Genomic DNA, 144,179 nt, shown 5'->3' on the forward strand with positions numbered 1-144,179 from the left:
AGCTGCAGATAACCATTCTGTAGGAAATTTTTTTTGCCATGGAATATGGAAATTACTCACCACCTCCTTTGTATAATTCCACTGGTAACCAACCCTTCACTCTCCAAAAAGCAAATGAAAAAGAAACTCAGTGAAATACGGCTGAGCTAGAGACAAAGACGTATACCTATTTTCTTTCTAGATAAATGGTTTGCATGCCCTCTTAATCACACTTCCCTTGCTTTTCTTTCCCTCCTTCTACTTCTTCCTTTGTGTGTGGGGGGTGGAGGGTACTTTTCTTTGATTCAGTTGTTTATAGTTGTAACCTTGGTACCCTCCCCCAGTTTTTTTAATTAATAAGGAAGCCAAGAAGTGAAAATCTCACATAAAGCAGATTCCATTGTCCCTTCTGTCTTTCCCTATAGGGAAGTCCAACTGGGAATGATTCACCTGAAAAACAGAAAATTGATATGGGAGGCATATTATTAATAAACAGCACCAACTATGCTAAGTACTCTCATAACCTGGGGTTATCAAAATTCACTTTTGCTGATTATCCTTAAATGTATATACATATTGCTGTTTAGTTTTTTATAATTAAACTAGGCAATGTTGATGTTGGAAAAGGATCTTAGGACACATTTTATAGATAAGAACCTTGAGGTCCAAAGAGAAACAGTGACTCATCCAAACTACGTAGTATCTTGGTCATCTTTACTTTCCTAGCCTCAGGGAAGATGCCCAAACCTTGGGATGAAATGCAGATTGAGAAGGTGTTGGATCCCTGAACCCCTTAGAGCTGGGCTGCACCCCATTAACCCGAAAGAGAAAAGCTTTGGCTTCTCTAAACAGCCTTGAAAATAAGAAGAATAAACTTCCTAAGACAGCTACCCCTTTCCTCTGGGTCAAGGGAGATTTTCCTCATTTGTTTAGGGAGGAGGGCTTTGCACTGCTGGAAAAGTCAGGGTTGGGTTAGATCCTGCAATGAGCCAGTTAACTCCTCCAGATCCCAAGGCATAGGGTGCAGGAACCCATACACAGATGGCCCTGTAAGCTTCTCTTCTGCACCATTTTCTTCAAAGAACACTATGCCAGAATGCCATCCCACTAGCAGTGGGAAAGGAGCATCATCTTTGACTTGGACGCAGAGTCATTTAGTTACCCAGAGTCTTTAAGTTACCTGGGAAGTAAATTTGATGCCTTTTCTTCTTTGAGGGCAAAATAAACCAAAAGATACAGTTAACATGAGCTTTTATTGCAAATATGGTTAGAAATAGGAGAGAAGAGTTAATTTGGAATTTTAAATATAAAAACACCTTCTAGTGAAAACAGAAGTATCCTTTTTTTCTGAGAAGCAAAATTTATTGTATTTATGCCGTAATGAAAACATTGCCTGTGTTTTGGTGATGGAGGACAAAAAGAAAAAAATTTCTTGGCTAACTTTCTATCTGTAGAAGTAAACAATGTCCATATTCAAGAAACTGAAGATGAAAATACAACAAAAACACAACAATCTTTTTATTTATGTAAATCAGATAAACACTGGACAATAAACCAATTTCTACCCATTACCATAACAGCTTGTCTATAAAGAACATAAAAATTCAGATAGGATTCTACCTAGGGCCAAGCGTTTTTTTTTTTTAACCACCCATTCACAGAGGTATAGATTCACAGATAAATAATCCCAAACTACTTGCTCGCCATATTTACACATTCCCATTAAATTAAGCATAAATAAATATATACAAACTTAACATGGATACCTTCCAGAGCTCTTCCGGTGAAGAGTCAATAGATTGATATTTCTTGATTGTGTGGCAAAAACAATGTTAGTGAATTAGAGACCATCTCAACAGAGGAGTCAATTTTGGCATTCAAAGATTTGCATTCATTCGACTTTTTAAAGAAAAACAAAAACGAATTTTGATATTCCTTTTTACCCTTTTTTTTTTAAACCCAGATAATTTTACATCAGCACAGGAGGGGAAAACACTGTTTAGGCTCTTGAGGCAACATCAGATGGTTTAGGGTTATTATTTCCTTCCCACATAGGAATTACAAATACAGGATATCAGATGTGATGGCAAAATCTCTATAAACACTCCAAATAAGAAAAGAGTTGTCCTTTTAAGTAAGGGTTTGTACCAGAAGAACAGTGTGAAGGTAAGTCTGGGGTTTGGGGTTTTCCATTCGACCTAGGTTTTCATAGGATATGAAATAATTGCTTTAGAGAAAGTGTTTTCCCTGGCCACAGGAAATAAAACAGCCAGGTCTTTGAAAGCCTCCTCAGTTCTTTAGGTGAAGGTGGAGAAAGCTAAGGATGTGGAGCCAGAGAGAAGAAAGGAAAATGCAAGATAATGGGGGTGGAGGAGAAAGTTACTTTCCTAGTTTGGGGGAGAAATTAAAAATCACTTCATGATAGAATCCTTGCCCAAAACAGCCCCCCCCAACTCCTTTTTTTTTTTTTTTTTTAGTCCTCTGAGACCCACAATACCTGTAGGAGGAGGCAGAGTCAGACAGAGAATGGTAAGGAGACCTTTAGAACCTCCAAAGGAGCTTGCAAAGTGTCAAGTGTGAGGGCCACGCTGCCGCATCCTGACTCCTCCGTTCTGTCTTTAGCTCTTTTGGTTCAGGACTGAGCATTTAGGAGGGAGCACGTGTTAAAATGGCTAAAGTGTGCAGGTGTTAGGAGGGAAAACTGCAACTCACCTGTTTGGTTTGAAAACAAAGCTCAAAAAGGCTTGCTTTAAACGTTTCCCTTGACTTAAAAGGCAAACTCTTGCGTTAATCCTACTGTTTATTGATTTATGGGCCAAAGGAAACCAAATCTTTTAATAACTCAATTATCAGATAAACGTAACGGGCCTGGCTAAGGAAAGCAAGGGGGCCGGGGTCGCACTTGAAAGGAGAAGGGAGGCGGAGAGCGGGAGTAGTGGGCGGGGAGGGAGGCGGGGGCGCGCGGGGGTCTCTTCTTCGCTGGGGCGCGGGAGGTAAGCACGAATGAGGACGAAGCGCGATGAAGGGAGCCTTACAGCCCAGTAAGACAATTCCTATCCCATCACCTGCCCTTAGGAGCGTGAGAGCGAAGAGTTTTCATTTTGGCAAAGACGGGGGAGGCTTCTGAGTCCCTGGACATTTCTAGGCCACTTGCCTTCTGGGGTGGCCGCTGGTAGCAAAAGGCCTAGGCAGCGCTGAGACCCCTCCCCGCCTGCAGCCCGCGGGGCGCCGCCCCAGTACCTACTGGAGAATGGGGCTTTCTCGGTCACCTTAGCCCTTAGGGTGAGACCGAGAGCGGGAAGGGCCTGCGTGGCCCGCGGCCCCTCCATCGGCTGATTCTATGTCCTCAACACGATTGGGCGCGAGTGGCCCACACGCTCTCGGGACCTGCACAGTAAGAGCAAGGCGCGTCCATCGCGTCTCTCGCACGTCACACGCGTGGGGCGCGTTGCCCTGCAACGAAAGGAGACGATGGTATTCAGTGTGGTTTCTCCTGGCCTTTTGCAATCAGAACACATCTAATGCAAGCCGCCAGGCCCTCGGACAAAGGCGCAGGCTTCTGAGCTGGGGAGAGAGAAAGTATCTACAATCTCCATACGGTCTAGTTCCTGCCCCCCTAGAATTCCCTAAAGGAGCTGGCGGTGCAAGGGCTGGATTTTGACATTAACCGTTGCTTGGACCCTCCGGGTGACCTGAAATCAGCTCTTTAACTCCCTCCCCCACAAAAATGTCAGGTTCCTAACCCCCAATAGGTTCCTAACCCCCAACCCTCCAACCTTCCCACCAAGCCAAAGCCCACCCAACCAGCAGAACTCAGTGTCCCACTGGGTCCTAAGTATAAAGCCTGCAGAACAAAAACCTGGCACTTTTATCTTCAAGGGATGTTGCAAAGGTACTAATATCTACTTTGTATAAAGAGGTGCAGGTAGGACTCTAAATTTAGAGAGGTGTTTCACTCACCCCAGCCCTACACAAGGGATTTCCCACTGCTTTTGGCAGGATGGGAACAATGGGTTCCAGATCCTATTTCATGATAAAGCTCAGATGAGGCCTGAGAAAGAAGCTGGGCTGCCAGAAGTGAGAGATATTAAATGCATGAAACTGTATCCACTGGGAATAGTCCCAGTCTGTTCAGACGGTAAAATTCAAAGCTGAAATACATCTTTCACTTTGCATTATTTTACCACTGTATGCCAAAACAAGTGCACGGCCGGGAGGGGGGAAATGCTTCATTCATAAAGCATCTTGTAAGAAAGCAATTGTTGCTCAGACAGGGGAGCTTGCCACCCCCTCCTCCCCACAGCATTCATGAAGATGATCCCCCCCCCCATTAAAACAGCCATCACCAAAGCACCCATAAATGAAATCCATTTTAAAGGCAGGCAATATTGTTAAAATATTGGGCTCCGAGAACCCTTATTCTTCTCCCCTAAAATTCATTCTGCAGCACCCACCCTTCACCCAAATGCCATGTTGAGGTATCTGTTAGCAACTAGACTCAAAGCTGCTTCAATCTCTTATTGGCCACTTTCTAAATTATTCCCTTTGAGCTTCTTTAAAGAAGTGCACCTGCAGAATTCTGACACACAGGCTTTGATTAAAAAGGGATCAGATTTTTTTTTCTCTGTACCTTATAGATTGTGTAGGAAGCCCAAGTCCTCTTTGAAGAAGCTCATAAACCATGCGGGCAAAGCTTTGGAAAACAGAAGAGAATGAAATGGTACATACCCCTCCGAAGGAATTACATACTAATCAACGTATTCATATTGTGCTTTTTTTTTTTACTACTGTTCTTAAAATTGGCAGATGACACAAGTATTATATAACAAATGCAAGATTCTCTGTATGCAGATGCTGCTGGCAAGGCTGAGAACTAGTAACATTTATGAAAGGAACTGATGATGAGTCTGAAATCAACTTATTGATCCGGATTTTCCTCAGCCGCAGGAGCCTCTACTGAGCCAGCCGGCCCCCAAACCTGCAGCCGTCGCCGCACCTTCGCGGGCCTACAGCCCCGCCCGCCCTTGCCTCCCGAATTAGGCAACCGGCCAGGGAGCGGGCGGGTGAGTTAAGAACGCTGGGCGGGCCGGGGGCGGGGTACCAAGGGGACTGAAACACAACGCAAAAGGGCTAACCACGCTCATTTTCATCCCGGAAGATTCCCGTGACAGCTCGAGGAAGGGAGGGCAACGTAGAAAAGGGTGGCTGGGAGAGGGGTGAGGTGAGATGGAAGGGCGGGATCTGCGAGTTTCCTAAAAAAATATTAAAAATTAAAAAGTTCGTGCGTCTCAGTCAACCAGCTTTCAAAGCACTGACACCAACAATGTTTCTCCCATTTTCTTCCAATAAGTTAGCGTTTTCTCATGTTTAGTCATGTTTATTTTCCAAAGGGGAAAAAAAATCATGGTTTTCTTTTATTATCAGTAATTACTAAGCTCGAAAGAACCGAAGTGGAAAATCCGGACGGTTGTCTCCAAGTGTATCTTGAAATAGACACTGAGAACCGATATTGTTGCTCCGTTGTACGCCTCAGTTTTTTTAAAAGTTATTTAGCTCTTTTTTTTAAAATTTCGATTGTATGTGTATTCTACCTAATATAATTCTTCCAAAGCCAATCCAATATTTTAAAGCTAAAATTAATTTTTCCTGTTTTCCTTTTGTATTTAAAACATTTTTCTTTTTTTTTTTTTAATTTTCATTTCCTGTGTTTCTCCTCCTTGTCGCCAGTTTTACTACCTGGGCCTTCCCCAGACGTGTGCCTGTTAGTGGTGGTGTTGTTCAAGAACATCTTGTCCATGCCTTTGAGCGCCTCGGTGAGATAGTTCTGCAGGGCCGTGAGCGCGGCGCAAATGGCCGGGGCGCCAAAGCCGTGCGTGATGAGGCTGAAGTGCGTGAGGCAGCTCTGGATCCCCGGCTCCAGGATGGGGCTGGGCCGGCTGTTTCCGATCGGCGTCCGGTCCTGCGCCAGCAGATCCGTAAATTCTTTACAAAGTTGCCTGCAAAGGGGAGGGAGAGGAACAAAAAACACCCTCAGTGTCCTTGGCATTGGCATTAAAAAGGAGATGCTCACACAAGCCCAGAGGCAGCCGGTCACCGCAGAGCCGAGGCTAATGTGGGTGATTCCGCTCTGTTTCCTTTCCCAGCGCTCTCCCTTCTACAGCAGCTGAGACTGGAGGGATGGAGGGGGTGGGGAGGTTATGCACCCCTTCCATTTCAAAGCCTTGGTTTTTTGCCCCCTTACAATCATTCCCCCTTAATTCCATCACTGCATAAACTGTTTTGGAAAATACGCTAGACTGTAGCATTTGATTTTTATATTCAATAATTTTTAGCTCTTACCTGGCAGTTCTTCTAAAAGCCTGCTTCTCTCCCCTACCTCTCCAACCTCTTGGCGATAAGGCACAAAAAGCCCTGAAAGATTAAGGCCCCTGGGCCACAAGCCTGTCTTCCAGAAAAAAAGCAGATTGCTGGAGTCTTGCATGGCCTAGAGCAAGCAACTGTTTATTCCAGGAGAGAAAGCTGATTCCATTCCAGGCAAAAATCTGTTTACCTGCAGTATGTGGGAAGAGAAGTATTTTCCCCCTTTCTTTAAGTACAGGCTACTGAAAATCTTTGTACAACACGATTGTTGTCAGTATAAAAGGATTCCTACATTGTCAAAATAAAACCTAAAGGTAAATCACAGACACTGGGGAGGGTAGGTTTTTATTTGTTGAAGGTTTCTATTTCTTCAAGGCACCTGCAATTTAGAGGACTCTCCCAGCCTTAGAAATCCTTTGTCCCTAAGTATGAATTGAACTTGAGAAAATTTTAATATAGGAAGTGTACAGAGGGTTTTAGCGCCAGATGTCCAATGGCTTAGTTCTACAGGACGTCGCATGGCATCCCAAAGGCCAAACCCTTTCACAGACTACAGGCTGGTAAATTCTCCTGACAGCCTGCCTCCACCTGGTCTGTGGGGTGGTGAGAAAAGAAAAATTTTGAACTCCAGTCCCAGGACTCCCTGCGATGGTCTGACACTTGTGACCATGGCCTGGCCATGGCCAACAGGTAAACAGGGCAGGTACCTGGAGGCCAATGGGAGTGACCCCGGGACATCCTTTTCCAGGGGATTACTCCCAGGGGGAGTAATGGCTAAACTAGGTGGAGAATACCTCCTCCCCACACCTGCAACAGCTAAAAGATTTTTGGTTTTAAAGCTGGTGTGTAGAGAACACTAGCAGGCATCCTCTCTGTACTGGTTTTTCCATTCCAAATACACACATACACCCTCACAATAAGAAAGAGATAGGAAACAGGTCTGACCTAAATAGGGCAGTTTTTAAGCCAGAGGTTAGTTGTGGGGTTCAAATGAATATATCCAGGTCTCCACCCCACTGATTCCAATGCAGGAGGCTTTGGGCTAGATTCAGGAATAAATATCTTGAAAAAACTCCCCAATTCTGATACCCCAGGTTAAGAGATGCTGGCCTAAGAGGGAAGCCATAAGGCTTTAAGGGGGAAGTTACGATCATTCCTTAGGGAAATGACAGAATACTCTGTGGAATCCTGTTGGCTAATTTATACACTTTGGTTTTATTTTCTTCCCAAAGTACCTTTACTCTTTTATAAAGCATCAACAGGTCCCCCGCCACACACACACACACCAGACAGCAGAGCAAGGGGGTACGAGTGTAATTTACTAACAAAGATCTGTTATATTATTAGTTGGTGCATCAGAAGAAAATATTCTAAAAAGAGGGTGGGTGCCAGGTTTTGATCGTTAGAAGAGATGGTTGAAATCTTTCCTTAAGTTTGTTCTCATTACCAAAGTGCCAAAAAGGAAATTCTGAACTGGGGAGAACAAATGCTTAGAGTAAAACATTTTAAATCTTCAAAGACCAAAGCAGGGTCTGTAAGCAATTAAAGTTCTGGGACATTAATATTTTTTGACCCTGCGGAAAGGGGCAATCAAATTCCAATCACGTCTCAAAAACATCTGGACAAATTTGAGCAAATGATTTTTCAGCCTTCCATATATTTCTTTAAATTACGCTGTCAATGGAACAAACTGCGTCCTCCAGCACTAAATAAATGAGTGCCGCTGTTTGGGCCGCGCCTGCGAGAGAAAAGTGCGGGCGCACGCAGAGTCGCCCACTGCAGGCCTGAGCCGGCCATAAAACACCAACAATATGACACCGAAGCCAAAGACAGGAGTAAATCAAATAAATAGAAAACCCACTGTAAAAGTTCAAATGAGCTCTAGACCTAAATTTAGCCAGAGATTTACTATTTTCCCCTCTGGAGTTGCAGTAAATTTTATGTCTGTGGAAGATGCCAAACAGCAACGTTGGAAAGAGAATAATTAGAGCTGCGGGTCGAGATGGGTACACGTGGGTGACATACAGACACCCTGAGCGTGGGTATGGCAGAGAGATGTGAAACTCGGGCAGAAATATCTGGAAAGAACTAGATTCCAGCAAGGGCTCGCCCGGAGGTCCGCCTGACATCCCCAGGGTTGGGGAAGAGAATTGTAAAAAGCCTGGATTCAGAATAATAAACCCATCCTGGCCCAGAAACTTGGACATAGAGGAGACAGAGACAAAACCCATATAGACCACAATCAACTCTAGCCTGGGCGGGGCGGGGCCAGCAGTGGCAGGGAGGAGCCTGGGGGGCTTCCTCGCCAGCAAACGACAGGCCTCAAAAGCTACTTCCACCACGGAGCTCCTTCCCTGCCCTGCAAAGGAGGTCGCACGGCTTAGCAGGATAGGAGTCAGGCTGAGGGCTGGGACGCTTACTTGGTGGCCAGCAGCATATTCTTTCGAGAGTGCAGGTCACTGGGGTCCGTGTGCTGTCGGTTCAAATACTCAGAAACAGCTTTGGCGGGAAACTCCGTTTCACAAATGTACCCAAAATCCCGAGCTAGGTGAACAGCTTCTCCTGGAAAGACAGCAGCAGAGGTACTAATCAGCACCCAGTCCCTAGTCATCCTAGGGCAGGAGACACTCTGGTCAACTCTGCTACTATTTACAGAAGAGGCCAGCTGTTGGGGGTAAAAAGGTGAAAGAGAGCCAAAGTAAAAAGGATTCGCAGGCCATAAGTTGAAGGGATAAACTTGGATCCTTCAGCTCTTTCTCGCCTCTCCCTGATTATCCTTTCAGTCAAGTCCTAGCTAGATATCCCCAAATCGCTTCCAGTCTCCCAAACCCCATGTTCTGTCTTAAAGGAAGGGTGGGCCAATATGATATATTGAGAAACCACCTTAAAATCGCACCTAGACATTTGGCTGGATATTCAAGCCAGATTCCACCCCTGCCTTTTTTTAAAGCATCTGTTATACCTGATGTAATTAAAATGTAAAAGTCTTCCTACCTTTATCTTCCTATAATTGTGTTAGGAAAAAATCTCTTATTAATAACTCATATACACAAACATAAATCCATGTATGTATATGTCCACATGTATCAAAGAATAAGTGCAAAACATATATGGAACAATTATTTCTATCCAGCAATGAAATATTTATTCTTCTTGTAATTTTCTTGCTAGTTAGGTTTCAGGTGTCTCCTCCTGAGGGGTTCTTGTCATCATTCTCCTACTTAAGGACTTTTGAGAGCACAAAGATGACACACCAGCTATAGAAAACCCGGACATCTGAGAGATCCCTCAGCTTATGGGGAAGCCCCCTTTCAAACAAAGCATTAAAACCCTTTAAAGCACAGCCTTAGGGGTTCAAGGGAATATCCGGAACATTAAAAAGAGATATGTTGAATTATCCCACAGTTACATTATTTTTAAAGAACATGACTTATTTTTAATCATTGTTATCATAGTAATAACAAAAGACTTCAGGCATGGTGCTTACGATTCATAAAACTGAAAACTGCCAAGTGAATATTGGAATTTCACTTTTCCCCCCTTCTCCACCCAAATCCATGTCTTAGGCTGAGATTACCTTGACTTCTTTTCAAAATGAAGATTGTGGTACAGCAATTCCCTGAAGGGCAAAAAGTAAAACCCCTGGCTGAGCGTCAACTGCCAGTAAGTGTGGTCTGGAAATTTGGTGACTGCTGCCCCTGGAGGGTGAATTTGGGCCAGGCAACTATGCCTTAAAGAGGGCAAAGTGCAATACCTCTAAATGTGATGACTTTATGGTTGCTGCATAAATATTATAAGATCCCCCTATCCAAAAACCAATTCTCCACAGAAATGTCATAGTATCACATCCATAAAAATAAAGAAAAAAACCCAACACCTACATATTACACTTCAGAGAAAATTCTACAACTTCTTCCATTAGAACTGTCTGGCTATATTTCCTCTCTCTTGCCCACCCCACAAATTCAACTGTAGATCCTGTTCTTCTAGACTGTGTATAAGATCCTGTTAATTATGTACTATAAATATCACCCCAACCCCATAATCATGAGCAAATTAGAATGTACTTATTATAATTGTGGCCCTTTAATTCACAATTGATGAATTTACAGTACAGATCATAAGTGACCCCCTCCACGTTTCCTCACCACTAGTTTTCCTTGGCATCATTGGCCTTAAACTATATTTGAGTAACAGTAAGTCCCAGGTAATCAGCAGGAGATAGGACCCTGGGAGTGACATGAGTTTTAAAATACCAATTATGGGTCATGAATGCAACAATAGTTTCATAAATTGACAATGTGTTTTCTACTACTGACTATTCAGAGTAAAATCTGGGAAGGAGAAGGGGTATACAATATATTGCTGCCTACAGATTTGCTTGCAAGAATTCATACAGAAGGTGTTTCAGACACTGTGTTCTGCACCTGGCAGAAGATGTGACTCCTGCACTGGCTTGGAGCCTGGACCTGAGCACTCCTTGGAGTATAGGGACCATCGTACACATCCCTTTGCTGCTCTAGAATTGCCGGCTCCCTCTAAGTAAAAGGACCTTTGAACTTCTCTCAAGCAGCCGCTTGACATCCAACTCATAAGGGCACAACAATTGCAATGATTTCCAGTTAATCATGAAACGTGTAAAATGTCAGCCTTCCAGCCAACAGTTAAACTCAGCCACTTCGTGGAATGGCCACACGTCTTGCTTACCTTCCACCAGGGAGGTGAGTAACGTGACATTTGCTGCTTTGCGCCTGCCCGCGGGTAAATTCAAACCGATTTTTTCTAGCCTTTCTCGCAAAGATCTCCCCCCATTTTTCGATTTGGCTCTGAAATTGCAAGAATTAACATTCTGATTAACCTCAGAGTGTTCCTGAAACAAAGTTTAGACTTAGCAATCTAAAGCCCAGTGGAGCTTGAAGAGGTTTTAACTTGAGGTTAGCACATTTCTTCCCCCTCCCCATCCTTTTGGTTTTTCGCTGATAGTTTGCTGAGGTTTGCTCAATTTCTGCAATACAGAGCATAAAAAAATTGAGCCATTTTCTTAGTTGAATCCCATGAGAAAAAAAAAGATACCAGATGGGAATAATTAGGGTAGAGTTGTGGGTCCAGAGAAGGCAGAAGTTGGACATGCACACACATAAGCTCTTTCCTTGTCATGGAGCCAGTTGGGTGAGCAGAAAATGGGAAAGGACAACCTTGCTGACAAGAGGAAAAGAACTGGGTGGTTGAGAGAGGAGAAGGGATTAGCTGAAACAGGTGGGCGTTCTGAGGAAGAGGTCAAGGGGCTTTTCAAGGAAGCTTTTCTTTTCTACGAAACAGAGTTGGGTTAACTAAAAGGGGGAGGAAGAAGGAAACATGAAACTAATGATGATGGTAATCACAATAACAGTAAAACTAACACTTTAGGGAGTTCAGTTATGTGATAAGCGCTGTGTACTGATTATCTCACTTAATCTCATAGCAAATTTATATACACATGCTCAATGCCTAGGGGGTGATTCAAAGAAACTTCCATACTCTGGGGCTCAAAGGACTTGAAAACTGCACAAAAGTAGAGCAGAGCAAGGTTCAAAGTGAGAAAAGTCCAGGGGATTGGCAGGTCGGCACCCTTACCCCTCCCAATGCTCTCCCTATACGTGCTAAAGTCTAGGCGAAAATACAAGAAAAAAAAACCCAGTTACTCTGACCTTTCTTGCTGTGCTGTTCACACAGCCACTTTTAGAAAAGAAAGGGACTTTCAACCCCTAAAATAGGCTAACTAGAAAAGTTCATCTCATACAATGTCACTCATACCAGGGATGTACCAGATGGTTCGAGGCATTGGCAGGCAAGGCTTTAAATCTTAAAAGCTACCTCCTCCCCCATTTTCCACAAGGAGGGTATGGATTGTCTTCCTCCAATATTGAGAAGCCTATCAATGGCCTCACAGGACAACTATTAGTACCTCTAACGTAGTATCACTGTTGTTATGGGTGGGGGTGAAGAAAGGGGTCACAAGTCTGCAACAGAGATTTTCAAACTATGGGCAGAATGCATTTGTGGGTCATGACCAACTTGTCTGTTCAATAACTATAGACCAAATTATATAGACCAGCTTATCTGGTCTGTACAACAAAGGCAAGCTTTGGTTTTTACATTTTAAAACAAAACGGGTATCAGAGTGCACTGCAGGTACAAAAGACATTACTCTCTGAAACGTCTGTTTTAGGTCAATGCGCCTAAGTTCTGGGTCTCGCTCACTCTACGGAATATCCTCCAAGGGTCCTGAGGGCAGGAGGGAGTCGGACGCCAGGTGCTCGGCAGGGAAACTAAAGCTTTCAGGGTCCCTACACCGAGAGCCGGCGGCGCGCGCACCTCCCGAGGGCAAGGGCGAGGGCGCGCGGGGGGGCGGGGCGGGGCGCGACGGCGTTTGCGCGCGCGGCCCCGAGCACGTGGCAGCCGCGGCTCTCCGCTCGCGCAAAGCTGGTGCCGCGCTCGGCCTCCCGGTTGCTAGGCGACCGCGTCTGGCTGCGCTGGGGTTTCCGCGCGAGCGCTCTCCGCCCACCCCGTGAAAACTGGTTTGGGGGTTTTACCTTCTGAGGACGCCGCCAAGGAGAGACGCATTGAGGCATTCGGGGGGTGAAAGCCGTCTCTGAACTTCCCCCACAGTTACTTTGTACTTTGAAGTCGAACTGAGCAGAGACAAACGGCCCGGGACCGAGCAAAACACCTCGCCGGTGTTGACGGACATGCCTCCAAGGAAGCCATCTTTATTCATCATCAGAGAGGTCACAGATTTGGGAGGAACCGGAACTAGAGAGAAAAAAAAAATGCCATAAAGGTGACCGGGTTTCGATCCTGGTGACCGGCTGATAGAATGTGTCGGTGCGTGCGCAGGGCGAAGCCACAGGACAGGCGCCAGGTGGGAAGCTGGAAGAGGAAGTGTTTGTTCCAGTGAGGCTGCGGTGCGTTCAGAGCACTGTGTACAAACAAATGGAAAAGCCGTCACTCTTCTGGAAACTTACTCCAAGTGTAGTAACGTAGACACGAGTCGCTTTTCACAGACCCGCTCACTACACATATCAAGAAATCACGCAACCCAGAGTTTGGACTGGGCTGTGAAACTGGGCAAATCCTGTTCCATCATGTGCTAGCTGTGTGACCTTAGACATCTCACTGATCCTCTCTGAATCTAAGATTCCTCATCTGTCTCGTGAGGATAATTACTACATTTGGTTCTAAGGCCTGAAGGTGATTATCGCTACCAATGATATAAAATGGTAGTACCAATGCTCTTAATGGGAGCTCCTGCCTCCATTCCTATTGAGTCCAAGTCTATGATCATCACTGGAGAGTATAATGAGTGTGTGTCCCATAAGACACTATGCCCAAGAACAGCCAATAATACCATTAAGCTGGGGAGTTGGGTCCAAAAGAGCTATTCTTTTCTCTGAAGTGGATCCCATGCTCTCCTACATCATAACAACAAATTCATTTAGAAATGAACCCAAATGCTCTTCTCCAGTGAAAACAATTCCGCAGTGACATGAATTTTGTTTACAGATTAACCTAAAGCACCGGCTGGTGATTTGGAGCAGTTATGATTTACAACAGGTGCCCTGATCAATCAACCAATCACTCTAATTCATTTGAGCGGAGGTCTTGCCTTGCCCCAGTTGTTTCATTTCGGCAAGTAATTGATAACAAACCGCACTCAAGGTATGTTTTATGCAGAAGTTAATAAGAGCTGACAGCTGGTTGCCACTGCTACTCAGGCGCATTCAGCCTGTCCAGCCTGTATTTCTGTTTAATTGTGTTTCAGTGTCATCTGCACCTCAGGAAGAGATGGGGCTCAGGAGAACCAGAAGCCAGGGAATGCGGAACAGTGAATGGTCAACCTTGCACTTCCTAGGTTGTTTCACTCCCTTGGACTGCCGCATTGCTGAAGCCCATTTTCTTCCTGCACGTTCGAGAAGCCACTGGACATGTGACTTCTCCTCCTGACTTGCACCACACCTTAGCTTCTTCTGTTGGGATATAAAGCTTCCAAATCTTCAAACAGTATTTGTTGATCACCAGTCCAGGGAATTTATCGAAACATGCCTCTGGCATGAAAAAGGAGATTTCCATTCTTCCTCTTTAATAAAGACTGTCTCATCCTGGTAGGGGGAAGACGTTCTTTTTATAACCTGGAGCCTAGAACCCTATCTGTCAAGTTGCAAAACCTCCCTTGTACAGAATAGACTAACCAACACTGCAGATTTCTGTAACAATTTATTCTCTCTACCACAGATTCCACCATTCAGAATCCTAAAAGGTAGGTGGGTCTCAAATCTTATATTTACCATTATTGCATTTAGCCCTTTACAAACACCTTGTGGAAAAGGGCTTTCCTAGGCAACTGGATGAGGGGACTGAAGAATTCCCTTTTGCTAATTCTTAGTAGACATTTTAGGATTCCTCGATCTGTCTACAGAGTCCAAGACCTAGGACAGATGAATGATGTTAGATAACAGAGTGGATCTTCTGCACTGACATGGTGGGGAGGTATGGAAGGGACTTTCTCCTTACTGATTTCCTTCATCATATTCTTACCAGTAAAGCTGCATCCCATTTGAGAGTGAAGCAATGAAAAACCAATATATCAACTAAATTTTATACAATATGGATTTAAAGTCATTTAATAGACAGTGATTGGGATGGGAACACTCTGTCACTTGTTTCATACAACATCTACATTGATTTTTATCCTATTCTTCACAGCAGTCCTGATTTCTGTATTTCAGATTCATATTCAAGCACTACAAACAAATAATTTATTAACATGGGAATTGGCATTAGATAACCTTGGAAAAACTGTTCCCCAAATATAGATGGCCCTTTGAAGTGTTAATGTGGTATGAACTGTAGAAATGTATTGTCTAAAAATTTCATCTTCGATATTCAGCAGTATTTTTATATTCAAATACTATGTGAAAGAATATTTTAACAGGAAAAAAACCCACTCAGCTGAGAATTGTAAGTTGATTTCCTATTTCCCATACTGGACAACTGAATATCTCCTGATGATTGGAATTTCATCTGTTTCTCACAGTCCCAAGTGCCAAATCTCTTGAAAAGCCTGGTCTTTAGAGACACTTTATAACCTGACCTCTAATTTCACTATTGTTAATTGCCCGATTTACCTGACAAAAGGTATTTCCTTTGGGGAATGTATATTGTTCCCTCCCATGAGCTGTATTACCTTTCTGCATATACATTATCACCTAAGTATCACCAATCCAGTCAGTGTCTCTCAGCACATTGCTTGGGGGGTGGCGGTTGTCGTTTCCCCCAAAGACTCAGACTTTTTGAGCAGACATGCTTCAGAGTATATTTCCATTTTCTAATTTAAGTGCCAATCGTGTTCTCACCCTCTATTCTCTCATCCTCAGGTTCTAAATCTCCCTCCTAGTCTGTCCTTCGTCTTGGTACCCAGACTAGACTGTACACATTTCTTGTTCCAACTTCCTTTAATTCCACAGCACTGTTACCTACCTTCCATCCCACTCTCACACCTGCTTAGCTCAGCTGATTAACCCCATATTTTATTCTCTTCATCTTTTCCCTTCTGCTTTTCTCCAGCTTATCAATAAACTCAGAGAGCAACAGGGCCCGGTTGATTTGTTAGTAATTATGAGCACACTGTTCCTGCTCATGGAACCCAGAGATGACTAAGATAGGTTTAAAGCGACAGCAGGAAATGGTAAGGAAATGGAGCATAACAAAACTCAGCGTGAAGCTTTCAGTTCTTTACATGTTTACAATTTTCTGTGCATACATTAAAACCGTTTTTTTTTTTTCCTCTTCAGTTCTCAGTTGGGTAGCATGGCCAACTTCTGGATGTAACACCCACAAAACTTTCTCTCCTCCCTTTTCCCTTGCATTATATTGAAGAGAAGAAAAAAGGCTTAAAAAACGATCAATACTTCATTACAGTGGCAGGAGGTTTTTTTAATGAGAGGAAGGAAAACTGATTAGAGAAAATATTATTCATTAATGAACTATACAGATCCAAAGTGCTATTACTTTAGCTCTTAATCTGCATTCTCTAAACTCAAGTGTGAAACCTAGCTTTGAGATCTTTGTTTGACTGGACACAAACCCTCTCTGGGTCTGATATGCTGGTGGGGGAGAAGGGAAGGAATGAACCCATCTAATAGATTCCAGGGTGAGACCCTTTGAAAAGTACTTGGACTTAAATATATAAACTACACTAGGAAGCCATGAAGAGGTTGGGCAATAATTACTTCTCACCAGCAGAGCACCCCTGTCCTCATATTTGCCCTGCTTCTCATCTACCCAAGGGCTAAGTGTTATTCCACATGTATATATATGTTCCCAAAATAGAACCAGCAACTTGGTGGGAAGAAAAATAGGATTCCTACAAAGAAAGCTGGAACATAAAAACTACAACATCCAGTGTTGGCATCTTTTAGGGGCAAAGTCTAAGAAACTGGAAACTAAGTCGGTCTCATCACCTACCTGATTCATGGGACATTGAGAAAGTCATTTATCTTTTCTCTGTTTCAGTTTCCACACAAGGGAATGAAGGTGGGGGGCTGGAGAAGAGCGTCTAACCTTTCTAGCTTGGAAATTCTGTGAACTCTGATTACTCCCCGGGTGGCTAGAATGTATCTCAGAGTTTCCAGTTGAATAAATACCTATTGGGATCCAAGTCACTCTGGAAATGTGAACCTCTTCCTTTGGGAGGAAACTCACACCCTTTCAGAAGATCTGACAGACTCTCGGTGATTTTTACCTTCTTGGTCAGAAGGAAGAAATCCCAACGGAACCCACTGCAATTTGAAACTGGTAATTTCTTTATCCACACCCCTCCCCCCACCCCAAGGAAAATCCACACCAATCTTAAGTGTTTATGTGGGGAAGGGGCCAGAACTAACGGGGGAAAAAGTGGGAGAGAATGGAGGTTGAACTGAAACTAACCAAACAGGATATCCCTAAGACCACTGAAAATGCCCCACAGTCACAACATTTGAACCTTGGACTCCAGCCACGCTAGCCTTTCTAAGAAATCCCAGCGTATTTTCTGCTGTCTAAAGTGTCAACCAGATTGCATATTGGCTGCTGACTGCACGAAAAACATTTTCTGAAAGCCTAGATGAGCCTTTTCCAGGTTGTAGGATGGTGGCAGTGATCATTTATATAAACTGGGCATCACCCCGCCTCCTCCCCAGCCCAGATTCCTAATCTTAATGGAACTGAGAGTTAAGAATGATTTTTTAATGTCTCGTTGGATTTTTAGACTGTTAATGTACCGAATCCTTCTCATTATTACTTTATTGATTGCTCATTGACCAGCCCCCTTCAAATCGTATTAACCACCCTCTGCCGGTTTAGATTAGGAGAGTTTAAAAAGCACCTTTCATTATTCCCCCCCCCTCCACTCCTGCCATGGAGTTGAGACTCGGCGGCTTAATGGGAGCTCTAATGGGGCAGCTAAGAGGAGAGGGGCCACGGTCCCTGCCGATTGCATTAATAGCTCAAAGGGGGCCAATACAGAAAATTAGCCGTAAACGAGCTCTGGAGATCTTCAAATGAAAGAGCCATTTATCACGCTGGCTACCTTCACTCCACTCGTTTGCTCTCTCTACTGGGAACAACTCATTTCCTCTTAACTAAATTACTTCAGAAATGTCAGCTAAGCCCAGATAGCAAACATAACAAGAGAACTAGCCTATAATCTATGGGGGTGATATCAACACAGGTAAAAAATTGTACAGGTTACATTTTAGAAGGGGGCCCTCCATAATTAGACGGACATAGAGGCATATATCCTTTATGCCCAAGTCTTCTGGCTCCCACATACACAGTGGCAGAGACACCCAATCCCAGACCAGTGGCTGCACTTTTATTAAGGAGGTAGGATTTTAAAAACCTCTCTTAAAGCCCATTAGAAAATAAATTAAGCAACTGAGTCCCCTGCCAGTTGTTGAAATGTGTAATTTTTAGTTCAGAATACTTTCTCACGTCTTCTTTTATAAAAGTAATCTCTTGGAGACATCCCTTAGAAAGGTTGGGGTGGGGACAAAGATGGGAGACCAGAGGACAAGAAGGGGGTTCCTGAGCTCATAACCTTATTTTAAGTGGTTCATAGCAATCTGGAAAAGTAAAGCAACCACTTATTCCTATTTTGCCCTTGGCTGTCTATAGATAAAAATATGGTATTAGGATCTTTATGTAATAAAAAATACCTGAAAAACTAAATAATGGAGTTGACCTGACACTTCATATTCACACCATGCCCCCTAAATCACTAAGTGACTGGGGTACCACTTGGATGTTTTAAGCTGCACTTTTTTGAAAAAGGGCTTTTGGGGCCATAAAAATATCCCATGTTCCCAAAATAGAACCAGCAACTTAGGCAATATTCTCATTTTCTTATTCCTGGAGATACCCTTATAACATAAATGTTCACATTTCACTGACAGACATCCACAAGCCCTGAAACCAAAGTGTCTCACACCTAAGAATATTTTCAGCTCCATCTTGTTAGGCAAGCTAAGTTCCAAATATTTTTATTGGCCTGGCTATGAATAACATTTCTGATTGGTCATCTGTTGGGCATACCTCACGTCAGCCCAAGTGCTGTATTAGAATGCACACCCCTGAGCTAAGGGGGGCTCTAGCCTTTTTCATGAAAAGGGAGAAGGAACTAAAACAGAAAAGAAACCAAAAAAGCGTGCGGAGAAGCTCCTCCCCTTCTTCCCCTACCCCATCAACTAGCAAGGAGCTAAAAGTGAAGTCCCAAGAGGAAATGGTGAAAGTGAGCTGTCAGCACAGTTGCAAATCTGAGCACTGAGCCTGGGTGCCCAAGCAACCCGAGAGCTGGCATTAAAATCTAAAGCAATACTATCTGAAGAAGAGAGAGACATTTGGAGCAACACTTAACATTTTTGCCCCAAACCTTACTATTCTTTTTCAGGATATTACATTCCAAAGCCAAATGTCATCATTTCAAGCTTTCCCCTCCCCCCTCCCATCCTTCAACGCTACTTTTCCTGCCTTTGTTACAAAGAAGAAAATTAAGACGACCTCACCCTGTTTGAAATCCTTACTTCACAACCTTCCTACTATGCTGGCTTGACTCTGAATTACTTTCCAAAGCATCTTTTCTTTTGTTTTTGTGAATGTCATATGGCTCAAATGAATCATAAATGACTGAAGCTGGGGATTGCTGACACCAAACATAAGGACAGGCCTTCTCCAGCATCCATAAGAATGGGTGACAGGAATTAAAATTGTATCTCCAAATATCAGTTATTTCGATAATTAAAGATTGCCCTGTTTACACATTCAAGCTCCTAAATTTGTGGCGTGTGAGTGACGTTCAGCAGCCACACTAATCGCCAGGCATTCTCTCAGTGACTGTCAGAGAAGAGGGGGAAAAATTAAGCAGCTGCAAAACGCCCGAAATGAGTTATTGTAATTACATTTAATTAGTTTAATTAGTTAATTATTTTGCTTACAGCTGTACAAGAGACTGCAAACATTTGTTAATATCACATGCCCTTTAACAGTATGGGGTGATTCCACAGTCACACTAAATCATGAATGCATATGTAGGAAGATTTAGAAATGTGTATAGGCTGTCTCAGCTTCTCAAGATGTGCATATTTAGCAACACATTTGGCACAATTAAAAAAAATAAGACTAAGAAAACTCATAAAACACAGAGAACTGGGAAGAAAATTACCACCAAAAAAATCAAACACAAAAACAAGGAGAGAAGGAGCTGTCTCAATGATCTAGGGTTTAGCTCAGCAAACACTCCACTTATCACCAAAATAATTGTAGCACATTTTTGAAAGTGGTGTTCCCCAGACAGTTCCATACACGATGGTAGTTCAGTTATTTAAGATGTATCTAGAATTGCTACCAAATGCACCATGAGAAAAATGGCTACAGTCTCTGTCTCTGTGTCTCTCCTCATTGAGGTGTCTGCCTGCAGTTTTCCCTCCCCACCCCCACCTGCAGTTTCCTTCCTCCCGACATGCCTTTTCACCCAGACAGATGCTGTCCTATGATTGTGTACAAACATTTGCGTCTTATAAATAATGAATGCCCCCAAAGTGAAGACTCATCATAAAGACATGAATGCACAGGAAAACTTTGCTTACTCTTGAGAGGAATAATCCATACCTTTTTTTATGACAGACTGGTCCAATAGATTCATGCCGCTGTTATTGGCATCTTCAACTGACTGTGAATATAAAAACATCACTATTCAAATTGACTGGATATTAAAGAATCACACACATAAATCATGTCATTCCAAACTGAAGTTTCTGTTATTTCCATTTACATTAATTCACAAAGGGAGGTTTTATTATTATCATTATTACCTCCAAATCAACATAGAAATGAAATTCACACAAATTATAAATTCTTCCAGTGGAAGAAGAGGAAAAAGGAAACTGTGAGAGACAGCTGGGATGCAGTAATGGTTTAGTTATTATACTAAACATAGATATTACATAGACACATACAATTTTACGTTATTTGCTCTTATGAATTGCGAAAATTTGGCAGCTGATTTTCACCAATATTAGTAAGAGCAATTTCTGTTTTCTATTCTATCCCAGTGCATCTCACCCCAGAGTGTTTTTACAGATACATAATAGTTTACATTATGGGGTTTTAATTAAAGTCTGAGCAATTTGGAATGGAATGCAAACAGCAACACATAGGAACACGGTTGCAAGCCGCCAGGACCGCACACCCACTGCAGTCCGTACACGTCGCTATGCTCTATGGACTTCCAGCTACATGACAATCCTTGGGAGAAACCTGCACAATTTGCTCTCCTCCCACCCCCGCTGTTGCAGCTTCCCAGAAAGGGGCACACCTGTGACGAGCAGTAACCACAGACCCACAGACACACACGAAGCCGGGATCCCCCCAGTCATTACCCAGGTAATAGCAAAGAGCGTTCATCTTCTGTGCCACCGTCTCATCCCAGAGAAGGAAAGTTTCTTCTGGGTGCTGGCAGCACTTCTGAGGGGAATAGCGGTTGGTATGCGTTTCTTACTGTTTGGGTTGCGGGAGAACAGAGCTCTGGTTGTGCATCCCAGGGCGTCCAAAAGTAGTAGATTCCCTCTCTCTACCTCAATGAAAATAAACGCTGGATCCCTCTGAAATGTACCGCTGCTTTCCTTGAACCTTAGACACCTAAATTTGAACCAATTTGTCACCCACTCTATACAGAAGTAGAAAACAAAGGGCTTGAGAGTGAGGTGTTTTCCCAGCATATCATACCCCCTCTTCCTGAGTCCCCAGGCAGCGCGTGTGTCCATCACAAGGAAGAGACTGTCTACCCCAAACCAGCAACGCGTCAGAAATGAGATGATCTCATCATGGAGGGGGTGCACGTTAATATATTTTCGTTTTTAGCAGTCACTATTCTGTTCTCAGAAAGGTGAGGAAAACTGTTACTCTCCATAAGAACCGTTTTCCGTGTTGTAACATGCCATGTACATATTGAGAAACAGTAAAAAGCTTCCTAAAAACATAGTTCAGGTAACTTGTTGGAAACTCCTCAGGAGACCTCACCACGCACACGCGCAAGCAGGATTCACTCCTCGCTTTGCTCACGTGTCTGCAGGGGTGATGTGTCCACCCAGGACAGAAATATTCGCCTGTGTCTGTGGGCGGGCAGACCGGCGATCTCACGGGCCGGGACGGTGCGCCCCACCCCTCACCCTCACGTCGGTACGTAAATATGTATATACGCCTCATCAGCGACGTGGGGTAGTTGTGGTAGTTAATGAGAAGGCTCTTGTCTGATTTTCTATCTAATTACGGCCGCCTGCTGGGTTTTTGTACAGGATATTCACGCAGCATGCTGGCGCTTAATCGTCACAGGGAGGATCGTAAAGATTTAATTAGGACTGCATGCGGAAGCGCAGAAAAACAACTCAGACTCGTAATTACTAGACTTCTTTAGTTAAAAGTGATACCAGGGGTCGCTTTAAGACACTAGTGTGTGTGTGTGTGTGTGTGTGTGTGTGTGTGTGTGTGTGTGTCTGTCTGTCTGTCTGTCTGTGGGTGTCTGTGTGTTGGTGTGTTGGGGGATTGACTTAACATCCTTCTGTGTTCACACGCATGGGCAGTAGAGGTGACCCGAGGTTATAAAGCAAAGACGGGCAGAAGAAAGTAAGCGTTCAGGGCAGCCACACCAACTCCAAACAAGGTGTCATCTCACCTCCGCTTTCTTTCTGATGCTGTTTTTCTGAGTTTTTAACACTGTCCCCCCTCCCCACACTCACATACGCACAATGGGTGAAATGTAGCATACCCAGAAACCAAACAGCGATTTGCTAGTTTAATAGCCCCTGTGAGTAAATTGAAATAGAAATTGACAGGGTTTTATAGTTTCATTTAAAAAAATATTAGAAGCATTTGGTTAATTAGCTCTCCTACTCTCCTCTCACGGTCGGGGCGGTGGCTCCGCGCCTCGTGTGTCTGGGTCACACAACCACCCCCAGCCTCGCCTAGGTGAGTCCCCCTCGCTGGGAGGCCCGCGGCCAGCAGCTCCCTCCGGACCCCGTCTTCGGCTGCGGTGGAGATAGGGGACCCGGAACACACCAGGCCCTCGGGGTCCAGGCCCAGGCACTCTCTGGTCTCTTAAAGGCCGGTCGGGCGCAGCCACCCCAGTCCGAAGCTGCAGGTAACTGCAGCCCCTGCACCGAGACTCCTAACTCGGAAGTGGATTCCCCCAGATGAAGCAGAGGAGGCGCGGCCTCTGGGGTTCGGGGGTCTGGTCGCAGGGGCACGGACCCCGTTTTTCCTTATTACCTGCCCTGTGCACGTCAAGCACTCTCCGGCCTCTGGAGGCCTGTCATCGCCGCGCAGACAGACCGTCTCTAACCCTGCTGTTTCCCTCCTGGGACAGGCGCGGGTGTATTTCCCGCGACCTCTGGCCCTGAGGGTCATCGGGAGAAAGTCCCGCGGGCCTCCGCACCTAGCCGGACGACCAGCTGGGCTGCTTCTGGGGGAGGAACGGGACACAGGTGGGGTGGGGCGGGAGCATTAGGGGGCCCCGGCCTTCACCTTCTCTCCTCCGGGCTCTCTCCACCTCCACCTCCGCGGGCTGTGTTCCCGACCCGCCAACAACTCCGCCAGCCGCGCGACGTTTTGAAGAACATGTTCTTCCGAATGCACCCTGACCTGGCCCTCTTTTTTTCTCTCCCTTCGCACTTGCTAAACACTCAAAACGCTTTTCAATTCTATCTTACAAAAATCAATCAAAAAAGATCTAAAACCAAAGAAATATATTTCCTCTTTGGGGGAATTCCTGGGTTCTGTCGCCTGAGCCATTCGGGCCTGCAGGATGGTGACTCGGCCAGTGTCAGCATTGCCAACAGCAATGGTGATGAGTTGATTCACTTTCATTATCTAGCACTTTGAACCGTGCCCAAAAAGGTTAATTTAAAAAGTTTTCCCCCAAGACACATTACCCCAATACATTAAAAAAAAAAACAACTATTAAATATTTCCTTTCTCCTATGATATTCTGAAATGAGCAATATCTCCAGACAGGAATAGTCAAGATGGGTTAAATCAACAAAACTATCATTCTTATTAACTACAGGTAAATCTAGCCACAAATCAGGTGATTCCATGATTTTTGGAAACAATAACCGAATTTCCTTTAAAACAATAAACCACCATTGACTACACACAAATGCTGTCACCACATTTTAAATGTTCAAAACACATCCCCTCCACCACAAAAAGTTAGAGAAGGACTTATGTACCCTTTTCCCTTTCCCATTTCATTTTCTTTTGCTTTAGAGGTATGTCTAAAATGATGCATAATATACACAACTATGCCAATGAGACTGAAGTGTCAATTAAATACCTTTCAACCATATTTATCTTTTCTGGAGACTGAAGTACAGAGCAAAAGGAGACCTGTTCAAAATCACCCAGACAGTTTTTAGAAGTCATTTCTTTGATGTTTCTTTGTTTAGTTTAGCCAAGTATTCTCAACCAAATCAGGCTCTATTGTGTAGGTTGCAGATGGGATAGTGGATGGGTGGGGGGAGTGTTTTGAGCCTTTTGTTTTAAGAAACAAACACGTGATGTCTCTTCAACTAGGATGATGGCTTTGGGAAGAGGAGAGTATTAATAGAGGGGGAAGACTGAAGAGGGACATGGAGAATATTGATCCACAGTCTTTTCATGGACCAAAAGGTGAAAAGAATCTCCAAAATGCTAGGCATCCTCATGGACTCCCTAACAGCATTAGGGCTTTTTGGGTCTGTTCTCACAAATACTCTATTTCTTGGTTGATGACTCTGGAACTCAGTTATCTTGGAAAAGGGCTTCTGCTGCTTATGGGACATTCAAAGTAAGCTCTAGCTGAAATAAACATAGCACACGTTTTTCTTCCACTCTGCATTGTCATGCTTAACAAAGTCTTTACAGATCTAGCAGGAACCTCAGGAGTCTAGAGAGGAAGGCGCCTCCATGCTGCAGTCGCAGCCTCTAGGCAGCCAGGTCTTCATCTGCCATGTCAGCTGGCCAGGCCCACTATGGGACATAGGGTGGATGGGTGAGGGCTCTTGGGGAGGGTACCCAGCTTGTTGGTACAAAGCACAAGGGACAGGAAGGAGTTGGGCAGTTGGGGCAAGACAAAAGTGTCCAGTCTTGATTCTGGTGATTCTCAGCCATCAGAACACACATACGTATTTTTCTCCTTCATGATTTCATTTCTAGCGATTCTAGCTTTCATAATTGGACCTCCAGAAACTGCCACTATACAGCCATAAACAGTTATCTATGTTCCGTCCAGTTGGTCCTGTTCTAAGAGGGAAACTACCTCCGCCAAAAGAGACGGAGTTGCTTCTCCCCACTCCCGGGGCATTCGTTATTTATTTATTGTCTGTTTCGTTTGTTTGTTGTTTGTGGTTACCTGGACGTCTTCCATTCCGGGATGGCCGAGGCCATGCAGCGAGAGGCTGTCACCCATGCCCGCGTCCAGGCCGTGGTGCGCGGAATGCAGAAGTACGTCTGGCCGGCGCACCGAGTGGTAGTCCCTCCGGGGGTCGAGGCCCGAGAGCTGGGGCAAGGCGGCCCGAGGCTGGGGCAGGAGAGAGCCGGCTTCCGAGCCCACTTCTTGCCGCTGCCGTTGTCCCCAGGGGTGCTGCTGGGGCTGGTGCAGTGGGTTCAGGGAGTAGGGGTCGTTGACGTGGGAGTAGGGGTCCTGGCTCTGGTGGTAGGGGAGCGGCTGGTAGGGGGGCGGGAAGTAGGGCGGCTGGAAGTCTGACGACGGGGTGTGGGACAGCGGCGGGGCGCTGGAGTAAGGTCCCTGGGACACCGAGCCCAGCTGGGAGAGCCGCGAGCTGTGGCTCGGTACGCCATCGTGCCGGTCCTGGGAGCGGAAAGAAGGAAAGAGAGAAAGAGGGGGGCGGGGGGAGGCGGGAGAGAGAGAGAGAGAGAGAGAGAGAGAGAGAGGAAAAAAAAAATACAAGCGACAAATGGAGAAGCCTATTTTCTGTGTGATCTTCCCGGGACGGGGAAAGCAAAAGTCTGAATCTTATACTCCCGATTGGACTCAGAGGGCTCATGATTCCAGCAATTCCAAGGCGAGGCTTTTGGGGGGCATAATGGGGAGATTCACCCACTTAACTATCTGAGCCTTCTATTGGGAGTGCAAAGCCAGCAAAAGGGGTGAGGGTAAAGTAACTACGTGTGGAGGGAGGTTCTAAATTCTTTAATTCAAAATACAGGAGTCTTACATTTGGTATTTGCTCTTCTCAGTGTTATAAACTGTTTCTCTAACTCTTCCGGAGGCCCAAAGCATAGCAAATGCAACTTCGTACTATTTCCTATGTTGCTCCGCCAGTTCAAAACCAACTTCTGCTTTCACTGGCAGCCCAGCCGGCTCCCCAGGAGCTCCCCACACAGCCTGATAGTTCCAGGAGCTCCGAGGAGTCTGCTTGCTTTGAGGACCCCCTCACTCCTCCCTCCTGGAGAGGAATTCATTTAAATAGTGTTTGATTGAAATGGATCTCATTCGAAATCATATCCTTAGCCCATGTTAAGTGCAGTTGTGGTTCTCAGGAGTTATTCTCTGAGGTTGTTTTTCTATATCTAATGCGATTATACCCCAGGGTGAGAAATGAAGGACCCAGGGTTGCGATGGGAGGGGGTGGGGGGAAGCCCAGACAACTTATTGTTGGTCCTCTCTGGAGTGGTCACCTAAGGGGACGGAGATGGGCACTACGAGATGGGGTGTTTAGGTCTCTCCCTCTCCTCTGTGGCAATGCCATGGTAAAGTCCTCATGATTCTTTTTGGAGAAATAATCACCTAAATTTCCAAGCTGCAATGACAAATAAAAAGTTTTTCTGTTTGGCCTCCCTCCTCCCCAGCTGACTCATGGAGCTCAGACGGAGAACACAATGCAGAGAGAAGCAGCTGCAGCCTCGTCCAATTATGGTGCTAAATTACCAAGCCAAAGGCGCCCAAAGGAAGACAGAAACAGAGAGTGAGACACACACACAGAGACGGAGAGACAGAGAGACAGTGAGAGGAGGGAGCATGCAATTCTGGTACAACGTGAATCCAAACTCACCATGGATGAATAGGTGTGGACTAACATCTGGAAAAAAAAGCCTGGTTACTGCTCAAAATCAAACAAAGATTAAAAAAAAAAATCAGGAGTCCAGCAGAGAAACGAGCTGGACACAGGAGCCGAGCTTGAGGTGTTTCCAGGACAAGCCATCAAAAAAAAAAAAAAAAATTACCCCCACCCCCACCCCCAAACAAGATTGGCAATGCCTGTCACACACAGACAGAGCTGTTTATCGGTCTCTTGCTGTCTTTTTTTGGCCTCTTTTCTTCTGCCCTTCTTCGGGGCTCCAGAAGCAGTCCTCTTCCACCCGAAGCTGGGCTCAGACTGCTCCGGCGCCCCTTCCTCCCTCCGCTTGCCTACACCGCCTCATAATAATTGATATTCATGACTATTAATATTACACGAGTACTTTAAAGGGAGAATGGAGGACAAATGGAGCGTGAAGCAGCAGCGAGCACAGAGCTCCCCTACTATTGTAAATGACGTTCATTCAGTGGAGAATTACTAGATGTAATCAGACGAGGGGGCTGGCAAAGGCAGACTGGGGAAAAAGTTTAGCAGGAAAGAGGCAGAACTTCAATTAACTGAGCCGGGGACAGCGTAAAGCAGCCCCCTGCTCCTTGGGACAAGGCACGGAGGGAAGGCATCGCTGGGGCTTGTGTAGAAAGTAGGTGTCCCTGTTCCTGGAGAGGACTTTCCTAATGGGAAGAACTGATCGCCCTCGGTGCTTTGAGTGCAGATTTTTAGAAATAATAATAAAAGAATATAAAGAAAAAGGCTAAGGCGTTGCCTCATCATTTGGAGGGGAGAGAAAAGTAAACCGGCTTGTTTACAGTGATGTTTGCAGACTTCGACTGAATATTGGAGATAATGCTTATTTATTAAAGAATAGAGGTGAGATGGGGGTTTTTCACCCCTTATGCAACCTTTCCCTCTTTAGGGAACATACAGTCTGTGATTTTCACCTCAACTTAAAAATATATGCAATCAGTCTTGAAGTACACTCAACTTAGCCTTTCCAGGCAAAGCCAGGGGCAACAGAAAACCTTTTTGGATGATTCAGGAACCCGTTCAACTGGCCTGACTGCCATTTCTGTTAAAGTTCAACCTTCCTCCGGCCTTAAATAGGCTGCTTCCACCGGACTGCGGGTTCTTCTATATTCTTGAGTTGAAAATTTAGGCAAAAAGGAATCCCTGCAACATCCCCTCCCCGTCCCCTTTATTCTCTTGTTTCCCCCCTTCCTCTCCACCCCTCCCTCTTCTCGCCGTCTCCCTCCCTTCTGTCTTCTCTCCCTCCCTCGTTCCCCATTTAGCCAGTTTACTCTTCTTAAAGAACGAGTGTTCCCCCGCTTACCTTGCAGAACCCACTGAAACCCCACTGCGTACACCCCGAACTATTTACGCCGCCGCCCCGTCCCCGCCAGTGGCATGCCCACTTCGGGCGCTCACACTCTTTCGGATAGTTCTAGCGCCTTCGACTTTCCCATTATTTCTCCCGTTAGAGAAAGAAAGGAGGCCGAACCGAAACAAACCCCACCAGGCGGAGGCGCGGCTCTTCGTTACAGTCGATACACAACCACAAAGAGGAAAGGAAAACCCCAGTCATCATTGCGCAGGCAGGCTAAGGAACTCACACGCGCGCGCGCACACACACACACACGCACACCCCGAAATCAGAAGTCAGGGACGGCAGAGCTGGGGGCCCTGGGCGCGAGCGCCGGAGCCGGCCGGCCGCTGCTGCACGTCCCGCTCCCCTGGTCCCCGGCACCGCGGCGGCCTGCCCGGCTCTCCCGAGCGGTCCCGGCGCGGCGGGCCGTGTTTCCCCGCGCAGGTCTCGGAAGCTTCTGTGCGTCCAGCCGCCACCGCTCCGTCCCGCCAACCCTGCGCCGCTCGCGCCGGTCGCCCGGGACTTTGTTCCCCTTCTCCCTCCTTCTCCAACTTCTCCTCTTTGCGATCTCCGCCGCCCAGCTCGGGGGCTTCCACCGCCCGCTTCTCTAACCCCTCTGCGCCTTTCCCTTCGCCTTCCTCCAACCTTGTCTTTATTTCCTCCCTCCCTCGACGTCTGCTAGGAGTCGCTGCTGCCCCTGGCCCCTGGCCCCTGATTCGGGCTCGCCGAGGCCCTTCCGCGCCGGGAGAAGTGGCGCGGGCCTCGCCGGTAGCCCGTGCACGGCCCGCCGTGCGCCCCACCGGGACGCCCGCCTCGCCCGCGCGCCCCGGAGCCGGCCAGCCGCCGCCCGAACCCCGCCCGGCGTCTCCTGCAGCCCGAGGGCGAGGGGCGCTAGCCTCAGCGCTGAAGAACCGTGCGCACTGAACAGGGGCAGAGCATTTCTTAAAAATGCCGAAACATGGGGGTGGTTTGGACGCAAGGACCCTCAAAGAAGCAAAACACAAGAAAAGAGAAAAAAAAATTGTCTGCTACGGCTGCTCGGCTTGGGCTCGCTCTGTCGGCACGCATCTATACATCTGTCTACCTCCCTCCTCCTAATTTTCCGTCCCCTACTTGATCCGTTTGTTACCGGTTTCAGAAATTTTATTGAGAATAAAAATTACAAGCCCGAGTCCGTTACGAGTGAGGCTTGAAAACCTGATTCTCTCCCACGCTCAAAAGGAGGAGAGCCTTCGCCTTTATCAGTCCTCGTTTTCTCTGCCCACATTCAGTAGCACCACATTTCCCATCAGAGCCGAAGGGGGGGGCGGTGTAGGAAGAGAGAAAGAAAAATAAAATAAAATAAATCTCCTAAGTTAAAGTAGTCAGATTTCAACCTTAAAGTCCTTAACATTTTCAGAAGAGCGAAGTTCTCCCCAACCCAGCTTTTCTAAAAGTTAGAGAAAGCTGAGAAAACCGACCGGAAATCTACGAGTAAATAGCTTAAAAATATCTATCAGTTGGGGTGTCAAGAAGCTCCAATTCTCTATCTGCAAAGCTCTAAGACGCATCTGGGGGTGTCAGCTCACCTCATAGATATCTTCGTACTTGACATTCTCCACGAGCTTCCAGAGCATGATGGCAGCCTGGTCTCTAGGAGGTGAGTGCATTCATGTGAGGAGCAGATGTCTGGCTTCTCAGCACTCCGCTGTCTGTAATGATCCATCTATAATTGGAAATGGGGGATACACACCAAATCCGACGCTCCTCTCCCATCGCAACTTATATCTGTTGTCTCAAACAATAGGCTGGAGAAGTAAGCCTCAGCAGAGAGAAAAACATTACACACACACGAGTTAGATGTAACCCACAGACATATATATTATAAAAATCATAAACACGTATTTACACCCAGACACCCACATTTAGTTATATAAGCACCCCTGGGTCACACAGACTCTACAGACTCAAGCATTTAAAGGAGAGAGAGTTGTTCAGTGCAATTAATATAAATATACACATTAAAACCTCTGTATTGAAAATGATGAATCATTGTAGGCACTGACTAAAGTCTTTACAATTCATAATGAGAAACCAGGGGGTCAACAGCCCCTCATTTTCTGTGTAGATTTTAAAAGGGGAACCATTACCGAGATTTTTAAAAATACAAATGCTCCAATTTATGTGTGTTCTGCAAGAGGGAATTTTGAAAGCTGGATTTGGGAATTTTCAGGGCGATCTATCTGGTTTGATGTCTACACAACTTTTTTTTTAAAGCCCTACCTCTGTCATTGTAGAACAAAAAAGCCAGCTCGCCACAGTGACCATTTCTAATATTTTCTGGTCATTTTGTCCAACGTATTTGGAAACCTAAATACTGTATGAACACCTCAGTCTGTACCGTTTATCATTTTAGGGGTTGTTTGTGAGTATTTTCAACGGATTCCATGTGCCATTCTTTTCTTGACTGGAGTCTCCATTTTATGAAGTGTTTTTTCGGATGTTGGGAGCAACATACACACACATTCACACGATGTTAATTTTGAGCCTTCTTTGCAGAGAGGCATAGGACATTTTATATTTGCATCTGTCCTCTACAACTTTTAAGTGGTTTTATTTATGGAGAATTAAGAAACGATCACCTAAACTTTGGAAGATTTAAGCAGAATGTTCTTCAAAGAGACAGTGAAAAATATTTTAGGATGTCTGTTTTCTGTTTGTTTTGAGTTGTATTTTTTTCCTAGCAAGGTGATTTGTATAGTTTATTTTAAAGGAAACCGTAAACAACAAGAACAAAGTTAACCAAACCTTGAAAATGGGTGTCCTTTAAGATCCAGTGTTTCCAGATTTCATCACAAAGTGAATACTCCCCTCATTCCCCTCTTTCCCACCCCCTCTTTTTCTACTCCCTTTCAGGGTGCAGAAGGATCCCTACAGCCAGGAAAGAAGTCCAGTGGAGGAGCTCTGTCCCTGCGGCAGAAAATAAGTGGCAGGAGGGAATGAGGAGGGACGGGGCAATTTGGGGTGGAAGTTATTAAACCTGATCAGAGTGAATCTGCAAAAGGCGGTTGTGTGTAAATCTCACGACTGCTGAGCGCGCCGGGTGTGAGCAGGGACGAGCACTCTTGGAGGAGAGGGCTCCGTACAACCGTGGTGGACATCCATTCGACGAAAACCAGGGAGACGCTTCATATAACGCAGAATGAACAATTCTGCACATGTTTTATTTAGTTTTTTAAAAACGACATGTCACGTGAAAGGAACACAAAGAAGGTACTTCAGAAGGGTCTTCAGAAATAAAACCCTTTTTTCATTTTCAGTTCTAATTTTTATGTTTTGCCTTTCCCTCCCTCCTTTTATTCCCTGCTTTCTGTTTCCCTCCCTCCCTCCCTCCCTCCCTCCCTCCCTCCCTCCCTCCCTCCCTCCCTCCCTCCCTCCCTTCCTTCCTTCCTTCCTTCCTTCCTTCCTTCCTTCCTTCCTTCCTTCCTTCCTTCCTTCCTTCCTTCCTTCCTTCCTTCCTTCCTTCCTTCCCTTCCCTCCTTCCTTCCTTCCCTTCCTTCCTTATTTCCTCTACTTTAAATATTAACACCCGAAATCATACAAAATCTATACAGCTTTCCTCTGGGAGCAATAACAGAGATTTTCTTCTTTGCTCCCAGAGCTGGTCTGGACACGGGAAGGCATTCTTCCTAATTTTATTCTGATGGTGGGACTTGAAATGAGCTTTACCCTCCCTTTCCACCCTTCTCAGAACTAAAATCAGTCCCAGGTCAATATTCTGCAAGATAGATATTACAGACTCTTAAGTTCAGATTTTCTAGACACAAATTTATTAATGGGAATAATTATCATCTCGTTTTCAAATAAATAACTCCATTACCTTTTTTTAAAATCTGAAGATGATTTCAACCCAAATAAAAAGCAATGGAAAAAATCTTTTTTTCTCTACCTGCTTTTAACACTTTTTCATCTCTTTTTGACATATTATTGATCAGTCTAAACTAAATCAAGTATACATCTTAAAACAAAAACTCAGAGGGATACTTTTATGTATAAAACTATTTTATATACTGTTAGTATAACTCTTTGATGGCCTTATATATGTATAAGTTTAAATTTCGCATAAGTTATTTTATTTTATGTTAATATTAGGTATTTTTAAAATTAGAAACGACTTGAAATATTTGGTTCAAATATAAATTTTTTAGGAAAACTAAAAATAACAAATCTGTTTTTATTAAGAACGAAGCACAAATTTAAAAAATATATATACACACATATATAAAGAAAGACCCAAAGAAACACATACATAGCGATAATTAAATCTCGAGTCAATTTTTCAACGTGGGCATTATTAAAAAAAATCCTAGAAATTGCAAGGGGAATCTTTCCTAGGGAGCCTTCCTTCAGTCATTGAACGGGCAACAGCGCCCTCTGTCGGTATTTTGTATAAGCAGATCCTGCACGGCAACTCGATTTCTTTTTCGGCGATTTATTTAGATTCTTGACCTGTGGCTAAGGGCATTTTAAAAGTCCAGTTCTTATTACACCTACTTATTTTAGGAGCTATTGTTTCACACCTAAAAAGTTCAAACGCCTGGAAAAATATACAAATTAAAGCTCAATCTCTACTGAGAAAATTTTCCTATCTTGAGCCGTCTTTTCTTGTTCCCTTTGGTGCATTTTGCTTTAAACTCCACGTGATGTAGGAAAAGATTCCCGCGAAGACTCAATACATGCAAACCACAACGAGCCCAAAGGTAATAGAGACTGCGGTTTTGAAGCGAAAAATAAACGAGTGAAACATGCATTTCCTTCGTGTTTCGTTTTTCATTTCGTCCTGCCTTATGCCCATATTTATTTTTCGGGGCATGCATAGGCTAGCCCAGATAGAAGCGTACTGGACACATCCCAGAGAGTTATACTCGTATTTTCCCCTTTCGTTTATGTTGCCGTTTGTACAGCAGAGAGGAGAGTTAATAACACACTCCTTTTCCCAGCCTCAGATAAAGGGGATATTTTCCGATTAACGAAGGTGCCACACCAATCAAAAGCTAATACACCTAGCATGGAGCCCTCTGCTGGCGGTTCTCGGCGCAGGTATATAACTAAAAAATACTACCTAAAAACATCTTTTAACATTAAATCAACGTCAACCGTGAGCGCTCTCATGTCTCATGTTTCCTGTTTTCTAAAAATCTAATTATGAATCACCTAATATTCTCGGACTTCCTTCCTTCCCTTATTCCTCGCCTTGGTGCTTATCACTCAAGACCTCATAAGCAATTTCCCCGTGGGGCTGCCTGACGGACCAACTACCTTTTTTTCTTTTACACATTCATGGCCCGCCTGGGTTTCCCTTTTCCATCTCCCGCAAGCACAGAGATAATACAAAGGGAAAAGCCAAGACTTAGAATCAGGATTATTGTGTCAAATCAGCACCCTGACCCTCATTCGGGGCAGTCGGACGAGCTACTTCATAGCTTCAACTTCCGTGTACTGAGCGACATATCCTACACCCACCTCTTTCTCATCTGAAGAATTATCGTCTACCCAGTTGATTAATGTGACAGATGAACTTTTTTGTGTGTGTGATGGTCTCTTTTTCTGCCATGTTTCTATCTTGACACTTTCCCATATTTTGTTGGAACCACAATTATGTATTTTTAACGTAAATTTGGGAAAACTATTGTAGGATGTGTGAAATTACCATTCAAGCACCTGCCCTTGCGTTTATAGGGCTGTAACCCCATATCAGTTTTAGTGATCTGGGTATGAGCAAAATAGGAGGGGCTGGTGGTGCATAAGAATGTTTAAAAAATTAAATGAGGGTGGAACTCTCTATAGATGGATGCTTCATGATTATACAAATTGAGGCAAACACTGAAAAGGAAGTAGCATTTTTTACTTTAACCATAATATTAAATCAATGGTACACTTGTGAATTTGTAATGTGATACTTAGTTGAAATCACTTGTAAGAATGAAAATAACTATGATTGTGGAAACTCTTACTTTTTCCTTTGAGTTTTGAGGAGCAGTAGTAATTTTATTTCATTAGATGTTCTGAGACCTTATGCTTTTGTTTAATTGAGGGGTATGAAGTTGCCGAGGGGAAAGTTTTCATACTTCTATCTCCTGGAGATAAAGAGGTTAAGGAACGGAAGATGGGATGGGGGGTGTGGAGTAAATGATGCAAACAGCAATAGAACAATTGTTTCCAATACCAGTGTATATTTCATATACAAAATGTGAGAGGTGCGCGTCTTCTCTGGCGTGACTAATGTGGGAAGACAGGTATTTCTCTCATTGTGGGCATTTTCCATATTATTGCTTTAAGAAGGAGCTATCTCAATGGGTGAGAACACTAAACAATTTGGTTTCAAAATGCAACCAATAGACCAATACATATCTGTGAGGAAAAATTTGCAAATAAAGACATGGAAAGATGTAGAGCAGAAATATAACCTTTAAAGCATGAATAAACACATACAATGTGTAACATCAGGGCTGAAGTGTCTCTTAAGTACAAGGGACATTTGGGAGAAATTAACATTACAATGGAACTACTTCCTAAAATTCATTTATGCATTTTGATAAAAATAGAGAATATTCACTTTCTGACTTTTTATTTCTTTAACATAAGATGATTCTTTTACTTTCCACCTGTGTTGCCTTGGGCATGTCCTTTGACCTTTCCAGGTCTGCTTTCTTTTTCTTTTAAAACTTGGAAACATAGTTGATATACAATATTACTTCGGTTTCAGATGTAGGACATAGTGATTTGACAATTATATACATTACTAAATCCTCACCACATTAAGTAGAGTTACCATCTATGTACAAAGATATTACAGTATTAATGACTGTATTCCCTATGCTGTAGTTTCATTCCTGTGACTTATTTTATAACTGGAAGTTTTTATCTCTTTATCCCCTTCACCTGTTCTTCCATCCTCCTAACCCCTCCCCTATGGCAACGACCAATTTGTTCTCTGTGTTTATGAGTCTGTTTTGTTTGTTCTTTAATTTTGTTTCTTAAATACTACATAAGTGAAATATGGTCTTTGTCTTTCTCTATGTGACTTATTTCACTTAGTGTAATACCCTGTAAGTCCATCCATGTTGTCACAAGTGGCAAGAGTTCATTCTTTTTTATGTCTTAGTAATATTCCATTGTGTATATGTAGCACATCTTTATCCGTTCATCTTTTGATGGATGCTTAGGTTGCTTCCATAACTTGGTTACTGTAAATAATGTGACAATAAATACAGGAGTGCATAGATCTTTTTGAATTAGTTATTTTGTTTTATCCAGGTGAATTCTCAGAAGTGGAATCACTGGGTTAGATGATATTCAATTTGTAGTTTTTTGAGACGCCCTCTCGACTGTTTTCCTAGTGGCTGCAACAATTTACATTCCCACCGACATTGCATGAAGGTTCCCTTTGCTCCACATTCTTGCCAACACATATTATTTCTTGTCTTTTGGACAGTGGTCTTTCTGACTGGTGTAAGGTAATACCTCATGATGGTTTTAATTTCCATTTCCCTGATGATTAGTGATGTGGAGCATCTTTTCATGTGTCTGCTGGCCATCTGTATGTCTTCTTTGGAGAAATGTCTATTCAGGTCCTCTTCTCATTTTTCAATTGGATTATTATTTTTTGAGGTGCTGTGTTGTATGAGTTATTTATATATTTTGGATATTAGCCCCTTATCAGATATATCATTTGCAAATATCTTCTTCCATTCAGTAGGTTGTCTTTTCATTTTGCTGATGGTTTCCTTTGCTGTGCAGAAGCTTTTTAGTTTGATGTAGTCCCACTTTTTTATTTTTGCTTCTGTTTCCCTTGCCTAGGGAGACATATCCAGAAATAAAATTTCTAATGCTTATGTTCAAGAGTGTACTACTTATGTTTTCTTCTAGGACTTCAATGGTTTCAAGTCTTATATTTAGGTCTTTAATCCATTTTGAGTTTATTTTTGTGTATTATGTAAGCCAGTGATCCAATTTCATTCTTTTGCATGTAGCTGTCCGGTTTTTTACCAACACCATTTACTGAAAAGACTGCCACCTCCCCATTGTATATTCCTGCCTCCTTTGTCATATATGGGTCTGTTTTCTTATCTATAAAATGAGGCACATCTACTGGGTGATAGCCAAGTTCTTCCTTAGAAATGGACTTTATGAAATTCATGAAAGCATCAAACAACAATTAATGGAAAGTTTAAAATTAAAGTGGCTCCTTTTCGAACATGTTGCAGCAAAAGTTTCAGCTCTCTGGGACCCTCTAAGAGGGAGTTTTAAAGAGTTGACCCCAATCTTCTGATAAATGCTAATCACACACCAAAATTTTTAGGACTATCATTTTATAAGAAAACAAAGAAAGGATAAAAACACAGCTTGAAGGAAGAGGATACCATTTTAGTACTTTACCTAATAAGCGCTCGAAGAGGTGAAGCCTCTAAGTCTAGAAGAATTACATCTTAATGTACTAAGAGTTTGCAGTTTTGATCTTGAATGTATGGTCCATAACCTTTGATAAAATATGCAGAAGGGAAGCAATGTCTAATAACAGAGGCTGGAAAACACTTCATTTTTCAGAAAGCAGGGGAAAAGATGGGTACTAGACACTACAGGTGAGGAACCATGCTATTGTTTCACCAGAAAAGTGATAGTTTAGGTTGTCAGAGTGGTTAGTCATACACTCTGGAAGAGAAAGGAGGCAGCATGGATTCAGGAAGGATGTTCTGTGTCCTCTCATTTCCCTTGGCTATAGATCTACAAGTGAGTATCAGGACATAATGTGTCTGGAGCTCATGGGGACTTTTAAAATGTTTTCCATTGGCTCCCCAATCTGAGTCGAGTGATGCTGTGGTGTTTGGAGGCTATCTACCTTTTGACCGAGAACATGAGCTTTGGAGTGGGACGTCAAGATCTGCCACTTACTCCCTTGGAGAACAGGAATATTACTTAACCTCCCTGAGCCTCAATTTCATTATATGAAACATAGTTCCATATATAAGGGCATCGCATGGGGGTGGTCCTGATGATTAAATGAGATAATACACATAAAAATACTTATGACCTCCAGCATCAGGAAAATGCTCGTTACGCTGTATCTCCCGTTACCATCACAGACCGAAGGCTATTTGAGTAGCTCTCCCCCAAAGAGGCTGACTGATTAATGAAAACCAATTTGAGGCAATTGCTCCAATAGTTTGCCAAGGGACTTTGTCCTTAGTCTTATTCTTTCTAATATATATATATATATATTTAAAATGGTGACTCAGAAGAAGAACTAGAGGATGTGTTTATTATTTTTCAGGTGTTAAACATTGGAGACTAGTCAGTACACTGGATTACAGAAGAGGGATTAAATAAATATTTTGGCAGGCTAATATTCTGGAACAAATCCCCAAGGCCATAGTTTAACAAACACAAAAGTAATGCAAACATAAATGAGAAGGGGAGGAGCAGAGACTATCAGAGGAAAAATATGGACATACCAGCAGTTTTCCATGGCTCATGGCCGTGACATTTTTTGAAACACGATACTTACTTTTCAGCATTATACCTAGCAATGATTGAAACTGATAAACACAGATAGTGAGTGAAATCCCAGTTTGCTTAGTAAAAATCATGTGTTCAAGTCCAGAGAAGATGTGATCCCACAGTCCTCGTAGGCTGGTCACACTGCATTTCAGACATTGTGTTCACCAGGGCTGGCCTGCTTGAAGGCTGCCATTGGTAAATCCAAAAGTCTCTCAAAGAAAGCAACCCGACTGGAGAAAGTGTAGGAAGCCGAGTCAAGGGAGAAAGAGTTGAGAAAACTGGGATAGATACCCGAGAACATGAAAACTTAGGGATATGAACTCTGTCTTCCAGTATTTGGGGTTGGTCTTGGGGAATGAGTAAACTGAGGAAAAAGTCAGTGTTTGTCTCATATATATATACAGAAAGTGGCTGGCCCAAATGTGATGAAAGCATTTTAGGTGCAAGAAGTCTCATTTCTTTTAAAGATACAGTATAAAGATCAACAGAGAGATGTTACCCCTGAAGGCTGATTTAAGTCAGTGTGAGAAAGGTTTTTTCTAAATTTCTGAAGAACTGAACAGGGCAGTTTTGATTGTGGTGAACTGCCAGTCCCTGCAGGATGGGAGCAGAGCCTGGGCGACCGCCGTCCAGGACGGATAATGCCAGGCAGGAAGCCCGCCTGTGCGACGCTGGGTGGGAGGTCCTGTACAGTGCCAAGGTGTTGTAATTCTGCTTCAAGTGCTCAGTTTGATATTGCATTGGGAGTTTAGCAGATTAATAACTGTAACGTACTGGCATTGAGAGGTATATGTGGACGATCCCATTTTTTCTGCATCTGTGTCAGCATTATCTGATTGGGGAATTGTACACGTTTACTGAGCCTGTGTTTCCAGGTACTGCATATGTTATCTGACTCCTATTAGTACAAATAACATCATAGTAATTACACTCAGTAGGCTTATTGGTCTGTCAGTCTCTGATTGTTTTGCTTCTGTCCTTAGTGCTTTCTCCCACTCCCATATTTAATAGAATTTCTGTGGGTGGCTTTATAGAATGAAAAAAAAGAAAATTTATTTATTTAGGGTATGGATGAAGGCCCTTTTAGGCTTTCATTTGCAATTATTTTTAAAAGACATTTGTTTGATCCCTAAAAGAAACTGTTTACAGAAGATTTATCCAATGATCACACCCCAAGCCAGACTCCCTTTGAGCAATTTTCAAAACTCTTTAAGCTATTAGAGTTTTTTTGCTCTAAACAGTGAACAGTAACTTATGTCTGGGTTCTTTTGTATAAATAAACCTTGCTTTCCATATCATGCTGAATCTGTGTCATTTTAACTGAGAGCAAGGTATATTAAGTAAATTTTTAGACAACAAAAAATAGGCAGTTTAATAAGCACACCACAAATAGAAAAGCAATCCTTTGCAAATCTTCCCTTAATTGCAGAGGAATGTGGAGATTCTTTATAAAACTTGCACTACTATTTATAAAGAAATTATGAAGCACATTCTTTTCCTGCTGTCTTATAAAATATTTTTATCAACTCCACCATCATGACCTTAAAAAAAAGAGTTGAAAAAATATATTTTAGGACCCAACCAAGCATGGGCAGTTTCTAAAGCTCTCTCTCATTGTTTCCTTCAGAATTTTGGTCAATACATGAAATAAAGGGTCTTCAGTGTGAAAACTATCTGGAAATTTCCAGAGAATTGAAATGGGAATTTGAATTAGGTCATATTTGCAGCTACTGAAGCCACCTGATGCTCTTGGGGCCCATTTTTTTTTCAATAAGTATTTATCAAGTACCTATTCTTTGCAATGCATTATGCAGCTATAAAGATACATCAGAGAAGGAAATTGCTTAGAAAGATTTCACAGCCTTAGTCAAAGAAGTGAAATACTATAGGATGTGAAGAGATTGTGATCTTGACTATGAAACCACACTAGGTAATATTTAGTTTCTAAGTTAAGCCTTAAGTAACTTACAACATTCTATCTAGTGTTTAGATGCCCTTGTTCTGACCATTTTTACTGTTTTGTTTAGGAGTTTGATTTTATTTAAGTAAAAATCATCATTGGTGATAAGTAAATCAAATACGTATCTGTGTGTATGCATGTGAAGGAGAGTCTATTGGTTCCCTATCGGGCTCTAAAAATCCCAGACTCCTTATTTCTTAATAGGAGAAACTCATCCATATTTTCCCAGTGGTGGCTCTGTCCCGAAAGTGTCACCCTGAGTGTTCCCAGGTCTTGATTTATGTACTCACCAGTGGAAGCCTATCTTCAGGGCCACATGTCTTATCCCCGTCTAGTTTTTGGTCCTTGGCTTAAGAAAGCAAAGAGCATTGAATTGTGTACTGATAAGGAGGCTAAGTCTTGGCCTGGACATCAATGCCTTGTCTTGCTTTAGGTGGTCTTTTTTTTTTTTTTTTAAATCTCTCTGGGTCTCAGAATCCAGGAGTGAGTTTCTGTGACTGTGTGTGCCTATGTGTTGAATGGCAGCTCATGGAGAGAGTTGGCTCAGTCAGCAACTGGTCAGCTACTTGGACATGCTAATAAGGATCTGTTCCCAAGCTCCCTTTACCTGGCTAATTTCACTGATTTTTCACAAATCTGTAATACATGTCTGACCATGGTTTATTTTTAACCTGGTGTCTGGGGGCAATGACTCTTTTTTTTATCAGTGAGCTTAACGTCATTTTTGCAAATACTTTTAATTTCAGTTCAGTTTTGGGGAGAGTACTAGAAAATGAGGAACATAATCTAGAGAATGTGATGATGTTGGCTGCAAAGTAACCCTGTACCCAAGTGACTCCAAAGTAAAAAATGACTTTGGCTGCAAAGAGAGACCAGAGGTCCAAGGCCTTCCAACTCATTTTAGTTCTGAAGGGAAGCAGCAAACCAGCTCTAGCCTTTTGAAATTAGAGTGTTTCAAAAATTTTCTCTGAACATTATTTAGTGAGTCAAACTACTCTTTCCAGTCAACATTTTTTTCTTCAATAGAAGAAGGGAGCCATTACTTTTGAGATGATTATGATATTAATAAATTCTAGTTTACCACCAGCTTGCACTTGAGAATAAATGAAGTTGTTCCTATGTGAAATGGTCACATTATAGACGATTCAATTAAATTAGCAATTTGTGGATTTAACTGGGCAGAAAGACTCAAAGGAGAATCATCATTAACTTTGCTCTTTACATTTATTTTCTTTAGGCTGATTAGATTCTACCTGTTTTGATAACTAATAATAATAATTCTTTAATTTCTATTATGAGCTCTTCTACTCTTGAAATCTCTTCATTGTGACTGAAATACAACTTCCTTCTTCCTAGTAAATAGGAATTATTTTATTAAATATTATTGTTATTAAATAGTAGCTGCCACTACTGAAGCTCACCATGTCCATGCTCTAAACTAAACACATCAAGTACTTGAACTCACTTCATTTACTCTTCATAAGGCCTGTGAAAAAGGCATTATTACTATAGTTTTTCAGGTGAGGAAACTCTTCCAATTTGTCATAGAACTGGTAAATGACAGAAATAGGATTTGATCCCAACTTTGGCTTCAAAACTGTCCCTTTAGCCTTATAGCCATCCTATGGGTGTTCATCAAGGCCCAGAGCCAACTTTTTTTTAACTTCCATGGGCCAGTGGTTTGGACAATGGCAAAACTAAGTCACATACAGTAGAGACAGAAAAAAACAAAAGGAGAAGAAAAAAGAAATCAAATAGAGGAAAGGAAAGGAAGATGAATGTATGGAGAAAGACAGACAATGGACAGAAAAGGAAAGGAAACAGATCCAGCGTGGGGTGGGCTGTTGACTGTCTAGGCCGTGACCTTCAAGGTGGAGGTGAACTTCAGCCCAGAAGACATTTGGAAATGTTTGGAGAGATTTTTCAGTTGTCACAATTCAGGGTGTGGGTTGGCGTCTAGTGGGCCAGGAATGCTGCTAAACATTAGGCAACAGTTTCCATCATACACAATTATCAAAATGTCAATAATGCTGAGACTGAGAAACCCAGGACTAGAGTATGCAGGTCCAACCATTAAAATGAGACATTTTAGAATAACGGTAATTTTCTAAGAGATCTTCAATCATAATCCTCAAACAAGTCTTGAATACTCAAAAACAGAGAGAAGCCTTAGTACTATTGATCTATTTTTTTCCTGAAGGTCTGAGAAATAAAAAAATATCTAATGTAGTTTTGGAGTGATACATTTTCTATTTGTTATAGTAACAAATAATAACATAATATAACATTAACATTAATAACATATATAACTCAGTATAAATTGCAATTCAAGTAAATTCAACTCTAAGAACTGAGTTAAACAATGTTCTGACTGTTCTGTGTGACCATTTCAGAGGCCAAAGGCTTGAACTGGGAGTAGCATAAGGGGCCATTATGCCAGGCCCGTAATGTTACAGAGGAGGAAGTTAGAGCTCAGTAAGGTGAAGTGACTTACCTGAGCTCTTAAGTGATAGGAGTGGGACAAAACCCCAGTTCTTCTACCTTCCAATTCTTCCCCTCCACCAAATTTGCTTTTGCAGTTCACTACTAGCCGTTGTCACTGTGGAAATGGCTTATGCATCTTTCTCTGTAATTCCTCAGGTCCACTGGTCTAAAGCATCCAACTGCACAAGCACATACCCTAAGACATACACATTAACATCTACAGACTCTGAAAAGTTTTGTACTAATGGATGAAATGTTTGCTCTTTTTCTGAGAAGAGGCATGTAGAAACAATGAAGTATTGTAGTTGATTGAACCAGATTACAGTTTTGCCATTATGGTGGTTTGGCAACTTTTATGACTCACAGTAACTGATGAAAACACCATTAATTCTCTGTAGTTGTTACACATGTCTAACTTTCTTATCAGTGTCACTTAACCATGCAAGAATGGAGCTCAACAGTTAAGATCAACTATATGGACTGTGCATTAATATACAGACATTTGTTAGATGCCTATTATTTGTCTTTATCACCTTAGGTAGTGATAAATGATGGGTAACACTTATTAGGTGCTTTGCTGTGCTGGGCAAAGTTTGAAGTGTATGTGTTCCATGTATTGTCCCATGTACTGCACTAGCCATAGTATAATGAAAGTAGGGTTCCTTTGTTTTGGGAATATGTATTTAATTAGGGAAGCAATGCATATGAGGCTGAAACCCTTTTACATATGGAAATGCCTGGCCCTATCTAAAAGGAAAATGGATAGGAGGGAAGCCAGTAATAGTTAGAATATGATTTTAATCAGAGAGGGTTTCTAGAAGATGGATGTACAGCTACGACTTAAGAGAAACAGAGGAGAAAGAAATACACAAAAAGAGACAGGAGGAATGAGTACCAGGCATTGTGAGAATATAAAGAAACCCTTTCCCAGTTGCAACTGGGAAACCATGTTAAATGCTATTGGAATATGCATTTGATTGATTGAAATTTTCCCATGGTTATGTTTGAAGGTAGAATTCTAAAACTAATGAAATGACTCAAGGTGAATCTTCAACTTGACCCCCCCTGAACCTGGGACCTGAAGCTTTTGTGTATAAGCCAGAGGGAAGCCAACCAGACCTAGGAGGGGCTCTGAGCAGAGGGACTGTGGCTTTTCCGGGATGAGGAAAGGAATACATACCTCCAAAGTGCATCTAGTAGTTTGTTTCTTCATCTAGCCAGCAATCTCATTCTGTGGAGGGAAAAAAGGAAAAAACCAAAACAAAACATGATTCAATTTCCTGGGTGATCAGACATATGTATAGGATGACGGATCAATTGGCTCACGAAGGTAGTTGAAGATTTTGTTGTCAGGCGTAACTCACTCAAATATTATAGATAGCAATTTGATTTAAAAAGCAGCAATAATACTCCCTTTATTTTAACAACACTAATTACTGGAATTCAATATTTTAGAGAAACTATAACAAAATACCAAAGCCTAGGTATGAAATTTCATTATGTGGTTCATTAAAAATGTGTTAGAAGTATATTCTACTAATTCTACCATAATAATTTTGGGGAGGCTATCTCCAGTTGAACTAAAACAATAGATGCCTGGTTATCATCTTTGTTATTAGGGAAAACAGGGAGAACAGCAATGGTAAGGGGCAATCCTGGGTCTTTGCAATGTGTGAGAGGCATCACATGTGTCATTAGGGAATAGACTATTCTGTTTTGAAGGCAAATCTGGCTCTATTTTCACTTACTGATTATGTTTGCTTTTACCTCTTTGATTTTTTTCCCAGTGGTTCTCATTTGCCCCATTCCCTGGATCATTACTCATGTGATCTTTAAAAGGAAATTATTAGAAGCTGTTGACATTCCCTGTCCACAGGATTTGAAGTTAGGAATAAATTATATTAAAAATCATATTTAAGAAGTTCTGTATAAAGGGGATTTGTAATTAAAATCAGGCATTCCAGATTAATCTCTGATACAAAATGAAACAAATAAAATGAATGAAATATGGTGAAGAAAGATAAATAACAAATGTTGATAAAGAAAACATGTTTCTTTTCATTATCATGCACTTGGGTTTCATGAGGAATGAAACTTCATATGGCTCTGAAAATTTGAATCTTGGCATAGTTTGCCATTAGACAATGGGAAAAATATATTCATTCTCTATGCAAATAATAGGAATACTATACTTTGGGCATTCATGGGAAGAGACAGAAATTTCATTTTAATAAATACTTTAAAATCTTTTTTTGATATTATGATCCAAGTGAGAAGCCTAAACTAATTTCAGGAATTGGTTCAAAAATAACACAATAAACAATATTTTCTTTCAAATTCTGGAACACTGGATAGGAACTAAATTTTTCACTTCAACTTTCCAGATTCTGGGTGTACATGTTTATATACAAAAATTCAGAAGAACATAACTGGTTAGTACAAAGGGTGGAGGAAATTAGAGAAGCCCAGAAAACCATATGTGATCATAAGTGAGAAACATATTCTTGTCATTCTTTGTAGTGCTTACCCTTCTCTTGCAAGCTATCTAGATCTTGAAGAAAATAAGGTAGTTGAATTCAGTACTTGTGAAGTAATTACACATGGTTCGTCATGCCATTACAATAGACAGACAAGGGGAGCAGGGAAAGAAATCATTTTGCTTGAATGGTTTTGGCATATTACAAGCAATAAAAGAATGAGATCAGATTCAGATTATGCATTTTGCACAGAAATAGCACAAAAATTATGTGTTCTCATTGCATCATATTAGAAGGCAGATGATGTCAATCTGTGCCATGGCTGGTGATACTGATGTTGATAGCTTGGCTGAAATGGTGTCTGCCGGGTGTCTCCACTGTAAAGTCACTCTTTTTCCCTTATTAAGAGGGAAAACTGGAAAATGCAATTTGAAAGAAATGCTACAAAATGACTGCTAATATAGAAGACAGACTGAGGAACCCTTCCACCGTAAGGGAGATTAAAAAGATATGACAATGCATGAGCTGGTATTTTCTTTTACTATAAAAGATGTTATTGGTGTAATTGGTAGAATTTAAATAAGGCTATAGATGATAAATAGTATTCTGTCAATACTAAGTTCCTGATTTTGAAAATTGTGTTGGGACAATATAAAAGAATGCTTTTGCTTTTAGAAGACACACACTGAAGGATCTTGAGATAAAGCAGCATTATGTCTGCAGTTTATTCTCAAATGGATATTTGTAAAGCCAGTGAGGTAGAATGTTAATATTTGGAGAATCTGAGTGAATTGTATATTAACACGTACTTCAGCAACCTACAAGGCAGAAGAAAAGGCCCAGTTTTGGCAGTTGGCCCTTGTTTTGATTTCTTGTCTAACTGGGAAAAAATACTTAGCCATCTTGTTCTTTAACTACCTCAACTGTTGCTCTATTTTTCACTGTGTTCTATTCCTATTTGTAAAGACTTTACATTCAGAATTTCAAATGCAGTCACTTAATGAGCTCAGTTCTGCTAGGACTAAAGCTTGCTGACAGGCTATCTTTCCCAGCCTCTGATGATTATACAGTCATATGACCCTTGAACTCTAAGTGTAGTGTGGTGAGACCAAGAGTCCCGCTCAAAGAGCACAGACTCAGTGAAGGAGGGTGTATTTTGTCTTTTCTCGCTTCCTCATTCCATTCGTGCTGTCAGCAATGTGGATACGATGGCAGTCATCTTGGACCATGATCTGAATCTTAAAGTTGGAAACTAGGGCTTGGATAATGAAACTGAGGGATAGGAGAAGCCTGGCATTGATGACTGGAGTCACTATACCAACCCTGGGCTGCCACCTCTCAATTTTTTTTCTTTTTTTATATAAAGGAGAAAGACACTTTTATCTCACTTAAGCCATTGATATTTGGATTTTCTGCTAAACTTTTCCCTAACTGATTGACCACATTACTCTGGGATTCGCAATAAGACAATCTCTGCAGACACAATATTAAGATATCTCATTTGTGTTAATTACATTTTCCCCAGTCTTTCAAATTTGGCATACCTCATGGAAAGAGCATATGTCTGAAGACTAAGCTGTTCTCCTTTAGCCTGATGGAGGAAGGTTGAGTCAAAAGATTGAAACTTCATCTTCCCAAATAGATATCAGTAGAGACTCAGCAGTGTAGTCACACCAGTTTTCTTCAGGTGCCCAAGGGGTACATATGTTTCTCCCCTTGTTCCCAGGTTTTATAAGTTCACTAGGTCTGGAAAGGGAAGTCTTCCAGTCCCTGGGAGAGGCTGACGAAGTCAGGAGAAACTTGCAGTAGAATCAGCATCCAGCACAGACCTTCCTGAGACAATTTCTCAGCATGTCTCCATGCTTGAGAATCCCACGGGCTCTCTATTGCATCAAACACTCTTCTAGGTCTTTGAGGCCAGAGTTTGTTTTCCCATGTCCTTTATTTGGCTGGTTGTTTCTGTCAATCCTATTAAACAATTCTCATCTTCTGTACATCAGTTTTATCATTCCATTTCCACATCTAGATTTTTCTTATTCTCTGCCTAATTGTAATAGTATTTGGGAACCAGTCCAAGTTCCACCCCTCCTTGAATCCTCTCCTGGTTAGCTGAGTGCTCACTGATTGGTCCAACTGCACTTAGAGTCAACAGCGCACAGTTTAGTAATTAAGAATCGCTGTATCCTTTATGGCAAAATGAACACTTCCTTGAGGGTAACAACATGGCTTATCCCTCAGTATAGCCCATAGATACCTCTTACATTCTCTTGTGTATGTGACTTTTTGTACCCATGCTTTCTTACTAGATTTCAAAACACTTGAATAAAGGGGTTACAGGTAATTAAAAAAAAACAATCATTTAATAGGAAGGAAAGCTGTGAGTCTATGATGGGAAGTGAAATGATTAATAGAGAACAAGTTGAAAAATAAGGATTTGAACCCAAATCTTGTTGTTTCCTAGATCTTCTACTTCTATTAGGTAACACAAGTTAGACTATAAGCTCCCCAAAGGCTGGAACGTTTGTTTGTGTTATTTGTTGATACATCCCCAGTGCCTAGAAGAGTGTCTAGAACACAGTAAGTTCTCAATAAACATTTATTGATTAACTGGATGGGGAATTTTGAGTCTAGACAATAATTTGGCTCTCTATTAAAAAGAAACATGGATATATCTTTGAGAAGGTACTAGAACAAGTTTATTCCATTTGACTGTGGGAGGCAAAAAAGAAAGTATATTTATAACAAAGGAAAACATACATAAATATATATGAAGGACCTACTCCTTCATGTTGCTAGTTAGCTGATAAAATGAGCCTTCAATATACACAGGTTAGTAAAATTGCTATTTGTTATATTTGTGAAGCAAAGCATATTTCAAAAATGTTTAAAAAGATAATTTAACTGATAAATGGGGAGTGAGGACCAGATTACTTAACCTATCATCCTTCCAATCTATGTTAATATTTCTTCACTACTGATAGATGGTGAGACTTCTGGTTGGAAATATTTACAGGAGTAGGAATTTAGAGTATTAAGAAAACAGAGCACATGCAGCTGGAATGCCCTCATTAGTACAGTAAAAAGTAACCTGAAGTAAATTGGAGATCCCCTCAAATTTTCCAACTTAGAGTTGCAAAAGCCTATTTCACTAGAGCGCTTATGAGTGAACCATAATTTTGTAACTTACAAGTAGGATGTAGCAAGGACTTCCCATTTGTTATTTACTTATACAAGTTGGAACAGCAAGCACATCAGGAAAGAAAGATCTGAAGAGTAACATTTTGATTTTTCAGAGGAACCACATCAAGGGCTGGAGGCAACCAAGGAGTGCAAACATTCTATGTGGGAGACATTATGTAATGGTTAATGGAGTCATCAGGAAACAAGACATCTCTCCTTATACCCCTGAAATGGTATGGAGGCACTTGCATTGCTCAAGAGTACTCTATGAGTCAGGAATGACAACTCTAACACATCTTTACAGTGGCCTTTGGATCTTACATTGCTTCTAAATACTGACGCTTAAGAATAAATTGATTTTCACCTGTTCTGTGTACTCAGGACATGTAGATTCTTATCATTGATAATAAGTCCAAATAGGATAAGCTGGTCCAGATCTGATCATGGGATTCTCCCCTTAGTTAAAATGTGGAGGTAGGAAATCATCACCTTCATAGCCCCTCTGGTTGTGTACAAACTTTGAGTTAGGTAGGGGAAGCGGAAGCTATCTTAGGGCTGTGTCTAATTAACCCAGTGATTTCCATGGATATTTTTCCAGTGTTGAAAGGAATTATGATGTTAAATCTAAATATGCTGCAATAAATTAAGATGTGATTAAAATAAACAATCCTTAGCACACACTTACACATATCCATAAACACTGCTCTGAAATTCATAGACATTTTCTGGTCTTCACAGTTTCTGTCTTAACCAAGAAAGGAAAAGGCAAAAAGGAGAGAGAAAGAGAAAGAGAGGCAGAAAAAAGAGAGGGAGTGGGGTGGGATATTATGGTGGACTGGGGTAGAGGGGAAGTTGGGGAAGAGAAGAAAATTAGAGAATTAAAACAGACTCCTCAGTCCTGGGAATGCTGGCTTCAGAGGAGTTCCTTGCTGCCTTCTAGGCCTGACCTTAGTTTTCTGCTCTAAGGTGGTAGTTCTCAAACTTAAGGTGTTTTAATAGGGAGTACATAGTTAATACAAATTCTCAGGCTCCACTTTCAAAAATAAAGATTCATTAAATCAGGAGTAGGACCTAGGGATTTTCTTTTTAACAAAAACTATAGACATTTCAGACGCAGGTGGTCCTATGAAACTTTGTAGGGGGTGGTGTGTGTGTGTGTGTGACTTTCCTGGCAATAAATGAGACCATACTGGGAATTCAGAGTCAAGTTATTTTGACAAAGGAGAAAGGATGTCTGGATCAAGGAAGGGAAGGAGAAACCTTCTGTATCTATCAGATGCCATGACGTCTAGTAACATAATAGGGAAGAAGTACTGAATAATTTTTCTGTTGTGCTTTTTCAACTGACGTGTGATTTCATTAGGTTTAAGATTCCAGCTCACAACAAAGTCAGTCTAGACTTCCTCAAAAAACTTTTCAGGAGGTGGGGCTATTCAGAAGACAAACTAAATCAAGAGAAAACAGAGTGATGGAAATGACAAACCCATCTGACAATGAGGAGCTCAGGGGTCCAGTTCTGGTGCTTCTTAGTGCAAACTTTTAAAGTTCTCTAGGCATCTTACCTCTGAAAGGAAGAGGCTGGGAAAGGTGTTCTTTTGGTCCTCTTCCAGCACTGAATTCTGCAGGAAGGCTTTGTAGTGGCTTAATTGAGTAATTCATTGCTTTTAAAAACTGGAAAAATGTCAGGTTAGTCCATAAGCACCAAGACGTTAAGGGACAAAATATTAGCAACAACAATTTTATTCAGTATCTTCCCCAAATACGATATTATATGTATTTTCCTCCAATATTCCCCCAAATCCAGCAAGATGGGTTTCTTTACTACCATTTTGTAAGTGAGGGAAATAAGATTCAGGGCAGAGAGGTGGCAAAATAGAGGGCTTAAGAGCAAGGATTCTAGAACTTCGAGCCCTGGCCTTGAATCCTGATTCCACCACTTTGTGAGTTAAATACATGAAAGTTACCCAACGCTCCCTATGCCTTAGATTCCTCACTGGCAAATGAGGATTATGATGGCATCTCTCTCATGGGGCTCTTATACACAGTACAAATTATGCAAGAGTTTGCTCTAACAGTTATCAAGTGTTTTGTTAGAGCTGAGATTCAAACCCAAGTTTGTTTGAATCTGAAATCCATGCTCTAGTTATTGGAATAACATTGCTGAGCCAGCATTCCAACCTCATACAACCCAAGTCGGTCAAGATGCATCATTCAAAAGGAATGTCAATAGTACCTGGCATGGGAGGATATAACATGGTCCCAAGCTAGGATTAACTTTTTAAGCCATTATATTTCACATAAACCTTGTGGAAACTCTGGATTAAATCCATGGTTCCAATAAAATTATGAGATTAAATATGACATCTGCATTTTAAGAAAACACATACAGTTTGTCACCCTCGGTATGCTTGCAATGTTGGCATAAAAACTTTCAAAGTGGCTGAACTAAGGCACAAAGTAATGTGATGATTTACTGAGTGTTGTATTAAGTGTCCTTCTGGACTTTACAGTCCAGGAGGGCTCATGAGTCAGGAGAGAAATGTAATAAGGAATTATAATGCTGTGATTAAGTCTTCTTCACCCATCCATTTATTCTACATTTATTTACTTGACTCCAATTTTCTTGTGTTCTACTCTAGATTTTTTTCAATCTTCTGAGCAGCTTCAGTTTATCAACGATCTGCACATGGTTAGGATCATCTCCTTCTCCATTCTCTATTCGTCAAATGCTTACCACTTTTAAAGTGCTGTCCCTAGTTTTATTTTGCAGGTTTGTAGTTTAACCTAGTTCTGTAAATTGATTTAATATATTTGCAGAATATACTCAGTCTTGTCTCTGAATATAATTCTATCATCTATCCACTATCTCTGTTTCTACATACCATCTCTATCATCTATCCATCATCTATCTATCTAATTATCTATCTATCTATCTATCTATCTATCTATCTATCTATCTATCTATCTAGCTAGCTAGCTAGCTAGCTAGCTATCTATCTAGCTATCTAATCTATCTATCCTCTAATATATCTACCTATCTTCTATATTAGATGATATGTTAGCTGGCAGGTGAAAAATAGCTAGCTGAATGAAGTACAGAAAGAGCAACCATCTCCTCTGCTCCAGTGACCTAGTCATGGCTGATAACTCACCCCATCTTCCAGCAGAGGGCAGTAGAATACGCTCTCTAGCTTATTAAGGCTGTGGGAGCTACTGCTGATATTTTGAAAGGAAATACTGTGTTCAGATATGTTTGAAGAAAGAGTAAGGTAAGAGTTTTGGATGCAAACAAATTTAGAGGAAAAGTGGGGGTTACATTAATTACTGCTATAAATCAAAATAAAAAATTATTTCCCATGGTAACTTTTTTCTTCTTCAGGGAATTCGTAATTGGTGTGTGTCTCAAGAGCATTCACCACCACATAATCTGTGCTTTTCAAGAATCTTTGTTAATTATCTTCTATATTTAAATAATATTTCAATCAAATGATATTTCCTTGTGAAATTAGCTATGGGGAGTCCAAATCTGCCCCTATGGTGACTAGTTTATTTAGTAAGATAAATCTGTGCCTTACAGTTACTAAAATACTTAGTAGTCAGAAAAATCTATGCTCTATAATTAGTAGGTAATTTTTTTAATTATTCAAGAAACATCAAAAAAATAACATCAAAAACTGTTTTTAGGGCACAGATCCTGTTACGAAGTCTCTATGGATAACTTTTGTCCAAACCTTATTTGTTCACGCCATACCTATGAGTAGGTTAGGATGTGCAGTCCTCTCCTTTGCTTTCACTACATGTTTGACTGTATTGTCATACCCTGTCACTCACGTGTACACATCTCTCTCACCTGCACCATCCTGTCCCTCCTTCCACTGTGGTTATCACTGTCTGTGCCAATTTTCAATTAGAAAGACAGAAAGTAAAAGTAAGAAAATCCGTATGTTCTCCTAGATCACAACTGCCTGAGCTGTTCTGCTGTTGGAGACTCTCAGCGGCTTCTCAGCCATGATGGAGGTGAAACTGGAATTTGGAGAAGCAACAGGTAGGGGAGCAGAGCGGGCCATAGTAAAAGAGCCAGGAAGGGTTTGCTGAGCAAAGTCACATACACAGCAGTTTTTAATAGATTCCCTGGGTAAGACTTAAAGTCTACATCACCCCATCTTGCATTAATTTAAAAAAATTTTTTTATTAAGGTATGATTGATATACACTCTTATGAAGGTTTCACATGAAAAACAATGTGGTTCTACATTTACCCATATTATCAAGTCCCCACCCATAGCCCAATGCAGTCACTGTCCATCAGTGCAGCAAGTTGCCAGAGATCCACTATGTCCCTTTTCTGTGCTACACTGTTCTCCCCGTGATCCCCCACACCATGTGTACTAAACATAATACCCCTCAGTCCCCTTCTCCCTCCGTCCCCACCTGCCCTCCCACACCCCTCCCCTTTGGTAACCACTAGTTCCTTCTTGGAGTCTGTGAGTCTGCTGCCATCTTGTTCCTTCAGTTTTTGCATTAATTCTTATTTTTATAGGACTAAGAGACTGGATTGTCTTACATCTGTTTCTTTCAAACTCCAAATTCTCTGAATAGCTCCTTTTACCTGAGTGTTTGAGTGCACTGATGGAACAATCTTCATCAACAACTTTCTCTGCTGTCCCAGGTGCTATAAGAGTAAGATAAAAGAGGTCCCCATTCTCTTGTGGACTTCACAGTCCTATGGAGCTCTTAAGTGAATAGAAAATAGTAATAAAGTATTTTAAATTGATGGGGGTAATTAGGCTTCCATGTGGTAATCACTTGGTAATGCTGGCAAATCACGATGGTGTACATCTGAAACTAATATAATGTATGTCAACTATACTTCAAGAGGAAATGCAAATATTCTCTGGAAAAAAAGAAGAATTATAGCATTGCCCCTCCATTTAGACTTTGCTTGTTTATTTGACCCGTATTTATTGATGACCTATTCTGTGTCAGGTACCCCACTTCCATGGAGACAAGAAATCTTGGACTAAACAAGTAAACACTAAACAAGTAAACAAGATAATTTCAGATAGTGGCAAGTGCTATGAAAAAATTAAGCAAAGCAATAATACAACATCTTCCCAGGGCACATAGCTAGGAAAGTGGTTGAGCCCAAATTCCAACTGAACAAGTCTGACTCCAGCACCCTCCTCACCCTTCACCCATTGAGATTGCCTCCAAAATGCCTTTCTCTGTGCTAGGCTCTCTGGTAAACCCTATAAGTGAATTCATTCAGTCAAGCCTCACAGCCATCCTGCAAGTTAAGTACTATTAGTGTAATCATCCTCTTTTTACAGATGAGAAAAACAAGGTATGGAGAGCAATTTGCCAAGGTTCTACCCAATTTATGCATATATTTGCACAAGCAAGGGGACCTCGCTGAAAAATGGCCAAGCCAAGATCACCATCCAGGTACCTGGATCCCAGTCTCTGCTTTAAACCAGTCCTGTACGTGACCCCAGGGCTGCTCTCACCCCTTGGCTCCAAGGGTGTCTATTCTGTTTAGCACCAAAGTCCAGCACAATGCTAAGGTCAGAGGAGCAAATCAATATATATTTGTCCTAGGAGTGAAAAGAATTGTTGATCTTTTTCATCGTGGCTGAAAATTTTGCTTGCTCAAACCAACATATATTTTATTATCAGATATTATTCTCCAAAAACTCACCAACGCATTTGTTATAGTAAGCTGTGAAACCGTGTCCCCCCTCTGATCACCAGTCCTTTGCTTTTGGTGACTATGTGTAGCATTTCCAGTGGGCACATTGTCAGCTACTTCAGAGCAAAAGTGAATCCTTCACTGGCTCCTTGGTTTTTCAAAAAGGGTGTCAACCTGTTTCTAGTATAGCAGTTTTTAATTGGCAACTGTCAGTTACATCCTGTGGCTATTACTTCTTGTAAGTTGAAGGGTTACCTGGGCTATTCTGCCAATGAAGGTTCAGCTCCCCTGTGCTAGGCTGGTCATGTTAATGCATCTGGAGGGAAGCAGGTTGGCTGGTAACTCACCTCTTCTCCACAAAGTCCTTTCTCTTCCAGTGGGCTAGTCTGGATTTGTCCTTTAGACAGAGGCAGGAATGAAAGAGAGAAAAACAGAGAAAGAGAATATGCTTTATTCAAAGATCTGTGTGAACTGTTTGTTATTTTCCCATTGGCTAAGGTAAAGAAAACCACGTGGCTAAGCCAGAGTTGGGGTGGGAGGATATCACCATAGGCTGTGGGACAGGAAGGTGGGAAAATTAGGGCCATCAATGCAATAAAAAAACACAACATGAAATAGTATTTACCTAAAACGACAATTTTGAAGTTACTGCAACCCAACATCCATCAGAAGTTCAGCTGAGAGGAACAGTCTTCTTAAAGTTCTGACCAGTGGATGTCAATTAGTTACACCAATTGTGGCTGAGTCAGGCCAATACATGGCTGAGTAATTGGACTATTGCTCTAACCAAAAAAGATCTTGTTTTCTTTGAACTGTGTTTCAATATAATGCCGTTTGTCTAAGAAACAGTCTTTCCCCCTGATGGACCTGCTACACTGGTTCCTAAAGGACAGGGAGTAGGGTGGGAAATATGGGTGGGGGTGTGATTCTGGCCTTTGGAGGACATTTAGCAATGTCTGCAGATATTTGTGGTTGTCACAGCTGGAGGAGGGTTGGAGACTATCATCTAGTGGAGGGAGTCCAGGAATTGCTCTTCAGGATGCTACAAGGCCCCCAATTCTTTCCCTCACAGCAAAGAATTACCTAGCTACCATGTCAAAGGTGCTGAGGTTGAGAACTCTAATCTGCTGAAAGAATGCTGTTCATAGTTCTTTTGTCCAAGGATTCTTTGGAAAACTTTTTTTTTTCATAAGCTAAGGGTCAGAAATAGTTCTACGTCTGCTGAGCCATTGTTTGGGCTTAGTCTTAAACACAAGCACAGTGAACTGAATAAATGATCAACTTTTCCATTTTGTAATAGCTATTAGAAAGCCCAGAATTAAATTTGTTACCCATCTGTATGTAACAAATACTCGTAACTCTATTTTTATTAACCTCATTTCTGGCTCCATTTTATAACTTTACTGTTAACTTGCCTTTTTATTTCTGAGGTATTACTAATTTGTAGTACTTCATTATTTGTATAAATTCCTATACCTGTGTTAAATCTCATTTTTGAAGAATCTAGGGGCATAAATAAATAAACACATAAAACAAAATAAAGTAGTTCTAACCTGTGATCAAGGACTTACTAAAAAATAAGTATAATAATGAGAATTGCTATTTACAGCCACTGGAAATGAGTATGACCTCTCAGATCTAGGACTTGAAATTAATATGAATCTTAAAGACCAATAAAAACAAAGGATTGAATAAGATCTAAAGTTCCAGTGCTGAACTTGTTAAGCATCTTCTATCATGGTTGAGCCGAGTGACTGGCATATACTAAGTTCTCAATAATTATTTGTTGAATAAATAAGTGAATGAATTAATGAATGAACTTCATCTTCATTCTAAAAAAGACTGTGAGAGGAATTTATAAAAGAATTTCTGGGTTCAAGAAAGTCTTTATTTATTAAATATGATTTGTTGTTAGCATTTTAGCATGACCAATTTGCAAAGAAATCTGGAATTTCCAAAGTTATTGTTATGTGTTCAAGGAGTACACATCCATATAACAATGATGTCTATGCTTTCATACAGGGAAACCTTACATGCAGTATATTCTAAGCCCAGTAACCGCTTTTTCTCTCACATTCTAAGGCAGTCATAGGCAAGCTGCTCCAAACCTCTTACAGTAAGACCATTACGGCCGTGTTCTGTCTCAAAGTCATTACAATAGCTTTTAACCTCTAGGATAAAAGACTATAATTTCCAGTGGAATTCTGTCATTCATTAAGAAAACAAAAACTTATCCCCTATAAAATGAAGTTAACTAATTAGAGAAAACATTTATGAAGACAGAAAGGGAATGTAACTTTTCATACCTCCTCAGCTACTCTCAGAAAAAAGAAGAAAAAAAATCTTCTTCTTCTTTATTCTATTTACTGTGCTGGTAAATAGGCTTCAAGCAGATAATTAGGATAATTAGGAACAATAAGCATTAATACCCATTTCCGTTCTGTTTGAGGATATAATAATTTGTACAAAGAATGCTTTGCTGTAGATGAGACAGTAAGTTGTCTGTTTTCTTCTTTATTACTCATTTATTTAAAACCTTAGCTTTAACAATGTGCTTGCAAGATTTATACATTGGAGACTAAGTGTGATAATGACTTTCTGTGTAAATGCATATTTTGGGCCTATTGCTTTTCACTCTGCCACTGAGACTCTGAAAACACTTCTAGGGCTTCTGATAATTTATGATTATCCCTATTTCTTCTGAAGAATATCACAAATTTTCTGTATGGACCTTGGATTAGTCCTTGAGTTCCATATTTATTCATTTGTCCATAATTCATTCCTGCCAGAAAGAAATATGCCAGGTAGGCCCTGGGCTAGGTGCTGGGAATACAATGAAAGGTAAGACATATGGATTCCCTCTTTAAAACCGAATGATATTTAATACTAGCAATTCCAATCTTCGCATTGGTACTAACAGCTAACATCATTTGGGCCCTCCATACATCTCAGGCACTATTATTATTGTTTTATGTGGAAAATTGCATTTAATCCTTATAACAGCTGAATGAGTATATCCCCATTTTACAGTTGTGGAAACTGGGGATCATCTAGTAGGAAAGGTAATTAAGTGAATGATTATAAAATATCTTTAATAATGATATGACTGGGATAAATAATGGTAGAGGAACATAAAGGAGAGGAAAGCAACCTGGTTTAGAGAATTAGAGAAGGCCTTGGTGGTAGGCAGAATTCTGAAGATGAATTCACAAGATTTCCGCCCCTAATCCTTGTGACTCTGGATATAATGTGATATCACATTCATAATTATGTTAACTTAGATGATAAAGGAATTTTGCAGATATTATTAATGCAGTTGATTCTGAGTTATTCAAAAGGGAGATCAGCTGGGTGGACACATCTAATCCTGTGAGCCCTTTAGAAGGAGAGAGTTTTCTCTACCTGGTGGCCAAAGGGGAAGTCAGACATACTGGTTGACTTGATGCTGGCTTTGAACATGGAGTGGGCTATGTGACAAAGAACTGAGAGTAGACTTTGGGGGCTCTGAGTGACCCCTTGCTGATAGCCAGCAAGGAAATGGGGACCTTAGTTCTACAACCACAATGAAATGAACTTTGCCAACCACCTCAATGTGCTTGAAAGTGGATTCTTCCCTAGAGGCTCCAGAAAGAGCCCCGCCTGGCTTTTATCTTCAGTTCAGCTTGAGAGTCTAAGCAGAGACCCAGTTGAGCCCGGCTGGAATTGTGGCTTATGAAAATTGCACTAATAGATGGATGCTGATTTAAACCACTAAGTTTGTGGTGATATGTTACATAATGATAGAAGAGTCATATAGTTACACTGAATTGGTGACTTTTAAGCTGAGACCTGACAAATAAGTAGGAGGTGGCTTGGTGAAGGAGGTTAGGTGGAACATAATGTTTCAAGCTTAGAGGAGTATGTAGTCAGAGTCTTAGATGGTGGGGAGTTTCAGGAATTCAAAAAAACTTAATGTGGCTGGATCATGGAATGTTTACATGGTGGGGGTAGGGGAAGGTGGGGAGGAGAAGGGAATGTGATTGGAGAGGCAAGAATTCAAGGTAAAACTGCAGAAGGCTGACAGAGCAAAGGCCAGGCCAGGATATTGTAAATCTTCTAGAAGACTTTGACTTTATTTTAAGGGCAACATCAAGCCATGAAGAATTTTATTTCAGACATGCAAATCAGGTTTATGTTTTAGGTGATTTTATGAAGAACAGGACTGGAGGCAGGAATTCCAGTTAGGAAGCTATTGCAATAGTGCAATCATGAGTTGATGGTGTCTTGAACTAGCAGAATGGCTACCTCATATAGTCAATCACTAGATCCTGACAAGTTGGTTTATTATACTATTATGATATTAATTTGTCAGAACCTAGTCATTGTAGGAATTGGGTAGAGATAGGGAATCATTTAAGGTGACAGCTTTCTGCCTTAGGAAACTGTATGAAGGTGTCATTAACAGAAACAGAAAACTCGTGAAAAGGAAGAGTTGGTTGAGGGAGGGATTTGATTAGGAATCCATACTTTGGTATATGCTGAGTTGGAAGATGCTGTTTTTCATAAGGAGATACCTACAGGAAGTTGCTTACATGGATCTGGAGTGAAGGAGAATAGTGTGAGATGAAGATATGGATTTGCAATTTATCAGCATTGTGTTAAGCTAAGCTAACAAATAGTAACAAACAGACTCTTCTACCTCCCCCTGCCCCAAATGTCAGTGGTTTAACATAATAGAAGTTTAGGTTGGAGTAATGCGTATTTCTCTTCCATGTGGTCACTCGGGGATCCAGGTGGTTTCTATCTTGTATTTTTGGCTTTTCTAAGACAGCGATTCTTAACTAGAAGTGATTTTGTGCCTCAGGAGACATTTAACAATGTCTGGAGACAATTTTGGTTGTTACAGTTAGGAGAGATGCTACTGGTATCTAGGTGCATGGAAGCCAAGGATCTTCTAAGCATCTTCAATACACAGCACAGCCCCTCACATTAAGGAATTATATGGCCCCCAAATATCAATAGTGCCAAGGATGAGAGTCCTTGTCCGAGGGACTCAACATCATCTCATGAAGCTGGTAAAAGAGGCCATACACAGAGACAAATGCATGGGTTTGACTGGTAAAATCTGAAAATGGCAAGTATCACTTTCACTCCCCCACTGGTGAGAACTGAAGCATATAACTACAAATAGAAGGAAATGCTGAGAAATTTAACATAGGTCAGAGGTTAGTAAACTTACAGTCCTTAGGGCTAATCCAGTCCAATGCCTAATTTTGTAAATAAAGATCTATTGGAACAATTACACCCATTTTGTTTACATATTGTCTATGGCTACTTTCATGCTACAATGGTGGAGTTGATTAGTTGCAACAGAGACTACTATACAGCCAGCATAGCTTAAAATATTTACTATCTAGCCTCTACAGAAAAGTTTCCACCCCCTGGATTGGTATATGTCCAGGACAAAGGTAACAGGGATCTTATTAGAAAGCTATTTGGTTTTTGCCACAAGAAAAGTTATAGTATTTGAAATTATGACAGAAGATGATATTGCCTAGGGAGATTGTGTGTGGCAAGAAGATAAAAGATCCTTATATTTAAGCATACAGTTAGCTTGTACTGATTGCAAGAACATCATGACTGGACTTGGAAATAAGACTAAAATAAATTTAAATATCATTTTAGTGCCCTTTCTCCAAATACCTCTAGACGTGGAAGAAATAATTAAGGAAATACAATGGTTACATGAAGAGTAGCTTTGGAAACATAGTAGACTTTGGCAATAACTCACATGTCACGTTCACTTGTTTTTGTTCTTTTCTGGTTTTTATGAGGGGTTATTAAATTATTTCACATTTTATTAAGTGTCTTGGTCTTTTGTGATTCTCTGTGATGCAAATAGGCAGTAGCTGAAATGTAGTTTTTAAGTGAAATAGGTATGAATGTTTGTCTGCCCATTTGGATGCATGAGAGATACCACTTTATTTTCTGCAATGTCACATAAGGATGGAGAGGAGGTTGCCATCCTCCAAGCTCCCAGATGCAGGGAATCTCATTTCCTTCCTTTCATTCTCCCATCTATAGGGGCATCTTGCTTTTTCAAATTACTAGCATTGGGAAAGGCAATGTCTCCTTTTGCTCTTACAGCCTTCTAACACTTGTTTAACCCATTCTCTTTGTTAATTCCATTATCTCTGAAATCCCTAGAGGGATTCTGTTCTCCTGACTGAGCTCAAACTGATATACCTGACTTCCCATTTGGTCTTTGATTGGCACGTGTCTCAGGCTTCTCCTTTGTGTACTTGTGTCCAGCCTGCAAAGACTCTGCTTGCTTGGGTGGCCCTGGGTGTACTGGAGATTCCTTTTGATGTTGTATCCCTCTGGGTTGTGAGAATTGCTCCTTCTTTGTTTTCTGCTGCACCCACATTGTCCTGGTATCTCTGTGCCATGTTGAGAGAAACTCCCTTGGCAAAACCCCGTCAATCTGCCCCAGCACCACCTGCCTAGACATACACCAGAGAGATGGCTCTTCTGCTTCTGCAGTATGCTGGGTATTCTGTCTCCCTGGATTTTTCTCTGGCATGAGGACATAGTCATCTACAGTTATCTCACATCCCCAGGAACTGGACCCTTTTAGGAGAGAAGGAATGATAGCTAAGCTTCCTTTAATCTATTTCTCTTTTATCCTTTCCCAGACCTGGGGACTATTTTATGGTCGTGTGTGTGTGTGTGTGTGTGTGTGTGTGTGTGTGTGTGTGTGTGTCTGTGAGGAAGAAAGAAAGAGATTCTGACTGATATGATTTTAACTGATAATGCCTTTAAGTCCTCTTTAGGTCCTAGAATTTTTAAACTGAGAATTTGTACTAAAGTTTAACTTTTGTTGCCTGAATTTTGTTGGGTCATATTCCTGCCTTGAGGCAGTACAGACAAAATGTTAGCTTCCCAAATATGGGTGAAGAAGGTAGAGATAATGGGAAATACAAGTACAATCTGTTAGTTTTCAAAGTAGCAAAATGCCTCAAATGTTTTTAATTCACCCAGAACCACAGAGGAGCCTTTTCTCTTATCTCCACCTTTCCCTTTCCCTGATCATAACCTCCTTCCTTGCTTTCCCACCCTCCCCCTCCTCCACCCTTTATGCTGCCCATCCCCCCACCTTCTTCCTCAGACCCTGGTCTAGTTTGTGTTGGGACAACTTGTGTGCGTTTTCATCACGGCACTTACCGTATTCTAATGGCTGGTACCTTCCTGGGAGACTGGGAGATACTTGCAAGAAAAATGTTCTATTCCACTCTGTATCTTCAGCCTCCAGGAAGAGCCTGGTGTATAGAAAGGGTTCAATAAACTGAGGAGAAACTGATATCTCAGTAAAAACATGGTTTGTCCAAACTCTATGTATTGAAGACAATAGCTAACCCTCACATAGCACCAGCCATACCCCTGTTCTGCTGTTAGCAGTTTAGATACACTAACTTGATTTGGACATTAATTCTGTGAGTAGGTATCAATTGTTATCCTCATTTTACAGATGGGAAAATGGAGGCACAGAGAGGCTCAGCAACTTGCCCAAAGTTACACGGTAGCAAGTGAAAGAGCAATGATTTGAACCCAGGAAAGTTGGCTTTAGAGTTTATGCTTGTAGTCTCTAGGCCATCTACCTCTCACATGCTGGCCTGGCTTTTGTAAGGATATGGCAAGCTCATTGTGTAAAGGACTGATACGTTTTTAAAACTGCACTGCTCTAAAATGCTTCCAAAGTGGCATTGAAGCAAGAAAATTTAAGGAAATGGAATTATATTGTTTTACTCATTATTATCAAGGAGAGTTTACTGACACATTTGCCTTAAAAGTACCAGGTGACAGAAGGTCAAATTCTTCTTGTCACACTAGGGTCAGGATGCTCATAGGTGCTGAAGGGTCGGTCATGTTCTGTCTTGGACATTGCAGAGAACATACCCTCAAGGAAAGGAAAGGAAAAAGGAGCTGCAAAGCCAGAAAGAATGAGCTCTGTTTTTAAATCATCTGAAAACAAGGGAGCAGAAAAACAGACTGGTTACTGTTCCAGGGCTCTGATCTCCCTGAGAAGAAAATACAGAGTAATTCAGTTTTCATTTATGCTTCTAGAACCACCACACTTAAATCCAATGGTAACTCTAGTGACATAGCCATAGAGGTGTCATTTAAATTGGTTATTGAAACAGCCTTAAAACAATATTTCTTTTTATAGAAATCTGACCGAATCTTTCACATGTTTAAATATAAAAAAATTTACATTGTTATTAATTTGGGGTAAATACGAGAGGTTTGGATGGTTTTTCTGGGCAAGTGATAGCCTGAAAAACTTTTTCATTGCTGTACTACTTATTGTACTACGGATAATCAGATTTTTGTGAGCTAACTTCCTCTACTATAAAATATAATGCTGATAGAAAATATAATTTCACCCGTTGAAATTCTAATACCTACCTAGTTTTATTATGCTATATTAAATATACTGAGGAGATACTGATAACTCAGTAAAAACATGGTTTGTCCAAACTCTATGTATTGAAGACAATAGCTACTTATAACTAATGGGATGTAGTGGAAATATTTCCTTATTTAAAAAAAAGAATTACCCATAAATTACCACAGAAGAAGTCAGATTGGAGAACTGAGTGGTAAAAAGAAATCAGAAGTTAAAGGTCCTTTGGCCCATTTTGGACAAAGAACATACACACATTCATTTACTCATTTATTTAAAAAGTGTTGAGTACCTATTATATACAAGGCAAAAGTTGGTATGTTAACAATGTCTATTAGAATATAATAAATAATGACTCTAAACATGACCAGTCCATCAATTCACTTATGTCCTAATGGCTGGTTAAGTTAAATGATGGGTGCTGTCCATTTAAGGCTCATGAGACACCCCAAAATCCTGATAATATGTACTGTAGTTATTTATAGTAATGCTTTTGTTCCCAAGACTACTAAATAATAACACCCCACTGAGGCATTAAGAACCCCAACTAGTCCACAACTATGGGTGGAGAGGTAAGTTGCTACTATAAGCCAGATCTAATTTTACATCTGATTATTGGTGAGTATTTGACATGGTATAGAACTATATTAAGTACCTGGCAGATATGCGTATCAAAATGCCATAATAAATATATATGCATTGTTAGTAACAAAAGGAATACAAGAAAGTTTATGTGGAAATTTCATTAAGGAGCCCACATTATCTGTATATAGCTTTCCTACTACTTATTAAACTGAAATGTTAATCATTTTTGTTTCATGTATGTTTTATAATATGGGAAATTTCATGAAATATGGAGTCATTAATTTTGTGATGAAATTTGGAACTGTCACAGAATTTCAGCTTTATTCTATTTCAGAAAGAGTTAAAGCTATGAATAACAGTGGAAATTAAATGGAACTAGATAAATACATGAAATCACAATTTATTCCTTTTACATTTATTTTAAGCTCTTCTACTGTGTGACTGTAAAACCCCTTTATTATAGAATTCCTTACTAGTATCATCAGTTAATGGAATTTAGTCTAGAGTACTTAGATTTTCATTGGCTCTGGTTCCTCTTCTCTGTACAAGATTGAAGATAAAGGTCAAATAATTTTAAGAATTATTGCGAGGTAAAAATATTTTTTGTGATCTCTACATGAAAAACTTGAGCAATTTCCTCTCAATTAAAAGTAATACTAATATTCCTTATGGGGCTATAATACGGCAGAGACTTTTTGAAAGTAATTGAAATATATTAACAAGAGGACAATATTTTCATGCCAAACTTAGCACTGGGAGTCCATATAGTATGAAAATGGTTTTTTCTTCATAGACAATGACCATTATCTTTATTTGCCTAGAAGTTCAAAAATTGTTTACAGTAGAAAGGTTAGTACAATGTGGTACCAGTCAGGTTTCTTGACACATTCATGTTTAAATGGACCTAATTTTCATTCAGTCAGCCCCTGGCCTTTGCATCCAGGAGGCTCCTGTTTTCAGTGTCTTAACTAAAGGACCATATAAGAACAAGCTATGAAAAGAGGAAACATCTTAAAAGCAAAAGTCTTTTCTGATCATTCTGTTTTTGTTTTCTTTATTGAACACAACCCTAATGTTTTTGTGCCTCTATAAGTTTAAAACACAACTATCAGGCAGGTAGAAGAAGGTCAAACATAGAAAAAGAAAGGTTCTTGTTTTAACCTTGCAATCATTGGCCACCGGTGCTTCAAGAGGCCTCCACTAGTCAGTCACGGAGACTCCCTTCCTGTCTCAGGGGCAGGGCTTCCTGGAGAGATTACTGTGCCTATTCCCATGCTTTGCCAGGCAACACAATACTTCTGTTTTCCCCTGGGGGCCCAAGAATGGCAAAGGTACCCTTCCCTACATCCATCCTATCCACTAAGTGAAGTCTGTCCCCTTAAACTGCTAAGTTGGAGATATGAGGAGAATGGATAGAAGAGTTCATCTCATATCTCTTCAATATTATGCAGAGCCTCTTCTTAGCTATCAAAACAACAACAGAAAAGGACCTAGGGTGGGGTGGAAAGAGTCATACATAGAGGGGACAGAGTTCTCTGGAATTTTTAAATACCACCAAGGCACTGGTAGTTGAGTGGGCTAGGGGTGACCAAAATTTTAGAATTTCTGTCAAACCACAGAACAAAGATTCGTGACTGCCCTTTTCAGTTCCCAAAGTATTTATTAATGGATTGACTGCCATATTGGTCCATTTAATGGAAAGAGTCCTCTTCTTTTAGAGGGAGTTAAGTCAAGAAAGACTAGAGCTGTAAGCACTGGTGGCGGCTTCCAGTTGGTCATGCTTTCTGATCCCTAACTACGTAGTTGGGTAGGAAAGTGCATCAGTTAGATGTGAAAAAGCATGTGCTGCCTCTCCAAAGTCCAGAAGTGCTTAAAAGCTGTGATGTAGATAATTCTGAACAATAAATTACGTGCACAAAAGGAGTTTATCATAACATAAAATTAAAAAGTGACAATTTCATCACACGGTTACACTGCTGTTTTCCTTTTTTTCTTTTTTTTTTTTTGGTTTTGTCCTTTTTTGTTTCATTTTTCATTTCCATTTTTGTTTTTTATGGAGGGCTGGGAGAGGGTAGAGATTTGGTCCACTGAAGATGAATCACCCTCAAGGATACATATATTAGAAAAAATATCAGCAGCAAGATTCTCTGGAAATAGATTCTGTTTGATGAAGCTAGTCTGTCTTTTCTGTTTTGCCCTCTTTCACGGCAGCCTCGGAAGTTTTCCGCAGGGGGGCTTTCTCAGAGTTGGCATGTCCTTGGCCAGAATCCACTGCTCCGCTGTTTTTGTGGGTAGTGTGCTTTTCCAAGTAGTTCAGCATTTCACTGAGGACTGTTTGGAAAGTGCTTAGGGCTGCACATATTGCTGGAGTCCCAAAGCCATGAGTGATCAAACTGGAAATGAGAAGTGATAGGGAGAAAGAGATGAACAACTCATAGTATGATTTAGGACAACAAATCCCCCATTTAATCCAATACATTCCATTCAACAGTTATTTATTGTGTTCCTAAATGGTGACAAGCATTGTGGAAGGTAGAACACAGGTCAATGTACTGCAATGCATAAGAAATTTAGGACATATTTGGAAGAAGATTTGTCACTGATAGATTTCATATGCACTAGTTATTAGCAAGTCTGAGTGTCTGACACATGACTTGACTCTGATTCTCTATTTCATTAAGAAAGCCAGAAAATGCAACTTTCTATGTGCAGGAATCACCTTGTTTTTAAGAATGGCATGTATGGCTGTGTGAGCATAGATCATACAAGAAGAAATCAAAATTGGCTGAGTCTGTCTAAAGGCTAGCTATTCCTCTAACTTCATTCTTTTCTTCTTCCTAGTCATGGAGTTTACCAGGGTACCTGGCCATCCAGCTGGAGACTACATTTCTAAGCTTCCGTTGCATCTAGGTTTGGACATGGGATTAACTCTATTACAACAGAACATGAAGGGAAGTATTGTATGTGATTCCCACCTGCTTAAAAGGAAATTCAGTGCCCTTTATTTCCTTTCAAAATAGTTATGCGGCTCTGCAGATGAGGATAATCACCTTGGTGGTGGGGACAGAACAAGATGGAAGGAACCCACTCACCTCCAGTCTCTTAAATGAGAAAAAAAAAAAGCGCCACTCTATGTTCCGGTTTTAGCAGTTAATTAGCTAATAATCATAACTAAGCAAATGTAAGAAGTGCTGTAGCAACCTCTGCATGGGTAGTCCTTGCAGCTGTGACAAATATCATCTCTAGTTAAACAAATATGTAATTGTAGATTCAATCTTCTTGTGAACAGAACCCGGCTTGTTCATTTGGTCAATGGTTTCTGAAATGTAACTCTGCCAGGTGCTCCCCACAATTCACCTCTTATACTAATATAGAAAAGCATGCTTGACATACATTATGCATATAATATATATATATAGTACATTCAACAAATAAAGGTCTTAACTGTTTACAAGTCCTAGATAATTATAGTTATGACATTAGCAATTTTTAAATCAGATAGTACTATTCTCCATAATGTGTTAACTAGTTAGTTACCCCTCTTAGGGTATATACTCTTTAAAATAATGAGATTTTAAGACAATGCAAATGAGGGATTTAGGATCCAAGGCAGGCTGTGATATGCCTCAGTAGGGATAATAGGATTTACCACATGGAATATTGTTCATATTAATCCACACAAAGGGCTCAGGATGATGCCAGACCTGTGCTCAATAAATGGTACATATTGTTGACTATGGGATATTCATGGTGAGGGTAAAATTTTCTACATGTCCCTCATTATATTCCACAGGTTGCTAGCATCTTTCATCTGGGTATTTTACAAAGATTAACCCTATGCCTAGGTCACAACTGGCATACATTAAAAAGTGAAAAGACCACTGTCCCAGATTATTTAGAAAACAAGAATGGTCTGTGCTTTGATAACCATGTACACCAAAATTGGTCATGTGAGACACATCACAGGTTGATGTGTAAGCATATGCATATCTTTACTGCAGAGTCTTGCATTGCTGAGCCGGAAAATTGACTTCAGCTCTATTTCGACAATGAGATAACTGGAGAGGAATCCATATGCTCCAGGATCTATCAAGGAGTCTGAACAATAATGGAATTGACTGGAGTGGTAGAAGAATTAATCACGGCTGCCCTCACAAACAGAACTGAGTCAAGCCATCCGTTAATGTCTAGATGCTTGGCCTGGTTACAAACTGCCTCTTTTCTCACGCTTTATTCCTGTTCAGGGGTCCTTGTACCACTGGGTGAATTTTATTTTCCTCTGTTCTGTCATGTCCTCTTGGTTGTGACTGCCCTCTTCATCAGTAGTCGAGTATGCAGAATTAAGTTTCACTATGTTAAATATTAAAGTTAATAGCCAACATTTGAGTTCTGACCATATGCCAGGATCTGTTCTAAGTGCTTTTATCTGTATCATCTCATGCAACTGGCAATGACACTATGAATTAGATATTATGATTTTCATCTTACAGATAAAGAAACTAATGCCTAGAGAAGTTCCATAGTTTGCCTGAGAAATCTGATACTCTGTATTGCTCCAAGCTTCTGTTCTTCTCAGGTAGAGGGTGTGTTTTAGTCCTTTTTTTTTTGAGGAATCACATTCTCTAGGCAGTTTTAGCTTAGCGTTTCTAACTTTGTTCTGTGGGCAGACTTCCAGGACTAGAAGATGATAATTCTTCCTCCTCAGTTACCTACAACCAGGGTTTTTAAAAAAATCAAGCACAAAGTGGGTAGGTCTATATAAATGCTTTAGTTCTCCATGTTGAGAAGAGTTTCATTATTGCTATAATGAAAGATTTTTAAGCTGTATTGCTTCCTGGCTGATGCCCTTTCTTGCTTCTAAAACATGTATCTGCGATCATTAGCAGGTTGCCCTGCTTTGCCCTGCATTGAGGATCAGGTGTACCAAGTCTTAATGTTTGCTCTGACTTAGGTACTTTGTGATTTGGGCGAAGTTATTTGGCCTTGCAACATGACAATGGTCTGACTAGAACATGTGCAAGTTTCTTTCTAACTCTAAGCTTCAACTCAGTGGTATTAATGCTTAGCTCTTCTTAAAACCCAGGACATGAACAGAAGGTTGGAAGTTGAAAGTCTATTGAGGTCAAAAGACAAGTCTAAAATTGACCGTGCACTATTCAACATGAGAAAAGTAATTACCTATAGTGTTATCTTTCAACATAAAAAACATTACATAAATTGTGTTAGTTTCCTTCATTTAACATTACCTGCACATCAAAAAACATGCGTGGCACACTGTGCAGGACGGTACTACATGCAAAGGACAGCCTCTGTTCTACAGTTTTCAGGGAGGTTTATGAACCCAAATAATTAAAGTAATCTAACATTGTATTAGAATAGCATATAAAAAAGTATGAAATCATGGGGTGATTAAAAACAATTTCTGTAACACCTTACTATTCTGTTAGTTGCAAGCTAAGAAGCTGTATATCTCATTCATAGTGACATACAAAAAGGAGAACTGGAATAGTGTATGATCTATAGAAAAATAAGACAGAAATGACAAAACCGATTTTCAGTTCTATACAGAAATCTGTAAGGTACAAACTGTAGTCAAATCTCCAAAATTTTTGATTCAATAGAAATCATTTTGCTTTTAAGAAAATACTACTTTTCAGCCACATACTTAATATTTAAGTGATATTTGGCATTTGCATATATTTTCACCATAGTAACATCAGAGAGCATTTTGCAAGCAAATACTACTTGGGTTAAATAGTAGCCATGATGATTTGAAGTAGGTAGTCAAAATCTAGACACATTCTTCTAAATTCAAACTTGTCCAAGAATTGATCCTCAATGAAACTGAAAGAGATAACTTGCACTGTGCTAGATGTGTCTGTCATCTTCAAGCCACATTCAAAAAATTTTTGCTGAACAGGGGCAGAAGATACACGTTGTATCAGGTTTTGTTAATGTATTTGCATTTCCCAGATCTCCTTCCTTCACGCTTTGTGATGTCTTCTATTATTTTATTCTTGAAAGGCTTATCTTGCCTCTGTCCCCAAACCTATGATGGCCACTCCTCCTTGTGCACCTTTGTCCGCCCTCTTCTTTTCAGCCAATCAAAAGTCCATTCATCCTTCAGAGCTCCTTGACTCATATTGAAAAAAAAAAAAGGAATTAATTTCCTGGTTCCTTGATTGAGACACTGAAAATGAGGGGCTCCTGCCAAAGGATAGGAGCTTGCTAAAGTGATGAGAGGACTTAACGGAATTCTGAGGAGAAAGAAGTAACATTCCCCCCAAAAATGTAAAACTAGAGCCCAGAGAAGATGATAGGAAGAAAATAGACAGGTGAGGGTAAGTGAGATCTCAGTCATCAGAATGAAGAAGAGTTCTGGGAGCCACCTAGGAAGCCATAGACCCTACGTGAGAATTTAAGTGTACTAGATCTTAATTTAGGTGGCGAATACAGTGTTATATATATCTCCGAAAATTTGTGGTTTGAGCTCTTCCTATAAATTGGTCATCAGAAGTTATAGTCAAACCTTAAAAAAAAGTGCAAAGAGTTGTTAAAATAAAAACAAACTGCAAACCAACAGCATCACCAACAAAAACAAAGAGAGCTGAGATGGGGCACTGCTATCATGAACCTCCACTGTGCTGGACACTTTGTGCTGCCACCCCTGGGCATTAGCTACTCCAGGAGTAGCTGCCCCAGGGGAGAAGCAGTGGGGACACCAGCGTGTGCAATGATGGAGTTAACAAAAGGCTGAAGATTCCCTGAATTCATGTAGAGTCTCTGACTCCCGGGCTAGTAGGATTTAGTTTACAGTTATGTTCCAAGAATGAGGCAGAGGAACAATGTGGAGACAGGCCCAAGGCTTGGGGAAATAGTGCCACATCAGCATAGAGAAGATTAAGTGGTAATTAAGATACTTTGCTTTCTTTTCAAAGAGTTTAATCTTTAAAACTGGCAATGGTATAATAATGGAGTTGAGATTTTCTTTTTAAGGATAGAAAACGCCTATTTCAGGATAAAGGCAACATAGGCATGTGTTATCTGGGACTCTGGAGTTATTCAGTCATCTTTGAAAATTTATGGAAGATTGCAAATAGTGAAATGGAACAGAGTAACATGACCTAATAACCAGAGCAGGGGAGAAAAAGAGTCAGACTTTAGAAACTCTAGATTATTAAATTATATTTAAGTAGTCCTTTAACAAATATCTTGTAGTGGGACATTTTTAAAAATCATATATATTGAGTTTGAATTTACATATGGTAATATTTATCCTTTTTAGGTAAACACTTTGTTGAATCTTCACCAACACCTGCAATTGTGTAATGGCCACCATTACCCCCCAAAATTTCTGGTGCTCTTTTTCACTCAGTTCACTATTCCTATAGTTTTTACTTTCCCCCCAAATGTCATCTAAACTGAATCATAAAGTCTATAAACTTGTACAACTGGCTCTTTTCATTTTGCACTGTAATTTGAGATTCATCTATGTTGTGGTGTTTATCAATAGACTATTACTTTTTGTTGTTGGTTAAGTATTCCACTGGATGGGTTTATCACAATTTGTTCATATAATGGGTTCTTTAGAAATCTGAAGGGTTAATATTTTTAAAAGGTAAGTTATCCCTGAACGGCTACATGGGTTCAGTAAAGAACCCAATAAAATAGCTGTATAAATTGTATAAAAGCATTAGTAGGGGAAGAACAATGCAATTTGCTGCAGGATTCTAGCAATGCATGTGACAAAATCTCCCAAAATACCAGGTAAGCTGAAGGGGAAAGTGAGCAAGATGACAGCAGTTAGGTAGACACACAACTGCTTGGACAATGATACCCAACGTGTAGACTTAAATGTAGTCGTCAACAGCGAGGGATGTTCCCAGAGGAGTGCTGCAGATCTCTCCCATTAATCCCACTCTGCTCCACGTGGAAGTTGACAATGGGATTGAAGGCATCACAGATTTGTAACTTAATGGCTGACATTAAAATAGAAAAATTCCCACATTGGATAACAGAACCAAGGTGCTGAAATACGTTAATGTAGCAAAAAGCTTAGTTGGTAGGTCAAAGTCAATGATGTGAAATTTAGGGGAGATTAGGGAAAACATATCCACTTGAGGTCAGACTCAAGAGCAATTTTAGGAAAGGGGCTCCCCGAATCAGTAAGTCTAAACTAAAAAAAAAGGGCCCACATTTGAGGTTTGGATCATAGCTAGTCAGGCTTAGAAGCTCTGTTTACCTTAAACTATTCTCTAACTAGATTCCAGCTCATTGATTTCATTTTCCTATTACTAATTTCACAGTGAGGAGCAAGAAGGTTCTGACAACTGACTGTGAACAATACAATCACCTGCTGAGAAAATCCAGACTGCTATAGTTTATGGCACCTGATGTTACAGAAAATGTAACTTATATTTAACAGTCATTTTCTTAATTTTATTCATGGGTTTAAAAACTCCTATTTTGCCAGACCTCCCAATTAACATTCTCTGGAGCATCTTTCTGCAGCATAAACCATTTATTCAAATGGGCTCAGTTCAGGAAGGCACTAACTGATGCTGGATCCAGAAGTGAAGCTTCTAACATTCCCCTATGTGTTGGAGTATGTTTGCAATGCAGGAATTGGAGGGATATCACAGTGTCAAGCCCCCCTTTCTGGGGAGACTGTGTTGGGGTGTGTGTGTGTGTGTGTGTGTATGTGTGTGTATATGTGAGCATACACATGCATGTGCACACCTGTGGACTTGTACGGTTTTTGTCATTTTATAAGGTGGCCTCATAACCTCTTTTTGACCAATGGACTTGACCTGAATAAATTCAACTGCTACCGATGTTAACTTTTTAAATTAATTAATTAAATTTTTTACTATGGTATCATTAATATACAATCACATGAGCAACACTGTGGTTACTAGACTCTCCCCATTATCAAGTCCCCCCCACATACCGCATTACAGTCACTGTCCATCAGCGTACTAAGATGCTATAGAGTCACTAGTTGTCTTCTCTGTGCTGTATGGCCTTCCCCATGCACCACCCCCAACATTATGTGTGCTAATCATAATGCCCCTTAATCTCAGATGTTAACTTTTTAAAGGAAAATATATTGCAACAGTTAAAACTGTATTCTCTAACAGTCAGGTTAAAATGGAAGAAACTGAGACAGAAATTGAAGAGGTAATAGAGGATAGAAGGGAAGAGATTGTTATTTGAAAGAAAGTAAGTTATCATCCTTTCTTATGTTCCCCCTGTGTGGCATTGCCAGTAACATATGAGTAACAACCTACTTTTATTCAGTGTTTACACTTTTAAACTACTTCACAGTAATGATGATGACCTGTCAGGGAATGGGAATTCCCCAAACTTCTCTTTACACTTTGTGATCTCTGGTTAAATGTATTTTTTGCTTGTGGCCAAGGCCTTACATGTTTACCTTAAAATCCCCAAAGTTTCCGTGCTTACTTGGAATATAAGTTAACATAGGATTCTGAGTGGACATTTACCAGAGGAATAGGGACTACTTCTCTTTCCTTAATCTAAGTAAATATGGTTTATATTTCCTTGTTTCTTTGTACGCTAGAGAAACATTACAGAGCTGTTTCCATATGGCTTTAGTTGTCCTTCAGGAATGCTCTATCATTAATTTATTTCTCTAAGCTAATTTAAATTAAACCACTAAAGCAATTTTCTAAAACAGAGCCTAAAGCAAACTCCTCTGGAATCTTCCTCTGAATTCTTCCTATCTTGGCAAGAGTTGGGCCTTGGATTCTGTGCATCCTTTCCACCTACTAAGCAAGCACTGATTTAATAGGTATTGAAAAGAAAATGAAAGCCTTATTAGTATTTGCCACTGAAGCCTGGGTCATTCAGTTGTGTCTGACAAGCATGGATGGATTTTTCTAGCTTTCTTTTGGGATATAAAATAGCTGGAAGCACTAGATACCATTATGCTCCAAACAGGAAGACTGAAAATCAAGAGAAAATAGACTGCCATCATGACTTAGGTAATTAGAGTAAAAGCTAATTTCATTTTGTCAAATTCCAACTTTCTGGCCAGAAAATGTTTGACAAGCCTACTTCTCTTCCTCCCTTACTTCTGGTTCGAATAAATAAAGATTGAAATCATTTGGGCTTTTCTTCCTCGTATTTGGTTATGTTGCACAATTCCAATGGGGGCTTGCTATTGCGTATGTATCCTTGATTTCCCAAACTGCACACAGATGCCCTTCTCACCAACCTCAGTTCTGCTTTTCGGCCTCTGGGGGGCATGCAGGCAGCAAGATTTACATGGAAGAACAGTTTTTCCTTCCCTCCTGGATTATTCAGCTACTGCAGCAGGTTCAAATGCAGCCCATGGCTCAGTGTATACTCCCCACTACAGCTGGAGGTGGCAGCCAGCAAAATGCCTGAGAGCTGTGTGAGGGCAGCAGGCTGGAAACAGACCCTGGGGAGTGCCAGCAAAGGACTGTGGGTCTTCTCCATGAAACCTTACTTCTTTCCAGAGCTTTACAGTATTGCACTGCTCTCTCAAGCAGCACATGCCCTGAATATAGGCCACTGAGAGAGACTTCGCCTTGGGGAAAGTAGCCGGGACTTATCTTGCTTGATGCATTTATCCTTTGAGCCTAACTGGTTGAGGGAAAGAGAAAGTGGCTGACTGTGTTTATTATCTACATGGATTATATTATCCCATGGCCCCAAGTGTTTCTGTAAAGGAATTTAATTAAGGTATCTAGTTCTCTGGTGGCAGGGAATCACGGGACTCTACTCAGTAGCAGGGCCTTGACAGCCCTCATGAATGTTCTGTGGTCCCTTCGGCTGGGGGTTCTCAACCATAGATACATAGAAGCTTATGTAAAATATGTCATATTTACATTTTATGTAAAAAATACCAGGGAACTTATATTTGAAATGTCAATGTGTGCGTCCCACCCCAGAGATCCTGACTTAATTAGTTGGCATGGGTCCGAAACGTCAGTATTTTTTGAACACTACCTAAATAGTTTAAATGCAGGTAGGGACTTGTGTATGTTCCCTTAGGGCCACACAGTAACCTCTAACTACCAGGTCTGCTATCTTTCCTGGGAAAAAGAGTATGATGAATACTTCAGCATCTCTCTAAAGAACTTCTGCAGAACATTAGTTGCATGGGATGCTAAAAGGTATTCTGAGAAAAAAAAAAGTTTCTGTGATCAAGTTTTGTAAACATGGGCCCAGGCCTTCTGTCCATTCAAAAAGAGATGTTGATAAGCGAATGTGCATTTGCACACTTCAAGAGGCATGTAATAGCCAGGGTTTCTTGAACCAAAAAATATTTGACCATGAGACACTTTCCAGGAATATCTCACGGGGCTGGTGTTCTACAAATTCACTTTGGAGAAGTGCGTTTATGACTACCCTGAGTCTCTGCCAGACTAGGCGATGAGTTGCCCACCCACTACCCTAAGGTCACATTTCTCCTACTCTTTTCAGCCACTTACTGAGGTCTCAAAGGGTCCTGGTGATTCTATTTTACTTCAACTCATTAGCAAAGGAGGCCAAGGATACAATCATTGCACAAACATTAGGAAAGACCAAAGTCAATCACATCCAAGTCAGCTATTTGATGTCTGATCTAAATTTACACTTTCCACTAGTAACCAAGATGAGATTGAGTTCTGCCCCCGCTACCCACACTGAGTGCTCCCACTGTCCCATGCTGTCTCCCTATAGACTATCTAAAATCCATTGCTCAACAGAAATAGAAATTATTTAAATAAAAATTTACCAGATTTCTTCCCCAACATAAGCATTCCCCAGTCAGTTATTCATGCACATAGTTACCACAGAGCTGTGTTTGCAATTTGTTATTAGAAACAGTTGCCTCTGTTGTTTGAATTACTAGTTCCCTGTATGCTGAACCTAAAAATCCATAAATGATCTGCAATAGATGCCAGATGCTCTTATGTGTGTCTCTCTGCAGGCTTTGCTGTGGTGCCAGGCAACTTGCAAAGGATAAAAAATATCAGCAACTGATTTAGTTCTTCAATTTCCTGATTAATGTTAAATGAATATTAAGTAATTTAATGTAGATTCATAAAAGAAGTGCCCCATGGTTCCATGTGTCTGCTAAGGGAGTGAGAACTTTGCTTGACTTTTATTTTTAGTCTATATTTTTACTGGTGAAAATTTTACTTCACAGGAGACTGTTTTTTTACTTTTATGTAAATACAGGCAGTCCTTTCTTTCTTAACTAGCGAATAAGACCTGACCACTTGCAGGTATGTTTTTCTTTGTATCTGGAAATGGCACTCACTTTTAGAGCTTAAGTTTCAAAGTTTATTTTCAACCTTATGTAAAGGAGCTTAAGTTTGGGAAATGTAGGATTTCTTTTTTCACAACTCAAGCCCACTGTTCCCAATGTTCTTAAATAAAATGGTCTTAGAAGTTCCCTTGAATTAAGAGTATCCTGAAGGAGGCTTATTAATTTTATTTCTGAAATCCTAAGCCTAGTTGCATAATTTACTTTGTGATGTTATCTTTTGGGATTAAAGACTTAACTGAAATCTCTTCATTTCTCTTCTGACACTAAAGAATGCCTTCACAAGATTAATTAAGTCATCCACTTCGGATTACCTTCCTCAATGCTTTCCCAATGGAAAAAAAAAAACAAAACAAAAACCAAAATTATATACACGTAGGCACCTGGGAGAAGACCAAACCCGCTCATGTTTAAGTAGAGACACATGTCCTCTCTTCAGTGTGGCGCTAACCTCACAGCGCTCAGAAAATACTAGTCGAGCTGACTGGGATGCATGTCGTACATGGAACACTAAAGAAAAGGGGCATGAGTAGTTCAGGAAGAGAAACTCGGAGAGACAAGAGAGGAGCTTTTAGGAGTTGGGAGGGAAACAGAATTAAACTGACTCTGTAAGGCCCCCAGTGAGTAGGACGTTAGGGGTATAGATGTTGCCTCAGCGGAAGGAAGGCATTTCTAACAGAGCTGTCAGAAACAGAAGGGGTGTCTAGGCGAGAACGGTGCAGTCTGCCTTTGAAAGTTTTCAATCCTGGAATGGGAGACAGCTTGACAGGAGTGCTGGACAGAAGATCCAAATTTTGAAGAACAGAGGGAAATGTAAGGGCCCTTCCAACTCTGAGAATCAATGAAGAAAATTTAATCACCAGTAAACACACAAATATTTGGGGCTGCCTATACATTTCTTATTTCCAAAGCATTATGGGAGCAGTAGGAGGGCCTATGTCTAAGAAGGTATGATGACAGCACACTTTTTGACTCAAATAGAAGAATTAAGCCTATCGATCATTTCATTTCCCCAGCCCATGGTCCAATTAAAACACTATGACCCTGGGAATAAGCCAGTGGAGAATAGGTTAAAGAACTACTCAGGGTATTATCATAGCCTACAGTTATTAAGATATTTATTGGGTACATACTATGTGCTAAGTACTGTGGATAAGAGATAAAAGCCATTCTTAATTACCCCAGGTAATTACCTGTAGTCTGCTCAATCCTCTATTATAAAATCTCTCTTACGTATTGTAAGCCTTTGTATGTAGTTGCCTCCCACACTAAAAGTTCCTAAAGAATGGGACAACCCTTTAACCATCTTTGCACCACCTGCCATTAACATAGTAAAAGAAACAATAATATTTCAGGTTCCCAAGGTATGTGCTGAGAAAGAAAACTTGCTCATTTTTCTGATAGACTCTTCTCTCTGAAGTGAGCATTAAAAATAGTCTAGCTTCCCCAGCTTATTTTGCCAGATGTGAATTTGCTTGACTTCAGATTCAAGGAGATTATGGGGGAGATGAGAGACAAGGAAGGGAAGTTAAGATTTTCTAAGATCTCAAAGAGGAAGTCCTAACATTTCAGAAAATTAGGGTTTCCATCTGTGCTGAGTCTGTTCTGTCTGCAAAGCCCCCTCGTCACCTCCGTCTGATTGCCATCCTGGGAATTGTGTCCGCAGGGTGTCCATCAATTCTCTTCCCCCTTCCAGTAGGTGTTGTGCTGCCCACTGTGTTCCCTACAGTAATACACACTTGTGATGGTACTCAGTAAATGATAAATAATGGATAAACCTGCCTCCTGTCATTTTGATGGAAACTAGCAGCTTCCTAGGCTGTGAATCTTGAGAAAGGTCACTCACTGCGATGCACACAGTTACAGCAGAAAACTGTAGGTAGTTAACTATGCTTTACAAGCCCAATCGTTCCCCAGCTTTACTTGGACATAGTCAGTCTGCTGAAAGTAAGCCACAGTTCTCAAGGCACCAAATCAGTCACCCTGTAAGGTAAAATTCAAGGGCTCAGCATTGGGAAGGAGATTTTACTGAAATAAAATAGGAGCACAAGTTGATGCTACACATTAATTTCTACACCTAGCCAATCATGCTCTTGCCTTATTTATTTCTCAGCTGGAACTCACCAAAAATAGTGGAAAATCAGACTCTGCCGAAGAACTGTTTTCAAAGTCAGATGTAATATGCTTCCTTTCCAACTCATTTTTCCTCTTGAGCTTATGCTTCTCTCCAAATTAAAGTTACCACTGTTGATAGGAAATTATGAAAGAGACATACTCTATGCTGACAAATTTTAACCCAGATTATTAGGATAGATGCAGAATCTCTTCACTGTGTTGGTGTACAAGACAGAAGCTCACATAACACTCGGTGTCGTTTTAAAAATGAATTAGAGTTGTTTTTCTTCCAAAGGAAAAATAAAGCACTAATAGTCTAGGGATACCTTAGGATTGTGGTCCTTAAAGGTGCCTATTTGATTCTGATAGAATCAGAATCAAAACTCAACCTCAGAGTTTTGCAAGTAACACAGATGCCCAAGTCCAATCCTTGACCTGCCCTATAGATTCAGAACTTTAAAAGTGTACTCTTGTCCTTGAGATTTTTAAAAAGCTCCAAGACACATTTTGCTGTGAAGGCAGGTTTCAGGGCTACCCTTTTAAAGTGTGGAGTCTTTTTCAAGGTCAGGCAACAAGCTGACTTTTACCATCCTATTAAGATATTCTATTGAGGCTTCTTTTAATACATGCACAGAAAAAAAAAGCAGATATTTAAGTTTACATCAGGAGCTTTCAATTTGGGTGTTAATTGGAAATGCCAACCATGCATCTTTTGCTTAAAAGGATATTAAAAGGATGTAGTTTAAGATATGAAAAAGAATGAAGTTGGATACTTACATTATACTGTGTGTAAAAATTAACTCAAAATGGGTAAGAGACCTAAGCTTAATACCTAACACTATAAAACTCTTCTTAGAAGAAAACAGGGAAAAAGTTCCATGGCTTTGGATTTGGCAAGGATTTCCTGGATTTGAAACCAAAAGCACAGGTAACAAAGGTAAAAACAGGCAAATTGAGCTATATCTAAAACTTCTGTGCATCAAATGATATCATCAACAGAATAAGAAGGCAACCTTCAGAATGGGAGCAAGTATTTGCAAATCAGATGTCTAATAAGGCTGTAATACCTGGAATATATAAAGAACTCCTACAACTCAACAACAAAAAAACAAATAACCAGATTAAAAATGGGCAAAAGACTTGAATAGACCTTTCTGCCAAGAAGAGAATTTTCCCAAAGATAGAAGTGGCTCACCAGCATATGAAAAGATGTTTAACAGATTCAGAACTTTAAAAGTGTACTCTTGTCCTTGAGATTTGGGAAATGAAGTTGAAAATGAAATGGGAAATGAAAATGAAAACCCGCAATGAGATATCACCTTATACACATTAGTACAGTACTATCAAAAGGAAAGGAAGGAAGGAAGGAAGGGAGGGAGGGAGGGAGGGAGACAGGGAGGGAGGGAAGAAATTAAACAGTGAATAACAAGCGTCGGCAAGGATATGAAGGAGTAGGAACCCTCACACATTAACTACACTGTCCATGGGAATGTAAAATGGTACAGCCACTATGGAAAACAGTGTGGCCGTTTCTCAAAAAATTAGAAATAGAATGACTAGACTATTATAGTCATTCTATTTCTGGGTATATCTCCAAAAGAATTGAAAGCAGGCTCTCAAAGAGATATTTGCACACCCATTTTCATAATGGCACTGCTCACAAATGCCAGGGTGGAAGCAATCCAAGTGTCCATTAATGGATGAATGGACAAGCAAAATGTGGCATGTACATACAATGGAATATTACTCAGCCTTTAAAGGGAGGAAATGTAACACACGCTACAACACTGAGGAACCATGCTAAATGAAATAAGCTAGTCACAAAAAGACAAATACTGTCTGATTCCACTTATATGAGGTATTCGGAGTTGTTAGATCTATAGAGACAGAAAAGAGGGTGGTGGTTGCCACAGGCTGGATTCAGGGGAAAGTGGAAAATTGTTAATGGTATAGAGTTTCAGATTTGCAAAATGAAAAAGTCCTGGAGGTTTGCTGGTTGCACAAAATTGAATATTTTTAACACTACTGAACTGTACATTTAGAAATGGTTTAGACAGTATATTTTACATGTGTTTTTTTACAATAAAAAAGGTATAATTTATGAAATTTGCTATAAATCGTTAAGTGATTTCTGTCATCTTATTATCTTCTATTATGAAAATCAGGAGATTTCATCTAAATAAATAGCCTGGAATGTAGTTAAAGCAAAATAAGTGAAAAATCCAGTAAAGATTAAAGAAGCATAATAAATGGGAAATCATAACTTTCTGATATCAAAATACTCAATATTTCAATAAAAATACCCTAATTTTATAGATGATACTTTTATAAGTAGATACTGCATGTAGAGTTAAATAATTTTAAGGTATGGTTATGTGTTTCAAATTGCTGTGACTGACAATCTGCAGCTATCTATAATCTTCAGAGTTTTATGCTCAAAATATAATCTCTTTTTCACTGAAGTTAGGGGAGAAATTTACTGTATATAAAGCTCTTCTCTGGGTAACACCGGTCTAATTTGTTTGGGAACATCAGACTAGCTTGTTACCATATTCTACACGAGGAGGTAAATAAGAGCATATAAAGCCCATGTAGGAGACATTTAGCTCAAGTTTAGAAGCTTAAGTACATTCTAAAGAGTTCTATGGCATTAAGCTGGCAACTAACTATAGAGTGTCAACAAATTAGCAGATTGTGCCTATGCTTAGCAAACAAATAGTTTGCCTATTTAATTCACACTGTAGTTAATATTCAATTTATGCATGGATACTGTATATTGAGTCAAAAAAGGACAGTTCACTGTGGCATCTGTAATTGGAAATAACTTAGTAGATATGGCATAAGATCTGAATTCTCTGTATTTTAGCATAAGTTCCTCCTTAAATTTATAACTTAACAAACTACCTTAAATCCAGAAGTGAATCTGTATAAAAATTATTAAGTTCTGAATTGAACTTCTGTAAAAATGATAACTCTCTTTGCTGCATACACAAATAAAAGTCAGAACCTATTTGTACAGATATGATAGTACAGCAATTAAAACCTTTTAAACTTGAATCGGTAGTGCAATGAACAACACGTCATTTATTGAATGCTTCCTCTATATTCAGTATCCCATTTTAGCTCACTGTCACTGTATAACAAAGGGTTCTTATTCCATTTAAAGCTTATTTCTATTACATTTAGGGAAATAAAGGCTTAGAGAGAGTGCATATCCCAAATAACCTTGCTCACATGTATACAGGTCTAGATTTGAAGATGGTTCTGTTAACTCCAAACCTCTAAGCAAAAGGAGGTTTGCTTTTAACCTCTGGGCTTTATATATTTGCTCAGTTTATTACACTTACTTTCACTAACTCGATGGTGTGCAGGAGAAAAGTCTTATGAAATATATTCTACATTTTGCACCTTTTTAGAAAATTAATCCTAAATTTAGTCTTTAGAGATGTGTTTATTACATCTTGAGGAGGCTTGTGACATGGAAAATAAAATATTCTATTTTAAAGTCTCTGATGTTGCAGACAAAGTTAAAGTTCTAATTCATTTAAAGACCCATTATTTCGTATAATGGAGTATCCTCTTCAATGGCATTACAATCATTGAGAGGTACAGAAATTTTTAAAATTTAATGTATGATAGTTTTTCCTTACCATAATTTTTAAAACTAAATGTTAATAATTAAGAGAGGATAAAATTGATGAGAAATATCATGTAAACCACTAGAATTCTAGAGTGTTAAAACTGAAAGCCACCTAAATAATCATCATGTTACTTTCCACATTGTAACTATGGCATGAATTAACCAGAAAAAAAATTTTATTTTCTTCCAAAGCATCTCAAAAAATGAAAATACATTCAATATCTTTAAGATATGTTTGTGTGGTCTAACAAGGATCATTAGCAGTTTCTAATGGGGTAGAAATTATTAATATACTCCTGGAAAATCAGTTTATGATATCCCATTAATTTCTGGCATATTTTCCGGCCATTCAACAATTTACCTCATCAAGATAAGGAACTTTTTAAATGATTTCAGAATCTCAAACCAAAAGTGCTATTATTTGAAGTAACAGCGTTCACTTTCAAAGTCATAACTTCCTGAAAATTACACAAAGATATTAAATTTTCTGATCGAAAATGCTTTATGCATTAGTTATTTTTACAATTTAGTCTTAAAAGCTTAGAATTTCAAAAAATTCAGTCAGTTACCATATGAATATACAAGTGATATCTCTAAATGGAACTGTGATCAGAATACTAAAACGTCTGGGTCAATAAACTATATTAGTTTAAAAGAGAGTCTGTGCACATTGGAAACCGAGTCTTACCTGAAATGTGTTAAGTGTCTCTGAATGTCAAGGTCTAGAATCGGAGTTGGTCTGGATGATCCCAGGGGTGATCTGTCTTGGCTCAAAAGGTCTTGGAATTCTTTACAAATTTGTCTGAAATAAAATATTCAATACTGAAGCTCCACTTTTAAAAGCTGGTCTTTAATTTCATCCCATTACATATTAGCAAAGGTATGTTTTCTCTTTTAAAAGAGGACAAGATAAAATCTCATAAAGCAAACTCCAAAGTTCCATCTACAACATACAGATGAGGTTTACAACGGCAACGTTTGCTCTCAAGTACTCCAGGATGATTGCAGAGCCTTTCAAGTGAGTAACAGTTCATGGGCACGGACAAAACCAATGTTCATTTTTAAGGTGAATATTCTAGGATTAACTTCAGGGTAAAATCTATAAGAAAGGCTCATAATAATTGTTTAAAAAAATTAACACGTGATTTTTTTAGGGGGTGGAAGTATACTTGTAAAGAAGTTTAAATCAAGTTACAGGCTTGTTTCAGAGCCATGATTTGAGGAGACTTTGGAAAATCCTGTTTCCCAATATTTTATTGTAATTCAAACTCTTGTGGACTAAACTTGTATTTTACTGTTTGAAGTAGATAATCACTTATCCACATTTTAACTCACAAACTAAATGATTCTGTTATGTCCCATGTAAAATGGTTTCTTGCAAAAGTATACCCTGAGCGTTTTTCTTCTGTATTTTTTAGGTTAAATTATTACAATTTCTAGCCATTGGTTTCAGTTTTAATTACCACATTCCTGTGTGTACTGGATACCAATAAAGGCCTTGTGGTACATAGTCCAAATGATATAATTGTAAAGAAGCAACACATTAAGAAGAGGTTTTTTTTTTTAAACATGAAACACTTGATTAATGCAGTAGCTAAAGAGTGAAGTAAACAGCTGCCAAAGATTGCTCAGAAGAATCCATCATCTAAAGCAAGGCCACTCCATATTCAAAATACAGTGTGATGGTGATTAGGTTTTTTTATCTGGGTTTACAATGGGCAGTCACAAAATCTAACCACGTAGCTCTGACTATATCATGAATGTAGCCAAAGACAGGTCCAGAGGATCAAATTATTTCAAGTGAATGTCATTCCATGGACTCAGCTACTAATTCCTCTCCAAAGCATATGTGTCATTAAGAAATAATTACTAAAAAGTGACAAAATGTCTGGAAACACAAATGATTTATCACTGAGTTAAAGTCAGTGGAGTTTTGTTTATTATTCGATGCCTAAAATTTCTTCTAAAGATCTGTGATTTTTTTATGAGCAACAAACCTCAGGTATATGGCTATTGTTCAAATATTGTGTCTTTTCATAGAATTTGCCTTATTCATCAGATAATGCCATCTGGTGTGGTATCATTACCCGCGGTGCTTTGTTATTTAATAGATAACACTATAGCTAACTGTTTTTAGGAAATTTCTAACTAACATTTTAAATCCAGACTCATGCCATCAGTTTTCAGACTAGCAATATCAATAATACATAGTGGGCCACCCCTTATGATGTATTAATGCAAAGGAATTTTGGAGTTGTTTAGAGACAAGTCTTTCGATTTTCTATCAGATTAGAATACATTCAGAAATAAAAATAAAAGTTGAAACATGCATTAGTTCTTGTGATACGATATCAGAATTATTTGGATAATTGAATAAACTAATTCATAGATTAGCAAATCAACTTCCTTGCTGTACAAATAGCACACAGCAAGTTATAAGAAACTTAAAAGTTGATGAAGAGATGAGGAAAGGCAAAGTGTGGAAAAATTTAACTCATGCTTAGCAATTCAACTACACCACACAAGGAGCTTAGGAGAAGTTTCAGAATTCTCAACCTTCGATATTTGATTTTTCTGCCTAACTCACTGACTTAGGATAGCTTCTAGACTTAAAAACAGATGACAATATTATAGATTCCCCTTAGGCAGTTATCATCATCATCCCATTACGACAGTTACAGAGTTATTATTTTCATGACTAGTTTCATTCTTATTTAAATTTTTATTTAAGAAGCTATAATAAGAAATACTCCTATTTCTCAAAACCAAATGTCACATTATGAATTATGTAACAGAAGACGATCTTTGATGAATCATAAATTCTAACTTTATCACTTACATTATTGTCCTTAAGGACATAATTTTTAGCTGATGTCTGAATTTAAAGTTCTGTGTTTCACCTTTTGATGAGTAGTGTTATGGTAACAATTAAAACTTGCTAACTAGTCTGCTTTACCCTAATGCAGACCTAATAAGTTAAGCATATTTAGTTCTAAATTCAATGAAGAGGTTTAAATGTGTTTCCCATGCAACAAATATTTTTTTCCAGTATATTTTTAGAATGCAAAAAATCTAACTCGGTTTTTATCCCTCTTCCTAAATAACTGTCTAACTACACCAGAATATTTGGTTAGTCTACCAAACACAGTAAGTAAAGAGGAATTAGGAGACCAAAAGTGCTTAATGAAGGGGCTATTCATACAACTGTGTATGTGGTAGTATAATTAAATACGACTGCATTATTCACACAGGTAGAAAAAGAAATATGTAAGCCAATCTGACAATGCAGATCAGCAATTGGATCCTTCACTGAGAGAATTTTGGATTTTGTCTATATCTGTGATGAAGTTGTTACAGCCTTATGAACAAAGGTGGGCTGTCTAGAATATAATAACTACCAATGCAGGCTACTTAATTTCAACTTTGAGCATTTTAATTAAAAATATACAATGTTGAAACTGTTCAGAACACATTGGATCCATTCATATGTTGCAGAAAAGGCCTGCTATTCCTACATCCCTTAATTTACCTACTATATTGATGACTACTTAGATTGTATGTTTGCTATGATTGTATAGTTTCTGATTCTTTAATTCTTATTTCACATTGTGTAATAAGAAGATGGGATGGATATAAATAACCAAGAAGACAAAAAAAATGTATAAAGGATGTCTCCTAATTTCTAGATGTCATTGGCCTATTTACTATCATGTAAAATAAGGTAATTGCAATTAGTAAACTCAGTTCTTGTTTGATATTTAATGGTCTACAAGTGTCCAGCTGTGGGGGCAGGGATCAAAGTAAATCACATGTTCTTATAATATTTTATGGAGTCAAAGTTTAAGATATCACCTGAATAATATACATTACTTGGATGCCAGTAAAAGGAAAATTTTACAGCTCTAAACTAGATATCTCAGCATAACTCTGAAAAATATGGAAGTACTTCTCTTGTTTCCCTCAAGTTCTTCTAACATTTACTTCTGTGGAAACAAAAATCTCAGCACCACTTTGAATGTTCTGACTCTCAGAAACTGAAACAGAGGGGAGCTCCTGAGAAAATGAGAAATTGTGTTTGGAATGCTAATGGTAGCACTGCGGTGGGTGGTAGGAGTGAACAGTCAGAGAACCAGTCCTCAGAGAAGGAGGACCAGCACAAGGATTTCTCTGGATTCGGGGATGCACATCTTAGAATATTCAGGATGAAACCACAACCAAGATTTTGCAGTAGAAAATAGGATGGTGTTTTCACTTGGATAACATGATTTGGAGATAACAGTGCCATTCAGAAGTATCACGTGGTTATGCATATCAGGAAATCTGTGTAATTTTGCCAGTCAGCTAGAATACTATCTAGAATGATAGTATGCTGGGGGACACTACCAGGATATACTTCTGTTGATATAACTTCTAGCACTGTATATTTCTCTTTTTTTTAGGAGAGCCAAGGTAGAGGCTTTTATTTAGAAATGAAGTGAGAGGAAAGAGCTCCTGGCTCACACCAGGAGGGGACGAGAGAGCCCCTATTTCTCTTGTTCTGTAACAAGTCTTCATATTGTCCCTGAGATTATGATACTAATGATTCAAACTGACTGTATGTACTTTCAGTTCCTTTTGAAGAAACTGAAATATTGACTGAGGAAGACCTTTCCGGGTCAAGAAACTATTTGCAGGCGGGAAAGAGAGGAAGCAAAACAGGAGTGAAGCCCCACAGGAGGTAAGCCATACAACAGTCCAGGTTGAGGTCTTTCTGCAGCAAGTTTTCAGGAGGTTGCACAGCACAAAATTTATCCCCACATTTTAAGTCCAAATTTTATACCTGCCTTATAATTTTCTTTCTCTAACTCTCGGTTTTCCTTTTTCTGCTACTCCTTTTCCTTTCTCTCCTTGTTTCACCTTTTCTTTTCTGCATTTGCCACTGCTCTTTTTTTTCCTTTTCTCCCAGGCAAGATGAATCATCTAATACTCTGAGAAGAGCTATGCATAAATCCTAAACCCAGTGACAGCCGCAAGGAGCACAAATCCCAAATAAGGGACTCAGGTGTTTTGAGCAAGCACGTTGGGTCATAGGTATCCCACATAAGCCCTGAAACTTGTAAAAAAAGATGTAGGTGACATTAGAAGTTGGTAGAATAAGGAGTATTTAGGGGTTTTATACATTTTGAGCCACTTTAAATTTTGCTCAACATGTTGTAAGAAGCTGAACATCTTTAGTACTTATCCACCTTATACTTCCTCTTTAAAAAATTGCCCCAAATAAGAAATTAATTCATAAATGATAATCTATCCACCTTGGGTTCTGAGTTCTAAAATTTGAATATAGATTAGGAAATTAGATAAGATTAGGAGTGGTCTCATTTATCTTAATACAGAGAGGGAAGAAAGAATTGGCTACCCCCTGAAAAATCTACTCTAAATATTTGAAAGTGACGGTGCTGCTGGGTTTTCATGCAATAAACGGTAGCTCTGTCATTACTTATCAAAGAGCTTCCAACTTTGAGGGGATTTGAAATCATATTATGCAATACATTTTTTGTTTAATTATACACAGGAAAAGATGGGGGCACTACTGGTAGGGGATCATTGTCTCTAGAGGTCTCTGTTATTACCTCTCACATACTGGATCCTCACCTTTTGTCATAGTTCCCAAACGCTGATCGTGTTTTGAGATCTTTATTCTCATGCATTAAAAACAAGGGCATTAAAAAAATCTTGCTGTGGGTGCAAGCAAGGGTGGGAGTTGGTGGAAGGTGCTGGAGTGTGAGACCCCCTTGTTTTAGAGGACAGCCTTCTAGACTGTTTCCCTCATTCAAAGAAAATGAAGAAACTGAGGTCAAGGCCCAAAGACACTTCCCCATTGTGCTTACTTGGTGGCTAGGATCATCTTTTTTCTTGCTGTCTGTTCTTTCTGTTCCATGTGTTGTCTGGCAAGATGTTCTCCTACTGCTTTGGCTGGAAACTCTGTCTCACAAGTATAGCCAAAATCCCGAGCCAAGTGTAAAGCTTCCCCTGTTGGCAGACAATGAAAGTCAGTTTCTCAGCAAAATCCAAACTCAGTAAGAGTAACACCTTATATTTTTCCTCAAGCCTCATTCCTGGCTGCAGTCAGATGGATCCTTTTTCCTATTCATTCTAAGCAATGGCAGAGTAAGGATTTTTTTTGGGGTGGGGTGTGGAATGAAGAGAGACTGAGAAGCAGAGATGCTGTTTGCCAGGCAGGGGTATGTGAAAAATTGAGGGGATAAATCTGGAACAACAATCTAATAAGAGTTCTCCCTCCTCTTTAGGCCCTGGACATTAGACCAGGCTGACTTCTAAGATCCTGCACACTGATGCCCTGGGCGTAGAGCCCTCCAACCCAGGTGTGCCATTTTGCTGCTGCTCAAACTATAACATATTCTCAGTGTATCTGAAATATTCAGGTATCTTTTCCTTGTGACCCATCAGTAAAGGATCCAAATAACTTCTCAAAGAAGTCAGAAAGCTTTGGAAAGGGGAAACAAATGAATCGTATGAATTTTGTAACATTACATTGCTAAGGCCACTATACTGTGTGATTATAGCGCTATCATTATCAGGCCATTATACGGCAGGCTTCAGAACCTGTTAGCATTATTCACAGAGCTTCTGAAGCACATTATTAAAATACAATGCTTTTTCTGTATAATAAAATCATACATGACTTTTGTTCTTTTACAAAGTTTTAAACCTGAGTAAATTTTTAAGAAATGGGGTAAACATGACGTACTGGCAAAATTAAGATGGGGTGTTGCATTTCAATCTGGAAGGCAATAGTATTTTGGAAGTCCGAGCCAAATTTTACCTGAACATTAAGCCCTTAAAAGGCAGGTTTGCACTGCATATATATATATGGAACACATATTTTGTTCAAGATGCAGTTCTAGATAGGAGTAATGGGGAATAGAAAAGGGTACCATAGATGGTCCCTGTTTCTAGGATGACGACAATAATACTACTAATAGTAGCAACAACTTTACTGAATGTTTTAATTTATATTGTGACTGTATAAACACTACTATGATCTGTACGTGTTTACTGATGTTGTGTTGATATTATATAAAATTGAACTACACAGTACAAATGTGAAATGAGTGGTAGATAGAAAATGTTTTACATAGGTTCATAGGAGGAAAAGGTGGTAGTCATATAAGGGCAACCCAATAGCCACACGATCAGTCACATTTTGCCATGAAGGAATAAAAAAATAGACTTAGTGAAAAACCATATGATACTTATTTGGTGGTCGGTCAAAGCAACAGTCTAAGTAAAGTCATGGATTTCATTCTGCTTTATATTCATGGTATAGCAGAGTAGTCAATGAATTTATACTAGGAAGAAACAAAAATGGTTAATATTACTATAGAGGAGGAGAAGTTTTAGATATGCAATATAAATATGCCAAATAAGCTAGTTAATATCAAAGAAAGTTTCCTTAGTAAAGATGCTATTTTTTTTCCACTAGAGAAAAGAGAAATTAATCTTTCAGACTGAGAAACTTACCAAGAATTACAGAGAAAATTACTGACAATAGAAAACAGGAAAACATTTTAGGATAGTATAGAGCTGAGAAAATGTAATTCTCAGAGTAATTTTCCGCCAAATTATTCTCTGATACTTTGCCTATTTTACGGCTAAAAATCCTAAGGAAATAAAAAATGTAAATGAATCCTAAGGATTATTCTCAAACATTTTAATTATAAAACATTTCCAACATATAGCAAGGTTTAAGACTTTGACAGTGAACACCCATATGCCCCCACCTTAATGCTATACTAAATTTGTTTTATCACATACCTGTTCATCTTTCTTTACCTCTACTCATCCATCAACCCATATTAATTTTGGTGCATTTCAGTACACAAAACCTCAATATACAAAAACTTTAGCATGTATATAACTAACTGGGTTCAATATTTGCTTAAAGCTTTTTCTCCTAAAGGCTTTTGTCTCAAAGGTGTTCCCTGATATATATTAAAAGAAACAGCGAGGCTAAGAACTCTTAAATAGTGTTTTATTTATATGATTTATGCCTTCTGAGCAAATAGGAGCTGGTAGGCTCCTTGCCCTTGTTTATTTCACAGAAAGACACATTCATGTGGAAAGGTCCATTTTGATGAATACACAGATCTTAGTTAATATCTGGATTTGAAGTTTCAGTGTGTACAAATATTAACAGAGCATCAAATCAGAGTCTTGCATTTATGCAGGTGTGTTTAATTTTATTTGTTTTACCAATAGATTCTAATGTTGTCATTCATTATTTTTATCCATTTACTTGTCTGTAATCACTTTTTCATTCCCGAAAAGTGAGAAGTCCAGTTCCTGGCCTTGGAAGAGTCTAATTTAATATAGAAATATTACAATGAGGTAAACTTATTTGATTATACAATGTTTTGTGAACTATATGATCATGATCTTCACCCCCCGACCCCACCCCAACTCTGTTTCAAAGCAGTAGCAGGTTTTTATATTCATGCAGCAGGAAACCTCATTGTTTTTCCTCCATTTTAAATAGAAAGATGACATAATAAAAGGAAATGGTCCACATACTGATGAGTCTGGGTGGTGCTCGTTATTGAAGGTTCACAATTTTGGATAAAGTTGCAAGGTATGAGCAGTATTTTTAAAGTGCTTATTACCAGCAGTTTATCACTATAGCCAATTAGGAAAGAAAATATGTACATACTGGACAGAAGAAATGGCACAAGCATTTTTTTTTAAAGGACATTGTAATGTCATGGGATTGCCGCTTTTGCTAGAAAAATGACAGAAGAGAGATAATTCAAGAAATTTCAAATTTGAGGGAAAAGCCTTAATGCTTAATACATCAAATAATGGACAGAGCACCTGAACAGAGAATAAATTCAGGTGACCTTAGGACTCAAAAGTGTCTTCCAGCTAACATAACACCAGCATTCATAGTGTCATCTTTGTACAGCAATTCAGATTATGTATTATTGATACAGCTGCATATTAAAATATTCACACAGAAATAGATATTTAAATATCATTTTAACAGAGACTACTACATTTTTTGCCATACTGTTTGTACAATAGTGGGAGAAGTGAAATCTTGCAAACAGGAGGATAGCAGCATGTCTCTTAAAGTTTGTGCTGAAACCTGATTCTGGGCCATTATATGTAAAGCTCTCACAGTGTGGTAGTTTTAAAAACAGTTTGAATGGAACAGCTGATATTCACATTTACATTGACAGTCAGATCATTCCTCCCCTTAGTTCTGTTTCCTGCTTTCTCCTGCTTGAGATGTAACATTGTTACTGCATGTATAGCAATGCTACATCAAAAGACGTGGCAAGTGAAGATAGGGCTGATGAGTAGTTAAAATGTGTATATCATGCCACAAAAGCTTTGGGTGTGAGGACCTAGGAATGAATGAGTATATGAATCTATATATTAAAATACATGATACTCAGTAAAGATGACACATCTATAGTTAAATGTTATATAGCAGATATCCTAGAGTCAACAGGTTTAAGAAAAATCTAAATGTTCAGATCAGAAAAGCATATGAATAAGACTCTAGGGGATTTGACTGATTTGTGAAAATAAAGATGTAGGAGTTCTCTGTCTCTGTGGTGGGACAAATGCCCATTTGAACAAGCAGGTGTGGTAACCTGTGAAAGAAAGAGGGTTCCAGGAACGGCTGAGAACATTTTCCCTTCTATTCTCATAGAATATCAGGCATCACCTCATTTCTGTGTGAGGTGGGGCAGGATGCCCTAGTTCTTTTTTTTTTCTGCAGAACTGGTTAAGCTATTCCTTTATTTCCATGCACTGTGCCACTTCACAAACCAGACCCTCCCTGCTTTTTATATACAACTGAAGCAACACACTAACTCAGCATGTACATCTATTTTATATCATGTCACTTCAATAATTAATGATTTTAGGAGTAGGATATGTGGATGTTTTGGAGCACAGTGTTGGCTTGGATAGGAATATTCTAAGTGCTAGGCTTTAGGCTCTATAAGTCAAGTAGTGCCACCCAAGCTCCCCTGCCCTCTTTCAAAAAAGTGGAAACCACTAAGGAATATTCAAGGTGTCAGTAGTAACAGCAGCAGGAAGTGACGCATTTTGAGTAACTATCTCAAAAAGTCAGCACAAATAGTATTAGAGAATATGGGAAGAACATAAAAAGAGAATTTGCTCCCTGGATTCAGGGCATTCATTTTGCATACTCAGAAGCAAAAATATTAGGAAAAATTGAAATGTTAATCACTGATGTAGCCCAGAAATGCAAAGTTAATGGGGAAATGTTTTCTAAAAAAGTTGATGGCTCATGTTGGCAAAATTGGACAGCTACATGCAAGAGAATGAAACTGGAATATTGTCCAACCACATACACAAAGTAAACTCGAAATGGATCAAAGACCTAAATGTAAGTCATGAAACCATAAAACTCTTAAAAGAAAACATAGGCAAAACTCTCTTGAATATAAACATGAGCAACTTTTCCCTGAATGTATTTCCTTGGGCAAGGAAAACAAAAGCAAAAATGAACAAATGGGACTACATCAAGATAAAATGCTTCTGTAAAGCAAAGGACACCATCAGCAGAACAAAAAGAAATCCTACAGTATGGGAGAATATATTTTTAAATAACATATCTGACAAAGGGTTAATATCCAAAATATATAAAGGACTCACATGCCTCAACATCCAAAACAGCAAATAACCCCATTAAAAAATGGGCGGAGGATATGAACAGACACTTCTCCAAAGAAGAAATTCAGATGGCCAACAGGCACATGAAAAGATGCTCCATATCGTTAATTATCAGGGAAACACAAATTAAAACCACAATGAAGTATCACCTCACACCACTTAGGATGGCCAGCATCGAAAAGATTAGGAACAACACATGCTGATGAGGATGCACAGAAAGGGGAACCCTCCTACACTGCTGGTGGAAATGTAAAGTAGTTCAGCCACTGTGGAAAGCAATATGGAGGTTCCTCAAAAACCTAAAAAGAGAAATAACATTTGATGCAGGAATTCCACTCCTAGGAATTTACCCAAAGAAAACAAACTTCTCAGATTCAAAAAGACATATGCACCCCTATGTTTATCGCAGCACTATTTATGATAGCCAAGATATGGAAGCAACCTAAGTGTCCATCAGTAGATGAATGGATAAAGATGTGGTATATATACACAGTGGAATACTATTCAGCCATAAGAAGAAAACAAATCTTACCGTTTGCAACAACATGGATGGAGCTAGAGGGTATTATGCTCAGTGAAGTAAGCCAGGCAGAGAAAGACAAATACCAAATGATTTCCCTCATTTGTGGAGTATAATAATGAAGCAAAACTGAAGGAACAAAATAGCAGCAGGCTCACAGACTCCAAGAAGGGATGAGTGTTTACCAAAGGGGAGGGGTGGAGGACTGGGGGTGGGAGGGAGGAAGAAGGGGATTGAGGGGTATTATGAATGACACACATGGTGTGGGGGGGATCATGGGGAAGACAGTGTAGCACAGAGAAAGCAAATAGTGACTCTGTGGCATCTTACTACACTGATGGACAGTGACTGCAGTGGGGTATGGGGGGGACTTGACAATAAGGGTGAATGTAGTAACCACATTGTTTTTCTTGTGAAACCTTTATAAGAGTGCATATCAATGATACCTTAATAAAAAAAACAACAACAAAATCTCTGATCTGAAATGATAAAAAAAAAAAGGCTAATGAAGTGGAAGCTGTTAAGATAGTTGAAATTCTGTAACTGTCATCTGTCATCAGCCCCTAACTCACTTTGTTTCCTAATATTTACCTTTTAGAAATCATGCCCTATCATGTTTCTAGGATCCTGTAAAACAGGGTCTAGAAACATGTTCACACGACACCCACAGGGACAAGAACACAAGGAGGGAGGGAGCCTCAGAGGAGGGAGATGCCCGGGCCCTGGTGGGCAGCAGTGGGCATCCCAGAAGCAGAAGACAATGTTAAATCAGGAGACAGGGCCTTAGCCGGGATGGGGCCCAGCAGCTCTGCCCTGACTTGCCCTCATACACAGAAAGGGGCCTGGCCTGGTCCTATGTTGTCCCCTAGGTCTGCTGCAGGCCCAGGTGGGCCCAGAGTGTCAGAGCTCCTGGCTGGGATCGGCCTTTCCCTCCAGCCCCGTGTGCCTGTACAGGTGACATCACTTTCTCAGTCGGAGCAGGTAGGGAGAGCAGTGCTCTTGAACCTGGCTGGCCTCCCCTCCCCCACCCAACCGACCTGCCCTGTTGGCGGGGCCCCTGTTCACCTTAGCGACGGAACTCTGCAGGGTTCTGAGCAGTCCTCTCTGACCACAGACACTGGCACTTGGGAGGCAGAGCTGTGGAGCCCCCACAGCCATGGAGGGCCTGCTGCCTGCCGCCGGACTCATGTGCCAGCTGATCCTGGAGTGCCTGCTGGGGGCTCTCCTGGCGATTGCTGAGAACTCGGGACGCCCAACAAGGATTCCATGGGTTCCCCTGGGGGACCCTGGCATGTTGTGTGGGGCTGCTTTTTGTGGTAAGCAGAGGATGGAATTCATGATGTACCAAGGCTCAGGGCAGAAGCTGTGCTGCCCGCCAAGAAGTACCCGGAAACTGTGGTGACACTGCGGAACGAACGACTCCAGCCGATGACGCCGGCAGGCCACCTGCGGGGAAGGCCAGTCCTCCCACCGTACAAAGCCTGAGCTTGGCAGCGGTGACCATGCACCTGAGGCTGTCCCTTCAGTTCGCTCTGGACCTTCTGGCAAAGGGATCGGGGAGCCAGCCTCCTACACTTCCCAAGGCCACCGATGCGAAACCAACCCTCAGGGCATCACAGAAGGATGGAGAACAACCTGCCAAGGAAATGCTGGATGACTGGAAAGGCAACACTGCTTTTCCAGGAAGGGCAGAAGTCCTTGCCCAGAACATCGCAAGATGCAGGCAGAGGCTGGAGGAAAAGGAGGGGGAGAAGGAAGGACTGCTGCGGTCGGACACACGTTTGGAGCAGGACCTGAAAGAGGGAGTCAGCCTGCTACTGTCAGTGGCTGAGACCTTGCTCCACGCCGTCCCCCCACCTGCACCCCTGAGACATCTCCTGGATGGCGGGGGCCTGGAAGTCAAACAAAAGCGGGAAGCGGGAAACTGCAAACACCCCGTCCCCGGGTCAGAAGTGGCACTGAGGGCTGACGTGAACGATGCTGACTCCCCTGTGTCTCCTCACAGTCCTGAGGGAGCCAGATCACTGAGGGAACGAAGGCAGGTGAATGAAGAGCTGAGAAAACAAACAGCGGCCTCCAGGCAGAGGAATCATCTCTGAGGTGTGAAATCCTATAGCTAGAAGGAGAGAGAGTCAACTACTTCAGCTGAAGCTCCAGATTCTGCCTGAGTTACACCTAGAATGCATCAAGCCACTTCAGAGCCAAATCTTTGAGGAGGAAAGGAGGTAGGCAAAAATCGAGTAGAAACTAATCAACTGTGCAGAAAGTGGAACTCTGAGTTCTAGATTTGCCAGCTGCACAAGAAGTAGCCGAAGACATGGGCAATGAATTGGACAGAACCAGGTCCTTCTACCAAAGGGAGTTCCTCTTGCATGAGAAAAGGCCCAGGAAAGCTGGAAGGCAGCCGTGCTGACTGAGAGAAACCTCATGGAGGTAAGAAGAGGAGACTGTCTCAGAAATATGCTGGCCGACGCCCAGGCCCACCTGCAGCCTTTCCCAAGTGGTCCTTCTGCTCGTGTTGCTCTGTGTGCAGCCCACAGAGGCCGCAAGCTGTCCGGGGATCCCCTGAATCCTCAGGCCCCCCAGGAAGGAGGAGGGTGTCACCATGAGAGCCCAGGGGGCTGGGGTGACCTGCAGGTGTGACTCAGCTCACAGCAGCTGTGTCCTGACCATCCACAGCCATGGCCCAGCTCTGCAGCTGTTTCTGTCTTTAAGCTAATTTTAAATTCTCTCTTTTAGGTTTAGCTACTGTTATCTAACTGATACTATAATTCCCTTATCCAAGTAGACATAGCATTATAATTTTAAGATTATTTTTCAAAAAAAAAAGTTGGTGGTTCATTATAATTTTAAGATTATTTTTCAAAAAAATGTTGATGGCTCATTTTACTGTGATTCTGAGTTTCCATTTTATTTTATGGGAAGCAAATCTGATGCCTTTTAAAATAGAAACAAATACATCCAATGTTTCAACCTTTTATGTAGTCATTAAGGATTTTTCCTTCCTTTAAAATTGTTGTATTTTAGGGAAAAGGTGTACTTTAGGAAACTAAATATCTAGTACATTAATTTGTACTAAAGGATATTTCTGCATTCCTATTACTAGATAATTCTTACCAACTGTCACTGTAACAAGATAGCCTTAAAAACAATTTGTTTGACTTAGTATTGCAATACAAATGTTATTAAATAAAAGCAACCACTCATACGTATTAAATTCCTGTCACATATCTATGATTTCTATTTTATTTACATGTATGGGAAAATAGCACATTCAAATTCATCTCTGGGATTATTCTAAGAAGTACCTATTAGAAAGCAAATTTGAGAATATTTTCAAACCTGGATATTATTAAGTTAAATTATTATGTTAAATAAGTTGTCTTATCCTATCAAGCAACATTAGACTGTAGAGCTGAAGGACAAAGTTAATTTATGCTATGGGCTCCCCAAACTATTCTGAAAGGAATGTGCCCTATAGCACTACATATTATACAATCTATGATGGATGCCTTACAATGTGGTAGTTCCCTAGTTTAATGATTATTTAAACATCAACGCTTTGTTTTCCAAAGTGATAGCTTTGTTCCCCATTCCATACACTGCACTTAGCATAGCACCTGATTCATAATAGGTACTCAGTACATATTTGTTAAATGAAAAAGCATTAAGATTCATTTTTATTAATCAATTATAACAATAGTTTTGTGAGGCACCCCTTCCAAAGAATATAGTAAAACACTAGAGCAAAAGAAGACTGCTGGAAAGGATGAAATATATACAGAGTTCATAAAAATGGAGCACATAGTTATATCAGTGGAGCTATTTAATAAATTAGACTATACTTGAAGACTGTTTTTCAACCTTTCCTACTCCCATAACCTGGGAGTGTTTCTTTGTTTTTGTTTTTTAAAGTATTGGTTCCACTCCATTTCAGTCAATCTCTGGAGCCAGAGCATCTACCTTTTCTTGAAAGCTCCTGAAGTAACATCAGGTTAAGCCAAGGTTGAGAACCACTGTGTGAAAGTGAAGGAAAGCTTTAAATAGGTATTAACTATGCATCTTCCCCAAAATACAAGGAATTCTGTGGCTTCTACAAAGGGAAGGCAGTCACTATAGAGTTAATATTAAACTATAAAGAGCCCTTTCTATACGAGCTCTTGTGTGATGAGTTCTGCCTTATTTAGCTGATGCCGTATAAACTAAAAACAAAAAGAAACGTGGTAGTAGAAGTAGAGACAGCATTGTTAGGGAAACAGAGTCATCAGTCTATTAAAAAAGTATATTTGTGTGGAGAGACTTAGTGTAAGATGAAACTTGTCTTTCATCTAGTAGGGAAAAGATAGGTTTTCAATAAAAGGTGTTGGGACAACTGGGTGACCATCTGGAAAAAAAACAAATAAAATTAGATCTATACCACATACATCTGACAACAAAACAAAGTCCAGATGGATCAAAGACTTAAATGTAAAAAATAGAACTGTAATTAGAAGATAACATGGGAGTACTATTCTATAATCTTGAAATAAAAAGTTCTTTTAAAGTACAGCACAAACTAAAAGCCATGAAATAAAATACATTATTATATTAACATCAAAAAGTTCTGTATGACATAGACCTGAACAAATAAGCAAACAAACAAATAACTCCAGACAAACCAAAACGGGGGGTGGGGGAGGACTGGCAATTCACATCCGGGACATACAGCCAATTTTCCCAATATATGAGTACTTACAAATCAAAGAGAATAATATTAAAAAATTACCCCATAAGGACAAGGTAAGTAGACAGAAAAAATCTTACAATTTCCCTAAGAATATACTCAACTCAATCTCCTTTATAATTGAGGCAAACTCTTTTAAATTTTTAAATGAATCAGAAAGTCAGTAGCATCCTGCTTGGCTAGAGTACAGGGAAGTACTATCATATCAATGCTTTTTACCCCTACTATTGATAGGATTATAAATCCTATGGAGGACAATCTTCTGATAATCTGCTAAAATTACAAATGCAGATATGTTCTGACCCTGTAACAATGCTAGGAATTTGCTAAATAGATGGACTTGCATATCAACAGAATTATTTATGTAAGAAGGTTGCTCATTGTAGTACTATTTGTAATGGCCAAAGATTGAAAACACCCATATGATATTCAGCAGGGAACTGGTTAAATAAATTCTGATGCCTCAAACCTCAAACAATGGAACACCACGATTATTTAAAATATGGACAATTTGTATGCACTGAAAAAAAAAACACTAAAATAAGGTATGAAAAAAACACAATGTGTAGAGCAGTGTGCATAGAATACTAAAATTAAAAAAAAAAAAAAAAAAAAAGCCCCATGCATATACACATACATCCTAGGAAGGAAATAGAGAAACGAATAACATTTGTTTTCCTCCAGGAGGGGACTAAATGACTGGGGAATAAAGTGAAAAGGAGGTATTTCACTATATACTTTTAGTAACTTTTAAATTTTTTACCACTTGTATGAATTGTCTATTTGAAATCACACTAATTCAAAAGCTAAATTACTGTCTCACCCCATTCTTAGATCAAACTCTAAACTCAAGTATTTGTTGTAAATTAAAATATGGGCAATTCCAAAATTTCCATTGCTTCAGGAGTTACACATCAATAGGAATAAACTCAGTCTACAATTTTACTGAATTTTGATAAATTCAATGCTTAAATGAATTTAGATAAATACAAATAATGAAAAAAAAGCAGAAACTGAGGTTTGAAAAACACATTAGTTGAGGCATAAAATTTGAAAGAATAATAGGAAAAGTAAAATAAAATTACTAGGAAATAATGCAGATATATGCTTTTAAGTGAACATCATGATTTGCAAGAGTGAGTGATGACCTGGGCAGGACTGAGCCAAATGGGCCTGGACATATTTGCCTTTTTCTACCACAGTCACCATGAGTAGGAGCAGAACTTAAGGTCACCCCAAGCGCACCATCTGACACAAAACCATAGGTGCAGTAGCCTATTTCCTCTGCCTCATATACACTACCTCATCTATTTGAAAGAGTTCATTATCAAATTGGTTGTTCTAATCTATGTAAATGTATTTCATCTTACAAAAGATACACAAGGCAGATGTTACAGCAGAAATGGATGCTGGACCATCAAAGATTTGTCCTTTCTTTAGAAACCAGAGAGGTGTGGCTGAGAAGACTCTACCCAGCTAAAACTGCCTTTCCCAGCATACCCTACCTACCTCTGGAATTAGGTGTGGCCATGTGACTGGTTCTCATGGAATGTGAGCAGTGGTAAATTGGGTCACTTCCTAGGCAAGTGTGTAAGAGGCTATGTACTTTCAATATCACCTCTTTCCTTATGATGAGCTGAATGAGTAGGGCTCCCAGGACCCAGAGGAGGGTGCACCTATGGAAGCAAACTCTGGGGTCCTGAATGAGATCACGAGAGAAGGCCCATGATGAGGAACACCCAGTTCAGACTGTGATGAAGGGCAAATAAGATTCTACTGCATTAAGCCACTGAAAATTTGGGAATTAACTGTTGTAACATCTAGTATTATACCAACCTTTACAGATATCATGATCCTTATTTAAAAATTAAGGAAATGAAGCTCAGTCAGGTTAAGGAACCAACTCACAGGTAGACAAAATTTTAGAAGCATTTTTATCATGGTTGGGAGGGTGGTACCAGGACAAGGGATAATACATTTTGCAATTGGTACAACTTGGTTCTCATGACGTATCAAGTACAGGGCAGAGCCTGGGAGCTTACATTTTTTAAACTGAAGAAGGAAACAACAGTGACAAAGGGTTTAAACCTGAAAAGAGTGAATGGAGATTACACACAATATTTGTAAATAGTTCCCTTTTGCTGATGTGTATTTATACCCTTCAGTGTCCCACACTGTTTTTCAAATATCTATCTGTATTTTAACATATATTTTATATGTGTATTTACATCTGCCCCACACTGGTTTTTTTTTTTTGTTATCATTAATGTACAATTACATGAGCAACATTATGGTTACTAGACTCCACCCATTATCAAGTCCCCACCACATACCCCATTACAGTCACTGTCCGTCAGCGTAGTAAGATGCTGTAGACTCACTACTTGTCTTCTCTATGTTGTACTCCCTTCCCTGTGCCCCCCACCCCCCACTGCTTTATATATATATACAATGTATATGCTTATGTATTATAATATATATACATATATATATATATACACATACATATATACACATATACATACATATTTGAAAACAGACTTTGACCTCCTATATTGATGACCTGCAAGCCAAGGCATTTGGTTATGGACTTAAAATGTGCTTCAAAATTCCTAGTGTTGCCTGGGAAAGTGTTATGAGATTTGCCAGGTCAACAGAACTCCCCCAGGAAAGCACCTACTCAAGTGAACTAAACTTCCTCCAACAATCCTCTGCAACTTTGACCATCTGGAAAACCTCAAGTGAGGAGGGGGTGATGGGCAGGACTGACTACCTCAATGACTTCTCATACTTGTTTTGACAACCACTAACTCCACAAGATTGTTCTGGAGTAAAATATATGTGAGGCAGTTATTGTCAATTCATGAATAATAAATATATAGCAAGAATATTAGAATTAGAACAATAATATTGGCTAAATTCTTTAAATGCTTTCTAGACACTGACTTATTTCAACCCTAAAGGGGTCTGCGATTATCCCAAGATTTCAGGAAGATCAGTGCATTGAGTTAAGCAACTCTAATCCTCCTTATTTTCCAGAGAGTGACCTCTTTCTGATTTTATAGATAACAGAATGGATGAAGAAAAGGTAATAGCAATACGATTAGCAAGGGAAAATAAAAACTTCATATGATAAAGTGGAAACAAGAAATTGTACCAACCATTACTTGTATATTTAAACCCCATTTGGTGAAGATACATGGATACAATCTAGTATTACATTCAGGGGACTCCGGATTCAAATATTCATATCCCATTCTAGGTCACATATACCTATGTTATGTGGACCAGGATAAAATCCCCACTCTAATAAAAATGTTCACTTTTCAAACAACTTTATCAGGTGAAGAGTCAGTCTCGAGTTCTTCAACCCCACTTGTTATTAGGTGCATCGATATTTGTAACAGAAATGTTTTGAATTATTTAAATATATCATAGATTTGCACTAAATAGCCCTCTCTTTTAAATCTCTGAAATAATCCTTAAAGTAATGACATTAATATGTTGATTTGAGAATGATGTTAGGATGGAGCTATTACTCAAATGACTCCATTTAAAAGACACACAGGGGGAAATGAATATAAACTAATTAAAAATAAATGATTGAAAACCCACGGTCAATGTGGAAACCTAGGAATATCATGATGAAACCACTGTTATGTTAGTGATAGAGTTTAAAAAAAAACACAAATGTTCATCTACTAGTTTCGATTCCCATCATAATGATGACACTCCTAGTGTTATCTGTAGGCACCTTGTTCACTGACTGATCTTCACAAAAGTTATTTCATCTCCGCATGGAATGCCTAACAGGATCTCCATGAACTACTCTTTCTTTGGGATATCTTTCAAATCAGCAAAAACGGCAAGACTGTGTTCAAATCTTCCCCAGAAATGGGCAGAGACAAGTACTGTAAGGTCATAGAAGGTTGACCTTTCTGAGATTTATTTTTAAGGCTAGCCTATGAGGAATAAGCCATTTGGGATATTTTCTCTCTTGTGCTTAAGTTCTGTATCAAATTGAGGGTAGAGTAGGAATGTCAGTGAATCCCAATGATTTATGGGATCATCAGGATGTTTGAGAAACAACTCTATAAGAGTTTCAATCAACAGTTCTAAGAGACATTTAAGAGAAGCTAAATTACTTGGTATTGGTGATGAAAATGCACATGTTGGCTAATGTGGAAAACCTAGAGAATAAAGGCTATGTATCAATTAAAAATGGTAGAAAAAAATAGTATTCTTTTCCACAAGACAATAGTTGTTGAGGAACCATTTTTGATAACTAGAAATCTAATTTTAGAATTTCTGAAAAAAAAAGTAATCTAAAATGTTGCTGGCTCTTACAACATTTGATTGAGTGGGAGAAGTATCACTTGAAGAAATGGTTAATTCAAGGTCTTGTGACCACCAACTGGTAAACATGGTTTTAATTTACAACCTAAAGTTGTACAAACAAAACAAACCTGAAAGAACTGAATCAGACCCATGTTAGCTCAATAAAGATCAAAGTCTCAAAAGTTCTGAAGACGGACATCAACTATTTCAATCTCCCAGGAGGTTGACAAATCAGTTGGGTCACCATTATTCTGTGTACATCTACTATCGTCTATGGGATTCCAAGGACTATAAGCCTAATGTAGAAAATGGCATTCTGTTGGCCAGAAAGGAATTATCAGCTTTTACCTCCAACCCAACTGAAATGTGGGAATAAAAATATACAGGAGAGTCCTCAACAATGGAACTGCTTTTCTTATCATCCCAGGAATAGAATGAAGCCTATTTTAATTTAGATGCCACGTCCTCGTTTTCCAAATATTTGGTTCTTCTCATGGCCTAAGACAACTTGTAGCTTTTTTAACTTGGGTCATGGCTCAACATGAGTCTTGAAATAAATTTAGTAGGTTCACAATCAGCATTAAAAATAACACAAATACGGAATTGAATAAAAATACCAGAGAAATGAAATACATATAGAAATGAAACTTAAAATGTGTGTGTGTGTGAGAGAGAGAAAGACAGAGAGAGAGGGAGAGTGCATTTGAGGGTCATATATAATACGTGGGGTTGAGGGGTGCAAAAAGTCCATCTATCCCTAAATCTCGGTTCCATCAAAGTGCCTGGAATTCAACCATAAAAGATTTATTTATCTACGTCATAGGAGGATTTTGAGGGATTTTAAAAGCATCAAGGTAAAGTAATATGCATCTGGAAAGAATAAAATCTTAGATTTTATCAGCCAAGATGAATGTGACACCTCTGTGAGCAGAAGCCAAAGAATAGAACAGGAGTTCGATGCTTTTGTGGGGGGAAAGGTCTGCTGAAATCGTGGATAGCAAAACCCCAGAAGTCACCCTAAGACTTCACATGTTTAACCTGTACCTGTTAGCACAGACTGATGGATCCCACACAGGATATGCCATTGCTTTTGGTTACCCTAAAAATTAATAGGAAGAATTGTGAATATGTTATGGCTCTTCAGTTTGTACTGATAAATTTGTTTCTTAGGGCCTTTAATTTTCACACCAGCTATAAATTTCATGAGAACTCAGTCAGTCCATTCTAGTTAGTGGGAAGTATCTCAAGAAACATTTAGATCAATGATCCTTAAACCCCATTATACATCAGGATCACTAGAGGTGTTTTTTTCAAAAAAATATATATAGATGTCTGGGTGATAACCCCAGAGATTGACTTTCAACAGTTTAGGGAAGATGCCCAGGAATTTAAAAAATAAATTTCCTTCATCGATTCTGCTGTGGAGTTGGGTTTAAGAAACAATCAAGTCCGACCACCCATATGATTCCTGAGTCCACTCCATTATATTCAGAACATGTGTTGCATTCTATTGTTAAGGAACTGTAATTATAATGATATTCGTACTCAAACTGAGCAGGAACTTCCACAGGATTATACAATAAATGGTATGTATTGATAATCTAGGAAAAGGCAATGTATTTGTTTTTGTGTTTCCTTTCTTTTCACCTCCTATAGCATCTTACGAACCAATCAATGAATGACCATGGCAAGAGATGTGTCACAGGTGCGCTCAGGTGAGTCTTGGCAAAAAGGCCCCTTTGTTCATATTTAAAATAACATTCTGGGTTATGGAAGAACCTCCTTCCACATTCAAAAATTCCCTCACAAAGTTAAAAATAAGTTTCCAATAATATCTCTTCTTAAAAGAAGATTGAATTAGAATGTGTAAAATGTAGCAGAAGAAACAAAAGGGAAAAGAAAAAAATTGGACAACAGCAACAACAAAAAACCTTCTGTGACTATATTTCTACCTGTCTTTACACCACTGGTTATCCTTAACTTTTCCGTGACTCAGCTTATCTTCCCATAAAGCCACAGAACTTGACCGTCCTTTAAGAGATGTTCACTGGGATTAATACTATATGCTCTCAGAATCATGCCTCAACTCCTGTGAGCTCTTTATAAAGGATTATTATTTATCCTGTAAATCATGTTGCACTGAATTACAATGAGTTAATCCAGGTTTATCTCAATTCTAAAACAGACAATAATAAAAATGAAAATAGTGCGTCCAGTTTTTGTTGCTGTTATTTAGGGAATACTTCTCAAGGTTCCTAAGTCTTACATTATCTTTTTCCCTTGCATTGCAAAGATTACAAATTAGATGACACTTTACAAATTATCTAAGTCTTACATTAAGTTTCATTTAATCATCATTGGCACCATTAACTGGAAAATTCACCTGTCACTATTAACCATCTTGCTGAATAGTATAGACAAAAGCGAAACAGTGTAATCTAACTAGCCTGATTTCAGAGAATTGCTAACCTTCCATCGTTACTTTGCAGAGCTGAGAAGTCATACCTTCAACTAAGGAAGTGAGGAGGGTAACATTGGCTGCTTTCCGTCTTCCTGCTGGTAAGTTCAGGCCAAGCCTGTCCAGTTTCTCTCTCAGGCAGCGGCCCCCATTCTTGGATTTTGCTCTGTCAAGAAACAAGTGAAAAACTAGGTTTTGAAGGTTCATATACTGAGAAAAATGATGAGAAGACTTGATGGCATGGGAAATTCAACATCAGACAGAAGATATGGGGCCTGAGGGCTGAGGAGGGTGTGTATCAGTAGCTAAAAGACACACAGCCAAGAAACAACTGTCTTACCTTCTCAAAATGCCTCCCAAGAGTGAAGCATTGAGGCATTCAGGTGGTGAGAGGCGCCTCTTCACCTCGGCAATTGTCACCTTGTATTTGGAAGTGGAACTGAGAAGGGACAAACGGCCAGGCACAGAGCAAAACAAGTCTGTGGGGTTGACCACGCAGGTGCCACCTTGGGAAGGAAAAGTGTCATGTTAGTGACAGTGAGAGAAGATAATTGTGTGAAGGACAGTTAACATCAAGGCATGGCTTGGCACTTGGGAATACATGGCAGCAGCAATTCTATTTAAACATACATCACCGGGTCATCTCAGAAATCTGCTCTGAAGATGTCCTTTCAAATAACACTCATTTTGCCTTTCGAATATCATACAGAGAGTATTTGTGAGGGTACAGTTTTAATTATACTGAAAATTAGTAATCCTAGGACTGTTAGCTGGCCACCTAGCTGTGCTAATTTTGGTATCATCCACACTAAGAAACACTTCAATTAATTAAACCCCCCAAATTCCAGTAGTTAGCCCCACATGGGGTAGGTATTATTTATCCACGACTGTATGTGTGCATGAGCATGTGTGTCAACATACACAATGGATGGATATTTTTTATCCATAACTTACCCTATAGACGAGAGTTTTAAAAGTTCTTTTCCAAAATGTTTGAGAACTGCAACCTTCTTTCCCTCATCCATCTGCCAACTATAGGCACCTAAGTCACTCAGTTCCCAAGTACCCTTACAAATCATGCCCATTGCCAGAAACTTCCAACCCATATGGGTGGGTGGTGAGTCAAATCCCTCTACTATATGTCAGGCCTCAGGATCCGTAGACACAAACACAGCACAAGACAGAACATAGTAATAGAAACACATTAAATGTTAGTGGCCAATAATATTATTGTTGCAGTTCTTATCTTTATTACATTAGGGAACAAAGCAAAGATAATCACTATTAGCAAAATCATCAAAGCAGTTTTGCCAAGCTAGGCCTCCTGGAGCAGAAGCCTTCTGTCTCCAAGGTCCAGAAGGCCCCTTGAGCTTTGCTCTCCTCCAGGCACAACAGAACACTTTCCCTAACGTCAGGCAGCTGAAGAAGACTTGAGGCCCCTCATGGCAATTGCTGGGGATAGTTTTCTGCTGCCCAATCCTCCTTTAATGCAAAAATCCTGAGCCAGTGTCCACACTGCTAACATGATGGCTACATAGCCCTGGCATCCAAGGCTGTTTCCCCATACACTGAGCAATCCGAGGGCAGAGCTTTTGGGATTCAATGGCAAGTTCAAATTCAGAGTGTGCTTTCATGGGCATACATTTGATTTCTTCTGTTATGGGTGATCTTAAGACTCTTCTCCAGAAAAGGGTAAAGAGCAATGAAGGAAAAGAGAAAGAAAGTAGGCAGAGGAAGAAAAACTGGCATGAGACTGTTGTTCAAAATCTTTTTACTCTAAGGGTGGTCTGCAACTGGCAGCAGTGACATCTGCCAGGGGCTTGGTAGAAATGCAGGATCTCAGACCCAACCTCAGACCTCCTGAGTCAGAATCTGCATTTTAACACAATCTCAGAGGATTCATGGGCACACTAAAGTTTGAGAAGCCCTGATCTAGGACTCACTGCCTACCTCTTATATAGCTCTTGCCCTGTTTGCTAAGCAGCTCAGATGGAATGTTATGTCGATGAAGTCTTTGGCATTCAGATTTGGGTGTGTTCTCTAGGCACAGTGGCTAAGAAACCTGGAACGATGTTTAAAAAAGCAAAGGATGTTTAAATGGGTGGAGAAAACAGATGAATTCTGCCCCACTCTTAAAGTGTTTCTACCCTTGTGCTCTCTGAAATGCTCCTGGTTGTCTTGCATTCATCCAAGTTTCCCCCAAAAGTGCTGGAACCAAAGTCTTTCTCCCTAAGCCATCTGAGGCTGGTGATCATCCTGACTGCCCCCCCAAACAGAAGAGAGGATACTGAGAACATCAGAGTAGCCAGGCCCTGCAAGATTGGAAGACAGGTCCTGTACACTTAGCTAAATTCCTAAGTATAGTGCCTGGAGACCTGCCCTCAATATGAAATCTGAGAGGTCATAATTGCAATTGTAAAATTCAATTCCTTGTCTTGGTATTAAACTTATGGTCAACATAGTGGAAAGCCATGCAAATACCTGCCTCTGGACCCAGAAACAAAAATTTGCCTATTCTTCCACCTCACATTATCAGAGAGAATTTTTTAAATAATAGTAATAATAATGGTTTTCCCAGATTTCAGTGCCAAGACTACCATTATACTTTCATTGATGTTCTCACTTTGCACCTATAGTGACAAAATTTACTTTAAAAATAAAGTTAATTTAAAATAAAAAATAATATACAAATATTTATAAAAGTAAAAATACTTATATATTTAAAAAGTGATTTCTCAAAAGTTGAGATGAACAGGATAACTAAGTTAGATGGCAATAAATCTGGGTGTTAGTGTCATATTGTGTAAATCATGATCCTGATAATTTTAGAATTTAGGTCAGTGTGAGGTTATCTGAAGCAAAAATATTAAGAAAATCATAATGCCTTATATTCAAAATCCACACAGCCTTCTGAAAATGAGCACTTTCCACCCATGGTGACTATGAAATGTAAGCAAATTTATATTCTTCCATAAATCCCCTTGTATGGCACATTAGTCAGTACACAACTGAGGATACAAGGAATCCCACCCAATGGGTGTCACATTTATTATGAATGAGAGAAGTGTGTCTGGGTATATGTTGGGAAAGGAAGGACACAATTTTAGATCTTTCTTAGCTTTACCAATCTAGAGTGGGTTAGAAACCTAATTTAGGGAAATGCAGAAGAGTTTTTGTAAAAGAAGGAGTTAAATCAGTCCTTCTCCAAATGGAAAACTGCCTCCTTTTGGCAAAGTGAATGCCATGTGCTGAAAGCCAGCTGTTCCCAAGGAATTCCCAGGGAAGTCAATGGGTCTCTACCTGACCAAGCGCTAACTCCCCAGGCCCTGGGTTTTTCTCTTCCACATCCAGGTTGGGCTTCTGGCTTATGCTTAAATAAGCATTTATTAGGTAAGTTACACAAACTGCATAATAAGAGTATGCTTTATCCACACACAAATTGCCTAGAGGATTCATTTTGTATTCAGGATTAACCACCAACTCTGGAGTCTTTTATTTTTTATGTCACAGTATCTTTAAAGGGAATTTCTGTTGCTTTGATACCTGGCATTGCTGCAGCCTTGGGGAGCTCTCTTGTCCTGGCTAAAGATTTGGCAACTTGTAGAGTTTACAGCAGCATTGGGAACCTGACATCTTTCTTCCTGGTGGTTTACTTTTAGGGCAGAAAAAAAAAAGAGTAATAAGTCAACATAACCACAGTTTTGCACTTGGAATGAAGGTTCCGCAAAGGTGGGACTTCTTTAAGGGGACCCAGGCTACAGGGGTAATGATATTTCAGAGAAGGGAAGTCATGGCAGAGTCAATGGTGCCAAGCCATTTATAGTATTTACCCCCGGTTATTACTAGATGAAGTTCGTCATCGGGTGTGTGTTGCATGTCAGTGGTTATTGGTTGTTGAAATTATGTAATAACCATCCCAGATCCAGCACTGCGTTAGGACTGCTGCCTCAGCCAGGTCACTCACATAGAACTTCTCTAAAGTTCATCTCTTTCCCAGTCAGGATGCCCAGGAGTAATATTTCCATGGGGGTCGCTCTTGTTAAAATTGAACTTTGGAGATAGAGCTTCCTACTTCCTGTAATGCTGCAAACTCAGATGAGTAGCTACAATAACAGCATCAGGAATCAGGGACTAGCTACTCAAGGTCATCTAGGACACAGCTATCACAAAAGGGATAACTTTGCCAAAGCTACAGGAGAAAGCCAAAGACTTAGTGTGTGGGGGACACAACCAGGCACAAAATACACCGATGCAGATCCTCCAGCCATGCGGCCAGAGAAGCACAGGGTAGAGTTGGGGCTGTGGCCCTCTTGGTGAGGGTGGGAACGTCTGGCCTCGTATCAGCAGACCAGTTGTGTGGGATGTGGAAAGTGTACTGGGCTGCAAGGAAGAGGATGGCCAAGTAGCGACCCCAGGCCACTAACTCTGGGCCTCGGTTTGTCCATCTGAAAAATGGGGTTCCTCACATCTGCTCTACTTATTTCATCAGGTTTTGAAGAGGTGCAAGGGTAAATGGACACACGCGTGCTCAGAATCTGAGTAAAGACCACCCATTCCCACCATTGTGTTGAGCAACCCACCACGTCGCGGAGTAGGAGCTGTGGAGCGCGAGAGGACCCTCACCCGCATCCGCTACCTGATCTAGGGCCAAGTGCCGACGCCTGAGCAGGCTTTTCCTCTTCTCAGTCCAGGCAGAGAGAGGGCAGTGGAAACAGCAGCAGCGGTCTCCAAGAAACTGCGGCTCCCCTGGCGCCCCGCAAGCTGCCTCTAAGCCTCTCTTCCCCTCTGGATGCCTCCTCCTCCAAGACCCCAGCAAGCGATGGCCAAGAGGCCCTGGCGCCCCAGGTGCGGTCAATACTTCCCCCCGGGCTTCCCCGCGCGCGGCCGGTGCGCGCCGCCTCCGCAAAGCCGCAGCGCCGCCCCACTCGCGCAGCTTCGGTGTTGACATAATTAGACCAAATCTTGAGAGCAAAATAAATGTTCTGTTCGCCTTACAGCCAAACAGATGTTTACAATTCAAATGAAAGAAATACAAACGGCAGGGATTTTTTTCGCTCCCCTTGTTCATCTCCAGTGATCGCTCGTTTTTTTTTCTGACACATTAAAAATGTGTAAGCGATTATAGGAGCTTCCGGTCCCTGTTTGTTCTGCGGGTTCATTCCTGCGAGGTGCGCGTGTTAACTGGATGGGGTAGGATCACACTTGACTGCTTTCGCTCTGGTCGCAATCTCAATCACCCCCATGTAATCTCCTCCCCCCACGCCAGGAGACATTAATTGTAATAAAACAGCAGAGCGATAGGGGCTTAACTGTAATCACAGAGGCTTCAGATGATGTGCCAGCCACGAAGCGCGCTGTTTGGGAGGAGGTTCCATGACAGGTGTAACTGATCACCAGGTCTGAACGCGCGCTCCTCCTGGTTCGCATTCCAGGAGGAACAAAAGGGGGGACGCACGGGTCTGGTGTGGCAGTGGGTGTGTAATGGTGGGTGTGCGGCAGGGTCAATCCCCACTGCCCGGTGCAGACAGTGCTTTTGGTGATGGTCTTGGTGATTCTCAAAAGCAACAAAGAAATTAGAGAGCAGGCAGTATAGACCTTGGGGAAGCAGCCTCCCCTCCCCCGCAGAAAGGATTTCCAACAGACCATGCCTCTCGAAACCCTTTGTACATGAATTTTAGACTCCACATAGAGAAGACTGAATCCCGAATCTGCGTGTGGGGACCCAGGAGGCAGGCGAGGCTCGAGGTGTATTTCTGGCTCTGTTTTCAAAATGGATGAGACTCAGAGATGAGTTTTGGCGACTGGAGTCAAGCGAGATTCCCGGGGCTCTGATAACAGAAGAGGAACAGGCTTTCCGCCCTCCCCGCTCCAATCCTACTCCTTCCAGGAGCTGCGAAAGCCTAAAGGTGCCCTCTAGCTCGAGTTCCAGAATCAGGGCCTTGGAGAAACCCCGAAGAAGCGGGGGAAGGCTCATCCTCCTGCAAAGCAGCCTGTGGGCCACCGTGAGGGCGGCGGAAGGGAGGAGCGGTCAGTCCGCCCACCGTGTTATTGGCAGACTGGACGATTGATGCTAAGCTCCGTTTCACAGAAGCTTTTTTTTTTTTTTTTGGGAAATTAAATCATATCTGACAATGTTTGTACCGCAGCATAAATGCCTGCGCCTTGGCGTGCCAGTCATCTCTAAGCGATCTGACAAACTCCAGTTCTCTTAAATCGTGCAGAGTTCAGATCATATTAATTCCCCCCAAAATGTTTTGATTCAAAGTAGTTTGTATTTTGTGTAGCCACGGGCAATCCGGAAAGCGCTCCCGCCTGCCCGTGGCCGGGTCCGCTCCCTCTCCGCGTGGCCCAGAGGCTATGGCGGTATTTAAGCGTCTGAAATTAGCCTGGGGCTGCAAGGCAGAGTGATCACAAAGCGAAACAAGGGCGATTCCCCTCTTCAGTTTCTTCATTTTTTTTCTTTCTTCCTTTTTTTTTGCTTTTTTTTTTTTTTTTTGAGATGGCTATTCCACAGAAAAGAGCGGGGCCAAAATGTCACTTTTCCCCCAGATATGGAAAAGCTGAGTGTTCACACTTCACTTCCATCCTCTTCTAGATGCCACAGCCCCCTACCCGGTTGAACCCCTACTGTGCGACTCCAATCTGGATCCGCTCATTATTAGCTTCATCATCATCGTCATCTCGGGCCTCATCAACAATGTTCTCCTACTATAAAACTCAGAGCAAGGAATGAAAGGGATCAGCACCTGACCAAGGGGAGGAGCCCGCGAGGGAGCCTCACAAGATTCGTGAGGAAAAGAAAAATGAGTTTTCCTTTTTTTTTTAATGATTAAAAACACAGACGACTCCTGTAAATAGAAGCCTCATTTCTTGAAGAAGAGATGCCTTTTGAAACCCAGTATCTGAATATTCAACGAAGGCAAAGCTCCACTCTGTACGTACAACATTAATATGATCTCTGCAGAATTTGCTACTCAGAAATATTAACATATCAAAGCCGACGCCGGAGGCTAGAGAAGCTATCGATACGCGAGCACAGGGTAAAGTAAAGATTATTGGTTCTGATGGTTGGAGTGGCGGAGCTGCGGGCAATATCGCGCACACCATTAAGCGACAGTGAGCGCGCGGGGAGCTGCACCTCCGAGGAGGTGGCAAATATTTTATCTGGGTGGTAATTACCTCGCCGCTGCCCCTTTTCCGCGCTTTCTCTGGGCTATCTGGGCCTTCATTATCGGCAAAAAAAACAATGTAACTGCCACTTACCAAATGAGTCAGGGAAATGTTATTTTGTTCTTTGCAAGTAGAAGTGGCCAATTTAAAAGAAATGAGACTACCCTACCCACCCCCAACCCCCTCACAGACACCACTGCAAACCAAGACAGCTTCTCGCTGGTGAACTCCTTATAGGGCACTTAAGAATCTGTCTTCTAGAAGAGCATCAGGGGTCATGGGAAGTGAAATTTATTTTTTCCTTCCACAGTATATTCTGGAAACCATTGGAAATTTGAGTTTATCCTTGAGCTTAGCAGGAAAGGGAAAATGGTGAAAAGCTGTGTTTTTCAAGAAACGTCACCTGTAAAGCATGGATTAGAAGAGAACAGACATTCCATCTAAGCTATTACACAATAGGGTGATATTGTCAGAGCACATGAGTTAGTGTACTCCTGATTTTTGATGAACGAAGGTGACAAACTATTGGTATTCAGAAGCCCATTCACTACCATAACAATAAAAAGTAGGGGCTTCCTTAGTGTTTCTTCAAAAGTGGGGAGTCCTAAGATGAGCTGGGCCAGATTTGGCAGAATATACACTACTTTTTAATGCAAGACATCCTTGCTATCCATTTGTAAATTGTCATCAACATCGATCGTTTCAAAGTAAACAGACACCCAAAGACTCAAAACATGGTCTCTGCCGCTCAACAAAGTTAACTGGCTTTTCTCTAAGACACGTGGAGATGGAATAAACTCAGCAGTTACTGAATTCCTTCGCAGGGTGTGGGGGAGGAGGATAAGAGTTTAGTCAAACAATACAGACATAAACCCCATTCACCTCCCCTTTCTCTTTGGAGCCATGCTGTTCTCCTAAAAGATAAACATCTGGTTTAAAACAGCAGACTCAGCACTGATTTTTAGGTGAAATGAACAATAAGACATCACCTAAGAACGACTAGGTATCTGACTCAGAAAGGGTAAGACCGCAGCTGCCATTCTTCAGTTACCCAAGAACGTTGGTCTTTCTTGGGAGGATGGTGAGGGGGTGTCCCTTTAAGTTCTCTCCAAAGATTCAACCCATTGCACAGCCGCCTCCCTTCAAGATCCTGCCCTTGGCCCTCAGTCAGCTTTCGTACTATCTGATGCGATTTCTAAGCATTTGAGCAGGTGATCTTGGAGCAAGTGCGGAACTGAACGCAGACCGCGGTAGCGCCAGCCGGGCTCTGGAAGCAGCCGGCTGCGAGCGCTCATTAGTGGCGCTGTCCTTCAGCACCACAGACACCTCCGTGCGCCCAGAGCACTCCGCCTCACCTTGAGTGCGATCGTGCCAGCAGACCCAGATCAGCGCTTCTCACCTGGACCCTCTTTTTCTGTGCATTTTAACCATTCACCCCAACAGTATGTACAGTTAATTTCACTCTATTTCACTACTTGAGCCTGTCTCATGTCCTTTCAATATGGCTTAGTATTGGCCTGACAGGATTCAATAATGGCTCACTTAAGAAAAATCTTTGTGAAGCAACATATATAGTTTTTTAAAAAAAATACTTTTCAAATCTCTGTTGGGCGAAACAACAAAGTTGAATAGCTATTTTACATTTAATGGAAGTTCCAAAAAATATCCACCACGACAGTATTCAGGTTACAAAAGGAAAGGACTCTTTTCTTTTCTTCCCTGTTATTAAATGGAATTTCACACTGGACATTGGGTTTTAAATACTGGGCAAAACCAGTATTTTAAAAATAAAAGAATCCACTGTTTTCCACCAATGCATTTCTTTCTTTGGAAAAGCATGGGAATCTTTCAACAAACCTCGAAAGGGATGGAGAGGGGTGGAAGGATGTTTATTTGCCATCAGAAGTGACTCAGTCTTTAGTGGTGCAGTTACTAAAGAAAACTGCGGCCCTGGAGCTGGAATTAGTCTGGTGAATAGGCCACATCTTATTAATTCGTATGAAGTTGGGAGAACAGCTGGTCCCCCTTGCCTTGTGTGTTCCTCGGGTTACTCAGCTTGCTAGGAAAATAAGCTTCAGAGGCTCCGGGTACAGTCAAGTGGGAAAGACAGCAAAATCTGCACTGCCTGGAGGCCCTTAAAATGTCATAGTTCAAAACCTTTTGTCAGAATGGAACATCTGAGATGCAGCCCCCTTCAGTGTCTGAGCTGAAAGCAACAGCTCTCAACTCTTGCCTTCCCCCACTTTCCAATTCCATGGGTAACTCTGGATTCAGATGTTTTCCTCAACAGATGGGAACAAGAAAGCTTTATCCGGTACAGTTAACACCACCTCCTCCTCCCACCCTCCCTTAAAGAAAGAAATGTTCTGGACACTTAGAAAAAATAAGGGCAGCTACAATATTAGTGTTTCATTAGCCTTCCCTGAAGCCTCAGCCAGTCTAGCCTTTCACAGACTCCTTCAAAGCCTCAAGCTAACACCATTACCTCAAACACCCAGGCTGTGGCTGGCACATTTTGGGCTAAAAGAGACCAGAAATTCTGCTCCAGGATGTGGTGATGGGGGAAGGGTGTGTGAGAAGGATTTTTTTCATTTTCTTTTGCTTTTTTTGGCCTCTAACTTTGATTCTGTCACTGTTCTGTGAGGAACAGCAAATTTCTTGTATCACAAGTCTTTTGGGCACAGGCTGAGTTCAAGCCTTGATGGAGTAAGGGAGACGTTTTTATGTGGGTATGTTTGTCTGGGACAAGAGTATCTGACCAAGACTAATTTATTTTCTTAATTGTCAGACAAGGGATCTAATGTTTAAAAGCACCACTACATCTTCAAAACAAAATAACAGATGAGAGAAGAATGTTTATTTTAACATGTTACTTACCTCTTCTTATCACTCCACCTTGGCCATTGAGAACTAGCCCACACTGGGCTTCCATGGAACCCTTAATGAACGAAAAATAAATAAAATCAGTCAACGGGGTATGGCCACATGAGTTGAGTCTTTCAATCTGCCCTGTAGATTAAGTCTTTTGCTGGACCCCATAACCCCACAACTCCATAGTAAACCTTTAAAAGCAACCACCGAGCTGGAGTAAGTTTGGCAGCACACATGATTTTAAGGGGGAAAAAAAATGTCCTAGAAACCACAATCTAAAAGTTGTATAAACCTTAAGGTATGCATTTTACAGCACTACATAATATTACACTTCAAAGAGGCTGAATGCCTTTCATCTTAGCATAAGAGAATGAGAAGCCGTTTGAGTTCCCATCAAGGCACATAGCGGATACACAGACAGTTTCCACTGCACTTCCTGCGTGGAGCAAATTACTCCAAAAGTGTCAAGTCTGGCCCTGTGGATTTCTTCGGAGCTCAGAGGAGCCATTTCAAGTGCAGGACTTAAGATATCTTATGAGGGCTCTGCTTTACCCTACACGTAGGAGTATCCTATCCAGAATGTGTCTTACAGAGTAACCCCTTCCGGTTCACTCACTGGAGATCTTCAGGCTCCTAATGGATTGAGGGATCATTGAAGTTGGGAAGCAGGAAAGGGTTTGCTGAGTTTTGAATAAGAAAAATAAAAATTTCTTTCTCTCTCTTTTCTCCCCCTGAGTCAAAATGTGTTAAAAGCTCATTTTCCTTTACAAACAAACGAGGTATTGGACATGAAAGAGGGCTTGAAGGGTGTTAACCTACCCAACAGCCCGTGAAGAGTTAAGTAAATGCGGAGAGAGTCGGTGCATAATAAAAACCCACTTTACAAAACAACCTTTACAGCCCTGGCTCCCTTTGCTTCCCCATTTTCACCATATTGAGGCAGGCCTGTAAGACCCCCCTTTTCAACCTACTCATGAGCTCTTTCTTATTTTAAATGTTCTGCCTTAAAGTGATTATCAAATCAATATGAAAAAAAAAAACTTGGAGACTGAGCATAAATTAAAGCGGTGATGGGAAAAGGTGTGACAGTTTCCTTTGTTGGCCATAGCAAATCTTTTTAGGGGACTCAAAGATGGAACTGAAGCCACAAGACTGTTTGCATCTGTTAGGCAGACTTAGACCGCCCTCCAAACCATTGGACTTTCACTTAAAATTCTGTGCAGGGAAAAGTATATTTACATTTGTTGCATTTGAAATGAGGCATATGCTGATGAATGTTTTAAAAAGGAAGAAATAAAAGGAGAGAGACGGGTTTCTCCCACACATCCCCTCCCCATTTCTCTTTTTAAAAGTAGCTATGACTTTTTTTCCTCTTTCCTTTTCATTCTGCCAACTAAGTCCAGGAGAAGTGGAAAAAAATAACTTGCCAGATTTACAACTTGTTACATTTGCATATATATGTAGTATATATATATACATATACATACGCATATGTAGATATGTCTATAGACATAGATACATAAATATATGATATACCATACTCTTAGCTTTCTAGTATCTCGGAGTGCTTCTCTCAGTTTGATTCCCTCAGTATGAGTAATAAACCAGAAAAGGGAGATTAGGAATACAAAAAGCACATAGGCTGAAAAAACTTCTTTCAAAATATCTGAAATGTAGAAAGTAAAGGGCTTCGAAGCTCTCCAAGGGAGTGAATTGCTTTCTGTCCCATTTCCAGGCGCACCGTTAAGATGTTTATTTTCTTGGAAGAAACGCATCTTGGTCTCTTTACTTAACAAACTTCTCCCCCTCATAAGTAAAACATGTTGTTTGCTCGGATGACATTGCATAAATGACCAGTTGAATGGCACTAAGTCGAAAATTGGATAAACTACAGTGTTCTTTTGCACGGGATTCGCTCTTTGTCTGGTGCTTGCAAATGTTCTAATCCCCTCTTTTGAAAAATGCCCGGCTTTGTGCCTAGCACAGAAAAAAAATTTGTACAGATACAACAAAATCAGCAGCAGACGCGGCTATTAAAAGGAGTAAATAGGTTTTAGTTGAGCTAAGCATTGAATGGCAGATTTTTTTTTCTCTTGAGACATAAGGGGATCCTTGTGAAAAATGTAAAAATGCCCTGAGCGTATAAAATTATTTTGTGACTATAAATGTAGAAAGTCAAGGTTTATGGAGCCACATCTTTTTCCTTGTGTCCCGATCTTGAAACTAGGGCTTTTTGCTGGGACTATAAGGGCTTTCACCTTAATTTAAAAATAATCCCTTGCTCGGAGGTAAATGAGGGGAAAAGATTTTCTGTGCGCAACAAGGGATCTCTTACGTCTCCAACTTGTGCTCTTCGAGTTTCTCCCCTCTCGTTGTGACTGCGGAGAAGGTGGCCAGCTTTGTGCGCACTGAAAAAGGAAGGACTCTGATAGAGCTGAACTTTCTGCCAGAAAAAAAACTACAGATTCTTACTTTCTGGGTTCTTTTGGGGCATTTATGGTCTTATTTATTTAAAATGTGGCTGCGACAATATGCTTGCTTAATTACAAATTCTATTGTTTGCAAAGAATGTGCAAAAATACATTAAGAAGGAAAGTAGGAGAGAGATCATCTCATTAAGTGATGGCCTCTACGGTATCTGAATTTCTCTCTCCCTCTTTCTTTCTTCCTCTCTCCTTCCTCCCTCCCTTTTCTCTTTTCTCCCTCCATTTCTCTGCCTTTTCTCTCCCTCGCTTCCTTTATTTTTTCATTTCCTTTTTGTAAGGGTTGCATTTTATGTAAAAATTAATGGCCAGGAGAGGAAAAATCAGGTTGTGAGTCATCCAAGCTGGTGGTGGGACTGAACATTCCTTAGATAGGATTAGGCTCAACCCCACACACGGGCAAGGTGCTTTGTGCTGATCCTTTCAGTGGGTAAATTTTTGAGGCTGTCGTTTGCCATTCGTTGCTTTCTATGGCAATCTAGCATATTTGGTGAAACTTGTGCCAGAGCTCAGGTTTCCAACAATGTTCCAACAATGTACAACAAACCAACAAACTATGAATTGGGGATTCACAGTAAGTTCCCCAGAGACTCAGTCTGGGATAGACACCTGGGACTTGCGGGTGGACCCAGCAAAGCACCAGGACTGAAGGTGCGATTGGTTATCAACTTATCGGGTCTTATTCTGAGTCCAGTTGGCTCAACCCCAGCCTCCTTGAGCTCCCCTATGCCTTCCTCTCAGGCCCAGAAATGTAGATTCTCAGATGACCTCTGTGCAGGCCCACTGAAAGTGGGGGCGTGCAGCTAGCCGGACTTCCTGGAGTCCAGGTGAAATGCCCTGATCCAATGAGAGAGACAGAATGGCACACGCCTCCTCTAATTGTTTTGATAACTTTCCATAAGTAGTGTGTGTGTGTGTGTGTGTGTGTGTGTGTGTGTGAGAGAGAGAGAGAGAGAGAGAGAGAGAGAGAGAGAGAGAGAGAGACGCTCACAGTCAGAACCTTAACAGAGGGGGAGGGGGAGGACGGAGAGGGGTGGCCGCAGATTCGCTGCATGCTTATTTACCTGCAGGTCGTCTGCTCCCGCGGCGGCCAGCCCCAGGCTGGGCCCAGGCAGGAGCCTTTGATCTGGGTGCATTCCATACTGAGAGCCGTGGCTCATGAGGGACAGGTCGTGGCGGCGGTAGGCATCGAGGCAGCCCAGCTCCCGCCTCTGCTCGTCCAGGCAGGACGACTTGAGCGCCCGCGCATTGTGCAGGTTAATAAAGTCGGTGGGCTCCCCGTGGTGGATCTGCTGGTAGTACTGTTGCGAGTGGTGAAGCGAGTTCAGAGAGTAGGCGTCGGGGGTGACGGCTGGGTGGCTGTGCTGAAACTCGTAGTGGAAGGACTGGTGGTGGAGCGGGGTGTACTGGTGGTTAGTGGAGAAGTAAGGGGACGCAAACTCGGTGCCGGTGGTGGAGTAAGTTAAAGGAGAGGAGGAGGAATAGGCGACAGTGGAATTGGCTACGGACTCCAGGCAGCCGAGCTGCATCAAACGGTAGCTGTTTGATCCGTCGTGACGTATCTGGAAGGAAGAGGGGGAAAGGGGAGAGCAGAAAAACTTGAGGTTTGTCATTTTGCAACTAAGGCGCTGCACTCCCGGAGCCGGGAGCTTTCTCTGGCCCTCCGAGGAAAGCGAGCGCGCTGGGCTCGGGCCGGCAACCGGGGCTCAGAGCTTTCGCCACTGAGTCTCTGCCAGCAGGCGAACTGGGGGTGGGCGGCCTCGTCCTCACCGCGCCGAGAGGAAAAACATCCCCCACCCTATATAGGTGCGGGTGACACACACACACACACACACACACACACACACAGCCCCTGCCCAACGTGCGCAGCGAGCTGGGCGTTGGGAGCCAGGTTTCCGACTGCCTCTGGGGCCGCGAGCAGCAGACCCGGAGCCCACACTCCCGGCCGCGGGCCCGCGCCTCTCCGCTCCAGCCAGACCCCGACCCCGCAGTCCGCGGCTGCCCATGCAGAGACGTTCCGCCACAGCTGCTCGAAATCATTATCCATACATTAAAAATAAAAAAATCCAGTCTGTGCAAATCATTCAACTTGCTCATTTCCTTAACCATTTGGGGCAAGGAATCCGAGCCCCCCACCCCCATCCCCCGCTTCTGCTTCACTTTCCTGGAATAAGCCCATTCCAAAAGGGGTGCGTTGTTCCCCACCCCCCTTGCCACCAACCCCCCCACCCCCCCATCAATCTCTACTTTGCCTTTCTGAGTATCTTTTTTCCCATCTCTATCTCCTTCTCCTCACCCCACTTCCTCCTTTTCTTTATTATTAGGATTATGTTTTCTCCCTCATTATGGCAAATGTTCCTTAACGTGGCAGAGAGCTGCCTTCCTGGCGACAGATGTCATAACGAACTTTCTCCCCTTTTCTTCCTTAACTTCCCCCGAAAGCCAGATTATAATTAAATGTAACGGTCCGGTATAGATTAGAGACAGGAGAGGCTGCCACCGCCGCCGCCACCGCCGCCGTCGCCACACACACGCGCGCTCAAAAAAAAAAAAAAAGTAATAATACCTCGGCATCGTGGACTAGTCCCGGAAAGGTAGTTGACATGTTGGGTTTCTCCGAAAGCTTACGATGCAATTTCCCCCTCCAAAAAAAGAATCGGGAAAAAAATCCAAACTTCTTGTATTTTCCAATTTTTTTTTTAAGGAAAAAAAATGTTCTATAGATAGAGATCTAAATTGTAACGGCTTTGCCCGGATCAGATAGCTCCTCGCCTCGTACCCACTTAAAAACCTGTAGGAACAAAATTTTCCCTCTGCACAAAAGCAGCTCCCTGGAACAGATTTTGTACTTGCTGAGTATTTCTTTGGCTGATGTCGTAGGTCCCTTGGTAATATAGAAGTTTTGAAAATTAAGCATCAGCACTGAGAACTGGGAGGACAATAGGCAGAAGAGATTTATCCCAGGAGACAAGGAATAAATATTGTATCTTCGCCTAATAAGGAACTGGAGGTTCTTTCAACATTTTTATCCATTTTTTCCAACCTTTATCATGCTTTTCTATACCGACTGAGGTGGGGACTCATCTCTGCAGAGGGCATTTGCACACATTTTATTGTGAAGATAAAGATCTAGCTCCGATATGTGTATATTAGAGATAGAAATATATATTAATTAAAGCTTCCTTTTACATGAGCAAGTGTTCCTATTGGTTCCACTCCCTGGATGCTGAAAGCTGCTTTTTCCAACAAGCCCCCAAATCAATTTCACCCAGATTGGGGTATCTGCCTTTGCCCAAATGGAAACAATACTGCTCTTTCCATATGTACACCGAATTTGGGTTCTTTTCCCTTCTCTGAAAACAATGCCCCAGTAGTATCTTACACTTTTAGCAGCTTTTAAAATAAATAACCATAATGTAGTGTCCCAAGTTTCTATCATAAAGAAATGGTGTAACTGGAAGTATATTTAAGAAAAATACAAGAGAATAAAAATGTGTGACAAGATTCGACATTTAGGTAAAACGATTTCTTCCACTCTCCAACCCAACCCATTTCTCCCGTCTTTTTTGTTTTTCTTCTTCCCTTTCAGAAACAGTGCTGAATGGGGAGTGGGGGTGGGGGTGGGCATAGACCATTTAAAAGTGACACCAGGTATTTGAACACCATTACCCCAAAATAACCCTTAGATGTGTGAAAGTTTTATTTTACAGAGAGAGTGCAGGAAGGAGGCAGAGCGCACCCATCTCTGTCTTTTTGATGGATTTCTTGACTTTCAAACTTATTTGGGCTTTACTTCATTCAAAACTCGGCTTCCCGCACCAAATGGTTTAGCTCCTGGAGGGGGTGGCGGTGGCTACCTGCCTGCCAGACTGGGGCTTTGCAAGGTCTGCTCTCCAACCTTGTCTACCTCAGAAAAACTGGCTGGCCCCACAGACTCATCTCAGAGGTAGAAGGGGTAATTTAGTCTTAATTGCCATTTCATTTGGTTAGCTTTTAAGTGTTTAAGCTGAGAAGGTGTCTTAATAATAAGCCGCAGGCAAACAGGCATGTGGCCTTTTTTTTTTTAGGTCTGGGTTTGGGAGGGTTTATTAGAATCAGCTCATGCAGGCTAACTGGGGCTGTCACTCAGCGCTCTTTGCTTTATATAAATGGACAAAGGCACAAGACAAGAATCGAAATGCACTGTCTGAAATGGAGATCCGTGGTGCTTCAGCCCTGCACAAAGGTCATCAGCCAACACTTGCTCCCTTTTTTCAAGGTGTGCAAGCACCCCCACCCCACCCCACTCCCCGACTCCAGCTTCTTGAAATTCCATATTTTGGTCTAATGAAGTCAAGAGACTGAGAGCCCAATGAAGATGAAAAGGAAGAAGGCCCACCTTGATCTTTAAGTGGGAGGGGTAAGAGAAGCACTATGGGCACTGAGGGGCTGAATCCCAAAATGCTTGCTGTGGAATCTTTTGTTTGCCAGGACTGAGTGAGACTTCACTAGTCTACCCAGAGGCAAAAGAAATAACCTTCTGTGGGAGCTGGGCCCTGCCACCACGACCTTACCGCAGGAACCCCTGCCCCTGAGAAGGTATAAACCTGCTGGCACCCCCCCATCCCCAATAATGTGTAGGGTCCAAGGGTTATCTTGGGAATGACCTGACGGCGCTTTCCCGTGCCTGTTGTTGGTTTCCCTGTTTGTCCGAGCCTAAATGGAAAAGGGTGGCCCCTTCTAATAGAAGCCCCTCCAACTCCCCCCAACTCCTCTACTGTCAGATACGTCTTCATTGAGGGAGAAGGGACCTTCTTTCCCTGGCTTAGGTCCAGGCAGCGGAGGCAAAACCCTCTCCCCCGAGAACAACTAGAGGCTCAGGACGTCGTGGCCGCCTGCTCTGCCTGCTGTCCCCGTGCATTTGGCCCATGTGCTTGTCCCCGTCTGTAAGCAGATGTGCTCGCAGCCCCTGCACCTCTGATACCCTTGATGATGCGCTCTGGACTGGAGCTGAGTACTTCCACAGAATGACCTCTAGTTGTCTCGTCCGTCTGAATACTTCAGGACACTCCGAAGAACTGGCAGTCTTACCTCTCCATTCCGCTCCCTATCCCCACCCCGATTTCCCGTGACTTCTAGGTGCCAAGACAGTGGGCGTCCAGGGAGGGCTTTGTTTACTGTGCTCCTTAGACCCACCGTGTTATTAGAGGAAATTAAAGATCATGCAGCAAGAGGAAAAAGCTTTTCTTTGTATTTAAAGAAGATCATGTGGGCAGGGTGAAGCGCTGTCTCTTTTAGCTTAGAGGTTTCCTTTGAAAAGCTCACTTCCCACCCCAGCGTCCCAGCTTCCCACACCAGCGTTTGAACTATAGGGAAACTCCATTTGGCCAACTGCTCCCTCTCGCCTCATCCCAACTAGAAAAAAAAAAGCTGTTTGTTCCTGAAAGAAAAGTTGGGGAAATCATCCACGCCATATGCACATACTGGTCAGCTCTCCCTTCCATCTGCTCTGGGGTGGCTCGGCGTGCCCCTTTTCTAAAGAAACTCATCGAGGCAGGTGTGTGGTGTGCTCGGTGTTTGTGTGTGTGATGTGCGCGCGCGCGGGATTTGTTTCTGTCAGACGGTCCCCCCACCATCTTCCCTCCCATCCAATTAATAGTCTTGAGCAATTAATAAGTGCCATCCTGCTTGACCCAAAGGCTGGGCTTTTCAGCAAAGCTAATTCCTCTTTCTCTGCTTTGCCCCTTTCCGGGAGAGCGATTGGCTACACATTCTCCAGCGGGCGGCGTAATTAAATTAACCGGCCAGGGCAAGTAGGAGACACAGTGACAACTGCCTGGGGCTCCTTCCCTCGGGAAACCGCCAGCATGCATCCCAGCCTAAGCGCCAAGCCCGGCCGGCTGCAGCCCACTCGAGATATTGCTTGCAAGCCTAGGGGAGACCCCTCCAGCCCAGCACCCCAAAAGCCAGAGAAGGTCTCCCTTAGCACCCTGCACTTTTGTTCTGCCTTCTGATTCCATGCTCCACACTTCAGGAAGGATTGTTCTACTGCAGTTGCTTTAGGAAACCTGCAGAGAACTTTTGATATCTATCCTTGTTTTGGTTAGGATCCAGAGCTAGAGACATTTCTGGACAGTTTCCTACAGTTCAGATGATGGTGTGAGAAGCTCAGGTCTCTTCCTGACCATATGAGTCATCCCTTTTTTCATGCAATTCCAAACATCTCCCCTGAAATGGTCTGCTACCCACTGTGGGTTTGCAGTTGGTGGACAGTTACCAGCAAGGAGGTGCCTACCCTTGCTTTATTAACATGCATTTCTCCTCCTTCTCGTCCACCTCCTTCTTTTTGCTACTTAGAATTTTCTTTGCTCTTCCGCAAAGATTTTGTTTTCCTGTTGCGCGAATAGACTTTCCCCACACAATTGCTGCACAATGCTAAGCGGAATTGTTAAGGACTGTAATACTGGGGCATTTTCAACCAAAGATATTTCCTTGGATATATTTGTACATGCAAATCAACCAGAGTATTTTCCTTCTTTCCTCCCCCCTCCCTTCCTCTTTAGAGAGAAGTAGAGATGAGACTGAATACATTAAACTTACACCCTAAGGAAGCCTATGTGTGCATTGTCTAGATATGAAATCAGTGTGCTCTGCTCCAGTGGGCATGCTGTTCCATAACCTATACATGGGTCTGTAAATAGGAGACCATTTTCACGGTCACAAAGATGCTGACTTGGGAAGGGCACTCCTAAACCCCGTCAAGCCTTTTTCTTCCAACTCTTTATCTTGGGTAGAGCTGACAGGCCTTGAGAGAATCCAAAGAAAGCTGGTGTCTGCTGTGTTATCTTAGTGGTGTCTGGTCTATCCTCTCACAGGCACCCTTCCACCATGAGGGCCTTCACCTTGGATGGGTTTCTAAAACAAGCTTAGCTTGGGGGCTCCAGAAACAACCACTCAGGGAGTTCTCAGTGCCTTTTCCCAGGGGTCCAAGTTTCACAGTCACTCAGGTTTTATGACATGGAAACTTCTTATCCAAGGACCTCCTCTGGTGTTATTCTAATCTCCACCAGTAATTGATACTGTGGGTGGGTGGGTGAATGCCATCCTTCAGATGGTGGAAAGAGAAACATGTGGGGTCCATCTCACGGTGTCCAACCCTGGTTTCCTCCATTTTTCCTCATTAAGCAAAGTGGAGAGGTAAGATTGCTTCAAATACCAGAACAATTCTGGGCAGGATCCAGGAATCTAAAACTTGACCCAGTTACAAGGAGCAGGATCCGGGAAGAGTGGCAGCATGGGTCTTCATTCAGGGACTCCAGGTCAGAACCCCGCACCCCAAGCCAAAAAGGAACTGCTTGCCTTTCTTAGCTGAGCTGATGCTGACTCTGGGTGTCTTGAGGAAGGTCCCTCCCCTCCCTTTCCAGTTAGGATTTGATAATTCATCTATTTCTTCTGGTATTCCACCCCCTGCCCCCATTCCACCTTCAATAACAAAAGGTCCACTTTGCATAAAACATTACCTAATTGCAAAGGAAAAAGGCAGACTATTAAAAAAAAAAGCTTTGGGATATTTAGGGGAAATTAACATTTCTCACAGAGTCTCCAGTCATTTTTTTCAGCTTAAGGGTTGTCATCGATTTTTTAAAACTCCGTTTTCTTACCTTCCTACTTTTTTTTTACCTTCTGCACGACCCTACCCTGCCCTCTGGGCTGTTTGTCAAAAGCCTAACGCGGATCTGTGTTCTGCCTTAGCCTTGCAGCCCACAGGCAACACGAATTCCAAAATCGTACAGAGAAGATGCATTTGCAAGCAATTAAAAAGTCTTGAGAATGTATTAGTAGAAAATTAAATAGAAGAACCCTCTTGTCTGAAGCCTTCTCTTTGGTAACAGTGAAACTTGGAGCTGAGGCTCTCAACAGAGAGGGCAGATTCCTCGCCCGTGGGCAGCAGCTGCCGGGTTGCACCAGGCCCGGCGAAGACACGCCGGCCTCTAGCCACAGCCGGGCGCAAGCAGAGCGGGCCTCGCCGTCCCACCGCGTCCGGGGGGCGCCCGCCCCGGGCAGCCCGGCCAGCCGGCAGGGGCGGCGCCCCGAAGGCCTCCGAGCCGGCTGCCTCAGGAAGCTGAGGCCTTGCTCTCCTTTGGGGAACCTGCCTCTTTCAGCCAAGAAACGCGCGCGTGCGGCCAGGGCTGCCTGTGCTCTTCCCGCTCCTTGCGTGTTTCCCCTTGCAGCGCGCTAGGGGTCTTGGAAAATCCGCGGGCCGCCGATGGAGCCTCCGTCTGCTAAGAACTTTTACCAGTATGCACTCCTTTGATCCTGAGACCACTCCCCTTGCCCGTAACTCAAATAGGGAGGACTTGCATGATTAATACTCTGTTTTTATAGCGCCAAGAGTATCAGCAAAGTAACAGCGACAGCTACCATTTCTGGAGCATTTATGCGTGCCAGGCCCGGAGCCCAGCCCTTTACAAGCGTTGTATCATTTTATCGTTAAAACAACCCTACAAGGTTAAGTGTTAGGAATAAGTGTGGTGGGTATTAGTATTAGAATGAGTACGTGGGGGTGCAAGGGGGCAGCTGAAGCCCTTGGCACTAACTGGAGACCGCCCCTCCCCCAAGAGGTAGATTAACTTTGGAAGTGAGTCTCAAAGAGGCCTGGGTGATCGCCAAGGTCATGCGGGGCTTTGAACATGTCATTTTGGCTTCAAATCCAGAACTTTTTTTTTCTTACTACGTCTTCTGGCCTGTGCTGCTGCATCTAAACTTTCCCAGGTTTTGTATTTCCTGGTTTTATCCCATGTCTCCATTCTTCCTAGACGCCTAACAGAAAACACCCACGTGGAGACCCGGCTTCTTTTGCAGTAAGGGGTGCGTCATCTCGTCGCCTTGGAGCAGAGGTCTTCCAGACTCTGCGGTTTATAATCCAGCCTCCCTGACCTTATCCGTATCTTTTCTGGTGTTTACTGTGCGGGCGTCCAAAGCCTGTCCCCTCCCCTGGCTGGTCGTTTCTGGCTCTATCCTCCAGTGTCTGTGGCTCTGGCAGGCCCGCAGGAATCCCCTGAGACTGCACCTGCGCCAGCAGAACCGCCTGTCTCCCGCACCAGCTCCCCAGTCGGCCGCTCCTGCGCCTGGCCTCCAGGACCTCCCTGTAGCAGAGGCTGCAAGTTGAGCAACAATTGAAGTTGCTAGATCCGGAACCACCTGGGCTTCAATTCCCATTCTATTCAACCCAGTTACTTAATTTTCTTATCTGTAAAATGGGAAAAATAATACTAGCACTTAGCTCATGGGGATGTTGTGATGCTTATGTGAATATATATCCCTTCGATCAGCCTGGATAGAGAAAAGCACTTAATAAATGTTGCGTATTATTATTTGGAAGGCAGCAATGGAGGCGCTAAGGGGGTGAATGAAGAGAGACATTATTATTAGGGGCGTATTGCTTCCTTGGGGTCTGTTTTTGCGGCCCTTGGACAGGTGGCACTGAAGAAAATCCGGCTGGGCCATGTCAGAGGCCATCAGATCCTACCCTTTGCTGAAGTATAAAGTATAAAGTCACACAGCTAAGCAAGCCATAAGGCCAGGGCTGGAGCTAGACCTCAGACACTGCATCCATCCTCACAGCCCAAAGCCTCACATTCAAGATCAAGGGAATGCACAGTCAAGCCTCCACATCCCAATTCCTTTGCTTTTATGACTCATTAAATATTTCCTCCTGGCTTAATTAACATATTGATCTTTCAATTTTTTGGATTTCATTTCTTCTCTCTCTTCTCTCTAATCCCTTCTCTCCCTCCCTCTCTCCATTCTGCCCCCTTCCCTTCCTCTTTCTCTCCCTCCTAATTGTGCCCCAGGGTCCCCGTATACCTTCCCTGGGTTCTGCTCTGGTTTAGCCCCCTCTCTTCTAATCTCCACCGGTTCCTTTCTCACTTCTGCTTTCATATCCCAGGTACCTTCTCAGTGACATGGGGGAGCGCAAGAGGTGTGAGCCTTCATCTGCAGTACTTCAAGTTCTGCTCACCCTGGTACATATCTCTTCCCCTGCCTTCTAACCAAGCCCTATGGATCTTTCTGTTTGCTGACCCCAAGCCACCGCCACTTCTCCCTCCCAGTAGCCTTGGGGAGCTTTGAGGCAATCAAGGCCTCCAGTTACTTAAAAAATTTTTTTTTTTACTAAAGAGCTTTGTCTGACTTTTCTGTCAATTACCCCAGCAGCCTCTCAGAGGTCCCGTTTATTTTTCCATTGACCTTTTCTTCCTTATGTACTGGAACAATGCCTTATTATTTTATTTATCTTAATCTCTGGTGCAATCGCCCTTTTATTCTTCAACTTGGCTGTGCTAGTGTTTGCCTTTACACTTTCTTGACTTCATTATGTAATCTTGCCGAATCTCCACACTCTGCGCATGCTGTTTAGACCTCACGTCTGTCTTTTACTTACCCTTGAATAGTTTTGTTTTGAAACTCCTGGTCCATCCGTATTTACCTTATCTCTTTGTTTCCTACTCTCTGTCTGCCGCCTGGAATGTCCAAGAACATTGCCCAGGAATTTGTACCAGTTCTGCTTTATTACACATCTTACCCAACAGCACATTCCATTTTAAACAATTTGTCCTACTTTGGCCCTGCCATTTTCAGGGGCCTGTGGTAATGCCCCTTCCTCCCAGGTCCGTTCTGGTTACAGGCATCATATAGGCATGAGACAAATGCTAGGATGAATTTCTTTTGATTTCCCTTTGAGCAAGTAAATGATGGTGAAAAACGCACAGATTCTGACCCTGATTGGCTATGTAACTTCAGACAGGACACTTAACCATTCTGCTTTCTCTCACAGCCAAGTTGTATTAAATGCAGGTAAATATGTATGAATGAACTCAGTAATTGATGATGTGCTTTAAAATGATTAGATATGATTTATTTCCATTAATCTCATTCCTGTTGGTAGGCCGAGCCTCCTCATTGGATTTACATCAGCCCTAATAGTGATGAAGAGTATTTTTTCTCTTCCATGACCTATATTTTGCAACACTAAATTCTGCTTTGTGTCTTCATTGTGGAAATTTCTACTGATGTCAGAGGACTGTGTTTTAGAAGTCTAGATTCAGAAGGGGACACCTTCAGCTCAGGCTTCTTCATTCTCGGGTCATGAAAAACCTAGAGGGAACCTCTAGGCACCCTCCCTAAGCCCTTCTGTGTCTCAATGTTCTCTGCAAAGGATGGATGTTGCAATCCTAGAAACAGCCTTTCACCACTCCTACCCTTTGAAATCCTCTCTCCATTAATTTCCTTTCCCTCTCTCAACCACTCATTCTCTTTCTCTCTTTCTCCAAATAGAGAGTCTTCACCGAAGAAATTACTACAGAAAAGGAGACAACTCATTTTATTCTCGGAGTCTCTTTCCCTTAAGGTATCCTGCCAATCGGCCTGAAAGTAGGTCACGGCATGGAGTGTCCATTTTAAGAAGCTCAGTGAAGTATCTTCAGATGCACCTCTCAAGTCCTCCTTTTTGGAAGAATTAGACTAAATCTAGCATTGAGACCTCTTTCCAGCCCAAGACACTGGAACACATGTAGACTGTGATATATCAAATATGTACCACGTATTTAAAAATATCAGTAATGAATGCAGACATTCTGATAAATAATACAGTGTCAGGTTCTTTCTACGACTGAACACCATCTACTCCTCATATTTTTATGTGCCGGCAGTGAAAGAGAACAGGTTTCTTTCCCTGGTTAAATACACTGAAACAGCATTAGTCTTGTAGGAGTGCGTTCTGGTCTAAACGCTAAGATTTATGTGGTGACGGCACTAAGCCCATGTAAGCACTCTGCCCAGACATGTCAGTTTTGACCTGGGGGAAGAAACTCTCCTGTTAATTATCCAAACTCTGGTGGTGGAAGACGAGTACCAATGCAGAATATTAGTGAGGCATCATTTTAATGGACTTTTCATTGACAAGGTCAAGTTTGTTTCAGATACAGTTGGCAGCAAAATTCAAAATCCTTAAGATCTAGACAATGTATACCTTGACAATGTGCTTGCTTACCATTGTATAGATTATGGTGGCCAGAATAACCCAAGATTGAAAGAGTTCTGGGGTTTCAAACTGTTCATTCTAACATTTTTTTTCTCACCTTTCAAAACCAGCAAACCAAAGATCACTCCAAAATCTTTGTTTTTTCCAGAGAAGGTGGAACCTGCTGGCCTGTTAGGAAGTAAGTGTAGGAAGTTCATTCTGCTCTTTCCCAAGGTGGTGTATCTAACATGAGACAGAGGCTACGTTATGACTCTTATTGGGCTGGGAAGAATGTCAATTAGGAGGCTCAGGCTTCTTCAGAGTTCGGGTTTTATGATACCATACAATCTATTCTTAAGAAGTGATTCATTGATTAGACATTAAGAAATGCTAAAGGGTAGGGAGATACAGAACTCTTTAGCATGATGCCGATACATTACCCCATAGGGAAAGGAGAAGATGAAAACAGAGAACGAGGTAATTCAGAGTTCCTTTAACAGCAAGTTCCTTAAACTTGTAACATCTATTTGATTCTACTGAGAAATACCTCCAGTCAATGTGAGTGTTTAGCAAATAGGCCCAGTCAGCTTCAGATTGTCTTTAATTGTGCCGTCTTATGTAGTAATAACCAGCCACATTTGACCATTGGAGCACTGTTACGGTCTGAATTATGTCCCCCTGTAATTCAATATAATATATTGAAGCTGTAACCCCCAATGTGATTCTATTTGGAGATAGGGCCTTTATGGAGGTAATTAAGTTTTAGTGAGGTCATAAAAGTGGGGCCCTAATCCAATATGACTTATGTCTTTTTAAGAAGAGGAGGAGGAACCAGGAAATATGTACCCACAGAGGAAAGGCCATGTGAAGACACAGCAAGAAGATGGCCACCTGCAAACTAAGGAGAGAAGCTTCTGAGAAACCAAACCTGCTGACACCTTGATGCTGGACTTCCAGCTTAACTGTAAAAAACCAAATTTCTGTTGTTTAAGCCACCCAGACTGTGATATTTTGTTACGGCAGCCCCAGAAGAATAGTAGTACAAACACTTTGAGAAAACAATAACAACAAAATGGCCTCTGGCATCCAAGAATGGACTACTGTTACCAGCTAGGCCATGGTGTTGCTCAAAGCAGGCCTGACACTCGTGATCAGGTGCTGCTGTTCTGTGGAACACAGACCATCTCACAGAATATCAGGATCAGACAGGGTCTCTCTGCTACCATGGTGCATCAGAAGAGACCAGACTACTCTGTAATCATGTCCAAACACAGACAGAACATGAACCTTGTGAAAGTCTCAAAATGCCTATCGTACTCTTCTTGGACAGTATGAGTGACTGCTGCTTCTTTACCAGTCACAGCATTACCTTAATTATCCCTCCCTATAAGATGTTGGTAGTGATACCTAATCATACAGTTCTCTCGTCTTTCTGAGAGCACTCAATCCAGTGTGAACCTTGGCTTCTTTGGATCATTCCTGAAATCACCCAACCAGAGTCCAAATGCTCTCGTAAGTCCTTCCTGACACCCCTTGCTGAAATGTTCCATGGTTCCCTATGATGTGCCTTCTCCCTTCCTCCAAGTTACAAACCCAGTTTCTCACTACGAGTGGGTGTTTGGTGGTCTTGGGCTAGAAGGTATTGGCATTTGAAGTGAAGGTAGTCCAAGCTGACAAGTGCTGTAAGTATAAAATACACACCTAATTTTCAAATACTTAGAATGAAGAATAAAATGTAAAGTATCTCATACTTTTGTATAAATTATAATGACAGTATTTTGGACATATTGGTAATACATTTTTAAGGTGAATTCATTTGTTTCTTTTAAAAATGTGGCTACTAGAAAATTTAAAATTATTTATATAGCTTGCATTTTATTTCTTTGAATAACATGGGTATATAATGTCTCAAGAAAGGCTGATAACTGACAATTCTGACTGTGGGCAGCATACTATTTTTTTTCCTTTAAAAGAGTTTAGTAGTCAGAGTAGGACTTGCTGCACTGTGGTAACAACTCTCAAACCTCTTAGCATGATGAAAGTTAATTTTTCTCAAACACACAATCTATTGTGGATCTGGACACCTCACCAGGGTTGCTAGCCTCCATTTGGAGGCTCAGGTATCTAGTGAGATCTTTATTTCAGCAGTATCACAAGGTGGATGTTGGGGAGGGGTCTGGTGGATTTGGCACAAGTAAATAAATCAATGTGATCTGGCCAGATTTAGCCATGTGGCTCTGGTTAACTACAGGGAAGGGAGAGAGTATAATCTCATATGCCTGGAAGAAGGGGAGAACTGAAAATGAAGGACAGTAGTATTATTTACCATAAGCAGAGAAATGTAAATAGAAATGCATGTTCTAGGTCTTAGTTTAACATGAATGTTTGACATATTTGACATACGCCTAACTGTTTTATTTAGGAGAGCTAGACTCAGAGGACATCAACACTGATATTAAATGTACAGTCAAAAACCCTTTAAAATTTCCCAACTCATATTTCTATGATAGCATTTTAATGTTTCAAGGTACTTAAATGAAGGCAATGTGTTGGTTACCAATAGCTCACAATTCCTTACATCTTTTTCTCATACCCAGGTGAACTTTAAAACCAAGTTCAACTTTGTTTGGCAGTAGTATGTAATTGGGTTACATAGAAAATATTTTTAAGAACATTGATATTTTTAAATTGTTTGATGAGGCTCTGTATCTATCTATGTATCTATATCTGTACCCACAACTATTTCCATCTCTCTCTCTATATGCATACATGCACACATATGTGCATATGTATGTGTGTGTGCCCATACACACAAATGTGTATTACTTTATTCAACAAGGTTTCATAACATTAGAAACAAATGTGATCCTGGAGATTTTATTAGTTAGAATCCTCCCATCTGCAGGAGGGATTCCTAAAATGCAGGCGAACTTGCCTTTCTTATCTTCAAAGGTTTCCTCCTAGCATCAGAAAAGTTGTTTGTAGTAAGCCCAGGGGAGAGAGGAGGGCCTGACAAGCTTTCTCCTCCCCTTTTGTGGCTGAACTGAGAAGCCTTCTAGTATAACTAATTTTACCAATAAAGATCAGTAGGTTAATTTTTGAAGGAGGCAAGCCTATGGCTGTGTGGGGTATAAGAAAGAGGGGCAAGTCAGCACTTGATCTCATTCTCTCACCCCCTCTTTCCCTCCTCTCTCTCCAGGGTCTGCCACTGCCCTTATAGGCTGCTAGCTCCCAGTGCACAGCCTAAGTAGAAAGGAGCTGTCCGTTCAGTACCAGGACCACATGCAACCTGCCCGCCAAAACACAAAGAACTGAAATATTAATTAAAAAAAGCCAATCTGCTCAATCCTCCGCCCTCAGGCAGGCTCTAACGGAAAACCACATATGCTTTCCCTTTCTCCTCAATAAATCTTCATGGGGGCATTAAAATACCTAAAAGGATTAGTCATTAAATGCTTGTACATTTGGCTTAATTCGCAAGAAACTGTATGTCACAGGGTTACATCAGAACTGCAGTTTAATCTAATTTGCAGTATTTGCGTAAATGCTTTATTTCTTCTGCTGATTGTTACAGAGGATAATATTAATATCCCGAGTGTCCAGAGGGAGAAGGTTAACACCCGCATGGAAATGAGCTGGATGCTGACTGATGTATAAAAATATCAAAGCTTCTTTTAAGGTGAAACATAAAAAAGAATAAATGGGAGTGTGACTTTTCCTCCTCCGAGCTGTCTTTATTATTATTATTTATTATTTGATCCTATGGTAAAAAGAAAAATGTGTTTCTTGAAAAGGGTTTTGGCACTTCAGTTGGGTATGCTGTCCTACGCATCTCATTCAAAAGCTGTCTATATGGAAGCTGAAACAACTCTTCAAAGGATTTAATTGCAGAATCATTTTTATTTTCTTCTGACAAGTACCTGTTGTAGGAACAACATGCTACCCACTTATAGGAGATATTCCTTCCCTCTAACCCTGCCAAGCATTTCTCCTTTTACTAAAATGCTGGAGCATGCATTCTTTGTATATGCGCCTACATTTGGCCCTGATAATTTACTTTCTGGTGCTCCTACTTATTTTTGTACGTGGTTTTCAAAGCGTTAGTGGACAGTAAGTCCCCAGGCAAAAAGGGATCAAAGCCCCCACACTATCTAGAAAAAAATGATTTTATTCATTAAACATGTATTTATTGATTATCTACTTTGCACTAGCACTGTGTTGATTTTAACTCACAGTGTATTTTCTGAAATTATTCTTTCTTTGATTACAAATTTCAGACACATCCTAAATTAATGAAAGGAGCCCTTGATTTTTGGTTAATTCCTCCTTTCTTTTTGCCAGAATGCTCATTAGAATATAAGCTAATGTATTTATTTAAAAATGCATTTTTAAAACATCAAAGTTTGCAGTAGTTTTAGTGGAATAATCAGTTTTTAACAACACAATAAGGTATTTAAATACAAAATCAACACTTGTTTGCCCAAACTTCAACTATTAGCAAAAACATAGCCTTGGACTGGTAAAGAGTCCATTTCAATCCAGGTTTTTCCTTTGTCCATGATGTACTGTATGACATAGACAATTATGTTTCCTCTACCAAATGGAAAGGTGAAAGGTGAATAATGTATTCACATATTGTGCAGGTAGTGAAAAAATATGGTAGGTGGGCAATTAGAGGCATTCCTTGGAAGGTAAGATTTTTAGGGGATTCAAAGTAACAGCATTTTACAATTGGCCAATGTGTATTACTATTCATGATAGGTGAGTGAATGTCTGTATACTGTGGTAAAAAGGGCACTTACAGAGGATTCGATGTTTTTTTCTGTCCCTGGCTTAGTCACTGATTTTCATACCTATAGCAAATGTCTTGATCTCTGATGCCTTGTCTCTTATGTTAGACAGGTATAGTAGATATCTTCAAGATTTTTTCTTAGTCTAACTGAACATCTACAACTCTGGAAGTTTTCATCCTATGTCCTATCATGACATTCTTATCTAAGTGAAAAGTTGTCTTGAGTCACTCTTTCTAGTTTTTAATAGATAAATAATATGGAGATTTTAGTGAACGGTCACAGCAGAAATCACCACAACTACTTCAGCTTTTTACTTATTTTCTCTGACAATTTATGGTTTGTTATTTTTACTCCTATCTACTTTACTTTGTATTATTGCTGAATAATCAACTCTTCGTCAAAACTCTGTGATTATTGCTTTCTTAGTAGTCAATCAGGATCATGAGTTGATTTACTTACTAAGTTTTGTTTTAATTTGAAAAGACTTGTTATACGAAATAAAACTGATTCTGATACTCTGCTAGGTTTTTTGCCTTTCTTTAGACATAAACTTAACATTTTAATTCTCAGGAGCTTAAATTCAAATAAAAACCATTAAGTAATTAGTAAGACCTATTTTATTTCTATCTAGTAGTTTGTTAGGTAGTGAGGAAGGCATTAAAAAGTGTATAACACATAATTTTCAATATTTGAGGAACTTATAATCTACTTGGGGCAACAGTATTCACATGTAAGAAAATTTTTAATTAAGAAAACAAATCCAACTATAATCCATAGCAAAATGTGACATCATGAAGTGGGGCAGAGAATGGTGTAGGTTTGTTTTCTGGGAATTGGTGGAGAGGGACACCCTTAAACAGCATGGTGACAGATGAAACATTGATAGGTGGCATTACAAATCAAAGTTACAGAATTATAATAATTCATGCACATTTTCAAACTGCCCTTTGACAATTTTTTCCCCCCACCTTTATATTAGAACACGACTATCATTTTGTCCTTTGAATAGACTTTTTCTTCCTAGGAAATTCATTTTTTCTTTCCTCTCAGGAAGGAAATGATACATTCAAAGCATAAACCTGAACTTCCCATGAGACTGCTGGGGTGATAACTGGATAAGAGAGTTACATCAGGGCAAAAGTGTGGGTTATATCCTATTACATGGAAAGCATGAGTCTGGCAACAAGTTTGGTTAATTTTGTTTGTATGTGATCATTTTCTGGCCAGCTCTACAATTTTAAGTCTTCACTAAATAAGATAATGTTCTTGTCACTGAACAGTAAATTGAGTTTCTTTTAAAGTAATAAACTAGCACACAGAACACCACAGATCCAGAAATTGGTCTTGTTCTAGAATGAGTTGAGATGAATAATTCATATCTAAAATAACAATTAACATTGTGAACCACAAAATTGATTATATGAACTTTTAGGCTAAGGATACTGCTTTTTCAGAAGTGCATGCATTTCTGATGCACTGGTAATTCTAGGGAGGGAAATTTATCTACAAGACTATTTAATATCATCTGTCATCTACAAAAATACATAGCATTTACATCTAATTTGTATTTTTAACAATTATTTTGAGAAAGTTCTTGCTATGACAAATGCGTTTTTGCTAATATATTCTGTCTGTTACATTTGATACATATTTACAAACTCTGAAAAGAGAATTTAGGGTAAAGGGTACCATAAAAATTAAAAAAATATCTGTATGCTATGTGCTACATGGTAGATTTGTTTAAATAATGTTTGAGATGTAGTTTTAGGTCTCAAGATGTATGGTATGCTCAGCACCCAGAACCAGACCATGTATAAAAACTTAGGACCAAGTTATAATAATACATCATGTGGAGGTCTTAAAATTTGAAAAGTCTTTTACGCTTTTCCTTCAAAAAGTGTGTGTGTGTGTGTGTGTGTGTGTTGCTTATCCTTGAACTAGGGTAACTTTAGTGATTCTAACTAACAGAATATTATGGAAGTGATATTGAATGACTTCCAAAACTGGACAGGCTTCCACCCTGTGGGCTAGGACACTTTTTTGGAGGCTTTTGGTTTCTTGTTCAGCCCAAGAAGTCCTATAATATTTCAAAAATGTTAAAGTTGGGAGGAAGCAATAGAGTTTTGTAATATTCCCTAGGCAAAATTTTAAATGTTGAAGGTATTCATTTCTCTGTTGTTTTTTCCTATTTTTTATATGTTTGTATCTTTCCTTTGACATCCCCCACTAGAGATATTAAAGTTCTATGTCATCCTTGGTCTAGGTGAAGGAAAACAAAAGAACATGACTTTCTTCATGAGGTTTATTACTACTCTTAAACCACTTGGTCCAACAGCTAACTCTGGTGTTGCCTATGATGGTCCATCACTTCAACCTTTTCTTGGGAAAACAAACCTATCTTTGCCTTACTCAGTCCCCATAGAAATGTAGTTCTTAATTATGATTGATTTGGCACATACTATGTTCCAGATAGTGTGCTAACTCCTTTATATATGTTGTTCATTTTGTTTATCACCAGAATTCTATGAAGCTTTCATCACTGCTGTCCGTGATTCATAGATGAGGGAACTGGATTAAAGAGGTTAAGCCACTTGCACACGTGACCTGTAGAATAAGGGCAGAAACCAGGATTCAAATCTGTCTTATTCCAGAGTCTGAGATTAACTATGTTTCATTTTCTCAGAATCTTGTCAAGCAACAAACACACACACACACACACACACACACACACGCACACACACACACACACACACAGATGTGTATGTATAATGTGAACAGCCATTAGAGAAAACAATATCAGGCTTCTTAAAAAAGTAAAAATAGAAATACCATATGATTCAGGATCTATTTCTGGGTATATATGTAAACGAAATGAAATCACCAGCTTAAAGAGGTATCTGTAATTCCATGTTCATTGCCTCATTACTCACAATAGTCAAGATATGGAAAAACCTAAATGTCTGTCAGTGGATGAAAGGATAAGGAAAAAATATATATCTGAATATTATTCAGTCTTAAAAATAAGGGAATCCTGCCATTATGACAACATGAATAAACCTGGAGATCACATTATGCTAAGTGAAAGAAGCTAGACCAAGAAACACAGATACTGTATGATCTCACTTACATGTGAAATTTAAAAAAAAGAAAAAAAAATAAGCTGAATTCATAGCTACAGAGAGTATGACCAGAGCTGGAGAGCAGGTGATGGGGAGTCAGGTTTAATGGGAACGGGTTTTCAGTTTTGCGAGATGGAAAGGGGTCTGGAGGTGGATATTGCTGGTCGGCTGCGACAATATGAAGGGACTTGATGCCGCTGAACTGCACAGGTGAAAGCGGTTAAGACATTAAATTTTATGTTATGCATACTTTACCACAGCCAAAAAATCAGAAAGAGAAAAAATTTAAAAAAGGAAATTATGCATTTTCCATGTATTTTCTTACTCATTCACTTGGCTTCAACCAAGCAGAGGAAGATAATACCCTGGACGTGAAAGAATAACAAGACGGCAAGATCCTGGGGCTGAATGACCACGCTGAACAGACCCACCCCACTGGTGCGAGCCACTTTCTATCTGGACTATTATGTGTAAGGGAAATAAACTATTCTTTCTTTGAGGCAACTGTGTTTTTATATTTCTTTGGTACGATAGTTTAACCCATAAAAATGATCAATTCAGTCTTTTAAGGTCAGTTTTATTACTGAGTGAAAAAAGCCTAGAGAAATTAAATGATTATTCTAAGATTATACAGACCTGCCAGTCTTCAAATCCTGTGCTTCTTTTACCAACCACACTGGTTCCAGATACAGCAAGAAGAGTGCCGGTAGCTACAGGGAAATCAATTTTTCAGAGGTCATAGAATATCAGACGTCTATAGTCTGTGAAAGCTGTCGGGGAGCTTTCCTTTCACACTTCATTCGGACCCATTAACACGTTCTGAGAATTTTTGGTGTTCTAGGCATTTTGCTAATCCATCGGATGAGTAAGATTCAGCCTCTGTCTTTGGATTGCCATATCAGTCAGGAATATGGCCAGAAAGAGAAGTCAGCTAAGACGACTGGAATAATGAAACTTTCATGAAGGGGCTATTTTTGGAGATGTGGATAGGGTTAAGGGAACAAAGGATGCTGAGTTACCCAGGCAACAACGTCTGTAAAAGGCCATAATAGAAATACTAGTAGGAGACAACTACTAGGCCTGAGTCAGACAGAAGGGGTCTCTGAGCAGGAAGTGAGGTCAAGACGAGGCACAACTTCTGCCAAAGACATTGTGCGATTGTTGCTATACATGAACCAATCCAAATGCACAGCCTGACAGGGTAAGCCCGCTGGAGCATAGAGAAGGGCATGGAAGAGTAGAGAATAATCTTTTTGTTCCCAGAGGAAGCTAATTGAGGAAAACTAGCTCAAGACTTTTAGTCTATTTGGGAGGTGAGTGGGGCAGCAAACACATGTGTGAGTAGACAGAATATAATAATTTTAGAATGTATTTTAGGCCTAAGTTTATCTAAAAGATGTACTCATTATTGAATAGAAGAGGTAGGCAGCCTCCAGTTTGCCAACTGAGCTGAGTTAGTTATGGTGGAAGAAGTATGTCAAGGGAAAGCCATTCACTACTTAGTCTAATTTAGAGTGGCCAACTATTAACTATTTTATTAAAGTAATTATGATTAGGAGATTGTGTGCAATGGTTCCCCCAAACATTGACATACATCAGGCTAGCATATTTCATACTTTGATATCTTCTCTGCAAAGCCCTAGGTTTCCATCATTCACAAATGGGTGTAGTCATCAAGATTCCTTGTTATAAGCAATCCAAACTGGTTTTAGCTGATTATACAGAAAGGGAAGTTATTAAAAGGATTCTGAGTGGCTCACTGAATTGTCAGATTGGATAAGTTAGCTTGTAGCACAACTAAGATAAAGTGGCCAAGAAGTGTAAACCTCAGACATAAATCATACCTTCAAACCCTTTTGGTGAGAGCAAGACTGCCTCTGCTTGTTAACATGGGAGACTGTCCTGGACCATCGTTACTGCCTGCAACACGTGTCCTCCGCCATTCCTGAATTTTTTTCCACTGGCTTTGGTGATCAAACCTGGGATGGCTGTGTGATTGGGCCAATCCTGGTTCATGTGTCTTGCTTAGCTGTAACAGAGGATGCAAAAGAAAATATCTCGATTTTTCCCACCCAGGACATAGGTCCTGCATTTTGCCGTGACATCCAAAGTGAGGAATTCTTAAAATATAGGAATAGGATTAAAATATTGGGAGACATACATATTAACTTCACATGGGTACCCATTTTCCCACCTTTGAAAAATGGAAGTATAGTGGGTATACAATATTGGCTTAAGGTCACAATACAACACAGTGACTGAACATTTATATACATTAAACATGCTCACTATGATAAGTAAATTACCATCTGTCAGCAAAATTATTTCAATATCATTGATTATATTCCCTATGCTGTATTTTACATCCCTTTGAGTTATTTGTTTTGTAACTAGAAGTTTGTACTTCTCTCTCCTTCACCAATTTCACCCTCCCCATCTCCCACTCTGGCAACCACCAGATTGATCCCTGTACTTACGAGTCTTTTTCTGTTTTATTTGTTCATCTGTTTCGTTTTTCAGATTCCACATGTAAATGAAATTGTACAGTGTTTTTCTTTCTGACAGAAGAAATGGTAATTTGACTAATTTTACTTAGCATAATACCCTCTAGGTCTATCCATGTTGTCATAAATGACAAGATTTCATTCTTGAGTAATGATTCCATTGTATGTATATGTATTCCATTATATGTATATATATGAACATGGAATATTTTACCATTTATTTGTGTCATCTTCAATTTCTTTCATCAATATCTTGTAGTTTCAGAGTACAGGTCTTTCATCTCCTTGTTTAAATTTACTCCTAGATGTTTTGCTCTTTCTGATGCAATTGTAAATGGGATTGTTTTCTTTATTTCCCCTTCTGCTAGTTTATTATTGGTGTATAGAAATGTAACAGATTTCTGTATATTGATTTTGTATCCTGCAACTTTACTGAATTCATTTATTGGTTCTAATAATTTTTGGGTGGAGTCTTTAGGTTTTCTATACAGTGTATCATGTCATATGCAAATAGTGGCCATTTTATTTCTTTCTTACCAATATGGATACCTTTTATTCCTTTTTCTTGTCTGATTGCTGTGGCTAGGACTTCCTACTATGTTGAATAAAAGTGACAAGAGTGGGCATCCTTGTCTTGTCCCTGGTCTTGAAAGAAAAGCTTCTAGCTTTTCACTGTTAAGTATGATGTTAGCTCTGTCTGTCACATGTGGACTTTATAATGTTGAGGTTCCATCTATAGCTAATTTGTTTAGAGTTTTTATGATAAAAAGATGTTAAATTTTGTCAAATGCTTTGTCTGTATCTATTGAGATGATTTTTAGCCTTCATTTTGTTAATGTTGATAGTTTTGTGAATATTGTACCATCCTTTCTTCCCTGGAATAAATCCCCCTTGACTATGGTTATTGATACTTTCAAGTTTTGAATTCAGTTTGCTAATATTTTGTTGAGGATTTTTACATCTATGTTCAGGGATATTGGACTGTAATTTTCTTTTTTTGTAGTGTTTGTCTGGTTTTGGAATCAGGGTAATGTTGTCTTGTAGGATGAATTTTGAAGTGTTCCTTCCTCTTCAATTTTTTGGAATAGTTTGAGAAAGATCTGTAGAATAGTTTGGGAAGAATCTCATTTAAATACTTTCTGGAATTCACTTGTAAAGCCATCTGGTCCTGGGATTTTTTGGAAGTTTTTAATTCAATTTTGTTACTAGTAATCACTGTTCAGATTTCCTATTTCTTCCTAACTCAGTGTTGGAAGATTTTGTTTCTAGGAATTTATCCATTTCTTCTAGGGTGTTCAATTTCCTGGCATATCATTTTTTAAGGTAGTCTCTGATAATCCTATGTATTTATGTGGTGTCCATTATAACTTCTCTTTCATTTCTGATTTGATTTCTTTGAGTCTTCTGTCTTTTTTTCTTGATGAGTCTGGATAAAAGTTTATCAATTTTGTTTATCTTTTCAAGGGAATAACTCTTAGTTTCATTGACCTTTTACATTTTTTTAGTCTCTATTTATTTCCTCTCTGATATTTATTGTTTCCTTCCTTCTACTAATATTGGGCTTTGTTTGTTCTTCTTTGTCTAGTTATTTTAAATGTAGGGTTAGATTGTTTATTTGAGATTTTTCTTGTTTCTTGAAGTAGGTCTGTATTGTTATAAACTTCCCTCTTTGAGCTGTTTTTCCTATGTCCCAAAGATTTGGGAACATTGTTTTTCTATTTTTATTTGTCTTAAGGTATTTTTGATTTCCCCTTTGGTTCTTCATTGACCAACTGATTATTTAACAGCATTTGTTTAACCTCCACATGCTTGTTTTTTTCTAGGTTTTTCTTGTAATTGATTTCTAGTTTCACACATAATCAGAAAAGGTGCTTGATATGATTTCAATCTTCTTAAATTTAGTGAAACTTTTTTGTGGCCTAACATGTGATCTATCCCAGAGAATGTTCCAGGCACACTTGAAAAGAATGTATATTCTGCACTTTACAGATAAAATGTTTTTATTTACCTGTTAAGTCTATCTGGTCTAATATGCCATTAAAAGCCACCATTTCCTCATTGAGTTTCTGTCTGGATGATCCATCCATTGATGAAAAGGGGGTATGAAATTCTCCTACTATTACTATATTACTGTCAGCTCCTCCCTTTATGTCTGTTAATATTTGCTTTATATATTTAGGTGCTCCTATGTTGAGTGAATAGATATTTATAACTGTTATATCCTCTTGTTGGACTGAGTCCTTAATCATAATGTAATGCCCTTCTTTGTCTTTCGTTACAGTCTTCATTTTAAAGTCTGTTTTGTCTAAGTATTTATAGCCCAGTTGTTTTTTTGTTTTCATTTGCATGAGATATTTTTCTCCATCCCTTCACTTTCAATGTTTATGTGTCTTTAGGTCTGAAGTGAGTCTTTTGTAGGCAGCAGATATTTGGGTTTCTTTTTTTTTATTCATTCAGTCTCACTAAGTCCTTTGATTGGAACATTTAGCCCACTTACTTTTAAAGTAATTATTGATAGCTTTGAACTTACTGCCGTTATCTGGTTGTTTTTGTAGTTCTTCTCTGTTGCTTTCTTCTCTTGCTCTCTTTCCTTGTGATCTGATTACTTTATTTAGTGTTAGGTTTATATTCCTTTCTCTCTCTTTGTTTTTGTGTCTACTACGCATTTTTGGTTTGTGGTTAACATGAGGTTCATATACAACAACCTATTTATATAGCAGTGAATTTTTTTATTAAGGTATCATTGATATGCAATCTTATGAAGGTTTCACATGAGCAATATTGTGGTTACAACCTTCACTCATAGTATCAAGTCCCACCCCAGTCACTGTCTATCAGTGTAGTAAGATGCTATAGAGTCACTAATTGTCTTCTTCATGCTAATACTGCCTTCCCCGTGACCCCCCTACATTATGTGTGCTAATCATAATGCCTTTTTTCCCCCTTCTCCCTTCTTTCCTCCTCACCCTCCCCAACCTTTTCTCTTGGGTAATTGCTAGTCCCTTCTTGGAGTCTGCGAGTCTATAGCAGTGAATTTTAAGTAGGTGGTCTTTTAAGTTTGAACACATTTTAAAAACACTACATTTTCATTATACCCCCAACACATTTTGTGTATTTGATGTCATATTTTACATCTTTTTATGCTGTGCATCCCTTAATTAATTACCAAAGATATAGTTGATTTTAATACTGTTGTCTTTTCACCTTCATAGTAGCTTTATAAGTTATTGATTTACTACCTTTACTATATATGTTTGCTTTTACCTGTATTTTTTTTCATAATTTTCTTACTTCTCGTTATGCTTTTTCTTTTTCACTTAAGAAGTTCCTTTAAAGTTTCTTGGAATACTGGTTTAGTGGTGATGAACTCCTTCAACTTTGGTTGTTTTGGAAATTCTTTATCTCCCCTTCAATTCTGTGTAATAATCTCACAGGGTAGAGTATTCTTTTCATTTTAGTATGGAATGTTTCACAAATTTGCATGTCATCCTTGTGTAGGGGCTATGTTAATCCTCTCTGTATGATTCCAATTTTAGTACATTTGCTGCTGAAGTGAGCACAGGCAAGAGTATTCTTGGTTGTAGGTTTTTTTCCTTGCAGCCTCTGCATATATCGTGCCCCTCCCTTTTGGCCTGTAGAGCTTCTGCTGAAAAAAATCAGCTGATAGCCTTAAGGGTTGTACATAACTTGTTACTTTTCTCTTGTTGCTTTTAAGATTCTCTGTTTATCTTTAATGTTTGACATTTTAATTTTTATGTGTCTTGATGTAGACCTCCTTGGGTTCATCTTGTTTGGGACTGTTAGTGTTTTTTGAACCTGGATATCTGTTTCCTTCCCCAAGTTAAGGATGTTTTAGGCTATTATTTCTACAAATACATTTTCTTTTCATTTCTCTCCCTCTTCTCATTCTGTAGCACCTGCCTCCATAATGTAAATGTTAGTAAATTTGTTGTTATTCTAGATATCTGTTAACCTATCCTTATTTTTAAAAATTCTTTTTTCTTTTTTCTGTTTGGTTTGGGTGATTCCTAGTACTCTATCTTCCAGATTTCTGCTCTGTTCTTCTGCATCTTCCAATCTGCTCTTGATTCCCTCTAGTGTATTTTTCATTTCAATTATTACATTACTCAGCTCTGGATGGTTCTTTTTTTTTTTTATCTCCCTTTGTTGGCATTCTTACTCAGTTTATTCACTCTTCTTCCAAGTTTGGTGAGCATCTTTATGACCATTAGTTTGATTCTTTATCTGGTAGATTGCTTATCTCCATTTTGTTTGATTCTTCTATGAGATTTCTTTCTCGTTCTTTCTTTTGGGATATATTCTTCTGTCTCCTCATTCTGTCTGACTCTCTGTGTTTGTTTCTATGTATTAAGTAGATCAGCTACATCTTCTGGTCTTGAAGGTAGTGGCCTTATGTAGAAGCATCCTGTGAGCCCAGAGGTGCAACCCCCATGGTCATCAGAAGCAGGTGCTCCAGGGTGTCCTCTGTATGGGCTGCATGTGCCCTCCTGTGTGACACTGCAGGTATGCTGGTGGGAGAGGCTGGCCTCAGCCCAGCTGTCAGCAATACCTGGCCAAACCTGCAGTGGGTGCACTGGGGTCAGGGCTGGCTGAGAGGCCCAGCTGCAGCTGTGCTGGGGATGCTGTTGGGCGGCATCAGCCCCAACATGGGGGTTGTTGTGGGTATGTTGCTGTTGGATGGGGCCACCACAACCTCTTACCCTTGGGAACCAATTTGGAGGGGCCCTGCTAGAGCAGGTGGATTAGGAGGGCAGGTCCATAGGGAATGCTGGGGCAGCGCAAGTGGTGTTGACAAGGTAGATAGAGGGTGTCAGATCTGGTGAACACTTGGCCAGCTGGGCTGAAGGAGGGCAAGAAAAATGGTTCCTGCCGGTGCTTTTCTTTTTGGAGCAAGTTCCTGTAGGTCCCTGTGCTTCTGGCTCATGCCCGAGAATTAGTCAGCAAATTTCCTTCATGGAAGGTCTCAGTGCTTTTCACACTGCTGCTTCCGTATTATGTCTCAAAGAGAGTGGGATTGTGCACAGGTCCTTTAAGAGAGGAGTCTTGGTTTCCCCTAGCCCTGTGGCTCTCCCAGAGTTAAGCTCTGATGATCTGGGGCAGATCCCCAGGGCAGGGGTTAGCCAATATGGGGCTTGAACTCCTTGCTCTTCAGGGAGGACCTACATGCCTGTGATACCCCTCCTGCTAAAGGGTCACTGCACAGGGCTTGGTTCTTCACAAGACCACATCTCTGCCCCTCCTACCCTTCTCCATGTGGCTTTTTCTTTATTTCTTTATCTATGGAAGAGCTGTTCTGCTAGTCTTCAGGTTGTACTCAGAGAGAGTTGCTCTCTATATAGTTGCAGTCTTGGTGTGTCCCTGGGAGGTGGTAAATTTCCTATTCAACCATCTTCTCCTTCAACTTCTGTACATGGGTTTCCATTTGCATCTATATATGTGTATATATGTATATATATATTTAAAATACAAAATATTCTGTATCTTAGGGAGAAAAGACAATACAATTACTGACTGATGTTCTCCCAGCTCTAAATGTGATATTGATCTTCAATGATCAATTTTTTAAACACCAGAAAGGTAGTACTGGTATAGAGTAAATGAAATCTTTTAACACTTATGTGAGTGTCTACATCTAAATAAAGAAATACAAGTCATGCATCCCAAGTTTTTCTTAGAAGATTCAAAGATGGTTAATAAAGCTTTATAAATTTCAT

General features: G+C 40.6%; 2 protein-coding genes, 1 long non-coding RNA gene and 1 other non-coding gene across 8 annotated transcripts; 1 reads left to right on the forward strand and 3 right to left on the reverse strand.

The window, feature by feature from the left end:
• Positions 1 to 1,473: 1,473 nt before the first annotated feature.
• On the reverse strand, positions 1,474 to 30,125 carry TFAP2B (transcription factor AP-2 beta). Of its 5 annotated transcripts, XR_005030962.2 has the most exons (9): positions 29,916 to 30,125; positions 26,961 to 26,987; positions 25,298 to 25,756; positions 20,521 to 20,581; positions 12,912 to 13,131; positions 11,047 to 11,165; positions 8,760 to 8,901; positions 4,610 to 5,975; positions 1,474 to 3,432 (listed from the first exon to the last, which is right to left on the reverse strand). XR_005030962.2 is itself a non-coding variant. In XM_057493789.1 (8 exons), the coding sequence occupies exons 1-8, from the start codon at positions 29,994 to 29,996 to the stop codon at positions 5,675 to 5,677; spliced, it is 1,410 nt and encodes a 469-aa protein (XP_057349772.1). In that variant the 5' UTR covers positions 29,997 to 30,125; the 3' UTR covers positions 1,474 to 5,674. The 5 variants fall into 5 exon arrangements, 4 of the variants coding, with proteins under 4 accessions (XP_057349772.1, XP_057349774.1, XP_057349773.1 ...); XM_057493789.1 differs by having other exon boundaries at positions 1,474 to 5,975; XM_057493791.1 differs by lacking the exon at positions 29,916 to 30,125 and adding an exon at positions 28,993 to 29,198 and having other exon boundaries at positions 1,474 to 5,975.
• Positions 25,255 to 27,148, forward strand: LOC130681218 (uncharacterized). Its single transcript, XR_008994293.1, has 2 exons — positions 25,255 to 25,389; positions 26,758 to 27,148. It is a non-coding gene; the product is annotated as an uncharacterized LOC130681218 (long non-coding RNA).
• A 34,496-nt stretch (positions 30,126 to 64,621) lies between the features above and the next one.
• TFAP2D (transcription factor AP-2 delta) lies at positions 64,622 to 118,747 on the reverse strand. Its single transcript, XM_036916144.2, has 8 exons — positions 118,597 to 118,747; positions 117,095 to 117,592; positions 113,554 to 113,614; positions 103,847 to 104,012; positions 103,554 to 103,672; positions 86,628 to 86,769; positions 81,449 to 81,562; positions 64,622 to 65,094 (listed from the first exon to the last, which is right to left on the reverse strand). Exons 1-8 carry the CDS (start codon positions 118,633 to 118,635, stop codon positions 64,875 to 64,877), a joined length of 1,359 nt encoding a protein of 452 aa, XP_036772039.1. The 5' UTR covers positions 118,636 to 118,747; the 3' UTR covers positions 64,622 to 64,874.
• Positions 118,748 to 141,897: 23,150 nt separating this feature from the next.
• On the reverse strand, positions 141,898 to 142,004 carry LOC118927808 (U6 spliceosomal RNA). The gene has a single exon (XR_005030984.2). It is a non-coding gene; the product is annotated as a U6 spliceosomal RNA (small nuclear RNA).
• Between the last annotated feature and the right edge of the window lie 2,175 nt (positions 142,005 to 144,179).

This window comes from Manis pentadactyla, chromosome 16 (genome assembly GCF_030020395.1).
Source record: "Manis pentadactyla isolate mManPen7 chromosome 16, mManPen7.hap1, whole genome shotgun sequence".
Lineage (NCBI taxonomy): Eukaryota > Metazoa > Chordata > Mammalia > Pholidota > Manidae > Manis > Manis pentadactyla.

Coding starts and splice junctions, on each gene's coding strand:
- TFAP2B (XM_057493789.1), bottom strand. CDS start 29,996: ATGCACTCACCTCCTAGAGACCAGGCTGCCATCATGCTCTGGAAGCTC. Junction 25,757..26,960: donor TCCACACCTATTCATCCATG/GTGAGTTTGGAT, acceptor TTCCGCTCCCAG/GACCGGCACGATGGCGTACC. Junction 13,132..20,520: donor CCAGTCTGTCATAAAAAAAG/GTATGGATTATT, acceptor TTTTCTCTCTAG/TTCCGGTTCCTCCCAAATCT.
- TFAP2D (XM_036916144.2), bottom strand. CDS start 118,635: ATGTCAACTACCTTTCCGGGACTAGTCCACGATGCCGAG. Junction 103,673..103,846: donor TTGGGAGGCATTTTGAGAAG/GTAAGACAGTTG, acceptor GTTTCTTGACAG/AGCAAAATCCAAGAATGGGG. Junction 86,770..103,553: donor CCTCACTTCCTTAGTTGAAG/GTATGACTTCTC, acceptor GTCTGCCAACAG/GGGAAGCTTTACACTTGGCT.